This window comes from Dermochelys coriacea, chromosome 6, assembly GCF_009764565.3.
Source record: "Dermochelys coriacea isolate rDerCor1 chromosome 6, rDerCor1.pri.v4, whole genome shotgun sequence".
NCBI classification, from domain to species: Eukaryota; Metazoa; Chordata; order Testudines; family Dermochelyidae; genus Dermochelys; species Dermochelys coriacea.
In genome coordinates this window covers 65,209,605-65,353,783 of record NC_050073.1, presented here as the reverse complement: position 1 = coordinate 65,353,783, position 144,179 = coordinate 65,209,605, and the positions used below count along the sequence as shown (strand labels likewise).

The window sequence follows — 144,179 nt, the reverse complement described above, 5'->3', positions numbered from 1 at the left end:
AAGGGAACATATTGTTAAACTGCAGCAAAGAACAACAACACTAAGCTACAATAAATGATTAAAAACAATCCAATGGAGGGTGTACTGTTGTGCAATACAAACTCATGGTGAAGTTTCAATCAAGGACCCATGTCTAAGATTTGGTCTGTCTGCTCAAGGATGCATGAATTCTGTAGAAGGCATACTGAAGAACTACTAGATTGATCAAAAGTATTGAAAGATTTGAAGTAAGTGGCTAAATTGAAGAGCTTGAATGTATACAAGCTTGAGAAAAAAAGCTATGTAGTGGAGGATCTTCTTAGAGCATTTAAGTACTTAACACATGGACATTCTTGAAAATTATAAATTTCAACCAACTACACTCAGGAAATACGGAACCGGTGAGGCGATGGAGGGAGGCTGTACAACACATCACAGGAAGCTTATATGCTGAGTGCTCAAAGTTAGCAATGAACTGTAAAGGCTTCTGAAAATTCTGCTATAATGTCATTGCTATTCAGACATGAATAAATTAATTTGCTTACTTAGTTACTCAGGAAATTCTCTCTCTTTCACCCAATAGGTTAGTCAATCACTCTTTGAATTGGTCTGTCCCAGAAGGTACTTCCAGAATCCACCTTATTTGGATTCAAGGGGAAAAAGTGCTCAAAGTTACAGTACTTTTGATACTTATAGTATTTTATGCTATAAATGTATTATAAGGTGATTCTCACTCACATACACATAACTAAACAAACTGCCGAGTTTGGAAGGAATTGTTTTATCCCCCACTCCCTGTGCAAAAAGAAAAAGCATATTAAAATTATTGGGGATGGAGAATCACTTTCCTCCGGAGCACTGAGAATAGGGATGTTTGAATCAGTTGTGCGTAGCTCACATGATCAATTTTCTTTGATTGTACAACTGGGAAGGATGGTGAAGTGAAGTGTTGTTGCACTTCTTTCCCTCCCAAATATGTATTTAATACATTAACAATGCTCTAAGGCAGTGCTACTCAAAGTGGTAGTCCGCGGACCCCGCGAGCCAACGGCTGCCAGTCTATGAGCACATTGGAAAAAAAGATTGCCGGTCCCCCACATCAAATAGCTTGAGAAGCACTACTCTAAGAGACCAATCCAGCTTTTGTGAAAGTCAGTGGAAAGACTCCCGTTAACTTCCGTGGAAGCTGGCTTGGCCTGTTAGTGGCCTACCTTCTGAAGATCATGCTACAGTAGGAGTGGAACATTTTTTTCTACATTTGCCAGCTTCCCATTAACAAAGGAAAGAATTCAAAATTCTGCTGAAATAAAAGAAACTAAAAAGAATACTTGGACATAAGGATATCCATATAATTGGTTGTAAACCTTGAGTGTAAATCCCAAGAGAATTTATCAAGCCACCCGAATATGCACACTGAATACACTGGACCCTCGCTAGAACGCGCGTCTATATAGCGCGAATTTGCATATAACGCGGTCGCGGCCATGGAGCCCAAATTTAATTACTTTAATTGCAATTCATTTTAACGCGGTCCCCGTGTTAACATGGTACCGCACCTGGATCCCAAATCCCGCATTCTAGTGAGGGTCCGGTGTATCTTGAAAAGAAGTTTAATACAATACAGCCTTCCCTCATGATTTAAAACAAGGCTTCTGTTTCTGCTAAAACATGTGAATTCCCTTGCTTTCAAGCACCAGAACCAAACAGTGCTATAACTGGAAAAGTTCAGGAATTTACACCAAACAACGTGCAAAGCAGCTAAACAGAAATCTCGAAATTCCCATCCCCAACACAGTGGGGATCCAAATCTTTTTTTAGCTGATGAGTCAGTTGCACATTATTTTATGCACAAAGCAAAAGGAAGCATCTCTTCTGTTTACCACAATGCACAGTTGACAGATTTAAACACTTTTAATATATTGCATATTTTAAAAAATAATCTCTGGTAAAAATTCTTTTCTTTCTGCTCATGTCCTGAACATTCTTACAAAAAGTTCTACCCGCGTCCCCCTTCCTTCACAAGTTGTTATTATTAAAATCAACAGCAATACATGAAGGCAAACTCCTTTGTATTTCTTCCTTTTCTAAAGCTAGGGATGCTGACTTTCACAAAGGCACCTAAAGTATCTTTATTAAATAAATCTATGCCTTCTAGAAACAGGCGAGTTTGAGCTTTAGCGTTTCCCTCCACTTGCTAAGCAGTCTGGGGAGCTTTGTGTTTACTAGGTACTCCTGTTTAGTACATGACTGTAGGTGTGGTCTACCTCTTTTCTGCTTTTTGGTTGTAAATACAGTGAGACATGGACAGGGTGATTCTCAAAGAAAACAAAAGGCACTTGTGATAAACCTGTCTCAGTGAAGGTCAGCCAGAGCTATTACACAAGTGACCTCTGTACTATGCTGCTGGTTCCAGTAACTTGTGTGAAATCTGATATGTGATTTAAAGATTGCCTCTAAACCTAATGTTAAGCCTTGATGGTTCAACTCATCTGTAAAAAGATTCAGAGGGCTTTCAATTCCCTCCATCCCTCACTTAATCTCCTCCCTGTGTTTTTCACTGCAAAGGTTTCCTGTGTGATGGTGGCACCAGGTGAAGTGGTAGGATGCTGGGCAGTTCATACCCATCCAGTTTAATCTTGATAAGATGTTTTGCCAGTGCAAACTCCTCCTCGTCCAACATGCCGTCATTATCACAATCTGCAAGTTTCCAGATTTTCCCCAAAACACTGTTCGGCAGTTTGGAGTTCACCATTTCCTTCTTTGCATTGACCCCAGAGATTTTGCCGTTGATTGGTGACAGAGTGTAGAAGATCTCATCATATACAGGTTTATCTTTGGCAATAACCCATTCCTCCTCATCAGCTCCTTCCCTGGCACCTTCCCCATATCCTTGGTCAAAGGGCCCTGTCATGGTGCCATCAAAGGCTCCACCATGCACCATCTGTGTAGGCATGTTGCTTTCTTCCTGGCTCATCAGGCTCATCAGAGGGGCGATTTTATTGGCCAACATGTTATCCACAGCTTCAATCAGCTTTGGTTTCAGAGAATGAAATTTAGAGAAGTCATAGTTCTCCAGCTGTTCCTGTCAATAACAAAACACACATACCAATGATTAAACAAAACTTTTGCAAAGGTTTCACTGATGGAAACTTTTAGAGCAGATTCTGTTGAAGGAACTCCTTCAAATGAGATGTCTGTCTGCAGAGGTCTCATTTGAAACAGTTCCCACTGCAGAAACTCAAATCTAAACCCACTTGAAAGAGAAATATTTTATATGTATACCCTCATACGCTGATCAGCCTTATATTCAAAAGTCTAAGCATAATTTTCCAGTTTATATCCTTCCCTAATAAAATACATTTACAACATTTTTCTCAAGAAACAGATACTTTACAAAAAATTATCAGTTGATATATATGTTAACTGACAAAGTTTTCCATTTAATAGTATTCCTCATAAGAAAATATTTAGATATGAAAATCAATAAGGAATTACATCACAGGAAGAGAGTGAGGTTCACCAGTAAGGCCCCAACCTTGCAAACACTTACAAATCCTCTGAAAGTTAAAAACATGAGTCAAAATATTTGCAGCATCAGGGCTCAATTTTGTAACAAATCCATTTGTCAGTGGCTAAAGGAATGAAGGGGAAGCATAACTTGGGAGTACAAATTCACTGTGCATAACAAATTTTATTTAGCCCCATGTCTCTTAAGAGTACCTTAAAGATGTTCTGTAGCACTTTTTTCAGTTATAAGCAGAACCTCCCTCTAGCTAGAGTCAATTTTCTCCCCGCCCCAACTTCTACAATTCAAATAACTGATTTCATTTACAATTTCACAATCTTTTTTTTATCAGGCAAGTTAAGGACTAAATGTCATATTTAAGTTCACTGAACTTCCCTGTTTTTTGTCATACCTTTAATGTTAAAACAGGTTTTAGGTAATGTAATAGATACTTATTGGACACTACCATGTACAATAAAAGCAACCTCCTTATTCCCATGCCAGCAATACTAATGTTTTAATACGGTCCTACCTGGGCCTTCCTACTCAGCTATAACTCCCACTGATTTCAGGGGAGTCCTGCCCACGTAAAGTGAGAGAGATCAGGCCCTTGCTGATGTACATTTATGGCGGAGATAAAGCTATTAAAATATTTCAGGCTGCTATGAAATGTTGCTATCTAATTAGCTGTCATTTCAAAAGCTTAGCACAAACACACAAGTGAAAATGAAAATGGCAAAGAGCAAAGATTCCTGCGGGCATCTGGCAGCAAGGCCAATTAGGAACAGCTTGTCCTCACTGATCTAGTGACAAGTATCAAGTCAAAGTCTCAGTTCTCAAAAAGGAATAGCCCATAGGTATTATTGGTAGCAAAAGTGACATCTAGTTTGCCAACCTCTGTTTTTTAGCAGGGTAGGATAGAAAGACCTCAGAGAAATACAAGGAAACATACATCGGCAACTTTTATGACCCCAACTGTCTAACTTGTATACATATTTAGCTCCAGAAATGGTTACATTATGTTTTTATTTATACAGCTATTTCAACCAATAAACTTGATCTTGCTCATCAGAACAGAGAAAGTGGGCAAGATTTTATGTAAGGATAATTGTCGCTAACAGAACATGGCAGTACCATGCACTCATACATTATGTTCTGTCACAACAAACATATCCAACAAGTGATAGCATTTAGGAGCTAAGTTTCTTGCACAGTAAAGCTGAATTTAAAATGTCAGCTTAGTAATCAAATTTTGCTAATAAACGCAATACACGAATAAGAGAAATCCTACATGAAAAGTGTTAGTACTTTGAGTAATGTCAGCATAGATATCCCACACTTGGATGCGCATATGTTCTATGCACTGCAATCAGAACCTTCTAAAAAGCTGTATGTCATGGTACTGAAAGTTCAGATCCAAGGTACTATAACCAACTGTAGCCCTTAATAACTTTATTTCCTTCCAGTTGCTCAAGCAAAGAGGTCAGAAATCTGTGCCTCCTGTTTGTCATGGTATCAGCTGGTGCTATTAATGTAGTTTCTCGTAAATATTCATGTAAATAGTTAGATTTGTTATCTATTTGTTGATTTAAAAATAGTGATTAACAGTTCAGATTTAGGTCCATGTCTTTACAGTCTCTTAGTACCAGAAGTATACCTGTTCTATTGGTACTTGTTTAAACATATCTGGTACCAAAAAGAAGGTTGACCTATTAAAAGAAGAAAAGTTGGATTTTAAAATGGCACCCATCTTGCTGTGGCAAGATCTTGGTAACTGACTTAACATTTGAAGCGTCTTGGGGACACTTGCTGAAGGAGGTACACAATTTGTTCCATGTCATGTGCTTGGGAGGAATAGGGGTGAAATCCTGGTTCCATTCAAAGCAATGGCAAAGCTCCCATTTACTTCAGTAAGGCCAAGATTTCAATCTAGGAGTCGAGATTTCAACCTACGAACAGTAGTTTTCCACTCTAACTTTCCCCTTCCTCTCTCAGCAACCTCAGCCACCTGTTAAACGCTGATAAATTGCTTTGACAAATCATGGCTAACTCATGGCTTCCCTGCTCTACAGAACTCTGGAATCTAGTGGTGCTGACTCACATTTCTTAAAACGTGTGCACACAAAATTAATTATACACTTGCAAGCTGGCAAGACCAAAAGACTATTGGTTTCCTTTAAATCAATCTTTTTGGCTGGAATTCATTCACTATTACCTGCTAAAAAGTCAGTACTGATGAGTTTAGTTTCAGGAAGCAAAGATCAACTCAAGTCTGCTAGCCACACTGTTCTTTCCCTAGCATGAACGTGTGTGTGAGAAATCGCTTGTCACAACTTTGCTGCCATCTGCTGCTGAGACTTAGGAAAATACACCAGTCATTTTTCAAATACTAAGTCCCACTGAAGAGTTTGTTTTAGTAACTAGCCAGTCTCAAGTGTTCTACTTTGTTATTTACCTGTTTCCTAATGCCACAATCAATGATTGCCTAGCAAAAAGGAGACTGTACTCTTCTGCTTTTCTTTATATAAATCCTTCCTTAAAGTCTACCTTTTCAAGCAGTCACCCCTCCCTCCTGATTAATTATTCCTATAGTGTCCAACTTCTGAAATATGTCTTGAGTTTTCCTTGTTTTACTGCTCATACAACTTGCTGGTTTCTAAATTAACTGCAGCCACTCAGGAAAGAAACATGAACATCACTGTGGACCACTCAATAAAAATCTCTGCTCAATACATAGTAGTTGTTTAAAAAAAAAAAAAGCAAACAAAAATGTTAGGGTATATAAAGGATAGGATAGAAAACCATTCTGAAAATATTATGCTGCCATTACATACATCAATGGTTCACCTTCATTTGGAATACCATGCTCGCTTCTGGTCACCCTATCTCAAACACAGATATAGCAGAAACTGAAGAGATCTCAGAGATACATGGTGAAAATGATTAGAGGACATGAAAAGATGTGAGTAGGGACTGAAATGAATGGGACTGCTTATATGAAATAGGAGACAAGGTTGAAATATAAATAGGAGAAGGTTGTTTAATTTGTTTTTTATGCAATGCATAATTAACTTGTAGAACTCATTGCCATAGGAAACCATTGAGACCAACAGCACAGTAGGATTAAAAAAAAAGAAGGATCAGACATGTATATGGATAATGAACATCCACAGTTACATTTAATAGGATTTTTTAAAATAATGGATCTAAACCCTTAATTTCAGGGAACAAACCAACCACTAGTTTATTCCGTAATTGTCTACAGGGACAGATACTGAACTAGATGAAATACTGGTTTGATTTCTGTTTCATGTTATTATGAGTTTAGGATACTTTTTTTCAGAGGAATTAATCCATTGGTTTCATTATTGTGATCCTAACTCATGCTAATCTAGTGAGAGACACAACAGTCAGTTTTCAATCATTATCAATTTCTGACACTTTCTTGTCACTGCTGGCAGAACCCACACTGTTGAGAGTATTATGGGAGACACTGTTGTGTTCCTATATTTGCCAGGCTTGTCAGAAGTCACTGGTTAATAGTCAGAGTACAACTGCACTTTAGTTTGAGTTAATGTACCTGCATTTTCTTGACCTCTGGGAAGTCCCCTGGCGAGATATGGTGCTCTCGTTGCAGTTGGATATAAATTTCAGGTAACCTGCTGATCAGCTCCTTCTTCTTGTTCTCTTTTCCAAATACAGATGGCATTTCCTTCTTTAGATGGCCGATTATGTAAGCATGAACCTAGAAGAAATGGATGAGGGTTGGCATTATTATGAATAGAGTAAAAAATCCATGCTAGTATTCCTCCTTCTGGCTATAAAAGAAAATGCGAAAGATGAGTTGGGTATTAACACATCTTAGGGACAACAGATATCGACTATGGTTTATTGAGAAATATATTAAAATAGACAAACTGCTGAGCTGCAGAGGCTCTTGAGATGTAGGCACATTTCATGTAGCTCCTACTTTGGGTCTGTGGAAATATGAGCTAATCAGCATTTGCTGCCTTCCCCCAAGCCTTTTGATGGGTTTTTGTAAAATAAGCAGGTGTTCTTTAAATTTTCACCAAAAAATGCTTGAAGAGTTGAATGCAGCTATTGAGAAACACAGCATGACATTCTGTCAGTGTCAACAACACAGAGCTATGTGTGGGTGTCACCTGTGCCTACACAGAGCCCCACTTTTAAGTTTAATTGAAACAACTCCATCTGCCTTGCCAAATAAGTTATTTTGGGAAGAGAAAAAAAAAAGAAGGTCCCACAAGCAATCTAAGCAATGTCAAGCGATAGGATGATCTAAGTGGAGTAAGTGAAACAACAGGAATGTGCGTCACAACGGAAGAGTGAGTGCATGGTTTCTATATTTAGACAGCCACAAAAAGATGACAGATCATGCATCATACTGTAAAAACAGTATATCTTGATTGCCTTATGAAGCAATGAGGGGGGAACGCAGAATTATTCCAGCATAAGGGAAGATATTTCTTTAGTATGAATCCTAAAATATGTTGCTGCTTAAATAGCACACTTGGCCTCTGATCCTACATGACCACTGAAGTCAATGAGACCACTCACAGTGTGTAGAGTTAAGCATGTGTCAAAGTCTTTTCAGGATTGACTCCTTACTTTGTAAAAATATTTTTTAAAATATATGCATAGATGCAATACACACACATACAAGCAATTATATGTAGAAAAAATCCAAAATGATTTTTCACCAAAACTTAAATAATTATTTCAAAATAATTCCTAACGTTTTGATAGATTTCAAAAAGTTAGCAACAAGGGAAGTGAGGGGAACAGTGGGAGTGAAAAGCACCAGAGAGCAGCAATGGACAGAACATAGGCATGCAAACACCATGGTGATAAGCACAGTACAAATACCTACATAGATACTACAGAATATGTTTTACAGCATTCTGTACAAAAGTAACTTATGAAGGAAAGAAATATGTTTGTACCCCTTCTTGCTTCTAGAAGAGACCTGCCCCCCCCACCTTTTTTTTCCAAAGAAAACTCTATTCTGCTTGGCTTTTTGTGTTTTGTCTTTTCCCACTGTTTGCTTCAGGGTTCTATTGCCAGCTGAAGACCTAGATATGGTATGACTTCAACTGCCAAGAAACAGAAACCTTGAACAACTGAGTAGGGTTTTTAATCAGACTGTATAAGACACGTGTTAATTAATATCAATTTAATTCAAACTTTGTGTAGACACTTAGGGAAAAGCGCTTTATGCTAAGATTCAAACAGAACTGCCCCTTTGACTGAGAGTTGAGAAAGCTCCCACTCTAATTCTTTGGTCCTTCAACTAAAAACAGAAACAAGACGATTTGATATTGCTGAGTTCTAAGAGTTCTCGGTAGGCCACTTTTGGTATAGCTGCTTTAGTTGGAAGACTTACGTTTGTGTGTGTACTAATGAATTTTTTAAAAAGGTTGATTTTTTGGTCCATATGACAAAGACATTATAGAAATGAACCTAAAAGCAAACTGAAAACCAAACATTCATGCATGGAGCATCCCCTCTTATTTTATAACAAATGTCACCTTGCAATCATCGAGAAAAAAATCACTTCACCCATAGCTCGTAGGATTGCATGGATTCCCTTCACACCAAAACAGATTAGACACAGGTGGCATCATCTGTAGTGGAAAGGGGTATGTATGTATGTTGAGGATGACAAGGTTCAAAAGTGAAGAGCCTAGATGCACTGTAAAGTGTCCAAGAAGATAACCATGTCTCATTTGATTCCAGTGTAAGAATCAAGAGTTCTGAAATGGTTAGTTTTCTTGTAAAAAAAACCCCCAAAACCTTGCAATAGGCAGATCAATTATACACTTGGGATGTAGGCCAAGAACATTCACATTCTAGGGATTCCAAATGAGAATTAGATACCTGACTAAATTAGCAGAAAAAGACTAAACATGACCTTTTAGTTTGAGAAGTTTGACAAACTGAGCATTGTTTATAAAATTCCTGTTATCTTATAAATGTATCATTGCAGAGAACATCATGCTTGTTACATTCTCAGATAGGTCAGACCTATTTCTTATAGCAATGAGGAAGAAAAGAATTAGTGTATGAATGTTCACAATGTGTATATTTCAATGATTTAAACTAGTGTGCCATTATTGAGAAAGACACTCACATGAGGAATACTAATGCTGAAATACAATACATCTCTAAGTATATGATAAATGACAACTGCAAGAATCAGTTACATGATTACCAGGGGAGGGAGAATAAGAATGAAGAATTGGAAGAATGCTGCCGGGGTTGTATTTGAAATATTTTTTCTCCTTTGGCTTCATTTTGGTCATCTTAAATGTGATTATTTCACTATTCCTTCAAGATCTAATGGAAGGATCATTACAGTCGAGGTTTGTGCACAGCTACTGCATTCCTCTAATCATTGACAGACCATATGCAGATCAGTGTTGCTCATACACATAAAAACAATCAAACAAAAAACACTTTGCATTTTTGTTTCCACAAACGTTTGTATTTAAATTTTTGCACAGATGGAGGAATGGAGAAAAAATTAAGACGACAACTTGCTGTATACAAATTCTAGATCTGCAGGAAGGGAGATGTATGGGTAATGCACCCTTCTAACACAATACCAATTTATAACAGCCATTCAGGATTTAATAGATTTATATACGTACAAAGCATCTAGAAAATATATGGAACTGCAAGTTTGAAAGGCACAATTACTTCAATCCTGCACTTTTATTCCAACTGATTACAGGTCCGTAAATATCATGTGTTTTATAATATAAGAATGTTTCCATCTTCAAAATATTTTATAACTAATACCTAACACCCTTGTGGCTTTGAAGTGACACTAGAAAGGAATGATAAGTTCCAGAACTTGACGGTGAGATGGGAATTCACTTGTTTTATTTTTGGATGTGTTATGAGTTTCAGGACAGACAGGAAAGGTGTTGCGGGTATCTGGAGAAATGGACCAAGATAAAATACTTCACAATGATTTTTTTCAAAGAAGAGTGTGCAACTCTGCAGTTTCTGAATGACAGCTATTTGAAGATGAGCTAGGACTGAGACAATATTACACTGCTGTTGCTTGTTCTATGGATAAGCAGCTGACTTCCTTTTCCATGGCTGTCAATTCAGTACACTCAATGAACACTAATTTCACTTTAAAAAAAATTCAATTTCATCCATTTTTATTTTGTATTTAAACAGAATTTCTGTTGATTAAGAGTCATCTGCTCCTGATGCTTCTCAGTCATCACAATCAATTACTTTGGAAGTGTCTACTTTGCAGACAATATCAGTAGTCCTAGTCCCCAATTTTCCACATCACCAACTCATTTCACTAAGGGCTTGCCTACACAGGAAAGTTTTACTGTATAGTCAATTAAACCATACAGTTACATTGGCATAAACCCCCCCCACAGACATTCTTATTCCAGTATAAGAGTGGCTTTTTCTTTGGTTTAGTTTCCCAAGAGACAAACTGATGAAAGGCCCTCAGATACTGTAATAAGAATGTTTATGCAGGATGTTAGACCAGTATAACTATATTACTCGTTCAAAATCACACTTTAGCCTACACAGGTATAATTTACCCATGCAGACAAACCCCAAAATACTATCATATTTCTATATATCATATATATATATCATATCGTATCTTCATAAATGATCTGGAGGATGGTGTGGATTGCACTCTCAGCAAATTTGCGGATGATACCAAACTGGGAGGAGTGGTAGATACGCTGGAGGGGAGGGATAGGATACAGAAGGACCTAGACAAATTGGAGGATTGGGCCAAAAGAAATCTAATGAGGTTCAATAAGGATAAATGCAGGGTCCTGCACTTAGGATGGAAGAATCCAATGCACCGCTACAGACTAGGGACCGAATGGCTCGGCAGCAGTTCTGCGGAAAAGGACCTAGGGGTGACAGTGGACGAGAAGCTGGATATGAGTCAGCAGTGTGCCCTTGTTGCCAAGAAGGCCAATGGCATTTTGGGTTGTATAAGTAGGGGCATAGCGAGCAGATCGAGGGACGTGATCGTTCCCCTCTATTCGACACTGGTGAGGCCTCATCTGGAGTACTGTGTCCAGTTTTGGGCCCCACACTACAGGAAGGATGTGGATAAATTGGAAAGAGTACAACGAAGGGCAACGAAAATGATTAGGGGTCTAGAGCACATGACTTATGAGGAGAGGCTGAGGGAGCTGGGATTGTTTAGTCTGCAGAAGAGAAGAATGAGGGGGATTTGATAGCTGCTTTCAACTACCTGAAAGGGGGTTTCAAAGAGGATGGCTCTAGACTGTTCTCAATGGTAGCAGATGACAGAACGAGGAGTAATGGTCTCAAGTTGCAATGGGGAAGGTTTAGATTGGATATTAGGAAAAACTTTTTCACTAAGAGGGTGGTGAAACACTGGAATGCGTTACCTAGGGAGGTGGTAGAATCTCCTTCCTTAGAGGTTTTTAAGGTCAGGCTTGACAAAGCCCTAGCTGGGATGATTTAACTGGGACTTGGTCCTGCTTTGAGCAGGGGGTTGGACTAGATGACCTTCTGGGGTCCCTTCCAACCCTGATATTCTATGATTCTATGATTCTATGATTCTATGATCATCTGCATTTGTACATCACAGAAATATTTAGTAAGTAGCAAATTTCCTCTGCAATAGCTTCAACGTTATTTGATTTTTCTTCCTTCCCATTTTTCAGCAAAAAACTTTCAAATTATTTGCCTGCTGAAATTTAGAAAAGGAAAGGTGCTGATTAGTCAACATTCCCTAGGACTTTGCAAAATAATAGAATATCAGAGTACTTTTGCTACTATTCTATCTGGAATTTTAATACTATACAATAAAGGAAGTCTACTAAGGAAGAGAAGGAAATATTTAGAGGAAACCATTTAAAACATAGCAATTGAAGTTTATCCAGGTTGGGCCTAGACAGGAAAAGACAGCAGAAGCTATTGTCATTAAGTAGGGACTTTGAAGATTAGCATAAGTAATAATCAGAAAGCTTTAAAATGATAAACAAGCAATCTGGTAACGATTCCAAGAGCTTTGCAAACAAGAGGCTAGTTTGAAGGATAATTAGAGGCTTAACAAAAAATTAAGTACACATTTTCAATAGGCAATCTAAATAAAAATCAAACATTGCCAAGCCTAGATATATGGACACAAATCAAGTAACTACTGCAGGGAGCAGTTACCCAATTAGCACATGCAAATACTATTTTCCATAGTTTAAAACAGAGGATAATGTTGGTAGGGCATTTGCCCTGAAAGGACCTCTTAGAATTCACTTCCTCCCTGGTCTGTCAGAGACTAGGATTTCTTCTGGAAATGAGGCGAAGCTGAGAATGTGGGAAGATGATGGGTTGGGAATACAGAAGGTTTAGCTGAGTATGTGGGAAGATGATGGGTTGGGAATACAGAAGGTTTAATCTGGGGATATTACTTTTATTGTTGAGTTGGCTTACACAACAGTAATATACAGGCACATCTGTTAAGTAAAAGAATGTTTTTAAGTTTCAATATGGCAGTATTACAGTGGAGTCGCATCATACGCGCATTTAACTTAAACGAATTCAACTATACGTGCTTGGAAAAAAAAAAAGACATATAGTGGAAGCGATTATGCCCACCATTCCAGAGTGAGCGTGAGATAGGAGACATGAAGCTGCTGTTCCCTCAGTCGATCTCAGTACCCATGTGCGTCTCATAATATGAGCATCTTGCCATGTTAAGTGTGATTCTAGTGTTTAAAGATACGTATTTTTCGTACAACATGCCCCCTAAACACAAGCCAACTACTTCATCTGGTGCTCAACCGAAGAAACAGTGATCTGTTCCAATGCTGGAGGAAAAACTGGCCGTGTTGGACTTATTGAGAGATGGTATGTCAGTCTCCAATATGGCACATAAATGTGGCCACAAGGAATCTAGCATCCGTGCCATCAAGATTTGAGAGAGAGAGAAATTCGTCAAGCCATGGCATCAAGTGCTCCAATAACTGCTAAGGTGACAAGCCAGGTGCGTGATAAGATTTTAGTGAAGACTGAAAAGGCATTAACTTATGGCTGGAAGACATGAACCATAAACATGTGCCTACTGATGGCAACACGTTGCAAGAAAAGGCTCTTAGCCTCTACGCGCTATTCAAACCTCCTGCTGAACAGGGTAATTTTGACTATAAGCGATTTTTGCCTTACGGGCTGACTTTAGAACCTAACCCCCGAGTAAGATGCGACTCCACTGTACTCCTTTTAATAGATGTGAAGTGCCAAAGTGGGGTGTGTGGTATAAAAAAAAAATCAAAATAAATTTTGATTAAGGAGAAGTTACTTCCCATCGGCAGTTAGTTGGTTGGCCATGATCTAGCACCAATGCTGTGTGCTGCCATGTGCGTGTGTGAGGAAGTAAGTGTCTGGGTCTCAACTGTGATCTGTGGTCCAGGAACCGCAAGTGCTGTGAAGATGGTACCCTGGGCATTTTGGTGAAGGGGGCATCTTGTTTTGCTCAGTCATCAGCTGCTCTGCCTAGCAGCTGTTGATAAGCTCCAGGGAGTACATACGAATGGCCCTATTGGATCAGACCAATGGTCCATCTAGACCAGTATCCTGTCTCTGACAGTGGGCAATGCCAGATGCTTCTCGCCATTGGAAGTTTAGGGACTCCCACAGCACATAGTTGCATCCTCACTATTTTGACTAATAGCCATTGATGGATCTATCCTCCATGAACCTATCTAATTCTTTTTTTAACAGTTATAGTTTTGGCTTTCACAACATCCCATGACAATGAGTTCCACAGGTTGACTGTGCTTTGTGTTTAGAAGTATTTATTTTGTTTGTTTTAAACCTGCTGCCTATTAATTTCATTTGGTGACCCCTAGTTCTTGTGTTATGTGAAGGGTAAATAGCACTTCCTATTCACTTTCTCCACATTATTCACGATTTTTCAGAGCTCTATCATATCCCTCCTTAGTCATGTTAGTAGTATGAAGTTCTCCTTACTAGAAAGAGGAGATATCCTAGAAGATTTCAAGTCTCCTTCAAAAGGCAGAGAGAGTAGCATCCTAAAGGCACTTTTCCTTCTATGGCCTTCCAGAAGGTCCACTGATTGGCTCATCACATTACTGTTCATCTCCAACATATAATTTAACAATAATGTTTCCTTTAACTTTGTTAATTGAATCCATTTTCCAGAAAACACCTTGTTTCTGGTTGGGGAGGGAAAGACATGAGAGGAGAGAGTAAGAATGAACGAAACAAACATAGAAAAGATTGGTCATTGAAAATAAAGTTGACTCTATTCCTATCTTACCTTTGCAAGTCTTGCCCTCTTGATGAGATCATTGAGTTTCCGCACAGCTGCCTTCTGTGGGAGACTCTGAATGTCTCGGAAGAGATCCTGGGCTTCCACCTCAAAGAGCTTGCGGTTCTCTGTGTTTTGAAGAGGCTGGGCCCAAAAAGAACCAATGTAGACTCGCAACACCTCTGGAGTGTTAATCACCTTTCCCAGGGACCACATGAGTGCACCATAGACTCTCATCAACTGCTGGGTGTCCACCTGGTCAGCCTTGTTCAGCACCACTCGAATCTTGTCATCCTGGCCTCGGAATGATTTAATAGCCTCCGAGAACTCATCGGAAATATCCAGCTTATGGGCATCAAAGAGGAGGATGATGCGGTCAACCCGCTCAGCAAACCACTGGAGGACCTGGCAGAAGTCATAGCCTGAAGAGAGAGAATACCATTGGATGTCACTAAATTGATAACTCTTTATTAAGGATTGTTTAAAGGACCGGTTTATAACCCAGCAGTAGCAGTTTAAGCTCAATTCCTAACCCTAGTGTTTCAGTCATTAGATTGGCAGCAGACTGGGTAAACTCTAGAATGAAGGACTGCACTGTAATACTCCACAGCCCATGTCACAAGAATTTTACCGATTCCAATGATAGCTTTAATGACAGGGTGGGTTGCAGTGAAGAAGAATGAGTGGTGATCTTTAAGACTATCTGGGACATAGAACAAAAGGAAGTTTAAAGCAAAAACTATTTTAAAAGTCTGCTTGCACAGTTTACAACTCTTGTTGATGGCCTCGCAACAACCCAACTCACTGTCATATTACAAACAGTACTTCAGGAACTCCTCCAGGAATGACACACACAGTCTACAGAAGGAGTAATCAGTTTGTGAAATGGCACCGAGTCTGGTCTGAGTGACCCATCTTACTTCAATGAGGAACAGGTGAACTGGAAGCCAGTTTTCCATCCCTGTCCATCCTCTAAAATGAAAAATTACTCTGAAAATGCAAGGATAGTGGTGAGGAAACCTGAACAGAATCCAGAATTCAGCACCCAACAGCATATACCTTTAATCATTGGCAATGTAGGAAGCTCACCATTAAACTCTAATTTTACACCTTCAGATATTTCACAGTATTGAATGCTTCTTTTACATTTACTTATGAATAAAGTCATCATCCAAGCATTACGTATCCCTTCTGCATAGATAAGCAAAAGGTCCTTATCTTTTACTCTGTGTTATTGTCCCGTTCTCTATATTACTAATTTCTTATCTCTACGAAGCAAGTAACACAAAGAGAGAAGAGAGTACCCATTCTAAAAGCATTTAATTCTCCCTGAAATAATGCCTGCTTAGTCAAGATAATTCACATCCACATCATAGCTGAAGCTGTTTGCCAGCTGTTAAAAACTTCAATAAAAAAAATCACAAGAAAAATAAGTTTACTGAATCATTAGCAGCTATGCTTCCAAGATGCCTGCTGTGAGCAGTGCCTTCCAACAGGAAATTGGTTAGAGGCAGTGTCTGGGAACTCAAAGATATACATTAAAACATTTCAGTGCCAAATTCTGCCATAAAGCACATAGCAGTTGCACCAGTGGGCAGAAGTGGCCTTAAGTCTTGTATTTAAACCATTAAATCCTTAAATTTTTACAAGTACAGAGTATATGAAACCAAAAACTAGAAGCTCTAAAGTATTTTACTTAAAATCTTCCCAATTTTTGCCCTCAAGTCTAACATCCATTATAAATCCAGCACACTCATGCCAAATAAGATGGCAAGACTATGCTAAGAAATCTTTACTGAGCTCAAAGCAGTTTCATTAAACAGTTAAAAAAAATAAAATAAAAAAGCAAATGCGACATCTCCCATTAAAAGGATTGCTTAGCAAGGAATACAAAATCCAATCGCTTTCCTGGTTATTCGGTCTCTTTTTTCTTACGTTTTTTCTTAAGAGCAGTTAGTTCAGGAGGAGCAGAACAAAAGCCAATGGAAAAAAAGAACATGAACAAGACAAATCCAGAAGATAATTCTTGTTACCTCAAGGTATAACTTTTAATCCAAAAAGATTTGATTACTTATCAGTGTTCGTTATAAAAAATATAGAAATAATAGTCAAAAGTGAGGAAAAAACCAGCAACACACAAACCACTTCAATCTGCAACATGAATTTCCTGTATGAAGGATAAAATTAGGATGGGGGAGGGAGAAACCACTCCTGTGTTAGGCAGAATGCCAAACTACCCAAAATATGAACTATATATCACCTACCCTAATCTGCAACATGTAGCAGCTTGGTTTGGATTTTTATTAGTTTGGAAGAAAAACATTAAGTTATGCATTTCAATCCAAACATGATGCAAACCAGTGAATTTAAAGTAGCCATTTTTAATCAAATTTAAGTTTTGCAAAGTTGACTAAGTGAACCAAGCCCTGTTAAAAGATTGGTTGAAAATTTTCCATCAAAACTGTTTTTCAACAGAAAACTGAGTACTGAACTAAATGAACATTGGTGGAAAGTGTTTTCTTTCCCTAGAAAACTTCAACTTTGAGTTTTTGGTGAAAAAACATTTCACCTTTCAGTTTTTCAATGAAAATAATTTTCATTTTCTGTGGAAAATAAACCCATTTTCTGACCATCTCTAGCAGTTATACAACTTTGGTATAATCATACTAGAAATCTCAGCCACAGTTAAACATTTCAGTCAAATATTTCTAGCACTTTTTTTTTTTATCTTATGTTTCACGGGGAGGCCAAATTAACTATCTTGGTTTATATGAATTATTGTAGTATGGCCACAAACAGCACTTGCTCCAGCCACTGTCACAATGTGCAGGTGCAGCACACATCCCATAATTCAATTACAGTCTGTCTTTAACCAGTTCCTCAGAAACTCCACATCTAATCAAATACTTTTGTGTGACATCCATTGTTTTGGGTCTTATAACCCTTCTCTTACCTTCCATTTCTAAGTTTAACACAGTTTCTTATATATTATTCTGGTCTTCTTTTCACATGCCCAAACCATCTAAGCCTGGATTCCCTCAAATTTTCTATAATTGATACCACTTTCACATTTCCCCTAATTCATATGTTCCAAACATGGTTCAATCTTGTAACTTACAGCATCTATTTTAACATTGTCATTTCCACTGTATTCAAGATCTGCTCCTGTCTCTTCCTCAGTGCCCAGCATTCAGTCAAACAAAAGTGCTGGCCTAATCACCATCTTGTAGATCTTACTTTTTAATGTGAGAGGCATTCTCCTATTGCAGATCACTCCCCTCACCTCTCTCCACTTAGTCCATGCCTTTCCTTTTCCATTTATAAGTTCGTCACTGAGTTCTCCATTATCCTGTATAATCAAACCTAGGTACTCAAACTTCTGTACCTATGGTAATGGCTGCCCTCCTTGACTTACAGTCCCGTTGTCTTCCTACAAGGTATCATCAACTCTACAGACCATATAGTCCGTTTTTCTGCCAATTTTCTTGACATTTCTTTCAAGTATACATCTCCATCTCTCTAAATCTTCTTCCACTTCCTCTTTATTCTCCCGCATGAGCACAACATCGTCTGCAAAAAACATGCGCCATGGTGCCACTCTTTGGATGTTTTCTGTGACTGCATTGAACGCCAATGTAAACACAAAGGGGTTTAGTGCTGAGCCTTGATATACTCTGATTCTTACTAAAGACCTTTCAGTTTCTCCATTTGCCTTTCCAACTGTGATAACTAGGGCCCTACCAAATTTATGGTCCATTTTGGTCAATTTCACGGTCATAGGATTTTTTTAAATCGTAAATTTCATGATTTCAGCTACTTAAATCCAAAATTTAAAGGTGTTGTAATTGTAGGGGTCCTGACCCAAAAAGGAGTTGTGGGGGGTCACAAGGTTATTGTGTTTGGGGGGGGTGATTACACTCCATATCTTGTATGGAAATATGCTTATGAATGTGAATATAATGTAGCTGGAATATGCTTTATAAAAAGGTCTCTCCTAAGGTGGTATTACAAAGCTTATAATCTACTGAGTGTGTTCATCCTATTTGTAGGTATGCATCATTCTGGTATCTAAAGCTAGAAATATAAAGTATAACTCCCTGAGGTACTATTGTAATTATGCAAAGTGTGAGCCATTGATCATGGTTTAGAATCTTAATTGCTCCCATTAACTAGAACAATTGGTTTTAAATAGCTCTGTTTACTTCCAACCCCCCCTGGGAACGGGCCTGCCCTGGAAGAATGAAGAATAAGGTTTCACAGGACATGTGACCATGTCACAGAATACTGGAATCCATCTTAAACCTGGTGCTTGTTCCCACTCAGCCAAGGACATTTATTCCTCAGGTGCTTCAACTGGGTGTCTGGGTGCTGGAGATAGGTAACCTCGTCAGTGGTCTTCAGTTAAAGTCTGCAGCTTTGGTGGCGTGGTTCAGACCTGGGTCTGTGTTGCAGCAGGCTAGCATGTCTGGCTCAACAAGGCAGGGTTCTGGAGTCCCAAGCCACCAGGAAAAATGGGCTCAAAGGTAATTTCAGCACATCAGGTGGAGTCCCAAGGGGGTCTCTATGACTGAACCCGTCACAGCGATACTGCTACCCTTACTTCTGCACTGCTGCTGGCGGCAGTGCTGCCTTCAGAGCTGGGCAGCTAGAGAGTGGCAGCAGCTGGCCGGGAGCCCAACTCTGAAAACAGAGCCCTCGCCAGCAGAAGCACAGAAGAAAAAAAGGCATGGTATGGTTTTGCCACCCTTACTTCTGCACTGCTGCTAGCAGAGCACTGCCTTCAGAGCGGGCACCCATCTAACAGCTGCCGCTCTCTGACTGCCCAGATCTGAAGGCAGCGCAGAAGTGAAGGTGGCAATACCGCAACCCCCATAAAATAACCTTGCAACTCCCTTTTTGGTAAGTTTCAGAGTAGCAGCCGTGTTAGTCTGTATTCGCAAAAAGAAAAGGAGTACTTGTGGCACCTTAGAGACTAAGGTGCCACAAGTACTCCTTTTCTTTTTGGTAAGGACTCCCAATTTAAGAAACGCTGGTCTTCCCCATGAAATCTGTATAGTATAGTGTAAAAGCATACAAAAGGCCAGATTTCACGGTGGCAGACCAGATTCCACAGTCCGTGACGCGTTTTTCATGGCCGTGAATTTGGTAGGGCCCTAGATCTATATTATGGCAACAATGGGGCAATGAGTGTGTCAGGCCTCATGTCAATTACTGTATTGGGGGGGAGAGGGCTCTCTGCTACTTAGGCTTGAAGGGCTTGTGGGTCACAATCACCTTAAAGATATTAAATTTTTTGTGAGCTACCCTTTATAAGACATAGTACTATTTACAATTAAACATTCTCGCAATGACTTTTTTTAAAAACGTGGGCTAGGTTCAGCATTTTTTCCTGTTGCCTTTCCTGTCAATCCTGTTTCTCCTGTTACTTTCAACACTTGTTTGGTAATAACTTTACAATTATGGGTAAAAGCACACAAAAGACCAGATTTCACAGGGGAGAACAAATTTCACGGTCCATGATACGTTTTTCATGACCATGAATTTGGTAGGGCCCCAGTGATTACATCACCCTTGTACATGTCCTGGATGAGTCTGATATAGTCTTCAGGTATCTCATATAGTCTTCAGGTATCTCATATACCACCAGCTGACTTCTCTCGGAAGATTGTCGTAAGTCTTCTCAAGACTGATGAAAACTATATGTAGGGATTTTCTCTTTTCTCTATATTTTTCCACAATCCGTCTTAATGCACTGTTGACTTGTCTGGCGCAAATCCAAACTATCACTGAGTTTTACTTCTCTTCATAGTCTCTTATCAATAACATTCTCCCAGATCTTCATCATGTGGCTCATGCTGTATTATATGCTATAATTCATTGCAATCATTTGCATCTTTTCACTTACTCCAAATCTAATTTTTTTTTTTTTTTTTTTTTTATTAGCAGAACTAGACACGGAAGTTTGGGTATTTTCTAGAGCTGGAATTATCTCAAGGTGCAAAATAGCCAATTTTCTGCCTCCCTCCTCTGCACACAATTTCTAAAACCTTTGGTGCCTTAAGTATCCATCTGAATCCCAGTGAAACTAACATGCAACACTGGAAGTTATTTCCCACCCCACACACACACATTCATATTAATTCTTACAGTTGTTAAACATCAAGGATTGACCTCTGAACACAGCAGCAGCAAAAAAGGCATTGTATTGTCAGAGATTGCTGGAGACATAGGGAAGACACTAATTTTACATGTATCCCATGGTTCAACAGTATCAGGCAGCCAAGATTTTTCTTTTTAAAAAACTATGCCTCCCGCTTCATTTCATGTTAATGTAAGCAGTTAACTGTTGATATAATCCAGGAAGAACTGCTAAATGTGTTTTGTTGTAATGGAAATGGAAGCTTCTCCAGTGCCCCAGCTCCTTCCTTCCCTTCCACTTATTTTCTTTTCAGATCCTGTAGACAACAAACACATGTCTGAAATAGCTAGGCAAACATCACACCTTATGTTACCACAGAACCGTCTCACCTGTGTTAAGGGCCCACAGCATTCATACTTCCGCCCAGCATCACATGGCTATGCATTTACACATACTGCTGGAAATCTCCTACAAGTCTAATGAGAGGCTAGATAGCATAATAAAGTTTATGGAATATCTTGCTTGTTCATAATGGTAGGACAATGGTGTTTTCAAATAAATCCAGCTTTGAAAAGTGCACAGAACCCAACCTTGAAAAGAGAAATGTAAACTTTGAAAAGGGACAAAAGTTATCAGTTGCTCTAGCTTGGGTAACTGGTTGAATTTTCCAAAGCTTTTAATAGAGTATATGGGTAGGTAGTCATGCTGAGGGGCAGGCACCTGGGTGGGTTTATTAATATAGAAGAAAGCTTAACAGTTTCCATTTTAAATTATAGTTTCTACATTGGATTTTAATCAGTCAACAACAGGATTAATTTTATTTTTTCTCAGTAAATTAGTAATACTTGTCATGTCTTTCTTGCAATTATGTTTGCACATGTAAACTGATAGTTAATAGTTAAACCATTCAACAATTTCTTCATAGAAAAAGCATGAAACCTTTCACTCTACACCCTGAAAGCAAAGAATGGATTTCCTTCTCCACCACGCACACACACACAAAATATTACCAGGGAGGCAGATTGCTGCTCACCAAGTTGTCAGCAGGTGACCAAACTTTTCTTTCAGAAATGTCATTGACTCAATCAGGTGACTGCCAATGTGAGTGTCAATAACGATGGTAGTCGTATGATGTGGACAGTGGATAGAGGGCTCAGACTAGCCATCAGATGGTACTAAATTTCACTTAGCAACCTGCACCAGTGCAATACTTTCCATATAATTTATTTAGTACTTATGGGGAAAAAATCCAGCTTTTACAAGAAAAAAAGGTTAAAAAAGGAAAAGTAGAAGGAAACTGAAAGTTAAAAAAGTTATTGAAATACGAAATTTTGAAATAATGAGAAAAGTGACTCTTCCAAAGAATCAGCACTTTGGGCTGGGAGATTTCCTGTCACACAAACAGAATGTGAATTAGTAAATACAAGTAAGTCAGCAATCAGCTCAGAAACAAAAGGAAATGGAAGTTCCTATAGAAGATGAACTGGCATCTAACTTTAGTTCGAAGCAGTTGCTGAGATAAAATATCAGTATTATATTATTTAAGGTTTGGACTGAAATAAGAGAAATAAAACATGGTTAATTGGCTATCAGGGCAGTAATTAATTGGCTATATAAGAAATTGCTTCATTTGGCCTTAGCTAAGGTCCAATAAGTAGGAATGACATCACTTGTTTGTAAGGGGTAAAAAAAAATAAACTCTGAAAGGGTCATTGCTAATACCTGTCTGATCAAGTTGGAGCCAAACCAACGTGGGTCTAAGCATACCTAGGTATCTTGAAATGTTTTGTTACTGTTTGGATATGGTAAATTGCTCATTATTTAGGCTTTTTAGGCCTGTTTAGAACAACTGCATGAATACCATTCAGCCTCTGGATTTAATAGAGGAATTTATGGCTAAATTAGAGTTCATAGAATCATAGAATATCAGGGTTGGAAGGGACCCCAGAAGGTCATCTAGTCCAACCCCCTGCTCAAAGCAGGACCAAGTCCCAGTTAAATCATCCTAGCCAGGGCTTTGTCAAGCCTGACCTTAAAAACCTCTAAGGAAGGAGATTCTACCACCTCCCTAGGTAACGCATTCCAGTGTTTCACCACCCTCTTAGTGAAAAAGTTTTTCCTAATATCCAATCTAAACCTCCCCCATTGCAACTTGAGACCATTACTCCTCGTTCTGTCATCCGCTACCATTGAGAACAGTCTAGAGCCATCCTCTTTGAAACCCCCTTTCAGGTAGTTGAAAGCAGCTATCAAATCCCCCCTCATTCTTCTCTTCTGCAGACTAAACAATCCCAGCTCCCTCAGCCTCTCCTCATAAGTCATGTGCTCTAGACCCCTAATCATTTTTGTTGCCCTTCGCTGTACTCTTTCCAATTTATCCACATCCTTCTTGTAGTGTGGGGCCCAAAACTGGACACAGTACTCCAGATGAGGCCTCACCAGTGTCGAATAGAGGGGAACGATCACGTCCCTCGATCTGCTCGCTATGCCCCTACTTATACATCCCAAAATGCCATTGGCCTTCTTGGCAACAAGGGCACACTGCTGACTCATATCCAGCTTCTCGTCCACTGTCACCCCTAGGTCCTTTTCCGCAGAACTGCTGCCGAGCCATTCGGTCCCTAGTCTGTAGCGGTGCATTGGATTCTTCCATCCTAAGTGCAGGACCCTGCACTTATCCTTATTGAACCTCATTAGATTTCTTTTGGCCCAATCCTCCAATTTGTCTAGGTCCTTCTGTATCCTATCCCTCCCCTCCAGCGTATCTACCACTCCTCCCAGTTTAGTATCATCCGCAAATTTGCTGAGAGTGCAATCCACACCATCCTCCAGATCATTTATGAAGATATTGAACAAAACGGGCCCCAGGACCGACCCCTGGGGCACTCCACTTGACACCGGCTGCCAACTAGACATGGAGCCATTGATCACTACCCGTTGAGCCCGACAATCTAGCCAGCTTTCTACCCACCTTATAGTGCATTCATCCGGCCCATACTTCCTTAACTTGCTGACAAGAATGCTGTGGGAGACCGTGTCAAAAGCTTTGCTAAAGTCAAGAAACAATACATCCACTGCTTTCCCTTCATCCACAGAACCAGTAATCTCATCATAAAAGGCGATTAGATTAGTCAGGCATGACCTTCCCTTGGTGAATCCATGCTGACTGTTCCTGATCACTTTCCTCTCCTCTAAGTGCTTCAGGATTGATTCTTTGAGGACCTGCTCCATGATTTTTCCAGGGACTGAGGTGAGGCTGACCGGCCTGTAGTTCCCAGGATCCTCCTTCTTCCCTTTTTTAAAGATGGGCACTACATTAGCCTTTTTCCAGTCATCCGGGACTTCCCCCGTTCGCCACGAGTTTTCAAAGATAATGGCCAAGGGCTCTGCAATCACAGCCGCCAATTCCTTCAGCACTCTCGGATGCAATTCGTCCGGCCCCATGGACTTGTGCACGTCCAGCTTTTCTAAATAGTCCCTAACCACCTCTATCTCTACAGAGGGCTGGCCATCTCTTCCCCATTTTGTGATGCCCAGCACAGCAGTCTGGGAGCTGACCTTGTTAGTGAAAACAGAGGCAAAAAAAGCATTGAGTACATTAGCTTTTTCCACATCCTCTGTCACTAGCTTGCCTCCCTCATTCAGTAAGGGGCCCACACTTTCCTTGGCTTTCTTCTTGTTGCCAACATACCTGAAGAAACCCTTCTTGTTACTCTTGACATCTCTTGCTAGCTGCAGCTCCAGGTGCGATTTGGCCCTCCTGATATCTTTCCTACATGCCCGAGCAATATTTATATACTCTTCCCTGGTCATATGTCCAACCTTCCACTTCTTGTAAGCTTCTTTTTTATGTTTAAGATCCGCTAGGATTTCACCATTAAGCCAAGCTGGTCGCCTGCCATATTTACTATTCTTTCGACTCATCGGGATGGTTTGTCCCTGTAACCTCAACAGGGATTCCTTGAAATACAGCCAGCTCTCCTGGACTCCCTTCCCTTTCATGTTAGTCCCCCAGGGGATCCTGGCCATCTGTTCCCTGAGGGAGTCAAAGTCTGCTTTCCTGAAGTCCAGGGTCCGTATCCTGCTGCTTACCTTTCTTCCCTGCGTCAGGATCCTGAACTCAACCAACTCATGGTCACTGCCTCCCAGATTCCCATCCACTTTTGCTTCCCCCACTAATTCTACCCGGTTTGTGAGCAGCAGGTCAAGAAAAGCGCTCCCCCTAGTTGGCTCCCCTAGCACTTGCACCAGGAAATTGTCCCCTACGCTTTCCAAAAACTTCCTGGATTGTCTATGCACCGCTGTATTGCTCTCCCAGCAGATATCAGGAAAATTAAAGTCACCCATGAGAATCAGGGCATGCGATCTAGTAGCTTCCGTGAGTTGCCGGAAGAAAGCCTCATCCACCTCATCCCCCTGGTCCGGTGGTCTATAGCAGACTCCCACCATGACATCACTCTTGTTGCACACACTTCTAAACTTAATCCAGAGACACTCAGGTTTTTCCACAGTTTCGTACCGGAGCTCTGAGCAGTCATACTGCTCCCTTACATACAGTGCTACTCCCCCACCTTTTCTGCCCTGCCTGTCCTTCCTGAACAGTTTATAACCATCCATGACTGTACTCCAGTCATGTGAGTTATCCCACCAAGTCTCTGTTATTCCAATCACGTCATAATTCCTTGACGAGTTGTGGTAATACCCTAGATAAATAATAATTTCAACAAGAATGAAGGGGCAAGAACAAACACTCCTAACCCACAAGAATGAATCAAGGTGTTGCAGGAGAGCATGGGACAATTCCCATCTCTGAAGGAGGAGAACGGCAGTTTTACTGCTAATAGAAACCAGCTACTTGTGATGTGATCCTCCTTGTTCCCTTCTCCTATGAGTGTTGCTGCATGCATTGGAGATGGTCTCTTATATATCTATATATCTAGATCTAGATCTACATATCTAGATCTAGATCTCCTACCTGCATGCAATGGAGATGGTCCCTTTTATATTTCCCATTAACCAGAGGGGAAGGGACCACAGGTTCCTGTGTATTTCCTAGCTCCAGGGATGAAGAATCCCCTGCTCCGATAGCACCTCCCCACCCCCAGCCCTACCCAGCCCTCCAGTATGGCCTTCCTCTGCCACTGCTAGTTGATATTCACAGGATGAGGGTGTAGGGTGGATAAGAATATGGATTTCTGTCCTAGTAGCAATTTTCTTCAATCAGTGCTGGTCTTTGGGTATTGGGGATGCACAGTTCTGCCCCTTTCCATCCCTAGATTATCTAAAGGGTCCACTGCTAGTTCTCCTCTGTAGATCTCAGCGGCTTGGCTGCCTCCTGCTGCTACTACGGTAGAAATAAAGGGTATGTCTACAATGCAGCCTAGGCCCAGGGCTCACACTCAAGCTCAAGCCTTACCCCTTTTCTCAGTAGACACAAATCACACTAACCCAGGGCTCAGACCCAGGGTCCCAGAACCCCACAAGGGGCCCTATTGCTTTGCAGTATAGACAGAGACCCACTGGGCTTGTCCTCTGGGAGTCCGACAACACTAAGTATTCCACAGTCCAACTTCCTTTGTCATCTACATAGCCAAATTTGGTGGGCTGTCAAGTTTTCCCACACCACATCATGAACAAAGGGCTAGAGCGGCCACATTTTGGAAGGGTGCTAGGAAGTGGGTGGTTAAACTTGGGCCTGCATAGAATCATGGAAGTGTAGGATTAGAATGGACCTCAGTACATCATCTTAACCAGTCCTCTGGAATCAGGGTAGGACTTAGTTATGAAGTAATAAGAGTACATAGTGCAGTGTAGATGCTGGAGCTCCAGGGTGAGAACCAGGATTCAAGAAGTTCTAACCGGGGATTACAAATGAGTGCAGATGCTCAAGCCCTAGGTTAACAAACCCAGGGTCTGCAAACTCCAATTCTGCTAAGCCTGGGCTTACATTGCAGTGAGTGCTATCTGCGCAGATGCTATCAGCATAGGAAGGGCTTACTTTTGCTAGTGGAGAGGGTAACTCCTAATGGTTTTAAAATACAACTTTTTTACAAAGCCAGGGTCAAGCATAAAGCCACTCTCAGTAGCTTTAACTCTCACACAACTAGTGTACCAAATAAACTTTCACTACCTATCGGAGAGAAAAAAATGTTAGTCATGCCCTGGGAGACTACAACTTAATTCTCATTGCCAGAGGCCAGTCTCCGTTTTCTACAAGGTGTACTCTGTTTGTTAAGACATTTTAGATCCAAGTTCATGAATAATCTGGAATCTTAAATACCAATCACATTAGTACACATCTGATTTAGAAAATCATTTAACAAGTTTATATGGTTTAAAATGTGTTAAATTAACCTTATTGTGAAAATAGTTTATTGTTCATACTTCTCCTTCAAGAAGCAGCTCAGAGAGGCTTTACACTGCACTGAATTACAGGTCTGTTCTCCACAAAACCCATTGTTTACATAAATGTTTGACAATACAATACTCAAAAGTAGACCCAACAGCAGCTGTATTTGCATTGATTGAGCAGTCATTATGTCACACAGTGAGGCATGTATCTGAACATTCAGTACCTCAAATACATGTGGGTAAGCACAGTGTATTTGCACAACCATATGAGCATTGTGACGGGGCAAGGCCAGATGGCTATGGAAGAGTAGTGGGAGATAGATATATTAGCTCCAGGCTAAACAAATCCCTGGTACCAGGATAAGTGAAATGGCAGCTGCTCTAGATCAATTAAGACACCTGGGGCCAATTAAGAACTTTCCAGAAGGCAGGGAGAAGGCTAGGTTGATTGGGACACCTGAAGCCAATCAGGGGCTGGTTGAAACTAGTTAAAAGCCTCCCAGTTAGTCAGGTGGGTGGGCATATCAGGAGCTGTGGGAAGAAGTTGTGCGGTTGGAGAGGTTGAGTAGTACACACCATATCAGGCACAAGGAAGGAGGCCCTGAGGTAAGGGTGAAGTGGAGCTTGAGGAAATGAGGGCTGCTGTGGGGAAGTAGCCCAGGGAATTGTATATGTCATGTTTCTAAAAGGTCAGCTACCATAGCTGATACTATTAGGGTCCCTGGGCTGGAACCCGAGTAGAGGGTGGGCCTGGGCTCTCCCTTCCCCCCCACCTTTGCCCCCTGATAAATCACTGAGACTGGGAGACAACAGAGACTGTGCAAGGAAGGATAACTTCTCCTCACCTCCCTCGCTGGCTCATGATGAAAATGGCTCAGTAGACTGTGACCCTTGTCTCCAGAGAAAGAAGGGTTACGTGGAGGGTCACAGTGAACCTCTGAGGCTAGCGAAATCCGCCAGGAAACATGGGACCCACGGAGGCAAGGACAGAGCTTTGTCACAGCATGTAAAAGGACTGTTTACTCATTTGTACACACCTGAATTTGTTGGAGTGTGTATCTACACCAAAATCCCAATTCTCGATTCCTTGTTCAAAAGTAGAAGATCTGCCAATCTTGGGGTGAATTTACATGGGAGGTTTGCTGTAGAACAAAGCCCTGTTCACACTACAACTAAACTGGCTAAAGCTAACTAGTGTTCAGCAAAACCACATTTTAGCAAGACTGAAAAAATAGCTGACCTATGTAATGACACAAGTTAACATTTTCTGCACCTAGTTATTTAAAATTTAGGAACAGAAATCTATCTTCTCTGTCAGTGCCATGTGCACTAGAAACTATACTTCCATTTCTATGGTTATCAGATATTAGGCTAATAAGAAAGAAATCACAATGTAATTCATATTAAGGAAGAGATAATTATTTTTAAATACACAAAGAGCTTTACACGTCTGAGTTCTTCCTTCTCTATGTTCAATGAACAGCACAAGTACCTTAGAGCTGCCATTTACAACTGGCACTGTAGTCACAATACATACATACATACATACACACAGACACACACTCTCCATCTATGAGAGATCAGGAAGTGAAAATGCAAGATGTTCCAGTGACACTCAGTGTACTGATTTAGCAGATAAGTCAATAAAAGATATTACAATAGTTTTGAGACAATGCGTTACAGAATAGAGTATAAAACTTCTACAAACTTCTTGCTCATTTCCCTCTTTCAGAAACAGCCTTTTTCTACCATATTTAAGAATCATAAACCAGTGACGACATGGATGAAGATATTTACCAAAACAAATCTGACTATTCATTGCCCAGAATGGCGTGTTAAGTCTACATGTTTGGTCTTTGCAGAAGTTTATTCTGTTTAGTTTTTGAGTTTGCTATTCTTATTTCACTTCTACAAAATATATAGCAGTAATATTTGCTAATCCTAGATTTCCAACATTTCAGCATCATTTAGACAGTGGAGTGACACCTTACTTGTAGGAGGGTGGGGTTTTTTTTTGTTTGTTTGTTTGTTATTTAAGTAGTTTTTAAAAAGCAGACAGGTCTCCTACAAGCTGTATTAAAAAGCCATGGTCTAATTTTTTGTACAATTTTAGTTTGCTCCTTTTCAACTACAATGCATATATCATAATAAAATATCTGAAAATAACATTTGGAAGCTTGCAGTACTAGCCAATATGTGCTGATGAACAGACATGGTGGCTTCATAGGAGTCAGAGATACCTCTTGTTAATGTAGACTACATTGTGTCAACATGGCTGAGAATCTCTGTCAGAACAGAGATGACAGGAACTTGGCAGGATGTAATAACAGTCCTCTACCATATTGACTTAGTAGTTCATCTCATAGCTACTATAAGATCTGCTTCCATGAAAAGAGGAACAACAAAGGACAGGTATTCATTCTCCATTTCCACTTTTTTATTACTAATAATAGCAGATTATTTCAAGTGAATTAGCTAGTTGAATCTACTAGTTATACTCTTCTTAGTACAATATAAATGCAAGTATGAAACACAAATAAACTACATTAAAATACCATAAGCTGCAAAGGCAAACACTCAAAACTTAGGAAATGCCTGTGCAACTTTAATTCAGACCCCTTGTGCGTATGCATTATAATGCTGTCTTTAATTACATGAACACATGCTACCTTTTCCACATGGCATTTCTTAACTTGAGTGCTTAACTTTGCAACCTTAATATTCTTTTAATGTAAGTTTTTTTGTATGTCATTTCTGAGGTTTTTAAAAAAGCAAACTGAAAAAATAAATTCCATCATGTGGCGTTATACTGTCACGAACATGGGTCATGAGCAAAGTTGGAACCTTTAGTTTAATTGCGCAGATCTCTGACACTTGAGCTAAAGAAGTAACTGATAACAGTCGTAGATTGTCATCTTCTCTAGACTAGAGGGGGATAAGAAATGTTGCCAGGGGGTTTCATCTGTCCCAATCCTGTCTCTTCCCCACTCCTTGTACAAGTCCAATTCTTCTTGCCTACCCAATCCCAGTCCCCACTGCTCAGGCTTCTCAGCCCAGTCCCAGTCTCCTCACCAGTCCAAGTTCTCCCCCTCCCACGCCAACTCCTTGTCCCTAATCTCCCTACCCAGCCAGTCCCAGTTCCCCACTCCTGACTCCTCATATGATGCGTCTCTCCCCTTCCCACCCACTGGTTTCCACTCCTAGTCTCCCTCCCCACGCTCCTCAACCAATTTCAGTCCCCTCTGCACCCAGCTCCTCACCAACCATATCTTCCCTCCTCTCATGCCTGTTCCACTCCACTTTGGTTCCTAGTCCCAATCTTCTTGTCCACTTGGTCTCAGACTCCTCTCCTTTCCTGTCTCTCAATCCTAGTCTCTTTACCCAACTAGACTTAGCCACTCTACATACTCCAGTATCCCAGCTCCTTGCCATATCTCAGTGTTCCCTGCCTCCAGTCTTCTGACTCCTGGCCCACCCTCCTGTTTACCCTCACCAGCCCCCAATCCTTTCCTGGCTCCCAATACCAGTCTCCTTGCACAACCACTCCTAAACTACCTTTCCCCTCTGCTGCAGTGCACAATCCCTGCCTCTCCTCCCCCTGACTCAGTCTTCTTGCCCAACAAGCCCCAGTTTCCCTACCTCCAGTCCCTGTCTCACCAGACTCCTTTTTGTAATCTACTCCTTTCCATCCCTTCCACATTCTAATCAGATGGCTTCTTCTTCCAAGCTGCCTGAGCACTGACAGGAGCGTCACTGAGACCACAGGGAAGACATATTTTCTGCTGTCAGTTCCAGTGAATTATCTCCCCTCCACCCCACCCAGCCCACAGCAGCCATTACTGGTAAAGTCTGGTTTCACCCCTGGAGCCCTGGACTGGAGGGAATATGCTCAGTCGCTCTAGGGGGATGGTGCAAGCGCAATATAGTCAGTTCTAGGAGCTGTGAGGGGATGAAGCATGCACAATCACTCTGCTGGGATGGTGAATGCTCAGTCTGGTCAGCACTAGGAGATGTAAGAGGTGTGAGAACAAAAATCTTCAGAGATTTTAGTTGCTAAAAATCAATGAAGTCTCTATTGAGCATTTGCAAACTGCAATTTTTCAAAGGCTTATAACTTGGCCAAATTTAGGTGGAATTTTCATAGGGGCAGCAAAAGCCGTTTCACAGAGGCATCCCTGACACAAAAGCCAGCCTCCCTGCCAAATTTGAAGTGCCAGGTCCAAAACGTGGGAGTGATAGAGCATTTCAGAGAAAAGCTCTCAAATTTTTAATATGGGCAAAACAACCTATCTTTTCCTCGCTTTATTCTCTGAAATGGCTAAATCATTTGCCTGAAATTTTCCAAAATAATTCAGTCTGAGGTAGACATCAAGCATGGAAAATTTCAGCCCAAACAGTTAAGGTTTGGCAAAGTGGTAAGCAACTGAAAAATATGGTTACAAGTATCAGGGGAGTTGGGCAACCTTAAAAATAGACGGTGCTATCAGCCTTGCCTATAATTATAATCCACATATTTATAATTTACATTATTCGCACTACTAAATGTAATCAATTTCTGGAACTACAATACTCATTTACTATTCTTCTGAAAATCCACCCAAATTTGGGCAAGTTATAAGCCTTTGAAAAATGTTGTGGTTTGCATGCTCAATAGAGATATCGTCAATTTTAGCAAATATTCAGTGTGATGTTAAACTACTTGAAGTTTCTTGTTGGTTGTTTCTTTAATTTTATATATCTCGAAGGATTGTGTTTGGACTCTGAAAATTAAACAGTATGCTTCTTTTCTTTTTTTTAATTAAAGTGTTTTGGTGTATTTCAGCACAATAACAAAAGCCCCTGCACCACTCAATATGAATAGAACATTGATCCCAACCTCTACAGCTAACCTCAAAACACTGATTGCAAAAGACTTTAATATTCGTTCAGCATAGAGATGCAAAAAAAGAGACAATTTACACACAGGTCTCCCACATCACAGTGGAATTTCACCATTTCCAAGCCACTGGAGCAGGCCCTTAAGAAAGATTAGTGGGACCAATTTCCCAGTACAACAGAACTGGTCGCTAGAGGTGTTTGTTACTTTAACCGCTTCAACTCACCTCTACGGATGCGCTGTTTCTCTCCTGAAAGAATGCCGGGACTATCAATGATGCTGATGCTCTTCAGAACCTCATTAGGTAACTGAGCACACATGAACCTGCAGGGAAGGAGGAAAGAAGTTATTTACAGCACCTCTAGTTCTTGGTTAGATTGCTTGTAGAAATCCCCACTCTTGAGTGCATGCACCCTTAACAAAGGTGGACTTCTTTGTAAAGCAGTGAACACTGGGGTCACTGTATTGCCTACCACAAATGTTCAATCATGAGATTTTAAAAAATAATACTTTTGGTGTTCCTTTAATTTGTCTTTGAGTTTCTGAGCCTCTAAGGTACACTTAATTCCCATTTTAAGGCTTTTTTTTCCTGCAGCAATTAGAGCCAGAAACTTTCATTTAAAAAAAAAAAAAATCAGATGCTCATGTAACCATTTGCCTCCAGGAGTTGAGACTGTACTAAAAATACCAAACATAATGAAACACTTGATAAAATCATTAGGGATGGCAACAATGAGTCACACACTTGCCATGGCAAGAAACCAAATGCAGGGTGCAAAGTTACTGCATATATACAGCTATGGCCTCAGTTCCTTTCCATTTAGTAAAAATCCCAAACACACTCAAAATCTGAGGAAAGCATGTAGAAAGCTATAGACACAGCAGATCTGTAATAAACTGTCAAATCAAGAGAGTAGTCCTGCTTAAACATACACACAGAACTCCAAAGACCAGCCTTACACAACACTGATAGAAAGTGCTCAGGCAGGGTGCTTCTGACCTGGAAAAACATAGTTGAAGGCCTTTAGGTACTATATATCTGCAAGTTCGTAACAGGCTTGTATGTAAAATATGAGCCACTTTGACATTTTCCAAGTGCTGATAAATCTCAAGGAAAAAGCTATCCCTGTATGTCAATAACAGCCTAGGAGATTTGCACAAGACTTGCCTTATCTAGATAGTAGCTCAGGGCCCTATCAACAACTGGAAAGTGAAGCCTATCCTCTTCTGGTAAAATGTGTAATATAGGGGAATAAAATACAGATAGGCTAATTGTTTCAAATGGAGAAAAAAATCACCTTCAGAGCTTTATTTATTTAGGCAGAAATTTAGCAGGTGAGTAGGAATATCTTATCCTTATGGAACACTGTAAGGAGAATCAGCCAATAGGTCTTGGATCTCACTGACTCTCATGGCTGACAATGATAACAGTAATAGGGTCTTCAGAGACAGCACAGTGGCCACTCTCCCAAAATTCAAACGGTAGTGCCCTCAACTTGGCAAGTCCTAAGACAGTGGTGCTTCTGGTAGTAGATGTCTGAAGAAGGAAGATCTTCAAATAGATATAGAAGCGGATATGTTCTGTACTGTACTGTGTAGAATTCATGCCTCCCTAACAAAACATACCGCAATCAAAGTCAAAATATGTTAGTATAGTACGGTCCACGCAGCCAACAGCAGAAATTTCAAGTCCAGATGGAGAATACGCTCCTGCTTCTAGGACAGAAGATCTGGAAGATCCAGGAGAATTGGAGAGACCCAGTTAGAAGCTATCAACAAATCTCAAGCCTTGTCTTATTTTCCAGGTGACCTCTGGAAGTAATGATATTGGAGAGAATGCACAAAGAAACTCCTTGCTTTTATCCATTAAAAGGCATTGCTCAGGAAACCAAATTCTGTTACATCTGTCTGTCATCCCTTCTGATTCAGAAAGACACAACCACCTTGACTTTCCAGTAGCACACGTTAAGTAACAGCATTATCTCAGTATCTCCTATAATTACTATAGAGAATACAAAGGAGTACTAAATATAGAAAATGCTGCAAACATCAAAGTAGCCTTATATATTTAAGTAAAGGTTTTGCAAGTTTATGTGCTGCTTTTGAAAAGTCAGTGAGACACTGCTATTAAAAAAACACTTTGTCCTTCATTTCCAACAGCAGAGATAATAAAGGAAACAATGCACCAAGAAGCACAAAACTGACTGGATTCTGAGGAAGAACACTAAATAGGCATCAATAATCAAGGAAATACAAAAATATAAACGTACATCAGATGCAAGATTTGAACCCTAGAATATAAACTAGATGATCACGAGGACAAAAGGAGAGCAATGGGCAATATATAAAAGGTGAAAACACCTTCTTTTATTAGAAATATTGTAGAGTTTTTTCTTAATCCACGTACTTTCACACTATCTCATCTTTCTGTAGAAAGCCTGGCGGCTGTTTAGTATCAACTAGAAAATTCAGCATACATCTTATGAGAAAGAAGAACCTTTATTTCAGCTGAACAATGCTACAATGTTCAAAGTTGTCCACAAGCCAAATTACATAAAAGCAGTGACAGGTTTTACAGGCAAAACAAGAGCTAGAGTTAGACATGGGGATAGCTCTGCAAATCACACAAGAAGCATTAATAGGGTATAGAAGAGGACAAGTTAGAAAAGGAATGAAAAACAGGAGTACAAATTGAAGTTAGATATGGCTGGCTGCAGTTTCTAGATTAGTCCATGACCTGAAGGCAAAGTGGAGCCAGGTTACAAAAATATTTCAATAAAGGGTAGGTCAGGCTAATATTTCATATAAAAGTTTCAAAACGGTAAATGTAACTATATCAGCATGATCATTTTAAACTGCTTTTTATGACAAGTTTTAAGAAAAAGCTATGCTATGCACCTGAAATGCAATAAATCCTAGTTCTGAGATAAGCACATTTGTCTCACACACCTTGTTTTTGTACTTAACTGTTCAGAAGCAAACAGACATGCACTAAAAAACAGGTTTACAAAGTTGTTGTAAATACAGTGTGCAAGTCCAACAATGAAAGTTTCCTCCTCATTAGCACCCTGCATAGGATTTTCATTCCATATTTTCCACATTTGAATTTAAATATACAAGTATAGAAACATGTACAAGCAGTAATATCAGATAATCACTGCAAGTGTAAAAGTGAGATGTCTTCATCAGAATGGAATCAACAAGAAACCTTGGGTATATTGCAGAAAAAATCTTGTAGATGACTTGTATGTTTCCAGAACACTTGCCAACCCTTTCAAAAGATAATAAATCAAGAAGGAGCAAATAAGTGCCATGCTACAAAGATCAATTTACCAACATATACCATCTTCCATTTCATACCATTCCTGATTTGAATGCATCTCCTTTGCGTACAAGTAGAGCAGTGGCCCTTAGCAAGAACGGACTCGGTGAAAACTGAAGCTGATGCACATTGGTCTGGAAATCAGAAGTGAGCCTAATTTATAATTATTTTGGATTGCAACAATTTTAGAAAGTCTGCCTAAAAAGCAGTTGCAGTATCTGAAACTAAAAACTAAGTGTTACTTTACTGTCAGAAAGCTACATTCAATTTTATTGAATAATCCATATGTAAAACTATGCTGAGAACATCAAGGCTGATTAAAGAAGCAATCAAAGCTTGTTGTTTTTTTTTAAAAAAAAAGTGAATTAAGGTTGCACTTACATCCTTAACTCTACCTTCTGGTGTACACTGTATGCATTACCACATAGCCTTTTGCCTACATAATCGCATGCTATTTCTGAAAGGCATATTAATATCATAAAAAAAATTATTTAACTTGTAGCAATTTGCATTCTTGAGTACTTCATCAGCACCCAAGGGCATGCTAACTAGGGTATTTTACACAACAAAAAAGAGGTAGTGTCGCTGCACCTAAGAACTTATAATTTAGTTTTAGACATGTCAACTACTATCAAGAGCAACAAAAAATAGGGAGGAATAAAAGTATAATAATAATAATAATAATAATAATGTGGCTGGTTAGGTTCACTACGTGCAACTCTTTATGGTACTGCTTCATTATTGTTTGTTTGCTAACTTCTCCATTCTCTCAGTCACTGTTTCCTCTCATGTTACATTTGACTGATGTGAGCTTTGTGGAACACGAGTCTTTAAGAGAGATCTCAATTCTTAAAAAAGGAGGGGTGTGACACTGTATGGAATATGTGGAACACTTTGTGATGTTATTGATACCAATATTATAAAATTGCAATTAATCAGACCAGATACACCATGTAAGATATCTGCAAAAATGTTACAATTTACCAAGTATGATAATCTTGTTTATATGTTTGTATCACCTTTGCATTATCAGTTATAGATATGAAGCATATATCTGTATTTCCAAACTTGTGCTGTGTTTCTGGGCGACACCCCCAGACAGATTGGCATCAGCCTAGCCTGTTCAATGGTCCATCAAGGATGCATCCGACGAAGTGAGCTGTAGCTCACGAAAGCTTATGCTCAAATACATTTGTTAGTCTCTAAGGTGCCACAAGTACTTTTTTTTTTTTTTTTTTTTTTTTTTTTTGCAAATACAGACTAACAGGGCTGCTACTCTGAAACCAATCAGAGGTACAATGAACCCAGGGAAAGGAGCCAGGGGAAACACCTAATGAGTCAGCAAAACATGTAGAAGCATGTCTATGGACAGAGAACTCTAAGGTTTTTCCATGACATGTGCTGTGAAGCTTGTGTTTGGGACAAAGGAAGTACAAGCTACAAGGCAAAAGAATATAAAAGGCTGCATCTTCTCAATTCTCTCTTCATTCCTGCTTCTTACCTCTGGAGTAACTTTTCTACAAACTGAACTTCTGAACAAAGGACTGAATGACCCATCCAAGCTGTGGATGCATTCCAGAGGGACTTTCAAGCCAGTGACTCACCAATACTGCCAACAACCCGATATATGGACTTTGAAGTCTTTGCATGTATGTAAAATAAATGCTTTACCATTTAAGAACTCTTTTTGTTCCTTCTTTTTTCTTTATAATAAACCTTTAGTTTTAGAGAGACTATAGGATTGGCTGGCAGCGCGTTATTTTGGATAACATACAAACTAGTATTGACCTGGCAATGTGGCTGGGCTTTGGGGTCAGAACATTTTGTATAAGTGAGCAGAGTTTTTAAATAACTTCTCACTTTACTGGACCTCTGCACCAATTGGGAGCTAGAGAACTGGAATGCAATAAAGGGGGCTGTGTGATTTCTTTTCTTCTGCTTCTTGATAACCAGTGTGGGGGATCAGGAGTATAGTTTGCGACTTCAGGGTTAACAACCAGTTTTGGGAGAATCTGTTCTTTTTGCAATCTGCCCTGACATTGACATTTTCAGTGAGGACTACCCCAGGCACTCCGGGTCACAAGGGGTCCTGGAGTATTGGGATTGGAAGGCTGTTCCAACCAAAGGGAGCCGCAGAGCAAGGCCCAAAAAGATAGAAATGGAAAAATAATATAATGGGATGCCAAGACTGTCAATAACAGTAATGCAAAGGGGATGAGGGAAGGAAAATAAGTAACAAGATCTGAGATACAGGGAAGGTGGAAGTTACACAAGTCCTTGAATGCAAATTTAAGAAGTTTAAACTTGATAGGATAAGTGGAGGCAGTTGAGGGATTTGAAACGTGGCCAGAACAGGTGAATGGATAATTTTTTGCAGCAATTTTGGACACGCTGACGGGGAGCTTGTACGTATCAGGGAGGCGAAGGTTGCTGGTTTATAATCGCATTTCAGTAGATATCTTGCACCATGACAATCAAAACAGTGCATGTATTTTAATAATTTAGTCAGTAACCATGTCTGATATGTTTTCTTTTCAGCCAGAAATACAGCCTTCCTTTGGGGCAACTCAGGGGCTGAGACAGTTAGCTATGGCATGATTTAGGAAAGAAACTAGGTCGTCCTATTTATGTCACAGGTTTCAGAGTAGCAGCCGTGTTAGTCTGTATTCGCAAAAAGAAAAGGAGTACTTGTGGCACCTTAGAGACTAACAAATTTATTTGAGCATAAGCTTTCGTGAGCTACAGCTCACTTCATCGGATGCATTTGGTGGAAAAAACAGAGGAGAGATTTATATACACACACACACAGAGAACATGAAACAATGGGTTTATCATACACACTGTAAGGAGAGTGATCACTTAAGATAAGCCATCACCAACAGCGGGGGGGGGGGGGGGGGGGGGGGAAGGAGGAAAACCTTTCATGGTGACAAGCAGGTAGGCTAATTCCAGCAGTTAACAAGAATATCAGAGGAACAGTGGGGGGTGGGGTTGGAGGAAGAAATACCATGGGGAAATAGTTTTACTTTGTGTAATGACTCATCCATTCCCAGTCTCTATTCAAGCCTAAGTTAATTGTATCAGTTTGCAAATTAATTCCAATTCAGCAGTCTCTCCTTGGAGTCTGTTTTTGAAGCTTTTTTGTTGAAGTATAGCCACTCTTAGGTCTGTGATCGAGTGACCAGAGAGATTGAAGTGTTCTCCAACTGGTTTTTGAATGTTATAATTCTTGACGTCTGATTTGTGTCCATTCATTCTTTTACGTAGAGACTGTCCAGTTTGGCCAATGTACATGGCAGAGGGGCATTGCTGGCACATGATGGCATATATCACATTGGTAGATGCGCAGGTGAACGAGCCTCTGATAGTGTGGCTGATGTGATTAGGCCCTATGATGGTATCCCCTGAATAGATATGTGGACAGAGTTGGCAACGGGCTTTGTTGCAAGGATAGGTTCCTGGGTTAGTGGTTCTGTTGTGTGGTGTGTGCTTGCTGGTGAGTATTTGCTTCAGATTGGGGGGCTGTCTGTAAGCAAGGACTGGTCTGTCTCCCAAGATCTGAGAGAGCGATGGCTCGTCCTTCAGGATAGGTTGTAGATCCTTGATGATGCGTTGGAGAGGTTTTAGTTGGGGGCTGAAGGTGATGGCTAGTGGCGTTCTGTTGTTTTCTTTGTTGGGCCTGTCCTGTAGTAGGTGACTTCTGGGTACTCTTCTGGCTCTGTCAATCTGTTTCTTCACTTCAGCAGGTGGGTATTGTAGTTGTAGGAATGCATGATAGAGATCTTGTAGGTGTTTGTCTCTGTCTGAGGGGTTGGAGCAAATGCGGTTATATCGTAGCGCTTGGCTGTAGACAATGGATCGAGTGGTATGATCTGGATGAAAGCTAGAGGCATGTAGGTAGGAATAGCGGTCAGTAGGTTTCCGATATAGGGTGGTGTTTATGTGACCATCGCTTATTAGCACCGTAGTGTCCAGGAAGTGGATCTCTTGTGTGGACTGGTCCAGGCTGAGGTTGATGGTGGGATGGAAATTGTTGAAATCATGGTGGAATTCCTCAAGAGCTTCTTTTCCATGGGTCCAGATGATGAAGATGTCATCAATGTAGCGCAAGTAGAGTAGGGGCATTAGGGGACGAGAGCTGAGGAAGCGTTGTTCTAAGTCAGCCATAAAAATGTTGGCATACTGTGGGGCCATGCGGGTACCCATCGCAGTGCCGCTGATTTGAAGGTATACATTGTCACCAAATGTGAAATAGTTATGGGTCAGGACAAAGTCACAAAGTTCTGCCACCAGGTTAGCCGTGACAGTATCGGGGATACTGTTCCTGACGGCTTGTAGTCCATCTTTGTGTGGAATGTTGGTGTAGAGGGCTTCTACATCCATAGTGGCTAGGATGGTGTTTTTAGGAAGATCACCAATGGACTGTAGTTTCCTCAGGAAATCGGTGGTGTCTCGAAGATGACTCATCCATGGGTCATGAGTCATAGACTCCATCTATGGGAGTGCTGGTAACGAAGGGCCTGAGGAGGGAGTCTACATAGCCAGACAATCCTGCTGTCAGGGTGCCAATGCCTGAGATGATGGGGCGTCCAGGATTTCCAGGTTTATGGATCTTGGGTAGCAGATAGAATACCCCACACAAGATGGACTACAAGCCGTCAGGAACAGTATCCCCGATACTGTCACGGCTAACCTGGTGGCAGAACTTTGTGACTTTGTCCTGACCCATAACTATTTCACATTTGGTGACAATGTATACCTTCAAATCAGCGGCACTGCGATGGGTACCCGCATGGCCCCACAGTATGCCAACATTTTTATGGCTGACTTAGAACAACGCTTCCTCAGCTCTCGTCCCCTAATGCCCCTACTCTACTTGCGCTACATTGATGACATCTTCATCATCTGGACCCATGGAAAAGAAGCTCTTGAGGAATTCCACCATGATTTCAACAATTTCCATCCCACCATCAACCTCAGCCTGGACCAGTCCACACAAGAGATCCACTTCCTAGACACTACGGTGCTAATAAGCGATGGTCACATAAACACCACCCTATATCGGAAACCTACTGACCGCTATTCCTACCTACATGCCTCTAGCTTTCATCCAGATCATACCACTCGATCCATTGTCTACAGCCAAGCGCTACGATATAACCGCATTTGCTCCAACCCCTCAGACAGAGACAAACACCTACAAGATCTCTATCATGCATTCCTACAACTACAATACCCACCTGCTGAAGTGAAGAAACAGATTGACAGAGCCAGAAGAGTACCCAGAAGTCACCTACTACAGGACAGGCCCAACAAAGAAAACAACAGAACGCCACTAGCCATCACCTTCAGCCCCCAACTAAAACCTCTCCAACGCATCATCAAGGATCTACAACCTATCCTGAAGGACGAGCCATTGCTCTCTCAGATCTTGGGAGACAGACCAGTCCTTGCTTACAGACAGCCCCCCAATCTGAAGCAAATACTCACCAGCAAGCACACACCACACAACAGAACCACTAACCCAGGAACCTATCCTTGCAACAAAGCCCGTTGCCAACTCTGTCCACATATCTATTCAGGGGATACCATCACAGGGCCTAATCACATCAGCCACACTATCAGAGGCTCGTTCACCTGCACATCTACCAATGTGATATATGCCATCATGTGCCAGCAATGCCCCTCTGCCATGTACATTGGCCAAACTGGACAGTCTCTACGTAAAAGAATGAATGGACACAAATCAGACGTCAAGAATTATAACATTCAAAAACCAGTTGGAGAACACTTCAATCTCTCTGGTCACTCGATCACAGACCTAAGAGTGGCTATACTTCAACAAAAAAGCTTCAAAAACAGATACCAACGAGAGACTGCTGAATTGGAATTAATTTGCAAACTGGATACAATTAATTTAGGCTTGAATAGAGACTGGGAATGGATGAGTCATTACACAAAGTAAAACTATTTCCCCATGGTATTTCTCCCTCCCACCCCACTCCCCACTGTTCCTCTGATATTCTTGTTAACTGCTGGAATTAGCCTACCTGCTTGTCACCATGAAAGGTTTTCCTCCTTCCCCCCCCTGCTGTTGGTGATGGCTTATCTTAAGTGATCACTCTCCTTACAGTGTGTATGATAAACCCATTGTTTCATGTTCTCTGTGTGTGTGTGTATATATAAATCTCTCCTCTGTTTTTTCCACCAAATGCATCCGATGAAGTGAGCTGTAGCTCACGAAAGCTTATGCTCTAATAAATTTGTTAGTCTCTAAGGTGCCACAAGTACTCCTTTTCTTTTTACAAGTACTCCTTTTCTATTTATGTCAGCAAATGTTCACTATTTCTATGTGTCTGTTTAATCAGTAGTGTATTGTATAAGTACTGTTTACTACATACTTCTCATATACATGGCTTTCATGGATTGCTTGGTATACAGAACAGTACTACACTCTCTTGTGGAGAAAGAATAGAGGAATATGCAGTGGAGACCAGAGCTTTGGTCACAATAGCAAGGAGTATTTGCTACAAAAATACATTTAAAAAAAAACTTAACTGCAGCTGCCCAGAGTGCTGCCATAGTTATTTACATAAATTCATTTCTTAGCAAACTGACAGGCTGCCAGGCTTCAAACACACACAGGCTTTCTTCCATGAATAAAAACAGCATGAGAAAATACTGCACTCTAACAGCTCTGCTAAAGCACAAGCTAGAGTTTCTCAGCAGAACAGGAAGCACTCGTGTTAGAAGGGAACCAATTTAACTTAACTTGTCTTGCAGGCCCTGGCTTCCTCTTCAAGCCATCACCAAGTACAGCAGGAAAACAAAAGAAGGCTGGTTCATGAAATGCTTACTCTGTCCACTGAAGTCACTGAGAGTTTTAACTCAGCAGGGGTTGTGGGATTTGACCCAATACATAAATAGAGTCTATCTTACTCCTGAGGGAATTCTGTGCCAAAAAATTTAAAATTCTGCAAAATTCTGCAAATTTTATTTGTCAAATAAATGTGGAGGCTCCTGCATGGCATTGGGGAGCATAGGCCACTACTGGCTGCACAGAGGTGGGAGATCTGTGCCACTTCCCCACCCCCGACACATGGACTCAGCGGTGAAGCTGCACCCAACCCTGACACAGCGCAAGGACTTGGCCTGCCCCAGAAACACCCCAGGGCCCTGCCCCTCTGTGTGGGCAGGCAGGCTCAGCAAAGCAGGATTCAAGTGTGGAGAGGCTTAAAGTGGGAGAGATCCAGGTGTGGGTTGAGAGAATTCTGTGTGGGGCAATCTGGGTGCGGGTGGCTCAGTGGGGGATCGGGATTAACAGGGGCTAGTTGGGGGTTCTGGGTGCAACATTAATGGGACTCTGCAGGAGGGTCCAGGTGAAGGTGGCTGGGATTCAGCGGGGGGGGTGGGTTGTACAGGTGTGGGGGGGATAGAGCATGGCAGGGGAGTCTGGGTGTAGGGGGATCACTGGGGGTCCAGATGCTGGGGGGAGTGGGGCTCAGTGGAGTGGGCATCCAGGTGGCAAACTGTCTGGGGCTCAGTTGGGTGGGGATCCAGGTGGCTCGTTGGGATGGTCCAGATGCAGGGGGAGTGGGGTTTAGCAGGAGGGTCTGGGTATGTGGGGGTCTGGATGCACAGGGGTTGGGCGGATAGGGAAGCAGCTCCATATACAGGGGTCCCTCCCCCTGCAGTTGAGGAAAGATTGGTGCAGGAAGTGTATGTGGCCGGGCCAGGTGGGGGGGGGCGCATATACAGAGCTTCCTGCAGCTGGGGGAGAAATCTGGGGGTGGATCTAACCTGGCCCCGGATGCTGTGCAGGAAAAGAGGAAGTCCCGTCCTCCCCAGGCTAGCTGTGACTAGCAGCTGAGCCCGGTGCAGGGTAGGAGCCACCAGCTGGTTCTTCCCCAGTCCTGTTTCCTGCCCCAAAGAGATTTACCTCTCTGCTGGCTGCCCTGGGCACTCGAAACATACTGCTGGGGAGGGTCGCATGACCACTCTTGTAGATTCCCTTTGCGTCCCCATCAGAAAGTTATTTTTCTGCAGGGAAGCAAAGAAATCTGCAAGGGAAATAAATTCTGCACGTACGCAGTGATGCGGAATTCCCCCAGGAGTACTATGTGCTCGAGGTTGCAAGACTTGCAACCAATTAAAGATCCCACATTTATGCAAAATAAAATGATAATAATACACCACCCAAACCCCAGTACTATGCTGTCTTATCAAAACTCTTGAAGGCTGTCTTCATCTATTCCACTCGTCAAAATTCATCACTTGCAGCTTGGAAGTGCACACAAATCACGTGGAATTTTTCAAATGTTATCCCTGTTAGGAGGTCAATTAAATCTCCAGAAACTACTCCTTTAGAGGGCTGTGCCAGGAACTGTGGTACCCAGAGGGCAGCACAAAAATAATGATGTAAAAGAGCTTAATAATGGATGCAGACCAAACCTACAACCAACCTGTACCTAAAAGAGCATAGCTGGTGTGGACACACAGTACTACTGGTAATTATGTTGATGCTAATCTACAAGTTCCATTCTCTAAGGCAGAGAAGGCCAGGCAGGGTTAAGCCTACACTAGAGTTATGCATTGCTGAAACTCTCACACCGAAGAGACAATTGGCTGAAGAGACCTTTAAGCAGCTTTTTGTGAATTACTTTTCATAATGACAAGTACAGTTCCTGTAACTGAACATATACCATATTTATATTTTTGTGTAGTCTGGACCACCATTAAAATGTTTGTTTACTGCATGTTCTCTCCCTTCACAGTCAACTGTTGTGATTTGACATGTTCAGCTCCACATTAAAAATTCACTATATGGTATTTTAATCTTTAGATATTAATTTGTATAACAATTCCCAATTGCTGGTTGCTGCATTTGAATATGCATGAATTATCTCGTTAAAAAGGAATATAGCAGAAAAGGAGTAGTCTTAGTAAATGTCATGGAGAAGGCGAGACGGATGGAACTTTAAACTTAAAAACAAAAAGCCAGCAACGAGCCTGCCCTTACCTGTTCAGAAAAGCATTTCCAAAGCGGCTGAGTTTACGGAATGGCTTCTTGGGGTCCACAACCAATGCATTTCCAGGAGTACTCCCTTCTGCATCTCCATACATCACAGCAATGAAAGAATCTGTGGTAGGCTCTGGACCGATCCTCATGCCTGGAAAGTCCTGTTCTAATAGGTACCTAGGAACGGGGAATTATAAAAAGGAAAGGAAATATAAGCAAGCACTTCCATAAAAAAAAATACTGCCATTTTCTTTATAATTACAATAAAGAAATAAAATTCAAGAGACATATACCCCCTCAGTCCAACCATCAGGGGCTAACTTTTTATGCATTTCACTATTTTTCTTGGCTAGAAATAGCTGTCAGAGTGTAAAGTTGGAATTCCAAATTTTCACAAAAAGCCGATAAAGTCAGAATAATGAAAGTCAATCCTCCCCTGTAAAACCATAGATAAAAACATGCCCTCAACTATAAGATTCACTTCACCAGTTAGGGCTACAAGTGATTCAAGCATGACTACACAAAGTTGAAGTTAATTCAAGGTATGCTGCTGCACATGACTGCTGCCAGCAAATACAGCAATGCATACATTAGGAAGTCTCATTTAGCACTTGTGTATTTAAGCTTATATGTGTGCTGCTAACAGCAAGGCCTATAGAGAGAGGGGTTTTTAAACTTGTGGGTATGGTCAGAAAAGCGAGCATGTGAAAACGACAGCAACTTCCTGAACAGACCTGACTGCTAGCTGAATTCAGTCACATCTGCTGATTTTAGTAACATACATAAGTAAACTTTTCTTCTGTTAACATCTGTAGAGCCAACACATGGGGGAGCAGGAGATGAACTTGAGTCTGAATTGCATAACAGAATTGTTAACTAAGCTCCAATTGCAGAACTAATTTCTGCCCTCAGGCACATATATGCATTTCAGTTGAAGACAATTTCCTTCCTATTTGCACAATTGCCTAGCTTTCCAGCTCTCGGGCTTACTGCTACCGCCATGATGTTGATGCCCAAGAAGAACCGGACTGCCATCTACGAACTCCTTTTTAAGGAGGGATGATGGTGGCCAAGAAAGATGTTCACATACCTAAACACCCAGAGCTGGAAGACAAGAATGTGCCCAACCTCCATGTCATGAAAGCCATGCAGTCACTGAAATCGTGTGGCTATGTGAAGGAGAAGTTTGATTGGAGGCACTTTTACTGGTATCTGACCAACGAGGGTATCCAGTATTTGCATGATTATCTTCATCTACCCCCCGAGATTGTGCTCGTCACCCTGTGCTATAGCCGCCCTGACAGACCACGGCCCAAAGGTCTGGAAGGTGAACACCCTGCTCGTCTTACTCGGGGAGAGGCTGACAGAGATACCTACAGACGCAGTACCGCTCCACTTGGTGCTGACATAAAGGCTGAGGCTGGTGCTGGAGCAGCTACTTAATTCCAGTTTAGAGGTGGATTCAGTTGTGGATGTGGTCAGCCTCATCAATAGAATTCTCTGGTCATGTTTTTGTGTATAATAAAATAGGTGAAAATCTCAAAAAGTATTATGATGGGTTTTCCATCTCCTGCTGAATCACTAAGGATACGCTACAGACAAAGGCAGGATAGTCTCCTTCATGGATCAGCTTAAGTGCTTATTTTCAATGGAACTTAAGCACATGCTTAAAGGTTGAGGACAGGCTTCCATGCTTTTCTGAATGGGAGGTATTCCTGATTCGAGGCCAATATTAACAGCAAAAGATTCCCTATACCTATTCAGTTTATTAAGTAACATGTGCTTTTGCAGCTTACACTGGCTTACCTGTTTTTCCAGATTCAGAGAAGGAAAGAGCAACTACAATCAGCCCTGCTTAGCTTCAAGAAAATTGTGCTCTAACTCCCTGTTCATAATATAAACAGCAGAAGTACCCTAGAAATACCCTTGAAAAGTTGCACCTAGGAAAACAATTGAGGATTTAGTAGTTCAAGATTCTCTCTCAAATGAAGAGAACCTGATTATTCAAGAATTACTAGGTCCATGGGTTTCCCAAGTATTGGTGTATTTAAAGCCAATCATGGCTAACTACAATTTAGGGCACATTTGCAGATTGCCATAGTCAACACCTTAAAATAATCAAAATTGAACCTATCAAGACAATTCTTCAGGCAATTCTTTAGTGGTAGTACCATTGCTCTGACAGCCAATGGCAGAATACTCTGAGCATTCAATGGGTGGGAGCCTGGACAAGGCTGCTACCGTGGGGTCAATAGCTAGGGATGGTTTGGTAGGTTGTGTGTCATTTTGTAAAACTGCACTAATTTAGCCTTACTTCAAGGCTGCTGTAGCTGCATATATATTCCATGGAGCTTTTCCACTTGTTAAACAATTCCCGTTTCACTTTGCCTTCAGTTCAACAGAACCCAAACAACCAAAGCGTGATAATATTGGTACAAAGAAGTAAAATCAAGGAACTAAGACTATGATAGCTTTGAAATAGAATCTCTTCACCAGCCTTGGTAAACTTGCTCCAAGTAGCACCAAACTATTACTGTACAAGCTACAGGGAACAACTCCATTGTCTTACATGAGGTCTAAAAACTGGAGGAATGGAAGAAGGGAAGAAACTATTATTTTAAGTAAAATTCTAACAACCCTTTGCTCATACAGACCCAAAACATAAAGATGACATGTAAGAGCCTAAAGATTAGGAGAGAGCTTCTCTCCCTGAACCTCCTATTTACTAACATGAGATCAGAACAGACCAAAGTCCATCAAGTACATTGTTCTGCTTCCAGGAGTGACTTATACCAGCTTCTGCTTAATGCACCTGCAGGAGTGTACAACGCCATGACTATGTTATTTATTTGGCAGAAGCGGGGGTGCAGAAAGAGAATAGTATGCATTCTTGAGCTCAGGGGATGTTCATTTTATGCCCAGATATATGAAAATGGATAGCCCTTACACCAGGGGTGGCCAACCTGAGCCTGAAAAGGAGCCAGAATTTACCAATGTACATTGCCAAAGAGCCACCATAATACGTCAGCAGCCCCCCATCAGCTCCCCCTCACCCCTGGCTCCCCGTACCTCCTGCCCACCAGCAGCACTGCCAGATCAGCACCTCCCGCTCCCTCCCCACACCTCCCAATCACCTGTTTCATGGTGTGCAGGAGGCTCTGGGGGTGATGAGGAGGAGTGAGGGCACTGCAGACTCAGGGGAGGGCACGGGAAGGGGTGGAGTGGGGGCAGGGCCTATGGCAGAGCCAAGGGTTGAGCAGTGAGCTCCCCCGGCACATTGGAAAGTTGGCGCCTGTAGCTCCAGCCCTGGAGTCGGTTCCTATACAAGGAGCCGCATATGGCTCCGGAGCCACAAGTTGGCCATCGCTGTCTTACGCTATTATAGCTAAGGTCTAAATCCTGAAAATGGATCTGCACATCCCTACACCCACATGGATCCCCTTGCAGCATCTAGTCCTTAGATAACACTTGTAACTACAGATGCTAGTGTATTAATCTTTTTTAATCTAAAATTATTTGAATCAGTAGCTGCAGCAGTGAGTTCCATAGATCAAGTATACTTTGTTTTCAAATAAGGATTTCCTTTTCACTGGTGTTGGTTGCTCTTCTTCAAAAAGAGCATCTATTTTTGGTTCTAAGTCTCCTATTTTGCTATGAATCAGCATTTCCAGAGACTCCTGCTGATGGAAAATGATTAAGCTTACAAAGTGGCAGCAACAATCTTAATCCCCAGTTCAGAGACAGAGCCATATAGATGAAGCCACAGGTCTCCAAGGAGACCCACTGCACACTAGAAATACTGAAGAAGTGAAGATACATATATAACACCCTGGTAAGACAGAAATTATGAATATCTGAAAACAGGAAAAATGAGGCAAAGAGGTTAAGTGACTGGCTCACAGTCATACAGCAAGTCTGTAGCAGAGTCCAGAACAGAACCAGATCTTGACTACCAGTTGCAGGTAGTGTTAGCATGCTTCCTCTCAATGTAAAAACACCATTTTCACCCAGCCACATGAAAGGAGAGGGCAGTCTCAGTAAGTTGCATCCGATGAAGTGAGCTGTAGCTCATGAAAGCTTATGCTCAAATAAATTTGTTAGTCTCTAAGGTGCCACAAGTACTCCTTTTCTTTTTGCAAATACAGGCTAACATGGCTGCTACTCTGAAACCTGAAAAACTAGTGGTTTTTGTACAATACATTATGTTAACACAGGAAAACACCCAGATTTATAGCACCAGTAACCTCATGGCCTTGTCAGCAAAGATCACTAGAGAAGGAGTCCAAGAGTTTACAGGAAGACTATTTAAAAATAGTATGCGTCTCACAGACAGACTACTGTAGTTCATGCCACACATATCCTGTGGACTGCAAGTTTTGCTTCTACATGAGGTGCAGCCTTCCTGCACTTAAAATGAATTCTGTAAGGTCTTCCCAAGACGTCCTTGCAGAACTTAAAGCCAAACTGTGGGAAACTTCATTTCAAAATTAGATGTGCCACGAATTAGGCAGAGTTCATGACATGGTGATCAACTTTTAAAGTGCATTGCTTCAGTTATGCTGAACTATTGCATTAGCACAAGCTAACTGCTTCTCAGCAACATTAAGCAAGGATGCTCTAGCTAGCAATTGTTAGGACATGTAGAGACACAATGGAAAGCTTCTTTCCTCCCTCAGGGCCACTCCACTCAAAATAGCCAACAGTCACAAAACCTCTCTTTTTGTTTTATGAACTGGGCTCTTTAGTCCAGGCAGAGGATGTTTGTTTAAGTGTGAGAATTCTGCTCTGAATGAAAACTCATGACATTTGATGTCAGTGAAAGACAAATGTAATCTTTACAAATCCACAGAGATTAAAAAGTATCAGAAATCTTATCCGGACCATGACAGACACAGGGCCATTGTCAGTTCTTTCCCACAATCGGGTTAAATATACTCATATACCCTTTGCAAACCCAAGATTTTATATGCTCCCACATTTTGAAAGTGTAACTTTGACAAAAATGTTTAAAATCTTGCCTCAATTCTTGACACTGGCTATGGGAACAAAAAAAATTAAGTACCATTGCACCATTTGCCTAATACTGAATGTATTAACAAAGCTCAACTTGGCAGACTAAGGAGAGAAACAGCTTTAAGGTGCCACAAGTCCTCCTTTTCTTTTAGCTTTAATTCTGAATTTCCTTGCTTTGGATTAGTTTTTTAAAAAAAGTCAGACCCTTCTAGTTTTAAAATGCATCTATTTAGTAGTATAAGAACGCTTAAACCTCACATTGATATCAAAATGAAACTCGATGCAACAAGATTTTAAAGTAGGGTAGAAATTTATTTGATCATTAAATAGGAAAAAAAATAAACACCACAGCTGACTATAAAAGCATAAGGGCTAGTTCCTGTTTGATGTAACAAATTGTCAACTTTCCCCATTTCTCTTCACCTTCAAAAAAAAATTGTTTTGTTTTCGTTTTGCATACTCTTGCGAAAAGGTACTGGATGCACAGTAGTTCCTTCCTTCTTTATAGTAACCATGACAAACTGAGAGAGTAATAGAAGGATTAAGGGTATGCTGTTACACAGTTTAAACCTAAAATAAAGATAGCTTTTCCTAAAAAACAAAACGGGGAAGATGATGAATAGAAATTTTTGCTGGATTTATTATTTGAATTAAAAATACATTTTGTTTGGTTTGTTTTTTAAATTATATACTTCTTTAGACATTCTCTGGCAGTATCAAATGCTCAAACAATCAATACTGTACTACTACACAATAACCAGATAGGATAATAAAACTAAACTGGTCATTTGCACTAAGTGCAAAATGCATCAACAGTATCAAGGGTGCAGCTGAAGTGTTATTAGAAACATGTAGAGATTTGTTCAAATTATTTGAAATCTTGACAGCATTCCTTTATCTACTTTCATTCTGTATAGGCTTGGTGTTGAGGAATTAGTGTTTGGGGAGTTTGTAAGGGGAGGGGGAAAAGTAGCACCTAAAACCATAACTTTACATTTTTGTCTATGTCTAAAGTTAAAAGAGACTATATACTAACTGTAAACAATACAAAAAATTGCATTCAGGTTGACTAAAACCAAAACTTCTCCATATGACACGAATCTAACACTAAGAAACAACAACCAGCACTCATATGATCCTTACCTACTTCCTTCATTCATTCAGCCCCCAATCAGGCAAAACATTTAAGCATGTGCTACTTTAAGCAAGTTACTTCAATGGGACTACTTACATATTTAAAAGTTAAGTGTTTTGCTGACTTAGTAGAAAAGACTGTATTTTTCTGGGGTAAAATGGTTTTCCACCTTTTAAATTTCAATCCTTCTTGAGGAAGCAGAGCATTAAATGCAGAAGCAAGCAGGAACAGTATGGATTTATGACTTCAGGTGTAAATCAAAGTTTACTTGTGAAAAACCTGCTGGAAGAAAAAATTTACCAGCCAATATTTATTTATAATAAAATAATATTTTTCACTTCTCTCTGCCCAATCTCTACACTCACAGCAGTTAACTACATTACTAAACATTGTAGGGAATAGAATTAAGTTAAAAGCAGATTACATACAAGAAGGTGGCACCAAAAATATTTTTTTAAAAAGCCCTGCAAGGAATATTGGAATGTTTGAACTTTATGTTTATTTTCCAAAACTATCCCTTGACTTCAAAACAAAGAGTACAGAAGACCTGAAGATCCATGAAATATTTGCTCTAACTTAAATTTGCCCTTAAGTCAAGTAATACATTGATTTGGAAATATATTATACAGACTCCAAACCCACAAAGCAGATTTTAACTTTAAAAAAAAAAAAAGTTCATGTGAGCACAGAGCAGTGTTTGGACAATAAACTATTTTTCACAAATAGCCTTAAAATACAACTTTTCCACTTCTCTTATCTGCAGCTACCCTTTGGGAGCCCAACGCTGAATTTGGTTTCCTTACCTAATTATGTCCTAATTCTTAATTCTGCAAACACTTATGCATACACTCAATTTACTCAGCTGAGCAAAATTAAGCTGTATATAAGAGTTTGCTAGATGGAAGCAATAATCACTAAAGAAACCAAATTCAGTTTCAAGCTTTCAATGGGTAGCTGTAAATAAGAGAAGAGAAAACTGACTTGCTATTTAAGTATTTGAAGATAGTTGAACTGTTCAGACGAGTAGGGGTAAATATGGGTATAAGTGTCTGTAGAATCTTAGCCTATGTTAAAACAGAAAAAACAGTTTGTTATTGTAGGGTATTGAGAGAATAAGAAAAAAAGTTTTGTAGAATTTAAAGTAGGACTTTCATGAACCTTGCAGATATAAAAAGCAGATTAAAATTTGATCCTCACCTCTACAATGTTCCTTGGACAGTTTTAAGTTACTGGTTTCAGAGTAGCAGCCGTGTTAGTCTGTATTCGCAAAAAGAAAAGGAGTACCCGTGGCACCTTAGAGACTAACAAATTTATTAGAGCATAAGCTTTCGTGAGCTACAGTGAGCTGTAGCTCACGAAAGCTTATGCTCTAATAAATTTGTTAGTCTCTAAGGTGCCACGGGTACTCCTTTTCTTTTAAGTTACTGTACTTGAGAAAAGCAAATTTTCAGTGCAATTTATGAAGAACGCAAAAAACACTAGCAACTTTGTATAATTAACATGTGGGGAAACCCAGACATTTTCATGCTCAGTATATATTTGCAAGGTCATGCCCTGAACATAATTGTAAAGTAATTACCAAACAAGTGTTTGAAGTAACAGGAGAAACAGGAACGACAGGAAAAGCAACAGGAAAAATGCTGAACCTAGCCCACATTTTTTAAAAAAAGTCATTGTGAGAATATTTAATTGTAAATAGTACTATGTCTTATACAGGGCAGCTCACAAAAAGTTTAATATCTTTAAGTGATTGTGCCCACAAGCCCTTCAAGGCCAAGTGGCAGAGAGCCCCCACATACTGTAACTCACATCAGGCCTGACACACTCATTGCCCCAGCACAGTGTTGCCATAATATAGATCTAGAACAGTGGTTCCCAAACTTTAACAACCCGCGAACCCTATCACTAAAATGTCAAGTCTCGTGAACCCCCTCCTAAAAAATGAGTATTTCCAGGGATTTTCTCCCTTACCTCAGCATAAATTATAAAAGCAGTGATCTTAGATATATAAAATTTGTTTTTATGACATGCTTATTACACACTATTTATTAACTTTTATTTATCATTACAGTATTTTTATTACATTATGAAAATGGCAACATTCTTCCAAGATCTCACTTTTGTAGCTTGTATCATTTTTGATTAAGCCTGTTATAAGACAAGGCTCCTATCAGAGGCACCAGTAGAAAAAAGAGGTGCGGGGTCAAAGCCCCCGTGCACCCTGGGGCCGGTGCGGGGACACTGCCGGAAAAAAAGGTGAGGGGATGTGGTGCTGACACGAGAGCCGCACGTGACCCTCATCGCCCCCCCATACTGGCACCTCTGGCTCCTATGTTTCATCAAGAAGTATCAGATGTGAAACAGCATGAAAGTATTTAAGAAACCAACTCAAAGAGTTCCTCCTATACAAGCATTCAGGTCTTGAGCAGTCCAGGCAAACAAACAAAGCTTAAATTTGTTCTTCATAATAATTTAAAAACAGCCTATTGAATTTTAAAAACAGCAAAAAAATATTCACCTCCCTTTCTATTTCATATAAGGAGTCTTGAAGTTTAAATCTCCTCAGTGTGATAGATATGCTTGCTTTGATCTGCTGAGCTCTTGGAGTCCCCAAGGGCCTGCTGGCCCCATACTGCCTGGGGTCCCTATGGACAGCTCAGTCTGCCATTAGGAAATTTTTCCCCAAGAACCCCCTGTGACATTTTGTGAACCCCAGTTCGGGAACCACTGATCTAGAGCCCTACCAAATTCATGGCCATGAAAAACATGTCACAGACCGTGAAATCTGTATAGTATAATATAAAAGCACACAAAAGACCAGATTTCATGGGGGGGACCAGAGTTTCTCAAATTGGGGGTCCTGACCAAAAAGGGAGTTTTGTGGGGGGGTCACAAGGTTATTTTAGGAGGGCCACAGTATTGCCATCCTTACTTCTGCGCTGCCTTCAGAGCTGGGTGTCCGGAGAGTGGCAGCTGGTGGTTGGAGAGTGGAGGCTGTTGGCTGGGCACCCAGTTCTGAAGGCAGCACCCCACCAGCAGCAGCACAAAAGTAAGGGTGGCAATACCATACCATGCCACCCTTACTTCTGTACTGCTGCCTTCAATGCTGGGCAGTTGGAGAGTGGTGGCAGCTGACTGAAGGCCCAGCTCTGCAGGCGGCAATGTAGAAGTAAGGGTGGCAATACCATACCATGCCATCCTTACTTCTGCACTGTTGCTGGCAGGGGTGTTGCCTTCAGAACTGGGCTCCTGGCCAGCAGCTGCCACACTCTAGCTGCCCAGCTCTGAAGGCAGCACCACTGTCAGCAGCAGCAGTGCAGAAGTAAGGGTAGCAGCATCCCCACAATAACCTTTGCGACCCCCCACCACAACTCCTTTTTGGGTCAGGTCCCCTACAATTACAACACCGTGAAATTTCAGATTTAAATAGCTGAAATCATGAAATTTGCAATTTTTAAAATCCTATGACTATGAAATTGACCAAAATGGACCGTGAATTTGGTACGGCCATCTCTCTCTCTCTCTCTCTCTCTCTCTCAAAGGTGCAATGTGTGTACTGGTGACACACAGGTCCTGAAAGCCATTGTGTGATACATGTACGGATCTTATACTCTCTCTATATATATACACATATATATTGCAATATATATAATTATATATGTCTGACCAGCTTGGTTACAGGCAGAGGACAATGGAAGTACATTTACATATAATGTAAACAAAGCCATGAAGCTAAATGAGCAAGGGAGAAGACCACTGAACCATCACAGCATGGGACAGAATCTGCACCCCAGAAAGCCTTCCTGGTTCTTGAGGCAGAGACAATGGACTCTGAGTAATAAAAAGGGAGCAAAAAGATATTTGTTACCCATCAGTTAGGGGGACACAGGGAACAGCACCTTTTGAGCATGTGAAAGTTGCATTCTCTTAACCTGGGGAGATGCTGATAACTTGATGTAAGAAAACTGCTTAGGCAAAGATCACTAAGATTAAGTTTTAGTCACAAGAAAATGTGTTGTTTTATTTGCAACCATATCTATCTCTTTTTCTCTTGTTTATTGTCAATAAAATCTCTCTTCTTTGTTAATAAACTTATTCTTGTTTTATTACAAAACTATCTCAGTACTGTGTATTAAAGTGAAGGGTGAGTTTTCAGCTAACCTACAGTCTGATGTGTGCACTCTCTCTTTGGAGACACCAAACAATTTCTGAGACTGTCCAGTCAGAGGGACTGGACACTGCAGGGAGATGTCTCTGGAGAAGTCAGGAACTGGGCTTCAGTGATTGTTTCCTGAAAGTTTACATTGGTAGAGTCTTGATGAGTTTGTTGGAAAGACAGACAGGCTGGTGTGTCAGGGAACTGACACACAACTTAGCAGTGGCAAAGCTCTCACTCTTGCTAAGGCAGAGGTGTAACACAGTTGCTCACAGTTCTGGGTGTCCTGAGCAAGACATCAGAGTGATCACTGGTATAGAATTGTTGAGTCCCATTTCCTTCAAAGTTGGCTATCTCCACAGAACTATATTTCATAAAACTATCATTTCTAAAAGATCTTACCTCCTACCCAGGTGCAATCTTACTTATACTAAACTCAAGAAAGCGTAGAGTGGTATATACCTATGTACAACTTACTGTGCATGTGCTACCTTTCTGAGGGGTCTGAAATCTATCAGCCACAGAAACAGAAGTACCAGGGTCACTCGCAAATCTGGATCTTGCATGTGAATGCAACACCAAAACTAGCACTATGGGCTGCACAGCTTTTAGGTTTTTTACACTTGATTGCTGATACATACTATATTAACTCTCAGTATCTACCATTCATTGAAACAAACTAGAAAAATATTACAGTAAATGGAAAACACCACATATTCCTTCCTATCAGTACAAAAAACCATGAGACAGCATCCTTAAACAGGAAGGCAAAAACAAAACGACAGAGTGCTGCAAAAATTCAGAAATGTGCATCAAACTTAAATATCATATTTTGCAGACATTTAGAAGAGTTTTACTCTCCAATACAGTGATAACACAACAGAAGGCTTACCAGGGGAGGGCAAACTATAGCCAGGAGGCTGGATCCAGCCAGTCAGGTTTTTCAATCCAGCCCATGGGATTGCCAGCCCCTTGGCACAGCGGGGCTAAGGCAGGCTCCCTGCCTGCCCTGGCTCCACTCCGCTCCCCGAAGCAGCCGGCACCACATCCCTTAGGCCCCGGGGGGGAAGGGGGGAGCAAAGGGCTCCATGCGCTGCCATTGCCTGGAGGCACTGCCCCCGCAGCTCCCATTAACCAGGAATGGGGAACCACGGCCCATGGGAGCTTCAGGGGTGGTACCCACAGGCGAGGGTAGCACGTGGCGGAGCTGCCTGCCCCACTCCACCCTCAGGAGCCATTGCCGGACATGCTGGCCACTTCCGGAAGCAGCGTGGGGCCAAGGCAGGCAGGAAGCCTGTCTTAGCCCTGCTGTGTACCACTGCCACCCTGGAGCCGCTCGAGGTAAGTGGCGCCAGGCTGGAGCCTGCACCCTGAACCCCTCCTGCACCCTAACCCCCTGCCCCAAGCCCCCTCCCGCATTCCGCACCCCCCCTGCACTCCAACCCCCTGCCGCACCCCTGGTTTAGACTGATTAGTTAATTTGCATGTCAACAGACAAAAGGTCCTGACTCGCTCAATACAGCAATGCTACTTGCTTTGTGGCTTTAAGATAGAATAGTTAATACATGTTACGTTTTTATCTCCTTTTAAAGTACTTTCAAATAATGTGTATACGCTTTTTACATACTCCACATTTTTCAGCCCAGCCCCCATCTAAGCAAATTTGTTCCATCTGTCCACCCAGTTGAGATGTTTTCACTTGCCCTTTCATGATAACACAAGCCACATCTTGGAGCTTGTTCTGCATCAGCCATCAAGGTTATTGTCTTCATTGGAGTGACAGGCCTCTCAACTTTCCACCCCGCATTTACTCTAGAGGTGTGTTACTGTTCAAGGATAATAGGTGTGTTACTGTATGGAAATGGTAGGTTTGTTCACCCACATGAAAAATACCACATGAAAGAGTATTTTCTTATCCAAGTGCAGGGGGCAGATGGAGAACTATTTAACAGATAGGCAACAGGGCCAAGGCGGTATTTACCAGGTGAGGGTGGAAATGACAGGGTGAGGGGTATTTATCATATGAAGATGAAGGGGCAGGGAACTAATCATTTAGTGTAGGTGTGAAATAGATACTTACTGTATGAAAGGAAAGTGACACGGGGCATGACCACAGTGCACGCAAGAGTAGGTAGTTGTGGGGTATTTACTATATGAAACTGTGTGCTGGCAGGAGGGCCAAGGAGGTATTTAACCCAGATGCTGAAGTCTTTACAGCATGAAGCTTAGGCAGAGGGGGCAACTATGCTGGTGGTGGGCTATGTGTCTATGTTGTTCCCCTGGGTATGCAGTGGAAGGTATTTACCCCTGTCGGGGGTATTTACCCAAGTGAGGAAGGAAAGGGGACGTTTACTCTCAATGGGGTTATTTATAGATGAAGGGGTGTATCAAGGGACCGCTACTGGACTGAGGCAAGGAATTTTCACTTAGGTGGGCAGTGGCGGGGGCCGGGGGATATTTACCGGATACAGACGGACACTGGAGGGGGGTATTGACCAGATGAAGGCAGGAGAAAGGCAGGCTGGCAATGGGGTGGTATTTACCGGAGAGAGGGAGGAAGGAAGGGCAGTGAGGGGGCGGGGTATTTACCTAGTGAAGGCGGGCAGTGGGGGCGTATTTACTGGATGAAGGCGGGAGGAAGGTACTCAGGCTCACAATAGGACGGTAATACCGGAGAGAGGGAGGAAGAGCGGGGGGGGGGTATTTACCAAGTGAAGGCAGAAGGAAGGCAGGCAGGCAATGGGGCGGTATTTGGTGGAAGGCAGGCAGGCTGGCAAAGAGGGGGTATTTGCAAGGGGGGGGCAGAAGGCAGGCTGGCAATGGGACGGTATTTACTGGAGTGTGGGGAGGCAGGAAGCAGGCAGGCTGACAATGGGGCAATAAAAGAAAAGGAGTACCCGTGGCACCTTAGAGACTAACAAATTTATTAGAGCATAAGCTTTCGTGAGCTACAGCTCACTTCATCGGATGCATTTGGTGGAAAATACAGAGGGGAGATTGCAAAAAAATTTTCCACCAAATGCATCCGATGAAGTGAGCTGTAGCTCACGAAAGCTTATGCTCTAATAAATTTGTTAGTCTCTAAGGTGCCACAAGTACTCCTTTTCTTTTTGCGAATACAGACTAACACGGCTGCTACTCTGAAATGGGGCGATATTTACTGGGGGGACGGAAGGCAGGCAGGCTGGCAATGGGGTGGTATTTACCAGTGGGTGGGGGCCGGAAGGCAGGCAGGCAGGCTGGCAATGGGGCGGTATTTACTGGGGGGGGGCAGGCTGGCAATGGGGCGGTATTTACCAGTGGGTGGGGGGCGGAAGGCGGGCAGGCTGGCAATGGGGCGGTATTTACTGGGGGGGGGGGGGCAGAAGGCAGGCTGGCAATGGGGCGGTATTTACCGGAGGGTGTGGGGGGGGGCAGGAAGCAGGCAGCCTGGCAATGGGGCGGCATTTACCGGAGGGCGTGGGGGGGGGCAGGAAGCAGGCAGGCTGGCAATGGGACGATATATACTGGGGGGGGGCAGAAGGCAGGCTGGCAATGGGGCGGTATTTACCGGAGGGTGGGGGGGGCAGGAAGCAGGCAGGCTGACAATGGGGCGGTATTTACTGGGGGGGTAGGCTGGCAATGGGGCAGCATTTACCAGTGGGTGGGGGGCGGAAGGCAGGCAGGCAGGCTGGCAATGGGGCGGTATTTACTGAGGGGGGGGCAGAAGGCAGGCTGGCAATGGGGCGGCATTTACCGGAGGGTGGGGGGGGCAGGAAGCAGGCAGGCTGACAATGGGGCGGCATTTACTGGGGGGGGCAGGCTGGCAATGGGGCGGTATTTACCGGAGGGTGTGGGGGGGGCAGGAAGCAGGCAGGCTGGCAATGGGGCGGCATTTACCGGGGGGGGGGTAGGCTGGCAATGGGGCGGCATTTACCGGAGGGTGTGGGGGGGCAGGAAGCAGGCAGGCTGGCAATGGGGCGGTATTTACTGGGGGGGGGCAGAAGGCAGGCTGGCAATGGGGCGGTATTTACTGGGGGGGGCAGAAGGCAGGCTGGCAATGGGGCGGTATTTACTGGGGGGGGCAGAAGGCAGGCTGGCAATGGGGCGGTATTTACCGGAGGGTGGGGGGTGCAGGAAGCAGGCAGGCTGGCAATGGGGCGGTATTTACCGGAGGGTGTGGGGGGGGGCAGGAAGCAGGCAGGCTGGCAATGGGGCGGCATTTACCGGAGGGCGTGGGGGGGGGCAGGAAGCAGGCAGGCTGGCAATGGGACGATATATACTGGGGGGGGGGCAGAAGGCAGGCTGGCAATGGGGCGGTATTTACCGGAGGGTGGGGGGGGCAGGAAGCAGGCAGGCTGACAATGGGGCGGTATTTACTGGGGGGGTAGGCTGGCAATGGGGCAGCATTTACCAGTGGGTGGGGGGCGGAAGGCAGGCAGGCAGGCTGGCAATGGGGCGGTATTTACTGAGGGGGGGGCAGAAGGCAGGCTGGCAATGGGGCGGCATTTACCGGAGGGTGGGGGGGGCAGGAAGCAGGCAGGCTGACAATGGGGCGGCATTTACTGGGGGGGGCAGGCTGGCAATGGGGCGGCATTTACCGGAGGGTGTGGGGGGGCAGGAAGCAGGCAGGCTGGCAATGGGGCGGTATTTACTGGGGGGGGGTAGGCTGGCAATGGGGCGGCATTTACCGGAGGGTGTGGGGGGGCAGGAAGCAGGCAGGCTGGCAATGGGGCGGTATTTACTGGGGGGGGGCAGAAGGCAGGCTGGCAATGGGGCGGTATTTACTGGGGGGGGCAGAAGGCAGGCTGGCAATGGGGCGGTATTTACTGGGGGGGGGGCAGAAGGCAGGCTGGCAATGGGGCGGCATTTACCGGAGGGTGGGGGGGGCAGGAAGCAGGCAGGCTGGCAATGGGGCGGTATTTACTGGGGGGGGGGCAGAAGGCAGGCTGGCAATGGGACGGTATTTACTGGGGGGGGCAGAAGGCAGGCTGGCAATGGGACGGTATTTACCGGGGGGGGCAGAAGGCAGGCTGGCAATGGGGCGTTATTTACTGGGGGGGGCAGGAAGCAGGCAGGCTGGCCATGGGGCGGTATTTACTGGGGGGGGCAGGCTGGCCATGGGGCGGTATTTACTGGGGGGGGCAGGCTGGCCATGGGGCGGTATTTACTGGGGGGGCAGGAAGCAGGCAGGCTGGCAATGGGGCGGCATTTACTGGGGGGGGCAGGCTGGCCATGGGGCGGTATTTACTGGGGGGGGCAGGCTGGCCATGGGGCGGTATTTACTGGGGGGGGCAGGAAGCAGGCAGGCTGGCAATGGGGCGGTATTTACTGGGGGGGGCAGGCTGGCCATGGGGCGGTATTTACTGGGGGGGGCAGGAAGCAGGCAGGCTGGCAATGGGGCGGTATTTACTGGGGGGGGGCAGAAGGCAGGCTGGCAATGGGGCGGTATTTACCGGAGGGTGGGGGGGGCAGGAAGCAGGCAGGCTGGCAATGGGGCGTTATTTACTGGGGGGGGCAGGAAGCAGGCAGGCTGGCCATGGGGCGGTATTTACTGGGGGGGGCAGGCTGGCCATGGGGCGGTATTTACTGGGGGGGGCAGGAAGCAGGCAGGCTGGCAATGGGGCGGTATTTACTGGGGGAGGGGCAGGCTGGCCATGGGGCGGTATTTACTGGGGGGGCAGAAGGCAGGCTGGCCATGGGGCGGCATTTACCGGAGGGTGGGGGGGGCAGGAAGCAGGCAGGCTGGCCATGGGGCGGTATTTACTGGGGGGGGCAGGAAGCAGGCAGGCTGGCAATGGGGCGGCATTTACTGGGGGGGGCAGGCTGGCCATGGGGCGGTATTTACTGGGGGGGGCAGGCTGGCCATGGGGCGGTATTTACTGGGGGGGGGCAGGAAGCAGGCAGGCTGGCAATGGGGCGGCATTTACCGGAGGGTGGGGGGGGCAGGAAGCAGGCAGGCTGGCCATGGGGCGGTATTTACTGGGGGGGGCAGGCTGGCCATGGGGCGGTATTTATTGGGGGGGGCAGGCTGGCCATGGGGCGGTATTTACTGGGGGGGGCAGGCTGGCCATGGGGCGGTATTTACTGGGGGGGGCAGGAAGCAGGCAGGCTGGCCATGGGGCGGTATTTATTGGGGGGGGCAGGCTGGCCATGGGGCGGTATTTACTGGGGGGGGCAGGCTGGCCATGGGGCGGTATTTACTGGGGGGGGCAGGAAGCAGGCAGGCTGGCAATGGGGCGGTATTTACTGGGGGGGGCAGGCTGGCCATGGGGCGGTATTTACTGGGGGGGCAGAAGGCAGGCTGGCAATGGGGCGGCATTTACCGGAGGGTGGGGGGGGCAGGAAGCAGGCAGGCTGGCCATGGGGCGGTATTTACTGGGGGGGCAGGCTGGCCATGGGGCGGTATTTACTGGGGGGGGGGGGCAGGCTGGCCATGGGGCGGTATTTACTGGGGGGGCAGAAGGCAGGCTGGCAATGGGGCGGCATTTACCGGAGGGTGGGGGGGGCAGGAAGCAGGCAGGCTGGCCATGGGGCGGTATTTACTGGGGGGGGCAGGCTGGCCATGGGGCGGTATTTACTGGGGGGGGCAGGCTGGCCATGGGGCGGTATTTACTGGGGGGGGCAGGAAGCAGGCAGGCTGGCAATGGGGCGGTATTTACTGGGGGGGGGCAGGCTGGCCATGGGGCGGTATTTACTGGGGGGGGCAGGCTGGCCATGGGGCGGTATTTACTGGGGGGGGCAGGAAGCAGGCAGGCTGGCAATGGGGCGGTATTTACTGGGGGAGGGGCAGGCTGGCCATGGGGCGGTATTTACTGGGGGGGCAGAAGGCAGGCTGGCCATGGGGCGGCATTTACCGGAGGGTGGGGGGGGCAGGAAGCAGGCAGGCTGGCCATGGGGCGGTATTTACTGGGGGGGGCAGGAAGCAGGCAGGCTGGCAATGGGGCGGCATTTACTGGGGGGGGCAGGCTGGCCATGGGGCGGTATTTACTGGGGGGGGCAGGCTGGCCATGGGGCGGTATTTACTGGGGGGGGGCAGGAAGCAGGCAGGCTGGCAATGGGGCGGCATTTACCGGAGGGTGGGGGGGGCAGGAAGCAGGCAGGCTGGCCATGGGGCGGTATTTACTGGGGGGGGCAGGCTGGCCATGGGGCGGTATTTACTGGGGGGGGCAGGCTGGCCATGGGGCGGTATTTACTGGGGGGGGCAGGAAGCAGGCAGGCTGGCAACGGGGCGGCATTTACCGGATGAAGGTGGTCTTGCCCGTGCTGTACTGCCCCACCAGCAGCACCATGGGCTTGTTGTCGAAGTCGGCCTCCTCCAGCGCGGGCGAGTGGAAGTCCTGGAAGCGGTAATAGTCCTCGAGCGGCTGCAGCCGCCGCGCGTACAGCTGCTTCAGCCCCCCGGTCACCGTCTGCACCGGGTCGCCGCCGGCCCGCTCCCCGCCGCCCGCCTGCTTCCCCATCCAGCTGAACATCCCGACCCAGCCGCCCCTTGCTCGCAGCGCCGCCCAGACTGACTGGCGGCCGGCAGCGCCCCGCCGGGCACGGCCCGAGCACCGCCCTCCGGGGCGGGGAGCCAGCCCGGCCGGGCCCAACCCTCTCGCGCCCCGGGCGGGTCTCCGCACCGCTGGGAGAAGCCGGCGTGACCCGCGGCCTGGGGAGTTGAGGGGCCGGGTCCGCAGAGTGTCCCATCAACGCCGATCAAGTGGAGTCGCCGCTGCCCCATCCCCCACGTTCCCAGAGCACGGAGCCCCAGAGCCGGCACCGGCGTCTCCTGGTGCCCGCGGCCTGCTCAATCCCGCCCCTAAGGCCTTCCCCCGTCTATGCTCCGCTCCTGTGCCAAAAAAGATTCGGGCCTGGACCGTCTCCCGGCACGCAGCCACCCCACGCACTGAGATCTGGCACATGAACCCTGCCAGACCCGTCCGATGTCGAGCCTTAGTCCCAAATTCTGTGGCCTGAATGGACAAACCGAGCCGGAAAAAATCCGAGACCCCAGTGCATCCCTGCGGGAGGTCTCCAAAAACCCACAACCAGCACCTGGATCCACATGGATCTCACAAATTGCGGCCCAAGCTCCAAATTATGCAACCTGAATAGAAAACAAACATAGCCTCTCCTGCTTCACTGGAATAATCCGCATTCTGATGCACTTTAGCCCAGTAATGCTATAAAAACGTGTATCTGGTCCCCAAAGCATGATTGATTTTGCCAGTGCTTTATCCTCATTTCCCCCAATTCTACTGTCTGAATAGAGAAAAACTGCACCAGCTTTTAGCTGGACACTGTTGAAAGTGGCAAAGCAACACCACAAAAACATTCAGCACCCTCATCCTAGTTTCTTCATACCAAACTTCTACCAGTTAAATAGAGAAGAAGGGCAGCTGGCTCTACTTGTAAAAATCCAGACCCCTGTGCATCTCTCCTCAATAGCAGGGTAAAGACGCACACACATATCCACCACCTAGAAATTGCTAGCTCCTATCAGTTTTTGATAAACTGTCAGTCCCAAATAAACTATACATGTTGCCACTCCTACTTGACCAGAAAAACTTCAGACTTCAGCACAATCCAGTGCAAAAGCAACACAGATCTGATACCTGGGTCTCACCAGATCCATCAAAGTTTTGGTCACAAACAACGTGTTCCTCCTATTCTCCTATAAAAATCTGGTCCCTGATATCCAGCTATGGACCTGAACCAGCAAAGTTTTGTCCGTTTTTCCTCTTAAATTCCCAAAAGTTTATCTTCTAGCTACAGCAGATATAGCCATCCATTATCATCTGAGAAGTCTGTATCTCATGTAATGTGTTTCATTGAAGCCAGGCTAGCCCAGACTGAGCGTCTTCTTCCTTTCTAGAGACAGCTAAATTTCATACCATATTAACATTGACATTTTTCAGTGGAACTGGTCTAATAGATGTAGGTGATCACATTATATGTGTTGTTTTAAGTGATCATTTCTTATTATATATCCCTTTTACCTGATAACTCTCTGTCCAATGCACTGAGATTTTCAAAGCAGCCTATGTGATTTAGACACATTCCTTTAATTTTAAAATATATTTTAATGGAAGATGTCTGCCTAAATCCCCTAATTGCTTTCAAAAATCTCAGTGCATTGAACAGAGACTTATCAGGTAAAAGTAATAAATAAATAAATAAATAGGCTTGCTGCCTATCTAGAATATAAAACTTTGGAGTGGATCCAGGTGAATGGGCAAGACCTTGCTGAAGCTAGGTCCATATTTGGCTTTAAAGGGTATGTCCTCCATGGTGAAGGCTGATACAAAGTCATTAAACTTCTCTGCAACATCCTTCTCTTCCTTAATTACTGCTTGGTAGTCCAACATAGCTACAAACAAGATTTGGTAGGTATTTACTTTTCAAAATCCCTGTTAGACCTCCTACTTTCCATCTTGCTTATTGAATATCACATTTTATGCACTTATTTTTTGGCTTCAGTAGGATTGGATTCCCTCTCCTCTCCCTTCCCCTCAAAGAATAGCTGTTGGGCTCAAATAACCTCTTGTATTTTAACCATTCTGGTTTTGGTTGCATTTCTGCTTTATGTTTTGTTTAAGGCTATGCAAACCATTTGTAACTCTGTTGTGGTGTATTTAAGAAACCTCCATGCTGAGTCTAAGTATTTTAAAGTGCTTCACTTTTGCTTTAGGGTCTTTTTGACTGGCTTCATTTTTTTGGAAATACCATTTCTTAAGTTTTGTTTCCCATTTCTTAAGTTTGGTTTCATGTTTCTTTTTTCTGATGACTGCTCATCGAAAGTGTTGAACGAGAACATATTGTAGTCACTATTACTTCTTCCAACCAACATCTGTGTATTACTTAAGAACTCACTAGATAGCAGCTATAAAAATAACTTTATGGTGCTTCTAAGTTGCAACAAACCAATAGAAGGCAACCTACTCACATGCACACCACAGGGCCAATTCTCCGATGCATTCAGGCTGCTTTGTGTTGCTCTATCAGTGGACCCAAATATAGGAAGATTCCTTCTGCAGAGGGTGTGCGCCTGCACATAATCCTGGCAAAGTCAGTGATATTACATGTGGGAGAAAGGGTCTGCAGAATCATGCTATATGTTACTGAAGTCCGAGATAGTAACATCTTTTAACCATGCACTGTATCAGCACATTTTTACATAGTTCTGAGTTTTCTTACTCATGTATGATACCTCTGTGTGTAGCCTTCAAGAGGTTCCATTTTTATGTCTATTAAACTTCGTTAACATGCTCCTTAGTTAAGGTTGCAACTGATTTCCAATATAAAGCTTTATTTTGTTACCCCCTCTAAAATTCACAGAGTCCCCGAGAGGGAAACTATTACTTGGTGTCTCATAAAAAAATGTTACTCATGGAGCAGCACAAGATGTGGGAAAGGGGTTTATCACTCCCTGTAAGCCCTTCATGGGGGCTAAAAAGCAGCAGGGAGGTTAGGGAAGTGGTTCTTCTCTTGGTTCTGCTCAACAAGCTTCCTGCCCAGCCACATTTCCCTTCCCCCTTTCCTGCACTCAGTAGAATTCTAGTCCTTCTGGCACTATGAAGCCAAAAGGAAGAGTGACACAGTTATCCCCTCCTTGGATGAGAGCCCTGATTCTGAGGACCAACATAATTTGCAGAAGACAGATTTCCTTTTTGCAAACCATGGGAAGTCTGTAGCATCAGGACTTCCCTTCACAGAATGTTGGGTTAGCACTGGGGTGAGCAAGCAGACCAAGGGACCATTCCCACTTACGACTGAACCTCCTAAAGTCTGCTGTATTGGGCTTCCTCTCTTGTAGGACAGGTAGGTTTTGTAGGAACAGGGAGCCTTTGCAACAGAACTTAGGACTGTTTTAAAAAAAAAATTAAGGATGTTCCCACACTCGAAAAGTTTATTAAATTAAAATCAAATTTGCAGGCACATATCCATGATCTGAATTTCAATAACAGACTTAAAAACTAAACCTCTGCTATGTTTCTACAAAATTAATTTCTCCTTAGGAAATGTGTGTGTGTGTGGGGGGGATTGTCTTACTCGAGATGCGCCTAAACTGGAATCCCAAATTCAAACTGTCTAAAAAACTAGGAAAGTTCACATTCAGTTCCAATGCTGAACTCTGGTGCTTGCATCATCTCTACGCCAGACCCTTTGCTGGTTGTGAATACAGAATCAATCATTTGCATTAATAGTTCTGCTAATAGAAGAGGACGTTGTTTTAAAAAAAATCTCATTATTACCACTTAGAATCCAAAAAAACATTTTATTATGCAAAATTTTACTTCATATTTATATATATTTGTATAGAAATCTTAGTATGTTAATTATTTTATTTAAAAATCGATTCTGTTCTCTTTAAAGGTTCTGGACTGGCAGTCCTGGTCGTGGAAGTTCTCTCTTAATTGACAGAATAGATACAACACAAACAATGTTAATGCAAGCTACTTCACATTTCCTTGCCAATCTGCCTCAACTTTGACTTGGAAAGATCACTTCTAGAAGTGACAGCATAGTTCAGCCTCAACATCAATTCAGTACTTGGCCACTCTGCTGAAAGTGTTAACAAGGGAAACACATAAATAAATTATGGAAGAGCTTTCCACTTTGTTTATTCCCATTTCTGACAGGCAGATACTAGTTTTTCCTATTACAGATTGAATGCTATTTTTAGCATTCTTTAGATTTCAATCACTTTCTGTTTCTGTTCCTTTTTTCTTCAGTAATATCAACAGATGGATATTTTTCATTTAACATAATGCTGGACAATCAGTAGAATGCTGGGATCCTTCCCAATGATAGGAGAGAAAGATATATCATCACAGAGGAGTATGAGGTTTGAGACTATTTCTATGTTGTTTTTTCCGTTCCACAGCTATACGCAAGGCCTGAAGAATCAAGTCTTTATTATTCTGGACGTTGTAGTAACTCAGTTTTGCCAGCTTGTCAAAATCTTCCTCTGAATAGCGCAGATTATTTATATTATATGAACCATTGATATCGGCAACATCAATTTCACCTTCTGCCATCTCTGAGGGACTACGTTTCACACCTAGAGGAAAATAGCAATTAGGTTTATTATTGAGACATGATTATAGTCCTAGGCCTTATCAGCCATGTGCACACAATCAGTCACAGACCAGAGATTTCTCTCCAGTGAGATTTTCTTACTGTGAGGATGTTTTATGAGTATATTTAGCTTACTTCACTATAGTGCTGCCTGGATCACCACTCTCAAGACTGGTGGAAATTAGATGCCTGGTGCATCATTCTCTGAGCACCTCCTACAGGCCAGAACATTAGGAGATATTCATAGTGATCTTAGAAAAAGTTGCACATCCACTACCAAATCAGGAGAGGCGTGCGCCTTGATGGCAGTCAGCATAGAGAAAGAGGAATTGGGGAAAAAGAGGAAGGGTGTGTTAAGAGATGAGCGGCAGAACCACATTTATTACAAAGGAGAAACAGTGATTAGAGATATTAATCATTAGGCCTCATGTACTTTGTGACAAGCTACATCTAAACTCTGTAGCAGGATGTCTGGCTTCTGGGGCATTCTGATGTGACAAACTGGAAATTCCATGTCAGCTTCATTTAAGAAATGGAGGTGATTTTAATTTTTAATATAAAAATGATTCATAAATCATTACAGCAGCCCCCATATTGTTCATTTTGATATTAAATTCAATTTATTTGATGCCCTCAAATTTTCCATTTTCAATGTAGGGTAGATTTTTGTATTGATGACGAATAACTTGTATTGTGGAAGATGTCCTAGGGGAAGCAGGAGGTTTTAGAACTTGAGTAGGGAATAGCTGAGGCTTTTGACAAGGCAGTTTGAGATTGTGAGATAAGCACATTAGGTGGAAATGATCAGCAGTCAAGTAGTTAACAAGGTTGACATTTAAAACAGTCAATTTGAGGTTTCAGAGTCAAGAACCCAGTGAAGTGAACAGAAACTGTTCACACCCCTCAGAACTATTTTCTCAAGCTGTCATCACAGGTCTCAGGCTCTGGGGCTATGAAATTGCAGTGTAGATGCCCTAGCCCAAACATCTATACTGCAATTTTATAGCCTAGCAACCTGAACCTTGCAAGTCCAAGTCAGGTGGCATAGGCCAGCCACAGGTGTTTTATTGCAGTGTAGACATACCTGCTCCTCTATAGTGAGGAGTCTAAAAGCAAAGTCTTTTACAAGCATCCAGCCAATATAGGTTCATTATAATTAAATTAAAAGTGGGAATCCAGAGAATGGATAAGCTCATCATGCTGGCTTTAATAAAGTGATTGGCTGCTGCTAACTTACCAGGTGCTTTGTAGTTTCTAAAGGTGTCATTCACGAGTGGGAAAAGAAGCACTACAGGTGTCTCTGGGCCTTCTTTGTCTCCAACTATGTAGCACTCCTTTGGACTTTTTGCTTCTTCTTCATGTGGCACAATTTTGGGGAAAGGGATTCCCTGCTCTGAGAAGTACTTAGAGGCTTTTATCAAAGGCTGGGTAATCGCAGAAGGGAAAACAAAACATCAGAAATTGATGACAAGACTAAGATTAATTTAAGAGATTGATTTCAGTAAGAGTGGAGTAAGTCTTGTGGAGTAAGTCACTAAGCAACACGAATAAAGGTGGTAGCATCTAGCCCACTGTGATCTATAGTTCCCACATCCCGCTTCCTGCCAGAGCTGTGGCTGCATTTCAGGAGCTGGTGAAGTGATCCCTCTGTATAGTTTGCATATCACTTTGAGTTTGTATACCACACTGGAATCTTTCAGGCTGTGAGGCACCATAGGTTGGTATATTATTATGTGGCTGAGTTAAGATTTTTGTGACAAAAGAACTGCATGTTAAGAACCTAATTGTGCAGGATTTACTCATGTGGGTGGTGCTCACTCACAAGTATACTCCTATTGAAGCTCATCACTATAATGGTTACACAGTCAAGCCCTAAAAAGTCAACCACAGTATGACATTGCATCAAATGTAAGTTATTTTTTAAAGCAAGATTTTGAAAAAATAATGCATTTAAGCACTCCTTCAACCACACCTACAATGTACAATGAATGGGGAGAAATAGGTGCCTGAGAATGATAGCCCCTCAACTAGCTTTTGTGGATATCTAAATAAGCCAATAGCGGATGCTGATGAAAGGTTTTTTTTTCCTGAGCCTTGTCTCTCTGAGGTTTATGCATCTAAGTCCAGGCTGGAGCGAGGAACCTCTCTCTACTTGGGATCCAAAGCTGTGAACCCTCTCCTGGAGTCAGGCGTCTAAGCCAGTCCTTGCCAGAAAGGCAGGAACACATGCTTAACTCCTAGTGAAAATGCTGGGAGGAAGAGAAGCAGCAGCCTCTCTTCTAACTTTTAACCGAATGGTTAGGGCATTCATCCAGGATGTGGGAGACCCCAGTTCAATTCCCCCCTCTGCCTAATGTAGAGAAGGGATTTGAAAATGGGTTTCCTACTGGGCTCAAGGATATAGGGGAGGCTGCCTCCTCCCCATCCCTCCAACCGAAATTAGACATGCTTTGAGAATGCCTATCTGCTGCTCACCTTACCTGATCACTGTCGTTACAGTGCGTATGGTAACACCCATAGTTTCATGTTCTCCGTGTATATAAAAGCTCCCCACTGTATGCATCCGATGAAGTGAGCTGAAGCTCATGAATGCTTATGCTCAAATAAATTTGTTAGTCTCTAAGGTGCCACAAGTCCTCCTTTTCTTATAGCAACCCATAGTTTCTCCTGGTTTGAGGATCCCGTTGAGGCTTGGACATGAGATAGGTGTCCGGCTGTCTAGTTGAGGCAGCAGTGCACATACCCAGTGGCAGAAACTTAGGCTCCTAGGAGACTTTTACAGAAATAATGTAGGTGTTTTAGGTGCCTGCAGGGTTAGGTGGTTTTGAGGCTCTCATTGGTGCCTAAATTTTGGACTTAGGTGTCTAAAGTCAGAGTTAGACACCTAAGTCCTTTTGTGGATGTGGGCCTAGGTAGTGTTTTTTATACAGAGCACACAGTCCAGTGATTCTGAAACAAGGATTCACACCACTGGCAGTACAAGTTTATTCCCGTTAGAAACAACTTTCTCTTTAAGTGTTTGGAAATAGAGAGTTAACAATTCTGGCAGCTGAAAGAGGGGATATTACTGAAGAAAAAGGCAAAAAGTCTGACCGCTATCTGTGATCCTGAACTGTAGTTGAAATGCAGGATGAGGTCCACTTTCCTCTCAGGCCTCATAAGCGGTGGATAACTGGTTTCGAAGGCAAATGCAGTATCTATCAGAGTGAGGTGATCTGTCGCTCCTGTCAGCTGGTTGGGGTGACAGTCAAGCTCACAGTCTACCAGAAAAATATTTCTTGTCAAGAGTGTGCATCACTGCAAGGGTAGGTGTTCTACTACTCTGAGGACAATAAAGAGTTAGAGAGAGGAAAGAGAATTCAACTCCCTTTTTGACCCCAGACACAGTTTTGTATAACAGTCTTTTTGTTCTTCATGTCTGGGTTTCCTCATTCTGCCGTTTGCATTATTGATCTGCAGCAACCACCCTTTTGGGCAGCATAAAGCAATTCTTTCTGTCTGCTTTCTACAGACAAAGGGGCTCTAGGTTGGAACACACAATACCAGAGTTCAATTCCCTGCTCTGCCACAGACTTCCTGTATGACCTTGGCCACGTCTCTTGGTCTCTCTCTGTCTCAGTTCTTCATATGAAAAATTAGGATAATAATACTTTCCTACTTCATGGGGATAAAGACTGGGAGGTGTCTAGATACTATGGTAATGAGGTCATATAAGTATCAAAGATAGATATATATTCATATGTACATTTGGAGCAACTATACAGTTTTCTTTTTCCTTTCACTGGTATATGAAATATTACTGGTTTAAGAAGAATTCTTTATATTTATAACGGGGAATACCGCCAGAGCCAGTAATATCTTACCTACCAGTAAAAAAGGGAAAGAGACAACTTTTTAACTGCAACTACTGCATATACTGTATAATTACCCACACACACACACACCACTTGTGATAAATTTACTCCAGAGGGCATTCTGTGACAAAAAAATTAAAAATACTGCAAGTTTGATTTGTCAATAAATAAATGCAGAGGCTCCAGCATGGCAGTGGGGAGCACAGGCCACTGGCTGCACAAAGGTGGGAGATCACACTTCAGCCCCCCCACCCCGGGACACGGACTCAGTGATGAGGCTGCACCTGACCCTGACACAGCACAAGGCCTGGGCCGGCCCCAGAAACACCCTGGGGCCCTGCCCCTCTGCATCAGGTGCACCATGTGTGGGGCAGGCAGACTCAACCAGGCAGGATCCAAGTGTGAAGGGGCTCAGTGTGGGGGGATCCAGATTTGGGATGAAAGGGTTCTGTGTGGGACAATCTGGTGCAGGCAGTTCAGTGGAGGGTGGGGGTCTAGGTGTTGTGGGATCTGGATGGACAGAGGCTCGTTGAGGGGGTTCCAGGTGCAGGAGCAATGGGATTCTATAGGGGGGTTCTAGATGAAGGTGACTGGGGCTCAGCAGAGGGATCTGGGTGCAGCTAGTTGGGGGTTAGTAGTGTGGGTGTCTGGATGTGGGGGCTCAGGGTGGTGTGGGGAGGTGGGGCTCATCAGGGTGGGGGTTTGAATGCAGGGAGCTCAGTGGGGTGTGGTCTGGGATGCAGTTTGGGTGCAGGGGGGCTCCAGATGCAGGGGTTGAGGGTCGGATATGTAATGTTAGAGGGATTCTGGGTGTATGAGGTGAGGCCTGGCAGGGCGTCTGGGTATGCACGGGGGTTGGGAGGATGGGAGAGCAGCTCCCCATATAGTGGCCCCTCCCCACACAGCTGAGGAGTGATGGGGGCAAGAAGCAGGGGAGGATGCTGAGCTTCCTGCAGCTTGGGGAGGTTTCTGAGGAGGGATCTGACACAGCCCCAGTCACTCCTTGCAGGGGAAGAGGAAGAGGAAGTCCCATCCTCTCCTGCCTCCAGAGACTAGCAGCTGATCCCAGCTCAGGGTAGGAGCCACTGGCTGGGTTGTCCCCAGCTCTGCAGTGATTTACCTCTCTGCCGGCTGCTCTGGGTGCCTGAAATGATGTACCTGCACTGCTAGGGAGTGGTGTGTGACTGTTCTTGCAGCTTCCCTTTGCGTCCCTGTTAGAAAGTTATTTTTCTCCGGGGAAGCAAAGAAATCTGCGGGGGACATGAATTCTGCACATGTAAAGTGGTACAGAATTCCCCCAGAAATATAAATTGAAAAGCCATGTGACAAAGGAATTATTTCGCTACCAGCACTCCCAGCTATCTTCAAGACACCACCGATTTCCTGAGGAAACTACAGTCCATTGGTGATCTTCCTAAAAACACCATCCTAGCCACTATGGATGTAGAAGCCCTCTACACCAACATTCCACACAAAGATGGACTACAAGCCGTCAGGAACAGTATCCCCGATACTGTCACGGCTAACCTGGTGGCAGAACTTTGTGACTTTGTCCTGACCCATAACTATTTCACATTTGGTGACAATGTATACCTTCAAATCAGCGGCACTGCGATGGGTACCTGCATGGCCCCACAGTATGCCAACATTTTTATGGCTGACTTAGAACAACGCTTCCTCAGCTCTCGTCCCCTAATGCCCCTACTCTACTTGCGCTACATTGATGACATCTTCATCATCTGGACCCATGGAAAAGAAGCCCTGGAGGAATTCCACCATGATTTCAACAATTTCCATCCCACCATCAACCTCAGCCTGGACCAGTCCACACAAGAGATCCACTTCCTGGACACTACGGTGCTAATAAGCGATGGTCACATAAACACCACCCTATATCGGAAACCTACTGACCGCTATTCCTACCTACATGCCTCTAGCTTTCATCCAGATCATACCACTCGATCCATTGTCTACAGCCAAGCGCTACGATATAACCGCATTTGCTCCAACCCCTCAGACAGAGACAAACACCTACAAGATCTCTATCATGCATTCCTACAACTACAATACCCACCTGCTGAAGTGAAGAAACAGATTGACAGAGCCAGAAGAGTACCCAGAAGTCACCTACTACAGGACAGGCCCAACAAAGAAAACAACAGAACGCCACTAGCCATCACCTTCAGCCCCCAACTAAAACCTCTCCAACGCATCATCAAGGATCTACAACCTATCCTGAAGGACGAGCCATCGCTCTCTCAGATCTTGGGAGACAGACCAGTCCTTGCTTACAGACAGCCCCCCGATCTGAAGCAAATACTCACCAGCAACCACACACCACACAACAGAACCACTAACCCAGGAACCTATCCTTGCAACAAAGCCCGTTGCCAACTCTGTCCACATATCTATTCAGGGGATACCATCATAGGGCCTAATCACATCAGCCACACTATCAGAGGCTCGTTCACCTGCGCATCTACCAATGTGATATATGCCATCATGTGCCAGCAATGCCCCTCTGCCATGTACATTGGCCAAACTGGACAGTCTCTACGTAAAAGAATGAATGGACACAAATCAGACGTCAAGAATTATAACATTTAAAAACCAGTTGGAGAACACTTCAATCTCTCTGGTCACTCGATCACAGACCTAAGAGTGGCTATACTTCAACAAAAAAGCTTCAAAAACAGACTCCAAGGAGAGACTGCTGAATTGGAATTAATTTGCAAACTGGATACAATTAACTTAGGCTTGAATAGAGACTGGGAATGGATGAGTCATTACACAAAGTAAAACTATTTCCCCATGGTATTTCTCCTTCCCACCCCACCCCCCACTGTTCCTCTGATATTCTTGTTAACTGCTGGAATTAGCCTACCTGCTTGTCACCATGAAAGGTTTTCCTCCTTCCCCCCCCTGCTGTTGGTGATGGCTTATCTTAAGTGATCACTCTCCTTACAGTGTGTATGATAAACCCATTGTTTCATGTTCTCTGTGTGTGTGTATATAAATCTCTCCTCTGTTTTTTCCACCAAATGCATCCGATGAAGTGAGCTGTAGCTCACGAAAGCTTATGCTCTAATAAATTTGTTAGTCTCTAAGGTGCCACAAGTACTCCTTTTCTTTTTGCGAATACAGACTAACACGGCTGCTACTCTGAAACCTATCATGTATCTTTAACTGCCTTGTCTGCCCTCTGGCCACTAATCCATCCCCCTGGGACTTATTGTAACATTCCAAACCCCTGAGAAGCTTAAATCAACCTACAAAATAAATATTTTCTCTTCCTCTAAATGTGGATTTTCCCCAAAAATTATACTTGCCCAAGGCCCCAGGTGGGCAAGATTCAGTCATGCACAAAGAACAGCCTTTCTATATGTAAAACTGTCACAAGCTAAAAACAGGATCTTTATATCATTGGGAAGGGGAGATTCGCAGCAGAAAACTGCATTTGCTTCTAGCCCTGCAGGACTGTGAGCTATCTTACTGAAAGTCATGATATATTTAGGTATAGAAAAGTTTGAATGTCCTTTCTAGAGGCTTTTATGGCTTTCTCCAAGTCCTGCATAGTTAGACTCATGGTAACTAAGATCTCTGACATTTGAAACAGAGGGTGCAAAAAATAATCCAAATGCACTTTTGAAAGCCCTTGAGAACATTCCTAGAGCAAATGTTCTGTGACATACACGTCATAGACAGAATATATGATACTGGGTTGTGGTATAAAGGTTTCCTAGGCATTTGTTTGGGAGGCAGAGACTTCAGCCTCCTCAATGTCTTGACAATCCTTTGCACATTTGGGGCATATCTGGAATATAAACAACAAAATAATAGCCTGCATAACTTACTCACGACTTTGGCACTCATGGGTAATGGGTGTATCCAAACTTATACCCTTAAAGCCTTCATATATCATATCATATCATATAATAACACACCACACCACCATGTATTACTAGCTAGGATTTCTCACAAAGTAACAGAACCATTTGAGTCGCTTCATTCACTTCCACTAAGGACCACAGATATCCACACTAAATTCCAGACCCCAACCCAATCTTTAAAAATGCAGCTTCAAATAGGAAGTTATCACCATACCTTTCCATCTAGAAAACTCATTCTCCAAGTAGTTATTGTGCATCTGGCAACCCTTTAGAAAATTGTGGATTTCTGAAACTGCTGGCCGCAACATAAAAACATCTCGAAAAACAGTTGAAAGGCTATCTGGGGGGGAGACCACCCGAGTATTTAACTCGCTTGGCCTCGTAGGTAGAACAGGTTCTTCATCTGCAGAAAAAATGATAAAAGTTTTGTATATCTGAATTCATTTTGGGGATAGTCATCTATAATAATAAATTATTATAGGATATGTTTGGCTTCATTTCAACTTCCTTCTCTCCTAACATCCAGGCTCTCCACAGAACTAGTTGCTTATCTGTCTAACCTTTCCATAATCTGCCTCCTCTTCTCAGTCAGCACTACAAAAAGCCTTGCCCATGCTATAGTTCTCTCTAACCTGGTATACTATAACTTCCTTCCCTCTGCCCCGACCTTATCCCAGCCAACATTTTGCACCTAAAATAATTTTCGTCTCCTGTATCCTTGCCATGTCCCTCTCTCACACACACATCCCTTTACTAACTTCCTGTCTCTCCAACAAATTCAATCTCTTTATTCTTGTTCTAACACCAGTGCCTTGTATAACGGTACTAAAACCTCCTTATCCCTACTGGAAATGCCTCTCCTGATGCATCCCAAAACCGCATTAGCTTTTTTCACAGCCATATCACATTGGCAGCTCATAGTCATCCTATGATCAACCAATACTCCAAGGTCCTTCTCCTCTTCCGTTACTTCTAATTGATGCGTCCCCAACTTATAACTAAAATTCTTATTATTAATCCCTAAATGCATAACCTTACACTTCTCACTATTAAATTTCATCCTATTACTATTACTCCAGTTTACAAGGTCATCCAGATACTCCTGTATAATATCCCGATCCTTCTCTGAATTGGCAATATCTCCCAGCTTTGTATCATCTGCAAACTTTATTAGCACACTCCCACTTTTTGTGCCAAGGTCAGTAATAAAAAGATTAAATAAAATTGGTCCCAAAACCGATCCCTGAGGAACTCCACTGGTAACCTCCCTCCAACCTGACAGTTCGCCTTTCAGTAGGACCCGTTGCAGTCTCCCCTTTAACCAATTCCTTATCCACCTTTTGATGTTCATATTGATCCCCATCTTCTCCAATTTAACTAATAATTCCCCATGTGGCACGGTATCAAATGCCTTGCTGAAATCTAGGTAAATTAGATCCACTGCATTTCCTTTATCTAAAAAAATCTGTTACTTTTTCAAAAAAGGAGATTAGGTTGGTTTGGCACGATCTACCTTTTGTAAAACCATGTTGTATTTTGTCCCATTTACCATTGACTTCAATGTCATTAACTAATTTCTCCTTCAAAATTTTTTCCAGGACCTTGCATACTACAGATGTCAAACTAACTGGCCTGTAGTTACCCGGATCACTTTTTTTTCCTTTCTTTAAAAATAGGAACTATATTAGCAATTCTCCAATCATTCGGTACTACTCCTGAGTTTACAGATTCATTAAAAATTCTTGCTAATGGGCTTGCAATTTCAGGTGCCAATTCCTTTAATATTCTTGGATGAAGATTATCTGGGCCCCCCGATTTAGTCCCATTAAGCTGTTTCAGTTTTGCTTCTACCTCAGCTATGGTAATATCTACCTCCATATCCTCATTCCCATTTGTCATGCTACCATTATCCCCAAGATCCTCTTTAGCCTTATTAAAGACTGAGGCAAAGTATTTGTTTAGATATGGGGCCATGCCTAGATTATCTTTAACCTCCACTCCATCCTCAGTGTTTAGCGGCCCCACTTCTTCTTTCTTAGTTTTCTTCTTATTTATATGGCTATAGAACCTTTTACTCTTGGTTTCAATTCCCTTTGCAAGGTCCAACTCTACTCAACTTTTAGCCTGTCTCACTTTATCCCTACATGTTCTGACCTCAATTAGGTAGCTTTCCTTGCTGATCCCTCCCATCTTCCACTCCCTGTATGCTTTCTGCTTCTTCTTAATCACCTCTCTAAGATGCTTGCTCATCCAGCTTGGTCTACAACTCCTTCCTATGAATTTTTTCCCCTTTCTTGGGATACAGGCTTCCGATAGCTTCTGCAGCTTTGATTTAAAGTAATCCCAGGCCTCCCCTACTTTTAGATCCATAAGTTCTTCAGTCCAATCCACTTCCCTAACTAATTTCCTTAATTTTTGAAAGTCAGCCCTTTTGAAGTCAAAAACTCTAGTTGCAGATTTATTTTTTGTTAATCCTTCCATTTAGTTTGAACTGAATTAGCTCATGATCACTTGAGCCAATTCATCAATTCCAATTCTCATTTGCATCCTTGGTAGATCTCATCAATTCTGCTTCTCAATCAACCAAAATGATTGCTGCATGGCAACACAAGACATGGCTTTCCACTTCATGCATTAGATAATAAATAAATTAGTAAAGTAATTAAATAAAATAACCCTAAGAAAAAGTAAAGCAAAAATGCAGTGTAAAAATAACTAACCAATGTCAATAACTCTGTCTTGGGTCCATTTGTGCCAGAACTCTTCTGACTCAAAGGAGATATACCAGGCATCCATAAGGTTCAAGGAAAATACACTACTCCAGATCCCTGGGACATGAAAGAAATTTGACAGAGAATAAACTGTGACTTCAAAGCATTTTATTTTAAAATTGCTTTCCATCCTTACCAGTGAACTGTATTCAATTGCTTTCTGTTAGGAGAGTTCCATATAAAAAAAGCAGCATCTCTCTCTCTCTCTCTCTCTCTCTCTCTCTCTGCATGCTCATATGTATAATAAATATAAAGAGCACCATCTACTGGCATAGGCTACATAATGTTTTTCATAAATTTGTAGGTTCACTATATTTGTTGTTGTCACACTGCAAATAGCTTCTTTATTAAAAAGATCATCAGACTTTTGCATTTTCTTTCAAGACTGGTTCTTGCAGACTCAAATACTTGACTCATTTGGATTGCACTTCGGCTGTAGATATGCAATCCAGGTTGGAAGCTTACTTTAAAAAAAAAAACAACAACAACAGTTCAGATTCCCAACTAATCACATACCTCCAGGAACTGGGATTTAAGAAAAATATCAAATATTGTACGACTTGGGTGGGGCTGGGGAAGGGAAATCACATGAATTGGCAACAATGCAAATACTACATTTCCTGAAGATTTGAAATGTTGGCCAGTTTGGGGGATTTGAATGAGGGACAGGAATAGCTGGGTCTGAGCAGTTGGGAGATTACATGTACACCAACCTGTAATTACAAAGAGCACTCCCAAGAGCATTCCAGCCAATCACTGAATGTAGTTAGGGGTCCCATGACCTTTGTTAGTTAGCATCCACTCTTTCCTGAGTGTGGGCAGTGTAAAGGCAGTTTGGTGCTGTCACTGAAATCCTTTGTGAGTTGCTGTTGTGAAAGGTCCATACAGGCAAATAGTCACAACATTGCTAATTTAATAATAGGAACCTGAAACCCCCTTTACATAAATCCTTTTTAGTTACAGCAATCAGGGTGAGAAGCAGAAAGAGTAAGCCAGGGGCTTTCTTTTTCTATAGCTGTGTGCAGTGCTTATGCAAAAGGAAGGGAAGGAAATATTAGATTCTATTTACAATACAGAATTAAAATATTGAGGCATCTGGTTACAACCCAGTTGTGCCCTCATAATATTATAACATAGTTTGATGAAGCTGTACAGACATTACTGTGTTGTAGCCCTATAACGCCCTGAAAAAAACACAGCCCTGAGCTACATAAGTTTCACAGAAGCATCGGTGTGGACAGCGCTATGTCAGTGGCAGAGCATCTCCCACCGACATAGCTACCGCCACTCATTGTGGGTGGTTTAATTATGTTGATGGGAGAGCTCTCTCCTGCTGGCGTAGAGCGGCTACACGGAAAATCTTACAGCATTGGTACAGCTGTGCTGCTGTAAACTCTCTAGTGCAGCCATGGCATGAGTTAGTTTCCCAGATGTGAAGAAGAGCTCTGTGTAAGCTGGAAAGCTTATTTCCTTCACCAAGAGAAGTTGGTCCGATGAAAGATATTACCTCACATACCTTGACTCTGTAATATCCTGGGACTGATACAGCTACAACAACACTACATATACATATGCGGTAGATGTTATTTATTATACATTTTAACTGAAATTCAAGTCTGTCTCAGTGACGGTAATATTGCTAACCAGCCATAAATTGGCAGCCTCTTCCTTCTGCTTCATCCACTCCACATCTCTTTTTAAAACTCATCTGAAAAACTACCTGCTGTTTCATTTCTCTCTCATCTGTTTCTGTTCATTTCTCTGCCCTCTGATATTATTTATTAAATTGTATTCTTTACATTTGTAAAGAGTTTGGGGATACAATATGTACAAAAGACTCTCCTTAGAACAGCTGTACTGCTTCAGAATATTACACATACTGATGATTATTAGGTTATGTTTCAATGTTACATTGCTGAATCAATCAGCACTAAAAGTCAGCAGTAGGACCATTCTATACCAGGGGCTGAATTTCATAGATTTGGGATCCAAAAGAGACTGGTACTTGAGCAAACTGCAACATTTTGAAAATTTCGTTGTTCATATAAAGGTGAAAAAGAATCTTTCAGATGCCTCGTGCATGACAGTATAATGAAATCAGATTAATCTAACTCACTTAATTATACTAGAGAGAGAATTTAAATCTGCAGATCAAGACATGCTATTGGTTCAGATACATCACCTTATACAGTTTCTAGAAGGTGACACTGTACCAATTGCAGCAGCCATAAAACTGTGGCTTGCCAGTGACTGGCTTATGTTACATTACATTTTTCCAGGACAATAAGTCACCTTCCAAGAAGCAGATCCGAGATTCTGGGAGCTTCTTCATCAGCCGACCCATGAAGAACTCACTTCCAAAATTCTCAGCGCGAATGAAGGCCCCATATTTAAGGAGTCCCACCTCATAGGGAGTGAACTCCATCCATTCTAAAGAAAAGAAAAAGTATTACTGCAGTAACCTGACTCCGGGTAAAGAAAAATATTGTTGTTATATGAATAAACTGAGTTATTAATGGAATAAGATTTTAGTTTCAGCTTCTTCATGACAAACTAGTTGCTGAACTAGCAAATTTGCTAACTAGCCACTTTTATTCAATACAGATATAACAGTGATGAGCATGGAGAGTGAATTCTCTTCTCACACCCACGGGTGCCTGGAAAGCTCATGAGATTTCTGGTACTTCCTACTTCTGTGCAGGCCAGATAATCTTGTGATAATAGCCTCTGTCATAATATTCTGCTTCTGATCCCAGGCCAAACCAGAAATACAGAGACAAATTTAATTAATAAGAAATATAAGCCCACTTCTGAGTGAATTGATTTAAGAAGGATTCTTGCATTAAAGTAACCAGTTCTAACCCTAAGATGAACCCTGTTAGATTTAAAGAAAAATAAATTTCTAGAACATAATTACCTCTAAAATCTCGATTGCTAATTTTGTCCTTCACATTGAGAACAAGGTAGATGGGCAGGGGATTCTGACCATTACTGAGTGCTTGTTGCTGATCTGTGAGTTTATGGTGGTCTTCCTGTTCGGAAACAAGATACATAATTGAGGAAAATGTAAATGACATAGGGACCTACCACTTTATTGGGGCTTGGAATATTACAATGAAATGCCTACTCAGTTCCAACCAGGTTTTCCTCTATGGGCTTGATCCTGCAATGTGCTGAGCACTCTGTTCCTGATCCACCAAAGCACATAAGCATGTGCTTAACTTTAAGCATGAGAGTAGTCTCATTCACTTGAATGGTCAAAGTTGTTTAAAAATCAGTTTGTCAAGGTTTTTTGTAGTGGAACATTCAAAGATTTCACTGGTGAAGACTGTCATTTTTTTACCTTTTGCTTATTTAAAAAAAAAAATAGGCCCACCCCCCCAAACTTTTTTAAAAAAATGATCAGTTGAGAACATGCACGAGTCATTTCATCCAGAAGGGGTAAATGTCACAGGAAAGCCACCACTACAGCACCACTGTACAAGAATGAAGAGCTCAGTTACGATATGGTTTAAAACTATAGTGTGGCTAGAACCTGTTTCCATTGCAGAGGACACAGGTGACTTGCACCATGCAGCACCGACCAAAAGAGGGCAATGCTGGCTGGGAACAGTGTTAAGTGCCAGCCTGGCTGCAGAAAGTGCTGATTCAGCACCTTCCTGAAGTGGTTTCATGGGGAGGGTGGCACTGCTCCCCACACCCTGGCCTGGAACCTTGAAGGGGGGCAGCACTGCCAACATTGCCTGCCTTTCTTTGGATTGAATTCAACTTTGGGAGCAGAGGGTTTTGCTAACACAGAGAAATGATACTCGCATCTGACTGCATCAGCGCTCACAAAATTCTCCTATTGTGTTTTAATTGGAGGGAGTTGAAATTTTGAATTTTTTAAAATGCCCTTGTGGTCTAAGTTAATAATAATGAATAATAAAATAGGGGATTGTGTGTGTGTTTTAAATATAGAAAGTTTTGATGTAAATGATTAAATGTGAAAAAGTTCGGTCATTCAGTGAAATTGGTATATATTTTTTTATTATTATTTGTCTGGTTTGGTTCTTCATGTTGCTAATTTTCACTGGTCACTTTAGTGTCACACTGATTGTTTTTCAAAAATGGGGAGGGCAAGAGGGAATCATTTTTAAAAATCAAAATTAATTCATTTAGAAGAGTTACTAATTTGGGGGAACAAAAAAATGGGGATAGAAAAATTCCACTGAAAATTTGGAAAATGAAATATTGAACCATTATGAACAACAAAATGAAAATTCATTCCTCAGTGAGTGTGCTGCCTCCTCCTCCTTCCCTCTCCCAACCTCAGTTCCACGTGCCCATGGAGCCATACATGCTGCTTTTCACCCCAGCGTTACATGCTGTGCCTGTGGCATGCTTGGAGTGGGTCTGTTTCCAGCTCCTTGGACAGAATCAGCCCTACCTACTGCTGCCTGGCAGGCATTCAGTGAGCCTCTCCTGGTAGAGAAGAGATTCATCCTGGCCAGGACACTTGCACTAGTCTCTTTGGTGTCATTTTCAATATGGTAACTACTCCCCTCCCTCACCTATCTCCCAGTCCCCTTTCTCCTGCATACAAGGCTTTATCTCCCGGACACAATACAACCCACTAACCTGGCACAAGGTGGGATGTGGAGAGAAGGGTTGATGGCTTTGAGGAAGCATTTATGGGGTGTGTGTGGGGTGGGGTGAAACTTCCTCGAAATTGCACATGGCTTTGAGAGCACTTCGAAAAGTAAAAGTAGCTCATATGCCAAAGGGTTTGGGCTGCATTTTGGGAACCCCTTGACCAAACAATTCCAAATGTGCATCACATGCTCTATCCCAGCTCCACTTGTAGCATACACATTATCAAGGCAATCTCCCTATGCATAGGGATTAAGGCACTTTCTAGAAAATCCAAAATTCTTTTTTAAGAGCTGATTTTTCAATTTCCATAGGAGGGGGGTTTAATTCCCATTTTTTGAGCAGGTCGAATTTTAACATATACATGATGCAGTCAAGAAATAAAACTTATTTGTGTAACTAACTCTGCAGCCATGCTGAGTGGGCATATCCCATTAGGGTTTACAGTTTATCCTCATTTCTTCTTTCAGAAGATTAGTTACTTAAAGGAAGACTCTGAAAAGAGTAAATGTTCTATAGTACCCCATCATGTAACATGGCTTCAATGATGAGTCCCCACAAATCTGTAAAACATATCTTGTGCCCCTCTTGTTTCCGCTGGTGTAGCTCCTTTACATAGTATTTCAGACGATCAACGGAAAAACAGGCCAAGAACTTGTTTTTGATCACGTGTTTCCGAGCATCACTGACTGATGCCTCCATATCCTTTTGTGACCAGTCAGGATCTTCATACAAATTTGACATTGTCCTGAGAAAAGGAAATATAAGGAAAAGTTGGAGTTCAAAATTAGAGCTCTTTGAAACTCTCAAGTTTTGGCTTAGAGAGCGTTGAGCAACATTTCTTGATTTCAGATTGGGTGAGTTTACACCTTGATGTGCCTTTTGCCTTTGAATGAAACCAAAAATCTCAGTGAAATGTAACTAAATTTAACTGAAACCACCAAGTTTCATGAAATTTCCATTAAAAGGGCCCAGTCTTGCTTGACATCCAGTCCACGTTTGCCAAAAGATTTGTGAATTTCAGCAAACAATTTGGAAGCCTAGCTCAAGTTTTGGATTTGTAATAAACTCCCCAATCCTGATTCTACACTTTTGCTGCAGCAACTACATTGCTTAGGTTCATCAAAAAGTGATATTAGGGTAGTATTAACACCACCAAATTAAAACAAGATTGTTTTAATGTGATGGGTGTGGCTGCTTTATTACAACCACCCATTTTGCCAAAAGTTATATATGATTTATTATTTCCTACTTGTGCTGGTGGTATAGGACTGTACATTTATTAGCATCAGGTCTCCCTTGGTTGCTTGTAACTTCAGATGCTCTAATCTCTCTAATTCACTTTGCTACTTTTCCATTGTTGATATCATTCACATATGATCATGGACGATAGCAAATATTGGTAAACACCTAACAGAGGCCGACATGAAAAAGCCACACTAGATGAATAAAGCTGCTTGTTAATTATAATTCTGTTGGCCAAAAAGGCCTCTGGAAACCATAAACAGTGATGATTTCTTGGTTTGTGTATGCAAATAATAATAATCATTAGACATTGTGGCAGAGCTCCAACCTTGTCCCCGTGGGTTCCACGCTTCTAGGCAGTTTATGCTAGCTTCAGAGGCTCACTGCAACCCTCCACATAGCCCTTCTCTCTCTCTAGGGCCAGGGATACAGTCTACTGAGCCCTTTTCATCATAAACCAGGAATGGAGGTTGGTAAGAGAATTTCCACAGTCTCTGTTGCTCCTACGGCCTTATGCCAAAACAGTTTAGCCTCCTGACCTGACAGAAGCCTGTTTTCCCCTCCCAGGAGGTGTTTCTGTAGTGGTGGGTTGAGGGGAACCCGGGCCCGCCCTTTACTCCAGGTTCTGGCTACCCTAATGGTAGCAGCTGTTGGCAGCCAACCTTTCACTACTAGAGTTGCTACATTTCTCTTGGCCACTTCCCCAGAGTTCTCCTGCTTCTCCCTTTTTCACTCTTACCTCAGGGCTCCCTTACCAGTGGCTTGAGGGTGTCTTCATTAACCAGCCCTTCAACCACACTTCCTCTCCTCTGGCTCCTCTCTACCTGACTGGAGTGAGCCCTTTTATATTATCAGAGGGGCCTTAATTCGAGTCAGGTGGTCACATTAACTTAATGGCCTCACCTGACTCTTTGCAGGTTAATTGGAGTCAGGTGTTCTCATTAGCCTGGAGCAGCCCCTGCTCTGGTCATTCAGGGAACAAAAAACTGTTAATCCAGTGGCCAGTATATCTGCCTTCTGCTACTCTGCTGTACCCAACTGGCCTTGGTCTATCACAATATTTAAACTAGGTTACAATGGGTGTATGCATAACTACTTGGAGACTAATAAATATTTCACCACTCTGGAAATTGCGTGTCCTTAATTAATTTGTTTGTGTCAGAAGCTTGGTCCTCCTTACCATGTTGTGCCAGATAAACCAGTGATGTATGAAATACAGTCCAAAACATTCAGCTTCTGGATACTCAACAGGTGAGCGTACATTGCTGTCAATGCTCTTGTACCACCACCTGTTGTCATGAATGCCACCACTGGTACCTAGTCAATGCAAAAAAGCATAAATTTAATGAAAAATAACTATATAGGTAGGGACAATCAGTGATTAGAATGGAGATAAGTCGAAATTATGTTAACAAGTTCCAGCCCTGATTAAATGGTAAAAAAATTGTATATGATCAGTTTGCAAGCAGAGACATGATCTGAATTAACCATGCTGCATAGAAATAACTGGAATTGCTCTGAGTTTTCTGTAACTTACTGCTCAGCAATTGGAAAGCAAAGGCTGGCATGTCAGGCATGGAATTTTAAACACTGAGCATAATTGGAGACTAACCTCAATACTTTCAATTTTCCTAAAAAATCCTCTAGGAGATCAACATAAAAATAGAGGAACTGTTATCTCCTGATTGTAATAGACTTGTACTAAATGCAATAAACTATCACTGTTGTGACCTTGTCAGTAGGTATTGGTCATCTAGGAATAGGCAAACCTTGTAGAATGTAAGGTTTTGAGAGTTTTGTTTTGTTTATTTTTTTGATCCAAAGATTTGTAAAATGAGTTTACATTTCTGTACCATTTCCCCCAGTGACTTAAACCTATGTCTCATATGAAAGATAAGTTGGCTCAACTAACACAAAAGATGGATACCATGCATTGGGCTAAAGACAGTGCTGGCACAAATGGTAAATTTAGCATAAAGTCTTTAAGGAAGTATTTTTGTGCAGAAGTATGGATGACTTTAAACCTGCCCAGTGAGTACAAAGTAATTGTAAACACAACCAACTCAGAATGGTAGTGTTTTGCACCTACGCAGCACAGGTGCAAATTGAAAGTCAGGTTCAAATCAATTATAAACAGTGAGGCCTGGTCTGCATTACAAAGTTAGGTCAATACAAGGCAGTTTATGTCTACCTAGTTGTGCATGTGTCTACACTTAAATTTGTCTCCCACTAAGGTAAGTGTTCCATTACACCAACTTAGTAACACCACCTCCCCAAGCAATTTAGAACCACAGTCAATGTACATAGGTTGATGCAGTATGAGTGTAGACACTGCATTATTTATCTCGATCCTAACTGTCCTCCAGCATCTGTCCCACAATGCCCCATACTGGCTGCTCTGGTCTCAGTTGTGAACTCCCCAACCTAGGGGTCAAAGAGACCAGAAGACTCCCCACCCCTACTTCATTTAAAGCCCCATGAATTTTTGAAATTCCTTTTTCTTATTTTCTGGCTTGGCAAGCCCCCCTAGCAGCTCTCCATTGTTGAGTACAACTGCCCAGCTGACCATGCCGACTCCATGCTCCAGACGTGCTCCTGCCTGGAAAAAACAGGAGATATTGGACCTCCTGGGCCTGAAGAGGCTATGCAGGCTCAGCTCCAGCACCAGTTATAAAAATGTCAACATCTATGAACAGATTGGTCAGGGGATGCAGGAGAAGGGCTACGACAGGGATCAACAGCAGTACCCAGTGAAAGCCAAGGAGCTGCGGCAGGCATACCAGAAAGCCAGATAGGCCAACACTAGATCTGCTGTGCCACAGACCTGCTGCTTTTACATGCTGTACTTGGCAGAGACCCCACCACCACTCCCCACACCACCATAGACACCTCCGAGGAGACCGAGTCACAGGATGTTCACAGTGAGGTGGAAGAGATGGTGGATGAGGAAGAGAAGGAGGAGTATGGAGGACAGGCGACCTAGGGAATCCAGCTGCACAGCGAGCCGGGACCTGTTTTTGATTCCTCCACAGTCCAACCAGTCAAGCACGGGTGACCCCAATGCAGGGAAGGAACCTTGGATAAGTGTGTAGATAAATTTTCAATTACAGGGGTGGCATCCCCAAAGTAGGAGGACACATCTTGACTTATCATTAATTTAGTTGTGCTAGATAAGGTAGTGGTACAACCAAAAGAGGTGAGTTGCTATCTGTTTTTCATTCCCCTCTAGAATTAGGCAGAGGGGCCATGCAGAACAGTTTGTTTATGTTCTCGGGGATGTCCTTTGAATCTTCCTGAGAGATATTGATGAAACTTTCATGGAGGTGCTCTGCAATCCTCTGCCTAAGATCTCTAGGGAGGATTGCTTTATATCTTTCTTTGTGGTAGGACTCTTTCCTGTGCCACTCAGTGATCAGTTCAGCAGGCACCATTGCAGTACACAGACTAGCAGCATACAGACCCAGGCAGCTTTGGGACACCAGCAGCAGCTGTGCTTTCTCTGCTCTCTGCCTTGTTACCCTCAGGAGTGAGATATCAGCTAAAATCACCACCACCTGTGGAAAATGTCGCCAGTATGCAGCAACAATGCCGTATACTACTAGATTCATGCAACCAAACAATTCCCTCCACATTTCCTCAACCCTCGGCAGGCCATATTCACCATGGCTTGTGCTGTGACTGGCACCATGCACAAGCAATCCCAAGCAGAAGTGAGAACATAGTGCTTAACACTTTAGGGGAGCACGGGGAGTGAGTTCAGCATCTTAAGTTTCACTTTCTGTAATGAATGGACTGACAAGGGTACCTCTGTGTGTTTTATCTGCAGCTGGTGCCATTGCAGCCTTTAGTGTCTCCCTTTCCACACCCATGGAACACCTGAGCCACATAAAGAGGAGAAAGAAGAGGACTTGGGATGACACATTCAGTGAGATCCTGCAAGTCAGTGCTGCTTCAGACCGTGAGCACAGGGCTTGGTGATGAAGATTGCAGAGAGACTGGGAAAGGAATGAGTGGAGAACAGAAAGGCCCAGGAGCCCAGCAGGAAAGGGAGAGGGAGATGCACCAGAACATACTGGGGCTTCTCAGGCAGCAAACACAGATGTTGCAGGCTCTGGTGGACTTGCAAATTCAACAATTCTGGGCTTGCCTCCCTCTGAAGCCCACTGAGAACTCAATATTGGGACCCTCTCAATGTTCCATGCTGCACTACCCCCACCACTCTACCCCTGGAGACATTAAAGACAATCACAGCTTCACATATGCCAACCGTAGCTTTCACAGGTCAGTGTATGTGTAGCTGAAGTGGACATGAATGTTCTTTACCCTTCATATGTTCTGTTCTATTAATTTATTATGATTTATTACATTTTTAATTTATTTGTTTTAAAATTGCACTTTTTTGCACTTATTTTGTTACAGAATAAAATTCTATTATTTGGAACATAATTCATCTTTATTAGTTCACAACATATGCTGCCGAGAGCCGAGCAGTTCTGAAAGCAGCCAATTACCTGTTACTGCACAGTGTCACATAGGATCAGTCACAAACAAAATTAATAAGTGCATTGATAATGTCATATTCCTGTGTGTGCAGCAATCACCATATAGTTCCTACCAGGCCACAAAAGAGCAGGGTCAGGTAGAGCACACTACAACCTAAGTTCCCTCTAAGCTGCGCGGCCGCCTATTAAGCCCTGCGCAGGGGCTCAGGGCTGTAGTGCGGAAGAGATGCCTCATGGGACTTGCCGCAGCCAGGGGAAGGAGCCCCTCCCTTGGCCCAGCCCACTCCTGCCGGAGCGCCTCTCCCCAGGCCCCGAGCTGCTGCGGCAAGAAGGGGATGAGGGGAGTCCTCTCTCCCAACTGTAGAGAGGAAGCCTGCAGCCCCACCCCAGAGCCTGCACCCCAACCCTCTGCCCCAGCCCTGAGCCCCCTCCCACATCCTAAACCCCTCATCCCTGGCCCCACCCTAGAGCCTTCACCCCTAACTGGAACCCTCACCCCCTGCACCCAACCCTCTGCCCCAGCCCTGAGCCCACGCCTGCACCCCAAACCCCTCATCCCCAGCCCCACCCCAGAGCCTGCACCTCCAATCAGAGCCCTCATCCCCCCAAAACCCAACCCTCTGCCCCAGCTCTGAGCCCCCTCCTGTACCCTGAACCCCTCATCCCTGTCCCCACCCCAGAGTCTGCACCCCCAGCCAGAGCTCTCCCCCTTCCCCCTTCCCCCACAGCCCAACCCTCTGCCCCATCCCTGAGCCCCCCCTCCCACACTCCAAACCCCTCAGCCCCACCCCTGCCACATAATTTTGTTATGTGCACCAATATGGAGGTAAAGTATTCCACATCACCTCCATATTGGTGTACATAACAAAATTAATTCCTCACATGGACATACAAAATTAGAGGGAACGCTGACTACAACACACATTTCTCTAGCTTACTGTTAAAGTGGTTTTTCAAAGCCTCCCTGCTCCTATAGCTCCGCATTGAGCTCTTCTAATAGCCTATGTATCTGGCTGTTCAAGTTCTGTAAACAGCCGCTCCACCTTTGCCCCAGTGGAAACATTTCCTCCTTTGCGTCACAGATATGATGTATGACACAGCAAGAAGCTATAACCATTGGGATATTTTTCTCACTGAAGTCCAATCTTGTGAGTGAACAACACCAGCATCGCTTCAAACAACCAAAAGCACACCGAATTGTCATTCTGCACCTGCTAAGCCAGTAGTTGAATCATTCCTTTGTGCTGTTGAGGTGGCTGGTGTACAACTTCATGAGCCAGGGGAGCAAGATGTATGCTGGGTGCTCCAGGATCACTACTGGGCTTTCATCATTGCCAAAGGTAATCATCCAGTTGGGAAAGTCTCTGCTTGCAGCTTTCTGAAATGGCCTGTGTTCTTAAAGATGCAAGCATCATGCACCTTCCCTGACCAGCCCACATTGATGTCGATGAAGCATCCCAGTGATAAGTATAGAAAAGTAGCCCTTTCTTTTGATGTACTCTGTGGCAAGATGATCTGGTGCCAAAATAGGGATATGAGTGCTGTCTCTCTCTCCCGTTCCCCTCTCCACAATTTGGGAACCTCAGTACCACAAATCCATCCATTATGTCCTGAGGCATTGCTGAGTCACAGTCCTGCACCGCATGACAACAGCCCCTACGGTGGATTTCCTGACTCCAAATTGATTCCCAACTGACTGGTAGCAATCCAGAATTGCAAGTTTCCACAATGCAATCGCCACTCACTTCTCCACTGTTAGTGCAGCTCTCTTTCTGGTGTTCCTGCACTGGAGGGCTGGGGCAAGCTCAGCACACAGATCCAGGAATGTGGCCTTGTGCATCTCAAAGTTCTGTAGCCACTGCTTATCATCCCAAACCTGCATTATGATGCAATCACACCAGTCAGTGCTTGTTTCTTGGGCCCAGAAGTGGCACTTCACCATCTGCAGCTGCTCTATGAATGCCAACAACCTTGCATTGGTTCTCACTATGTCCCATGGCAATCTGTTCTCCAAGAAATCATCATGTTTCCTACTCATTCGATTCATCTTGCAGCTCTGCAAATACTGCAGGATCATAGAATCATAGAATCATAGAATATCAGGGTTGGAAGGGACCCCAGAAGGTCATCTAGTCCAACCCCCTGCTCAAAGCAGGACCAAGTCCCAGTTAAATCATCCTAGCCAGGGCTTTGTCAAGCCTGACCTTAAAAACCTCTAAGGAAGGAGATTCTACCACCTCCCTAGGTAACGCATTCCAGTGTTTCACCACCCTCTTAGTGAAAAAGTTTTTCCTAATATCCAATCTAAACCTCCCCCATTGCAACTTGAGACCATTACTCCTCGTTCTGTCATCTGCTACCATTGAGAACAGTCTAGAGCCATCCTCTTTGAAACCCCCTTTCAGGTAGTTGAAAGCAGCTATCAAATCCCCCCTCATTCTTCTCTTCTGCAGACTAAACAATCCCAGCTCCCTCAGCCTCTCCTCGTAAGTCATGTGCTCTAGACCCCTAATCATTTTTGTTGCCCTTCGCTGTACTCTTTCCAATTTATCCACATCCTTCTTGTAGTGTGGGGCCCAAAACTGGACACAGTACTCCAGATGAGGCCTCACCAGTGTCGAATAGAGGGGAACGATCACGTCCCTCGATCTGCTCGCTATGCCCCTACTTATACATCCCAAAATGCCATTGGCCTTCTTGGCAACAAGGGCACACTGCTGACTCATATCCAGCTTCTCGTCCACTGTCACCCCTAGGTCCTTTTCCGCAGAACTGCTGCCGAGCCATTCGGTCCCTAGTCTGTAGCGGTGCATTGGATTCTTCCATCCTAAGTGCAGGACCCTGCACTTATCCTTATTGAACCTCATTAGATTTCTTTTGGCCCAATCTTCCAATTTGTCTAGGTCCTTCTGTATCCTATCCCTCCCCTCCAGCGTATCTACCACTCCTCCCAGTTTAGTATCATCCGCAAATTTGCTGAGAGTGCAATCCACACCATCCTCCAGATCATTTATGAAGATATTGAACAAAACGGGCCCCAGGACCGACCCCTGGGGCACTCCACTTGACACCGGCTGCCAACTAGACATGGAGCCATTGATCACTACCCGTTGAGCCCGACAATCTAGCCAGCTTTCTACCCACCTTATAGTGCATTCATCCAGCCCATATTTCTTAACTTGCTGACAAGAATGCTGTGGGAGACCGTGTCAAAAGCTTTGCTAAAGTCAAGAAACAATACATCCACTGCTTTCCCTTCATCCACAGAACCAGTAATCTCATCATAAAAGGCGATTAGATTAGTCAGGCATGACCTTCCCTTGGTGAATCCATGCTGACTGTTCCTGATCACTTTCCTCTCCTCTAAGTGCTTCAGGATTGATTCTTTGAGGACCTGCTCCATGATTTTTCCAGGGACTGAGGTGAGGCTGACCGGCCTGTAGTTCCCAGGATCCTCCTTCTTCCCTTTTTTAAAGATGGGCACTACATTAGCCTTTTTCCAGTCATCCGGGACTTCCCCCGTTCGCCACGAGTTTTCAAAGATAATGGCCAAGGGCTCTGCAATCACAGCCGCCAATTCCCTCAGCACTCTCGGATGCAATTCGTCTGGCCCCATGGACTTGTGCACGTCCAGCTTTTCTAAATAGTCCCTAACCACCTCTATCTCTACAGAGGGCTGGCCATCTCTTCCCCATTTTGTGATGCCCAGCACAGCAGTCTGGGAGCTGACCTTGTTAGTGAAAACAGAGGCAAAAAAAGCATTGAGTACATTAGCTTTTTCCACATCACTAGCTTGCCTCCCTCATTCAGTAAGGGGCCCACACTTTCCTTGGCTTTCTTCTTGTTGCCAACATACCTGAAGAAACCCTTCTTGTTACTCTTGACATCTCTTGCTAGCTGCAGCTCCAGGTGCGATTTGGCCCTCCTGATATCTTTCCTACATGCCCGAGCAATATTTTTATACTCTTCCCTGGTCATATGTCCAACCTTCCACTTCTTGTAAGCTTCTTTTTTATGTTTAAGATCCGCTAAGATTTCACCATTAAGCCAAGCTGGTCGCCTGCCATATTTACTATTCTTTCGACTCATCGGGATGGTTTGTCCCTGTAACCTCAACAGGGATTCCTTGAAATACAGCCAGCTCTCCTGGACTCCCTTCCCTTTCATGTTAGTCCCCCAGGGGATCCTGGCCATCTGTTCCCTGAGGGAGTCAAAGTCTGCTTTCCTGAAGTCCAGGGTCCGTATCCTGCTGCTTACCTTTCTTCCCTGATCAGGATCATGTGCTTGCAACACTTATGACAAAAAAGCAGAGCTGTGCTGACTCCATGCTTCTGTCTGAGATGGCGGACAGCATGAAGTGTGGTGTGGGTATGTGGGATTTTGAAAAAAAGGCGCAAAAATTATGGGATACAGATAACATTATGGGATTGAGACAGTTGCAAACTGGGAAGTTGACCCCATGCTCCCACTTACCCCTGTGCAACTCGTTTCAGCCCCACCTTGCATTGCTAAAACTTCCCAAAAGATAGTGTGCTGGATGGTGGCGAGTTGCACAGTGAGATACATACTCATGGTGCACCGCACTCTCTGTCAACACAAGCACTCCTAGTGAGTTTGCACACCACAGACACAAGGAGCCAAGTATGTACACACACAAGCATTGTACTAACTGCAGTGGCGGTATGCCACCGTAACTAGAGTCAACATGAGTTTGTAGTGTAGATATGGCCTGAGTGACAGAAGTTCTGAGTCTGTCTGCATGGGCTGGTTGAGAAGATGGTTGGTCCTAAGAAAGCTTTTGCTGTAATTCTGAGAACATGGGCCTAAACCATCATGGTATTTAATATCTATATCTATTAAAGCAACACTCTTTAGGTACTGTACATACAAGTAAAAAGATGTTATTAATGTCATCTGTGACCACTCATTCACTTCCTAAAAAGTAAAATTACCTATTTCTTCAGTGTAAAGCATCCTGACTGTCTGGAGATTGTGAAAATAGAGAACAAGATGCCACATTTTGACGCCCAATTGACTGAGCATGCCTCTGTGACAAGAAGCGGGAAGGATTCTGCCCCACATACCTCATCATCCTGCAGGTCCTCCTCTAGCTGGAGAACCTTTTTCAGAGCAGCAGCAACCACTTTTTTCCTTTTATGCAGGAAATCCTGCTCCTCCACACACAACTCAAACCCCAAGCGCATATCTAGGTCTTCCCGGCTGGAATACAGGAACAAATATATGTGTTATGACTTGTATCTCAAGATGTACTGTACAGTTAAAATAAACTATATACCCTTCATAAACAGACAAGACATTACCACCATTACTACTGATTTACCCCTAAGTGGAGTACAGGATCTGGTCCACAAGGTGAATGTAGCAGAACCGTTTGGTAATAGTGACCAAAACATAATAAAATTTAACAGCCTGGGGGGGTGGGAGGGAGCACCAAAGCAGCCCACTACCATCGCATTTAATTTCAGAAAGGGGAACAACACAAAAACGAGGAAGTTAGTGAAACAGAAATTAAAAGGTAGAGTGCCAAAAGTGAAATCCCTGCAAGCTGCATGAAAACTTTTTAAAGACACCATAATAGAGGCTCAACTTAAATGTATAACCCCAATTAAAAAACATAGTAAGAGGACCAGAAAAGTGCCACAAAGTAAAAGAAGGAGTTAGAGGCAAAAAGGCATCCTTTAAAAACTGGAAGTTAAATCCTAGTAAGGAAAATAGAATGGAGCATAAACTCTGGCAAAATATGGTAAAAATATGATTAGGAAGAAAAAGAAAAAAAATAATTTGAAAAAACAGCTAGCCAAAAAGTAACTGCAATTTTTTTGAAAGTGCATCAGAAGCAGGAAGCCTGCTAAACAACAAGTGGGGCCACTGGAAAAATCAAGATGCTAAAGGAGCACTCAAGGAAGACGAGGCCATTGCAGAGAAACTAAATTAATTCTTTGTATCCAGCTTCACAGCTGAGGATATGAGGGCGAATTCCAAACCTGTGCCATTATTTTTAGTTGACAAATCTGAGGAATTGTTCCAGATTGAGGTCTCAGAGTAGGTTTTGGAACAAATTGATAAATTAAATAGTAATAAGTCACCAGGACCAGATGGTATTCACCCAAGAGTTCTGAAGGAACTCAAGTATTAAATTGCAGAACTACTAACTGTGGTATGTAACCTATCATTTAAATCAGCTTCAGTACCAGATGGAGGATAGCTAATGTGACACCATTTTTTAAAAAAGGGTCCAAAGGCAACCCCAGCAATTGCAGGCTGGTAAGCCTATCTTCAGTACCCGGCAAATTGGTTGAAACTATAGTAAAGAACAGAATGATCAGATACATAGATGAACACAATTTGTGGAAGAGTCAACATGGTTTTGTAAAGGGAAATCATGCCTCACCAATCCACTAGAATTCTTTGAGGGGGTCAACAAGCAAGTGGCCAGTGGATATCCTGTATTTAGGTTTTCAAAAAGCCTTTGACAAGGTCCCTCACCAAAGGGTCTTAAGCAAAATAAGCTGTCATGGGATAAGAGGGAACGTTTTCTCCTGGATAAGAGAAAGACTCCCTGGTAGAGAATATAAAATACAATATTGCTGCAAGGGGACAAAAATCACAGTTGCTGTGAACAACAACATTTGATTTTTTCGTATTTTAAATCTTAGCCATAACTCAGAATTAACATAGTTTTTAGGCATTACATTTCTTTGGTTCAAAAATAGGAAAAGAGGATTATGTTATCTAACATAGTCAAGTACATGTTTGCATTTACTAACTGACTAAACATTTAAATATACATAGGTACATTTATTTCAATTTGTGGGTATCCTAGATGGACCAAATGTCCTGTCTTTGGTCTTGTATTTGTTTTCTTGCTAAGGTAGGAATGCACATGTTGATAACGCTGTCCTACTTTCCCTGCCCTTCAAAGATTAGGCAGAGACTGAAATGTTCAAAGTTTGCTACAGGTTTTGGATACCCATTCCCCATTAATTTTAATGGGGATTAAGAACTGGTTGTTCAAATTGAAAATCTCTGCAATGTATCATAATCCGCTATAAAGGCAGGTGTGTTTCCCATAATAAATATCAGTGGATAGTGGAACAGATGCTGATAAACATTAGGATATTTTTCAATGTACCCCTTTGTTACTGTTTTGTAAGGATATTGACACTGTAAGCACTGTACAGGCCAAAATCTGTGCTGACTACGACAATATGGCTTGACAGTTGGGTTGGTCCTGCTTTGAGAAGGAGGTTGGAGTAGATGACTTCTGGAGGTCTCTTCCAACCCTAATCTTCTATGACACATATATGCTGTATATAACTTTCTGTCATTCAGTTTTGTACGTGATGCAATATATTGTTAATGGAATGTTATTCAGAATAGCTTATATTTTTTCAAGCTTTCTAATAAAATTCATAACTGGACTGAGAAGCAGCAGGAGAAATCCAACACCAAAAGGCAATTTCCAGAGATGTATAAGTCGCTAAAATTAGGATCTTAGAATTAAAGTGTCTTTTCAAGAATAACTATAAAACATTCGTGCCATAACATGCTATAATGTCACCTCCCACTGAGGTGATTTAAATATTGAAGCATATAGGCTAGGTGATATACAAAGGAGAAATGTATGTATGTTCATATCCTGAGACTCTACATTGCTAATAACTGAGCCATGAAGTATTTTTCCAAATGTTGCCTGTCCTGAATTTCTGTATATGACAATACACAGCTGTTGGACCCAGGTGTATAAGCTGGCATCTCTACCCCGTGGTGTACAATTTTAATTGGATTTACATTTTATAAGGCAATTGGCAGGCTTATACGTTCTTTGTCAAGTCTTTTATTAACACACTGCTATCTTATGTCACTGGCTATGTAAGGGATTTTACGGTGTATAATGGCTGGCACAAGAGTGTTCAGTGGACTGCAGTGCTTGGAGGATAACAGATAGGCAGGATAAATGAGATCTCTTTTTCTAAGCCTTGATGCCAAGTAAAAAGTCTGGAGTGACATAAAGAGTCCCTAAGACCTCTCATTTTAGCCGGAGGATACGCCCAGCATTCATAAAGCTTTCTTCCAAGGAACTCCTCACAAGCCCTAGCAGCACAGCACAGAATCTCACCCTGTGCGTACAGATTTCAAAAACTACTATCAGTAACACTTCTTATGCTGGATCAACTAGAAGTCTCAAATGTTGACTGCACTGAGTGTGTTTTATTACATGGTCTCAATTGGAGATCAGTACACAGCAGAAAGTTACGACATAAGCACATCTTTCCCCAGAAACAAAGAGCAGAATTTGGCCACCATCTATCAGCATCCAAGAAGCCAAGAAAGAAACTTACCACTGTTTTGTCTTAAAGTGTAGGTCAAATTTTCTGTGCTGAAAATGAGAAATGTAAATATAATAAATGCTGAGATATTTCTACAGCCTTCCTTCCTCCCGACTTTAATTAGTTTCATCTGCTCCTGGTCACCAGAACATTCACAAAGCCATGAGCTGTAGTAATCAGAGTTTCAGAGTAGCAGCCGTGTTAGTCTGTATTCGCAAATAGAAAAGGAGGACTTGTGGCACCTTAGAGACTAACAAATTTATTTGAGCATAAGCTTTCGTGAGCTAAGTGAGCTGTAGCTCACGAAAGCTTATGCTCAAGTAATCAGAGTGATTTATATGGCCTCAAGAAAATTTGTAGAAAAATCGCTTGCATCTCAATTGTTTCTTGATTTTTCAGGAAGGTGCAGCAATTTACCAGGTTAAGACCTTGTCTGTATTATCTACCTCTGTCTGCCTCATCTCACTATTGCACGGCTGAGCTATGGAGCAGCTCAAGCTCTGTTACAGGTTAGGAAATACACACATGAATGGGAGATGGGCAGCAGTGGAACTTTGGGTCCCAGTGGAAAGGCCATTATTAAGCCTCGGACAGGCTGCCAGGAGTACCAGAAATAAAAGCTTGAAGTACCAGTATTGATGTGTGAGCCTAGCCCAGCTGAGGATTTGGCCTGTAGTGGTAGGGTTTAGGATAGAATAGCCAACATTCTTAGGAGACACTGGGCTTTTTAAGAACCTTGAACTATGCAGCTCTTTTCCTGCTCTAGACATTCTTGCTGGTTGAGTGTGAATGATATCAGACTCTTTTCTCCTCCTTCCCCCCCCCCCCACTAAAGAACTGCTGCATTGTGTTTTCTGGCCCTTCCCCACAGCTTGGCAGACACACTCCCATATCTTTTTTTCTAATCTCCTTAATAGAAAGCGTCCTCTTTGGTTTCTAGGAGGCTGGGTTTGTTTCTCTGGGTGGAACCAGCAAAAACTTAAACAAAAAATTCAGTATTATTATCAAAGGCTGGCAATGCTTACCTTATCTATTACTTCTTGATCAAAGGGAAGTAAATTCAATGGCACAGTCAAAGGGCCAGTTCTACTCCTTCCTGCTCTACATGGCATACAAGCACACTGAAAAGAAACAAGAGTTTTTACTAAAAGGAGAAGTACTTTTTTGCTGCCCCATCCCAAATAAAGGTAGATGTATGTTGTTGTCTATATTACTCCATGCTACTACCATGTTCAATTATAACATACAAAGCTGGGAAGTATCTTCATTTTCGGGACTGTAATATCCAGTTGTGGCTGGCTATGCTTGGCATAGTGAAACAGAATAGGATCTGTAAGATGAAAGCTGGGGTCACAGCACAACGAAAGGCCCTGGGTTTCTTCAAAGGATCCTTTCACTGAAAATGTCAAGTCATGCTCTAACAAAAGGAGACAAAAAAAAAAAAAAGTATAAAACTAAAACCAAACCTTTATCAGCGTCTGTAATAAAACAAAAACAAAAAAGCCAAAAGCCAAAAATACCTAGAGATGAACTGGAACCAAAACCCGTGTTCTGTACGTTCTGGAGGATGGGGAGATTTGAAATCTGGACATGGATTCAAATATTGCCTATGGCCCTATCTTTACAATGGCCAGAACAAAAAACTCAGATCGAAACATCCCTGTGCTTTGGAATGCCATGCATTTACTGGTTTCAGAGTAGCAGCCGTGTTAGTCTGTATTTGCAAAAAAGAAAAGGAGTACTTGTGGCACCTTAGAGACTAACAAATTTATTTGAGCATAAACTTTCGTGAGCTACAGCTCATTTCATCGGATGCTCTGAAACCTGTTATTATGCAAGGCACTGAATTTAGCCATATGGAGTGGAAATCTATCAACTTCATGAAAAAACTCGTACAGATACAGACAGACATCATCTTCCTCTCCAAATGCAAACAGATGGACATCATACCAAAAGGACTGAAGGTAAAAAATCCATTACAATCTACATACCACAGAGACTATGCTGACAGCTTGTGCCACACACTCTCAAAGAAACTGCAAAACCACCTAATCAACATCCTCTACAGCAAACAGGGAAAGATTAAGAATGAGCTCTCAAAACTGGATGCATCCGATGAAGTGAGCTGAAGCTCATGAAAGCTTATGCTCAAATAAATTTGTTAGTCTCTAAGGTGCCACAAGTACTCCTTTTCTTTTTTTCATGTATTTACTGCCACTGTATTCTGACACAGCAAATGTACATGATTGTATTCTATGTTATTATAGGCCTCAAATGATGTGCAGTACAGCTGCCCTGCAGGATTTGACCCTACAATAGCTAATAACCCTGTTTATAAGAATAGACCAGATGAATCTCTTTCTGTCTATTTTAGTCACTTCATAGATAATAGGCCAGATGCTTGCCAATGCTACAACTCCTTTGTGACACTTGATCAGCACAAGCGGGTGTGAAGAAGTGTAACTAGTCCAACTAGTTAGAAATCTCACTGGGAAATTGGAGATTCTCTTTGCATATGTCCCTGGTTTACTGTAGGGAGCATGCCACCAATTCCCAGCCGGTGTATAGGCTCATGAAAGCCATAACTGCTAGTATAAATTAGAGCAGCCCTGAGGCTCATCTAACACTAGGAGTCAAACCAGCTTCTTGAAGCCATGGAAGTTCAAAGACAGCTTAAAGCCACCTTTGCAATCACTATCCCAGCCCTTCACATGCACCAAGCAAAGCACACAGTACCTTTAGACACAGATTTTATTTTGTAATCATTCAAAATAATTAAAAACAAAGGAATTTATATTGGGGGAAGTGATATTATGGCTATGATATTAATCACACAAAATCAGAAAGTTCCCACATGTAAGTTACCATTCCTGCATGCACTACACACACTACAAGAGAGCTTGTCATTACATGTTGATGGTCACATAAAAACGGGCCTGTGACATATTATGTAATTTGCCAAATTGTGTACACACACGCACACATATATATACACACACACATACAAATACAAAATGTGTTCTTTTCCATAACGGCAGATAAACAAATGGAGCATTTATTTCATGTATACTTGTATGACCATGCAGTGAAAACCTTGTTGCAGTGCACATGGGAAAGGGGATAGAGTTAAGGTTATCAGTGGAATCGTAAATCTGAATTCCAAGGACCTGATTCCCCATTGTCCTGCACCTCGTGTAGGTCATTGTAGCAAGGAAATGACTCACTGGCTCAGTGCCTCCTGCTGGTCATCTCGGGAATTAGCTCTCCAGCCTCCAGAGCGCCCTGTGCAGGCTGGTGTCTCACTGCCACTGGCCCCCATGTCCCGCCCAGACCCTGGTGCCCTATGCCCAGGGGTTCTGCCCCCAGCAGTAACCCACAGTCTGGGTCTCCTCACCCAAGGGAACCCCCACCCTCTAAACCCACCTTGCCTCAGTGGCTACTGTCAGTCATCATCCAGCTCCTGCTCACTGGGACAGACTGCAGTGCAGTCTGTAAACCACTCATCACTGGCAAGGGGGGTTTGGACCTGCTACCTCTGCCTAACCCCAGGCTAAACCTTTGCAACCCCAGTACCTGTTCTGGCCTTTGACCAGGCCTGCAGCCTGGGGATTTGCCAGGCTGGAGCTCACCAGCTCCTCCTCCATTTTCCCCACACTGGTCTGTCCCAAGTACCTTTCTGTCCCAGGCAGCCAGGTCCTTCTTCCTGTGGCCTGACTGAGGCATGGCCCCAGCTGTGGCCTTTTTCCCAATCAGTTTAGCTATTGGCTTCCCAGGGCTGTTTTAACCCCTTCAGGGCCAGAGCAGGGTGACCGCCCCAGTACAGTCATATACATCAGTACAAAGTGTGTGCAAAATGCTACCATTCAGATATGGTAGCATTTTATACACATTTTCCACCAGTGTAAATGACTGTACACTGTGCAGGACTAGGAGTAGTACGTCCAAAATCTCAGCCTGAATGTTGCTTTCAGGCAGTGGAATTTTAACAATCAGTTATAGATGCAGTCAGTATAACCTATAATAAGGATTACACATTTTCCAGTTGCTGTTGTAAAGGCTATAACTACTAATAACCAGTTAATGAAGCAATAACCTCACTTGTAGAATGCGTTTTTTCCTTCTTCTTCTTCCACTTCCTCCTATCCACCTGAACTTCCAAGCAGGAAATTTCACGAGACTGTAACACATATGACTAATAAGATGATTACACACAGAAAATATCACAGAGGGAGACTTACCTCTTCAGCCCATTATTTTGCTACAAGGGTGGCAAATATTGGGAGCACTGTGGAGACAGCATGCTTGATCCCTGGTTCTAAGTGCCTTGCATTCTTCTGCAATAATCTCTCTGGTAGACTAAGAAGTAACATTAATGGGCTCTAGAGAGAGTCGTATCTAATCTGCAGGTGAAAGGATGGTAGCTATGATACATACATACCCTAGGTGTCTATGGGGTGTGGTATAAAGCAAGAGAAAATGACAGCATTCTTAAAGGTCCCATAAGGATCCACCAGGACTCCCAAAGAGGAAAAATAAAGCTACAAAGAAAATAGATGTCCTTGATGAGTGATGATTTGCTATGTACTTTTCATTGCATTCATAACTAGTGGCAGCTAGGCTATGGAATGATGCAGGAGTACTGGCTGGAGTAGTAAGATGTCATTCCTGCTGTACTCCAATGGAAGTTTCTTCCAACAGTCACTGCAGGGAATAATGGGAGAGCACCGGCTGTGAGTGCTCATTGTTATGCTTCTCCAGCTGGAGTCAGTTCTATGGTGTGCTGGCTTGAGGGAGCTCACAGATACTCTAGCCTCAGCCACTCCCAACACAGACACTCTAGGGAATGGTGGGGAAATGCAAACTGTTCACAAGCTATCCAAGCTCAGCTTTTGCCTCAGCATGAGGAAGTGTATAGGAGTATCAGCTCTGGGTCATTTTACTGATTCTCTAGTTTCTGCACAGTATTATAAGTATTGCTATGCAGTAGAGGCAAGAGAAAAGAAAACAAAATGTACCACTACTACTCCATTGGTGATGATAGTTTCAGGAAGATGCAGACTAGAAAACAAAATGAAAAGTACACATTTCACAACCAGTATCATCTAAATACTACTTTAAGCATTTCTATCTTGATCATTTTAATTTTTGGTTGTTCATAATAGTGTGCCTCTTTTCACTAGAGGCCACACTGGCTACTCAAAAGCAGAGATGGTTCAACTATAGTCAAACCTCTGGGAGAGGCTTGTGACAGTTTTAATATCATTAATGACTGTGTGGGTCACATTGCCCCCAGTGCCATGAATTGGCCAGGGGTGCCCACACCACTGATATGCATTTCACTGGTCCCAAGAAGCCAGCCTTGGACTCCTATGGGGGACCTAAATAACACATCATCGTTAGGAAAAATTACAGTGACACAAATTATTACTAGAGATATGGATATTTGTTGTGCTCTTTCCCCCACTCTGTCTCTTTTCTTCTCCCTCTTTTATATTTTTTAAAAGATTTGTTTAAGTGTGCTCTGTTTTGGAAAAGGAAGGAATCTGGGGATGGGGTCTGGCTATTGAAGAGACAGCAAGGATATGAAACATTTTCCCTATTGATTGATTACTCTTGGAATTGCTGTGTCCATTAATTTCTGATTTCATAATATTTGAGGTTTACTCACAGGTTCTCCAGTGTGAACTCAGCCTCCAGCTCCTCCCTTCTCTGAAAATTAGAGAGAGAAATGAATGAAGCATGCAAAAACCTTCCCCAATAAGGGCAGCCCCATTGATTGTGTAAACTCTTCCTCCCCATCCTGCCCACCCCTGCCCTGGTATTCAAGGATCTTCTGCAAAGTAGCCTTAAATTTTGTGTTGCAAGTACAGTCAGTTAACTTCACTTTTTGGTCCCTAACAATATTTTGCTTCCCAGTAGCTGTTCCCACCATTAGGGGAGAAAAGGAATACTTGTGGCACCTCAGAGACTAACAAATTTATTTGAGCATAAGCTTTCATGAGCTACAGCTCACTTCATCGGAACATCCGATGAAGTGAGCTGTAGCTCACGAAAGCTTATGCTCAAATAAATTTGTTAGTCTCTGAGGTGCCACAAGTCCTCCTTTTCTTTTTGCAGATACAGACTAACACAGCTGCTACTCTGAAACCTGTCATTAGGGGAGAGAAGCTCATTGCCTTGACCTCTCCGGGATCAGAATGATGTTGATATTACTGAATGAATTGAGGACATTCTCAATTCTCCTTATTAGTTGCTTGGACATAAGATATTAAATAGATCTCTTTCTTTCCTGTCCCTCCACTTCAGGCAGAGGCTAAAAATGTATCGCTTTGAAAAATATTGTGAAGATCTAAATAAGGCTTTGAGCATCCAAATCAAGGATGTTTAAGTGTGTAAAGTTTGCCTATTTGCCAAATATGGGATTTGGTGCCAATATTTAAATATTGAACTCATGCAGCATAATTATCAGATTCTCAGGTTTTTTTACCAGTACAGACCAATACCAGTTTCAAGAGTCAAAATCACTATTGTGCTCAAAAGTTGCTAGGTCAATGGCAACAAGTTATGACACATATTTTACTGCTTGTATAGCTCCTTCCATCAGAAATTCAAAAAGCCCTTGGCACAAATTAATTATTTAATCTTCATAACATGTCTTGCTCCTTTTGGAGAGCCAGGTCCTGATACAAGTTTACATGTGAGGAAACAGATAGAGAGAGATTGATTTGTCCAAGGTCACATGGCCAGACTACAACAGAGCCTGGGGTAGAGCCCAGATCCTCCTCTCTCCCAGTTCTGTGTTTTAAAGACAAGAGAAACTTCCCTTCTTCAGAACTGCTCAGTGATGTAACTGGAGATGTTCATCTCCAGGAGTTCAACATTGGTGATTCAGTCAACAATATCATCAAACCCTTGATAAACTCCTCTGACAAAGTATGGTTGCAGTTCTAGCCAAACTATTCAGTACAATGTCAAAGCAATTTTAGAGAGGCTTTGCTCTTAGATAGGTTGAAAGAAGTAAATATGGCTAGATATATGGATGGATGGAGAGACACTAACAGTCACTAAGGTAAAGAAGAATTATAATACTGTCATAAATATAAAGGGAAGGGTAACCACCTCTCTGTATACAGTGCTATGAAATCCCTCCTGGCCAGAGGCAAAACTCTTTCACCTGTAAAGGGTTAAGAAGCTAAGGTAACCTCACTAGTACCTGACCCAAAATGACCAATGAGAGGACAAGATTCTTTCAAATCTGGAGGAGGGACAAAGGGTCTGTCTGTCTGTGTGATGCTTTTGTCAGGAACAGATCAGGAATGCAGCCTTACAACTCCTGTTAAGTTAGTAAGTAATCTAGCTAGAAATGCGTTAGATATCCTTTTGTTTAATGACTGGTAAAATAAGCTGTGCTGGATGGAATGTATATTCCTGTTTTTGTGGCTTTTGTAACTTAAGGTTTTGCCTAGAGGGATTCTCTATGTTTTGAATCTGATTACTCTGTAAGGTATTTACCATCCTGATTTTACAGAGGTGATTCTTTTACCTTTTCTTTAATTAAAATTCTTCTTTTAATAACTTGATTGATTTTTCATTGTTCTTAAGATCCAAGGGTTTGGGTCTGTGTTCACCTGTACAAATTGGTGAGGATTCTTATCAACCCTTCCCCAGGAAAGGGAGTGTAGGGCTTGGGGGGATATTTTGGGGGAAGACATCTCCAAGTGGGCTCTTTCACTGTTCTTTGTTTAACATGCTTGATGGTGGCAGCATATGGTTCAAGGACAAGGCAAAGTTTGTACGTTGGGGAAGTTTTTAACCTAAGCTGGTAAGAATAAGCTTAGGGGGTCTTTCATGCAGGTCCCCACATCTGTACCACAGAGTTCAGAATGGGGAAGGAACCTTGACATGGTGGCAGAGTGGTGAGATCATTTTGAACCAGAAGCACAGCAGGATTTTAAAAGGTGATTGCAGCTGTAGATTCTGTCTCTCTGCCTGGGGGACAGAGCAGCAGGCATAACAAAAGGATTTTTCTGTAGGCTGAGAACAGCGATCAGAAAAAAAAAGGTATCAGGTTATAGCACAGCAAAATTTTACAAGCCAGTTTTTTGTTTTGTTTTGTTTTCTTTCTAATTCTCGGGTGTAAAGTTAGTTAAAAACAGAGAGGTTAGGATGACAGACTGCACTGTTCAACAGAAGTTGGAATTAGCCAGATTTGAGGTTGGGGAATAACAAAAGGAACATGAAAGAAGGGTAGAACTCAGAAAGATGGAAATGGAGGCAAAAGAAAAAGAAATGGAGGCAAAGGAAAAAGAAAAGGTAAAAGAATCACCTCTGTAAAATCAGGATGGTAAATACCTTTACAGGGTAATCAGATTCAAAACATAGAGAATCCCTCTAGGCTAAACCTTAAGTTACAAAAAGACACAAAAACAGGAATATACATTCCATCCAGCACAATTTATTTTACCAGCCATTAAACAAAAGGAAATCTAATGCATTTCTAGCTAGATTACTTACTAACTTTACAGGAGTTGTAAGGCTACATTCCTGATCTGTTCCTGGCAAAAGCACCACACAGTCAGACAGATCCTTTGTCCCCCCTCCAGATTTGAAAGAATCTTGTCCTCTCATTGGTCATTTTGGGTCAGTGCCAGCTAGATGACCTTAGCTTCTTAACCCTTTACAGGTGAAAGGGTTTTGCCTCTGGCCAGGAGGGATTTTATAGCACTGTATACAGAAAAGTGGTTACCCTTCCCCTTTATATTTATGACAAATACAAACTAACTTTATGAGGAAATTCCAGAGTAATGTATGCTTTCCACCTCACTCTGCTTGTGATATCAGTTCTCACCTGTGGATTCAACTGGAACTTCATAAAAATTGTTTCTCCAAGTGGGATTTTAGCTACATCAAAGAGAACAATGAGGTGGCCATCATCTTGGACAATGTCTTCATCAAAGATTGCCAGTTCCAAGACATTCTGGGAATATAAATTAAGCATATATTCTTTGTTAGATAGCATCTAGGAAACAAGGTTCTCTGTGAATAATCCATATTTAGTGTGTGCATATAGTACAGGAAGATAAAGAATGAAAGAAGTGGGGGAGAGATTAGCACAAAGACTGAAGAAGAGAGAGATGATGAGTAAGTGAATAGTCACTCATCTTTACTGGAAATATATTCGAATCTGATCAATGTAGGTTGTATCAGGAATTCTATTTTGACTCTGTTTCCATTTGCAAATAACTTTCTGAAAAATTCTCCATCTGGATGAACATACAATTTAATTTTAAATGTAGATAATCTTATTTTAAAAACAGCTGTTGTAATTTATCAACTCATGAAAGAATAATTTTTTCCATTCAACAGGGAAGCAGTTATGGCTCCTGGCAATTTTTCCAAGGATTCATTTTTTAAAGTTCTCTTTTGGTTTTACTGATCCATATTCCTTCAAATTCATCACAGAACCAGTTATGTTCAGGGAATGTTTGAGTATAATGTCCTTAGCAAGACCCACCTGAATAAATTGCTTAACACTTTATGTGTCATATTGTGACAGAGCTGCTACTAGAAACAGGAGTTCCTGGGTCTCAGTTCTGTATGCTATTGTTCATTATCTCAAGCTGTAGATAAATCTCTGTATTAAGCATCTTCGCATAACTTTCATATGACTTTATATTATGCCTCTTCATATAACCTTGTATTAGGTCTAGCCACATGTGACCTCTGTTTTCATGAAAACTTTGTATTGAGCCTTGGTATATGGGAACTTTGTATCAAATCCTTATATAAAAATTTTGTATTGAACCTTGGTATAATGTTATAGCCCCTAAGGATAGAATAAGATAGAAGAAAAATGTCTTTTTGCTAAGACTAGAATAAGATCTCCCCCTTTTTAATCAATTGCTCTGTTGAATGAATGAGGTGTGAACGAGCAAGGTGTGGAAGGCAAGCACCTCCAGACAGCTGCAACCATTGGAGAGGGGATGGAAGACAGACTCAAGAACATTAAAACTTGTCAAGTGGGCTCATTAAAGAAGATCAGACATAATGACGGCCTTGGGAGTTAGAAGCGACACCTTCTTTTGAAAAACACTTTGAAAGTAAATGTGGCAGCATTAAGACAACACCCAGAAGGAGGCGCCACAGATGACCAACAGACACAGATTTTGAATCTGGTATAGCCTTGCATGAGAGGGAAGCTGCTATAAATGTGAGGTGTCTTGTAGAGGACCTTGGGTCTCGTCTTGTCAACATCGGAGGATCGATCCAGATCGACAGAAGCCCGGCTCCACCCCTCTCCCATCTAACTCACTTGGCCAGTGAAGTTAAGGGGAGCAACTAGTTGGTAACAACAAGATGGAGTGCGCTTGTGTTTGTGTATGTGAGTGCATGAGTGTAATATATATCATATGCATATGATACAGTGTTGATTGATACATGTGTTATCAATAAATGTGGCACTTTGCCTTATCCCCCCCTGAAAAGATCCTATACAGTACTTTAAGTACAACGAAGCTACTACTCAATGAGAATTTGTTCTGATTGTGTAATGATTCTAATTTATATTTCATTTGTTGTCACTCTGCATTGTATCTCTCCATTGACAGAGCATCTATCAGATGTTGGTGTTATACACATAATAAATAAATATCCTTCAGGGGAATTGGGTGAGTGAAATCCAAACTAAGTCAGAATTTTCTAGCTCTCCAGCTTGTTAGTGTAATTTTCAATAAACTCAGTTGAGTTAGTTCACAACCAGAAAATAAATTATGTTTCTAACTTGCCTCTGGAGTCTTATTCCAAACACTAGACTCAAACTCCAAACATGTGTTACTGGAGTTGCTTACATGATTCAAAGAGGAATTTTAAGGGTACTTTTAGCATCTAGTAATTGAAGGGATATTATATACAGGATGCAGAAAATCTTGTCCTGGCTTTGTCTAGACCAGAAGGATCTGGCTACAGATGAGACACAAGAGAGAGTACTTGGCATTTTTTCTGCACCTTGACCTGACTCTGGATCCTGAAATAGAAGGTTTCATTCCACACTGGATCCCTGCAGTTCTTGATAGTTTTGGTCCGGACTTTTTCAGCTGAAGCGGTTGGCAACCACAGGCTCACGTAACAATCAGACTGGCTTACTATTGGAGAAAAGTACAGAATAATTGGCAATGTAGCAATTTATAACTATATATATGCACACAAACACATACACCCTATATATGTATGTGTGTGTGTATATATATATATATATATTATAACCAATAAGAAAATCCATAGTTACAAGGTTCTCTACATGAGATGGTATATCAGCTTGCATGTCACACATTTCTTAGTGCTTCAGGAGGATCTAGAGAAAAAAACCCTACCCTAAGCTTGTTGATGAAACATAAGAAAAGAAAATCTCTCTTCTTGGAATCTTATTTACATATCTGTAATTTAGAAATAGATATGGGTGAAACCGCAAGATTTAGATAAGCACTCCAATTTTTGACTTGTCACATAGGGAGCGCCATGGTCCTATCCTCCCTTCATGCCAATCAGTGGAACTGATCCTACTTAGGGTGGGAAGGAGTACACACTGAAATTCTTTAAGGGTAGCACAGTGGTTTGTGCTCTCTGTGACTCCTGGAGATAATAGGTAGATTCTCCTCTCACATTCATGTGAGGTTATGTCTATGCTATCACTTATGTTGGCAAAAGTGATGTCGCTTGGGGTGTTAATGTTCCAGTCCCCTGAGCGACATAAGTTACGCTGGCATAAACACCAGTGTGGACAGTGCTATGTTGGCGGGAGAGCTTCTCCTGCTGACATGCTATCACCATTCATTGGGGGTGGTTTAATTATGTCAATGGGAGCACTCTCTCTCATCAGCACAGAACAGCTACATGAAAGATCTTACAGCTGCATCGCTGTAATCTCTCTAGTGTAGACATAGCCACTGCTTCCGGGAGCCGTGTAGAGAAACAGCATGTGCAGAGCAGGACAAACCCCAGACTCCACTCCCTGGCTGGAGTGCCAGTGCAGGGCAAACCTCAGACCCTGCTACCCGGCAGGAGCTCGAGGGCCGGATTAAAAAGTCTGAAGGGCCTGATGTGGCCCCCAAGCCATAGTTTGCCCACCCGTCTTAGAAGAAGAGTGCCTATCCCAGGGAAAGAAGCTGCTATCCTCAGCAAGCAAGGCAACACTTAGCATTGTTCGCAAACTGATTCAATATCATATCTCAGTAGGTCACATAGCTCAACTACAGCTAGGTCACATAGCTCTGCAATCCAGGTAAATTGTTGGAAACATTCACCATCAGTCATGCTAAGTATGTCACTGTAGAATCAGAGGTGATGTGTCATCTCTCTCACTATACTAAGTTCATGAACTATGCCGGGGTGACCAAACGGTGGCTTGTGAGCAACATGCGGCTCTTTTAATAGAATCATAGAATATCAGGGTTGGAAGCGACCTCAGGAGGTCATCTCATCCAACCCCCTGCTCAAAGCAGGACCAATGCCCAACTAAATCATCCCAGCCAGGGCTTTGTCAAGCCTGACCTTAAAAACTTCTAAGGAAGGAGATTCCACCACCTCCCTAGGTAACGCATTCCAGTGTTTCACCACCTTCCTAGTGAAAACGTTTTTCCTAATATCCAACCTAAACCTCCCCCACTGCAACTTGAGACCATTACTCCTCGTTCTGTCATCTGCTACCACTGAGAACAGTCTAGATCCATCCTCTTTGGAACCTCCTTTCAGGTAGTTGAAAGCAGCTATCAAATCCCCCCTCATTCTTCTCTTCTGCAGACTAAACAATCCCAGTTCCCTCTGCCTCTCCTCATAAGTCATGTGTTCCAGTCCCCTAATCATTTTTGTTGACCTCCGCTGGACTCTTTCCAATTTTTCCACATCCTTCTTGTAATGTGGGGCTCAAAACTGGACACAGTACTCCAGATGAGACCTCACCAATGTTGAATAGAGGGGAATGATCATGTCCCTCGATCTGCTGGCAATGCCCCTACTTATACATCCCAAAATGCCATTGGCCTTCTTGGCAACAAGGGCACACTGTTGACTCATATCCAGCTTCTCGTCCACTGTAACCCCTACGTCCTTTTCTGCAGAACTGCTGTCTAGCCATTCAATCCCTAGTCTGTAGCAGTGCATGGGATTCTTCCGTCCTAAGTGCAGGACTCTGCACTTGTCCTTGTTGAACCTCATCAGATTTCTTTTGGCCCAATCCTCTAATTTGTCTAGGGCCTTTGTATCCTATCCCTACGCTCCAGCGTAACTACCTCTCCTCCCAGTTTAGTGTCATCTGCAAACTTGCTGAGGGTGCAAGCCACACCATCCTCCAGATCATTTATGAAGATATTGAACAAAACCGGCCCGAGGACCGATCCTTGGGGCACTCAACTTGATATCGGCTGCCCACTAGACATGGAGCCATTGATCACTACCCGTTGAGCCCGACAATCTAGCCAGCTTTCTATTCATTTTATAGTCCATTCATCCAGCCCATACTTCTTTAACTTGCTGGCAAGAATACTGTGGGAGACCGTGTCAAAAGCTTTGCTAAAGTCAAGGAACAACACGTCCACTGCTTTCCCCTCATCCACAGAGCCAGTTATCTCGTCATAGAAGGCAATTAGATTAGTCAGGCATGACTTGCCCTTGGTGAATCCATGCCGGCTATTCCTGATCACTTTCCTCTCTTCTAAGTGCTTCAGAATTGATTCCTTGAGGACCTGCTCCATGATTTTTCCTGGGACTGAGGGGAGGCTGACTGGCCTGTAGTTCCCAGGATCCTCCTCCTTCCCTTTTTTAAAGATGGGCACTACATTAGCCTTTTTCCAGTCGTCCGGGACTTCCCCTGATTGCCATGAGTTTTCAAAGATAATAGCCAATGGCTCTGCAATCACATCCGCCAACTCCTTTAGCACTCTCGGATGCAGCGCATCCAGCCCCATGGACTTGTGCTTGTCTAGCTTTTCTAAATAGTCCCAAACCACTTCTTTCTCCACAGAGGGCTGGTGCTTGTGGAGCTCCCCAGTCAAATCCCCGCCCCTCCCCCTGTTCTCTGCCAACCAGACTCAGGAATGGCAGGGTGGTGGAGCTGGAGCTACTGCCAGAGACAACTGGTGCTTGCTGGGGGCAGGGGGGGAAGACACAATTTAAAGGTTTGCCCCTCCCAACCAGCTTGAGTCATGCCCTCCCAGGTACACCCCCCTCTTACCCTCAATGGCCTCTCCCTGCAGCTCCCAGGTGTTAGCTCTGCAGGGAGAGGCAGTGGCAAACAACTGGGAGCTGCAGGGAGGAGCCACTGCTTTAGCTCCATGGGGTGAGGCAGCAGCAAAAGTAGTGGCTCTCCCTGCAGCTTGGCTACTGCCTCTCCCCATTGCCGCAGCTCCCAGCTTGCTGGCTCCAGCAGCTGCCATGCAGGGAGTGGGCCCGGCAGCACCATGTGCCTAGCTTGGAGGGAGATCTTGGGGCTTCAGACCCACAGGGCACACCTGCTGGAGCTCAGCGCTTCAGCAGGAGTGGGGCTGAAGCCCTGAGCCCGGGCAGGTGCCTTCCACAGGGCTGAGGTCCCGTGACCCTCCTCCCCGCAGGGCTGAAGCCCTGAGCCCCAGCAGGCGCACCCCGGATCTCAAACTTCTGAAGATTGTTGTATGCGGCTTGCAGGGTGAGTAAGTTTGGCCACCCCTGAGCTATACAATGGATGCCAGCAGCATTCTCCAACTATACAATAACCAATGACAGTCCATCAGTCGGCATCCATGCCAAGCTCTACTCTTTCAGACAGCAGTTTTTTACAAAGCCCACTTTAATTAGATGTTCAAGGTGAAGGTGAAACTTCTTGCAGAGTATAGAAAAGCTTTGCTAATTCATTCTGTGGTAAACCACAAGCCCATACTGAAAGTAGCTTTCCAGTTGTGCTGTTCATGCAGTCAGGTATCAGTGAGGTGTTCTCATGGGGAGGGCCAGTTCTGGTGGCATCATGGTCCCTGCAAGCCAATTGGGGAGCATTACTTCACTCCATGCTTTTACCCCTGGCACTGTCTAAAGACCCAAGACAAGGCTACTTACACTAGTTCTGATATTAAGTTCTTGCTCACTCCCAAATTGTGCAGTTTCTCATGTTTTTTAGACTGTAAACTCTTTGGGGGCAGAGACTGCCCTTTATTAAGTGTTTGTATGGTGCCCAGAACTGGCTGGGATCTTGAAGGGCTGCAACAATATAAATATTACAGAGTAACGATAATGACAATGCAAAGGAAGAGAGACTGCCTGATGAAAGTTAGAATAGCACTGAGCAAAGACCAAATATTTCAATTTATATATGCCACGCATTGGCTGTACAACAGAGGAGAAGGAGGAATTTCAGATAGTGCTGAACCAAGTCATAACTGAAGTACCACAAGCTGAGTTCCTGATCATCAGAGCAGATCTCAATGGCTCTGTGCGAGAACACAGCCAGGGCTATGATGATGGTCACAGAGGACAAGGCATAAATGAAGCTGGTGAGGAGGTCTTAGAGTTAGCCAGAGCTCATGGCCTAACTATTGCTAATACACACTTTGCAAAGAGGGAGGGTCACTTAATTAAGTACAAGAGTGGTGTCAACAGGTCCCAGACTGACTACTTCCTGATTAGAAGGAGAGATTTAAAAACCCTAGGAGATTGTAAAGTGATTCCAGGAGATCAGAATGCAGAGCAACAAATTGCTTTAACAGATTTCTCATGAAAATTCTAGGGGGGAATAAAAGTCAAGTTGTGCAACAAAGGATAAAATGATGGAGGCCCATGTGTAGGCAAGTTAATCAGAGATTTAAGGATGAGATGAAGATTGGACAATGACCGAACAACCATGATGACTCCAATGAGGTTCAGGGGAAAATATCCAAACATACTACAGAAAGTGCACAGCTGTGTGTGTATAAATGACAGGAGATGTAGTGATGTACTGGAGGCCATTCAGAAGGAGGAAAGGTTTAAGTGATGGCAGAAAGTAAGAATGGGGCAAAGTTATGAGGAATACAAGCTGGTAAAAAAAAAAAAAAAAGGTGAAAAGAGCAGTTGCAGAAGCTAAGAGCCAAATACTGAAAGACTTATATGTGGGTCTACTTACGAAGAAAGTGGGAAAAGGAATATACACATTAGCCAGTATCAGGCAAAGCAGCATGGAGGACCTGGGAATTGTAGTGAGCTGTAGCTCACGAAAGCTTATGCTCAAATAAATTTGTTAGTCTCTAAGGTGCCCCAAGTACTCCTTTTCTTAAAGTAAAAATGCTGGCAGATGGCGGAATCATTAGGAGAGGGCAGTTGTTTTATGAGAAACTGCTTACTGAAGAGAATCTGAGGAAATAGTGGGGGAAGTATGAGCAAACAAAAACCTCACAAGACTTATCACCAGGGTGGGGATTCAGATACCGATAAAAAAGATTAAATGTGGGACCAGATGGTGTATTAACCAAGGCATTTAAAGCACTAAGCCATGAGGGAGTGGTGATGATGACAAATGTCTTTAAATTAATCCTCCAAATTGGAAAAATGCCTGACGAATGGAAGAGGATCATATTCATCTCTATCTTCAAGGGTAAAGGAGATGTGAAAGAATGTAGTAATTACCAACTCATCAAGTTACTGAGTCACATGTGAAGTGGCTGGAAAGAACTATTGAGAAAAGACCTCGTGAGGAACTGGAGCATCAAGTATGCGTCAACCAATTTGCGTTTCTGCTGGGAATGTCAACAATGAAACCAGTGAATTGTCTATCCTTCTAAGGTAATGAGGGAATTGTGGGAAGGCATTGGAGGACTGTCAGGACCCAAGTGATTAAGCCTGGTCTCACTGCAAAGGAAGTCGCATAAATGAAAGCCTCACTCAGGCTTTAGTTTACAGCCCCAGACAAGCCCCACTAGCCCTGGTTGAAAGCACCACTGAACTCAGGTGAGAGGGTTTTGTATGTGAATCAGAAGGGAGCTAGGGCAACACCCAGGTAAAAGCCTTGGCTAATTCAGCAGTGAAGACATTCCCAAAAGTCCTAAAGTCCCCTGAATGTGTTGCTTGCTAGGACTCCCACAGCAGCCCCAGTGGAGACAAATAGGAGCAATGAGAATCTGGCCGTGACACCCATGATGACAGCAGCAAGAGCAGGACAATAGGCAGGAACCAGAAGTATCACTGTCAGTGGCCCTATCACAGGGTTTCAGTTAAATGCCAGTGGCAAGACCAGGGACTGATGTAACGCTCCTCTATCAGCCTGCAGAGAATGTCTCTTCACCCTCACTTATGCACTAACAGATGCAATCACTGCCAAGCTGCTGACAGGTGCTCTCTACAGTATTAGATTTCGGCATGAGCATGCACACCTACACACTCTTACAAAACACCCAACTTGAAATTCCCAGAGAGATGTAACCTAAGTAATTAAACATTGTTCGGAGATGACTTCATATTGGATGGGAGCCACATCATGGAGTGGGGCCTGTGACAGTGCTGAGAACCAGCAGCTGAACCAGTACCCTGTAAGCCCAATTCATTTTTCCATAGAAGGGGCTGACTGAGGGAAGCTGGGGCTAATTATTAGATCAGTCTGAGCTGGGAGAGCTAACAAGCTAGTTAACCCATTATCTGAAAAAGCAGAAAGGCACACAGGGAGAAAGTGCAAAGGGGGAACGAATGAAGAGAGGCTAGCAGGACTGGGGTAGAGGGAGATCTCTGCATGGAGAGATGTCTTGACTCTGGCAAAAGGGGATAATGTTTGTTTGTCACTGTAAACAGAGTTGCTGTGGAGGACCGTAAAGAGGTGGTGGGTGAGATAAATTACATATTAGTGTTTACAAACCAGAGGTGATAAGGCTATTTGTGTGAGAAGTCAGAAGTGGAGTGCCATGACCTGTCACAGGGCCAAAATCCCAAGTCAGGATTTTTAGCGATCAGTATGTAGGTCAAGAAAGCGTAAAAGCTCCTGACCAAACCAACAATGGTGATCACACCTGCATGAGCTAATGGAAGTTCATGATAAGAAGAGAAAATTTTGTACAAGTGGAAATGGAGAGAATAGTTAATGGACTGGTAACACTACAAAATTGGCAGTCCAGGAAGGCTGAATATTGATCAAAAAGAAAACAGCAGAAGCAAATACACTTGACTGGGAAGGCGACTAGCTCCTATATTGAACACAAAGCAGATTAAAAATTATAAAAGTTACCCAAAAATTGGCAGTCTTCTATTGGCACTCCAACCTGTAGGCACACTTACATTAGCTGCTAAGGCTCACTATCCAAGGAGAAAGGTAAGTCATAGCACTGAGATATGCTGAAGTAGTGGATGGTGATTAAGGCACTGTAGAATGTATTGTCTATATTAAGTTCTAATTAAAACACAATGGTTATGTACCTACTTTTCCATAGAGGCACATGATATTACACACAAAAAATATGGTAAGGTGTTTTTTTTTGGTTTTTTTTTTTTTTTGCTAAGGTTGAAAAGTCAAGCACTCAAAAATTAGGAACTTCCAGAATTAAGGTTACCTATGCAACCTCTATTTGGCCTCCTTGAACATATGTATTTTGATAGTCTTCAGTCACTTGATCACATACTGTTGTTTCCGTAGGACACCTACCACACTCAGCACAGAGGATGGATTGGGCTCACTGAATAAGCAGCTGTTCAGTTTTTTGTTTTATCCTCAATGCATGGCTCAGTGCTTTATTCAAACCCTGATTGGAATACAGAATGATTAATTTTCTCATGGGCTTTTCTAGAGTGCTCATCATTATCATATCTGAGAGCTTCATGTACATTAACTAATTTAGCTTCACAACTCTTCTGTGAGATGGGGGTGGGGTTCTCATCATTTTACTGGTGGGGAACAGAGGCACAGAAAGATTAAGGTTAAAAGTGTCTACTAATTTGGATACCCAATTTGAGTTGCTTACAGCCTGATTTTTCAGAGAACTCTACTTAGTATTATTGTTATTAATTATTATTATTATAAATCTGCCTCTGACTTCCTTCTCCTTATTCCCATAAGAATCTCTAAGACCATGATTAGAGGATATTTGGGCTAGAGCCATAAAAAGACTTAGGAGCACAAGTCCAATATTTAGGGACAACCAAGATCCTCAAAACCCCACTCAGCGGCTGCCTAACTCTTTAGGCACTGAAATTTCTGCCAGCAGGCATGTGCTCAGTCTAGATACCTGGATGCCTAAGTCCCAAAGGAATCCTCAAATGAGGTGTTCCCCCACCTGCAAAGCCCACACTGATGGCACTCACTAACCACTCCTAAATTCACATGCCGCTGTGACCAGTCCCTTTATAACTTTTTTAGTTAAGTGGCTAGGACACCCACCCAGGATCTGAGAGACCCAAATTCATTCTCACCTCTGCCTGATGAGAAGGAGTTTGAGCTTGGTCTCTCCATCCCTGCACAGTGCTCTACTCACTGGGGTAAGGAGTATTCTGGGCTAGGTTGGTTTCAATCTCTCCTGTTGAAGCTGTTCTACTGTGTATGAATCATTAAATATGTGTTGGGCCAGAAAAAGAGTGAGAATGACTCTATAGCCCACTGGTTAGGCACTGGGATCATATAATCATAGAATATCAGGGTTGGAAGGGACCTCAGGAGGTCATCTAGTCCAACCCCCTGCTCAAAGCAGGACCAATGCCCAACTAAATCATCCCAGCCAGGGCTTTGTCAAGCCTGACCTTAAAAACTTCTAAGGAAGGAGATTCCACCACTTCCCTAGGTAACGCATTCCAGTGTTTCACCACCTTCCTAGTGAAAATGTTTTTCCTAATATCCAACCTAAACCTACACCACTGCAACTTGAGACCATTACTCTTCGTTCTGTCATCTGCTACCACTGAGAACAGTCTAGATCCATCCTCTTTGTAACCCCTTTACAGGTAGTTGAAAGCAGCTATCAAATCCCCCCTCATTCTTCTCTTCTGCAGACTAAACTATCCCAATTCCCTCAGCCTCTCCTCATAAGTCATGTGTTCCAGTCCCCTAATCATTTTTGTTGCCCTTCACTGGACGTTTTCCAATTTTTCCACATCCTTCTTGTATTGTGGACACAATACTGGACACAATACTCCAGATGAGACCTCACCAATATCGAATAGAGGGGAACGATCAAGTCCTTCGATCTGCTGGCAATGCCCGTACTTATACATCCCAAAATGCCATTGGCCTTCTTGGCAACAAGGGCACACTGTTGTCTCACATCTAGCTTCTTATCTACTGTAACCTCTAGGTCTTTTTCTGCAGAACTGCTGTCTAGCCATTCGGTCCCTAGTCTGTAGCAGTGCATGGGATTCTTCCGTCCTAAGTGCAGGACTCTGCACTTGTCCTTGTTGAACCTCATCAGATTTCTTTTGGCCCAATCCTCTAATTTGTCTAGGGCCCTCTGTATCCTATCCCTATCCTCCAGCGTAACTACCTCTCCTCCCAGTTTAGTGTCATCTGCAAACTTGCTGAAGTTGCAATCCACACATCCTCCAGATCATTTATGAAGATATTGAACAAAACCGGCCCGAGGACCGATCCTTGGGGCACTCAACTTGATATCGGCTGCCCACTAGACATGGAGCCATTGATCACTACCCGTTGAGCCCGACAATCTAGCCAGCTTTCTATTCATCCAGCCCATACTTCTTTAACTTGCTGGCAAGAATACTGTGGGAGACCGTGTCAAAAGCTTTGCTAAAGTCAAGGAACAACACGTCCACTGCTTTCCCCTCATCCACAGAGCCAGTTATCTCGTCATAGAAGGCAATTAGATTAGTCAGGCATGACTTGCCCTTGGTGAATCCATGCTGGCTATTCCTGATCACTTTCCTCTCTTCTAAGTGCTTCAGAATTGATTCCTTGAGGACCTGCTCCATGATTTTTCCAGGGACTGAGGGGAGGCTGACTGGCCTGTAGTTCCCAGGATCCTCCTCCTTCCCTTTTTTAAAGATGGGCACTACATTAGCCTTTTTCCAGTCGTCCGGGACTTCCCCCGATCGCCATGAGTTTTCAAAGATAATAGCCAATGGCTCTGCAATCACATCCGCCAACTCCTTTAGCACTCTCGGATGCAGCGCATCCAGTCCCATGGACTTGTGCTTGTCCAGCTTTTCTAAGTAGTCCTGAACCACTTCTTTCTCCACAGAGGGCTGGTCACCTCCTCCCCATGCTGTGCTGCCCAGTGCAGTAGTCTGGGAGCTGACCTTGTTCGTGAAGACAGAGGCAAAAAAGCATTGAGTACATTAGCTTTTTCCACATCCTCTGTCACTAGGTTGCCTCCCTCGTTCAGTAAGGGGCCCATACTTTCCTTGATTTTCTTCTTGTTGCTAACATACCTGAAGAAACCCTTCTTGTTACTCTTAACACCTCTTGCTAGCTGCAACTCCCGGTGTGATTTGGCCTTCCTGATTTCACTCCTGCATGCCCGAGTAATATTTTTATACTCTTCCGTGGTCATTTGTCCAATCTTCCATTTCTTGTAAGCTTCTTTTTTGTGTTTAAGATCAGCAAGGATTTCACTGTTAAGCCAAGTTTCAGAGTAGCAGCCGTGTTAGTCTGTATTCACAAAAAGAAAAGGAGTACTTGTGGCACCTTAGAGACTAACAAATTTATTAGAGCATAAGCTTTCGTGAGCTACAGCTCACTTCATTGGATGAAGTGAGCTGTAGCTCACGAAAGCTTATGCTCTAATAAATTTGTTAGTCTCTAAGGTGCCACAAGTACTCCTTTTCTTTTTACTGTTAAGCCAAGTTGGTCGCCTGCCATATTTACTATTCTTTCTACACATCGGGATGGTTTGTCCCTGTAACCTCAATAAGGATTCTTTAAAATACAGCCAGCTCTCCTGGACTCCTTTCCCCTCATGTTATTCTCCCAGGGGATCCTGCCCATCAGTTCCCTGAGGTTGTCAAAGTCTGCTTTTCTGAAGTCCAGGGTCCGTATTCTGCTGCTCTCCTTTCTTACTTGCGTCAGGACTTGAACTCGACCATCTCATGGTCACTGCCTCCCAGGTTCCCATCCACTTTTGCTTCCCCTACTAATTCTTCACGGTTTGTGAGCAGCAGGTCAAGAAGAGCTCTGCCCTTAGTTGGTTCCTCCAGCACTTGCACCAGGAAATTATTCCCTACACTTTCCAAAAACTTCTTGGATTGTCTGTGCACCGCTGTATTGCTCTCCCAGCAGAAATCAGGGTGATTGAAGTCTCCCATGAGAACCAGGACCTGCAATCTCGTAACTTCCATTAGTTGCTGGAAGAAAGCCTCGTCCACTTCATCCCTCTGGTCCGGTGCTCTATAGCAGACTCCCACCACGACATCACCCTTGTTGCTCACACTATTAAACTTAATCCAGAGACTCTCAGATTTTTCTGCAGTTTCATACCGGAGCTCTGAGCAGTCATACTGCTCTCTTACATACAATGCAACTCCCGCACCTTTTCTGCCCTGCCTGTCGTTCCTAAACAGTTTATATCCATCCATGACAGTATTCCAGTCATGTGAGTTATCCCACCAAGTCTCTGTTATTCAAACAGAGATGTCAGAAACCCAGGTTCCAGTCCTTCCACTCTAGTGCTATGCCTTTCTCTTCGGCCTTGACAAATGCAGTCTTGTCCCACTCATATCCACTCAGAATGCCACTCCAAAGTAATTTTCCTAGCCCGATGCTTTGACCGTGTCTTTCCGCTTTTTGAATCTCTTCACTGGATCCACCTTCTCTGTCGTATCAAAAGTAAAAGTTGCTTTGTCTTCACTTTCAAGGCCCTTCATTGTCAATCCCCACCCTACCTCTCATCTACTCATGTTGTCAATGCTCACCTCCCATCAGCCCATGATGCCAACTTGTGAAATTTTCAAACAAGCACCTTTATGCTTTCTCCCAAGTAGCCCCTAACACTTGGGAGGTGCTCCCTGTAAACATCTTCAAGGCAACCTCATTGTCAACTTTCAAATCACTCCTCAAAACTCTCCTTACATTGATGCCTACAAAAACATAATAATGGTTGGGCAGCTGGTGTGCAAAGACCTCTGTCAATTATGCTGATTAATATTTTCTTATTGCTTTCTTGTGCTTCCCTGGCTGTCTGTATCCATCTGTTGGCTTTTGTCTTATACTTAGATTGTGAGCTCTGTGTTTGTACAGCTCCTCGCACAATGGGATCCTAGGAGCCTTAGTCATGGAACATGGTGTTCCAAATGTCAGTATGGAAACGCAGTAGCATTTGCTGATAATGCCTGTTACTTGTACTTTATCTGCATGTAAAAAACTCTTCTGAAAATAATTAAAATAGTTAACATTTACAGCACACTGAACATATTTCAATCCTTGTACAGCATAAACAAACTAATCCTCAGCATCTCTAACAAGTATGTATTTAAATATTATTCTAATTTTTCAGATAGAATCTGAAACAGAGATAGATGGGTCGCCCTTGGCTACAGAGTGAGGCAGCAGTTAAGCTGGGACTAGACCTTAGACGTGTCCTTGATTACAGTCAATTATTCACACCAAGTCATTCAGCCGCATTTTTAATTCTTGTCTAACTGGTCTCATTAAAAATCCTTTTGAACCAGGTATTACTTGGGCAATCACCAAACTAATCTGTTTGCTGCTGTAGCTTCCTGCTTGTGGACAGCTCAGTCACAAGGGCAAGGTTCTTTTTCAGCACATATTTGTGTCTCTTCCTCTGTCCATATCTTGTGATTATTAGAAGCTGTCTTACAGTAGCATCTAGAGACCCTAATTGATATCAAGGCCCCCCTTAGGCCTGGCACTGTACAAACACATGTAAGAGCTTACATTCTAAATAGACATGACAAAGGAAGTATTATTATTCACAATTTACACAGAGGGAATTGAGGCATCGAGAGATCAGTTGACTTGCTAGGTCTTATATACTTTCCAAGAAACTGGTTTGTATATAAACGCCATATGATCTCAGGAGAATAAGTCCTGTAGTATATAGAACTATCTGGGACAAAAGTTCCAAGAGATCTCTTGATTATTATGAGTGAATGATTGAAGTGGTTTCTGGCTCCTATGCAGTTGATTCCAAGCAATCTTCTCCGAAATCCTTCCTGTCCCACAAGTAAAGGAAGACAGAAGGCAGAAGATTCTGAAAGTGAATTGCTGACTAAGTGATGTAGGGTGGAGAGGTTTGTTTTTGTGAAACATTGGTACACCTTCTATGGGAGGTTGTATAGTTTGGATAGTGTCCACCTTAGCAGAAGGGGAACCTATCTACTCAAGGACAGACTGGCTAGAATATCAGGAGGGCGTTAAACTAATAATAATAATAATAGGGGAGGGTAAAAAAGGGAAGATATGAGCACTGATTTAGCACAGACTAAAGATATTTAGAACAAAATTAATCAAAGAACCAAAGGATATGAAGAGAAGAAATTATTTAATTGCCTAAACAGCAATGTTAGGAGCCTGGCTAACAAACGAGGAATTGTGATATGATTTATGAGCATAAATTCAATCTAGTTGGTATTACTGAAACCTGGTGGGATGAGTCACACTATTGGAATGTTAAAATCAATGGTTATAACCTATTCAGGAAAGATCAAGTGGGCAAAAGGGGAGAGGGAATGCACTCTGTCAAAATGGCATTACCTGTTTCCAAATAACTGATAACTCAGAAAAAAGCATCTTGAGTGTTTATGGATCAATGTTCTAACACATAACAAGCAGAAGATAGAGTATTAGTTGGGGTCTACTACAGACCAACAAATCACACTAGGGAACAGGATGACTGACTACTTATGCATCTATTTATAATGTGTAGGGAAAAAAGCTGCTTGATCATGACTTCAATCTGAGAGACACATGCTGGAGATCTCTCATGCTGCCAGTACTAAAACATCCTAGGAATTTCTAAATATTATATAGATGACATTTTCCTAACTTAAAAAGTGTTGCATCTAAGACAGGGGAATTTTATATTAAACCTCATCTTCACAGATAAATAGGAACTGATCACAGAAATAAAAGTTAATGGAAGCTTAGGTACAAGTGATCATTACTTGATCACATTTATAATGTGGAAAAGGAATAAAGTCCAGACCAATTATATATATACTTGGGGTTTTCAAAGGGCCAATTTCCACAAATCTGAGAACAATTATGAGCCAGATCAGCTGTGAGGAGGAAGTTAATGAGGAAAATATGAATGATAATTGGGAATTGTTTAAGAACACTTTACTAGAAGCCCAAAAAGCCACAGTCCCACAGTCATAGCACAATGGGGTCCTGGCTCCATGACAGGTGCTACTACAATATAAATAAATAAATAATAATTTGATTGTCTGATTATAGTTTGGCAATATTCTGAACACGTATGATAGCCCAGACACTCTTCACTACTCCAAATATTTGTGATAAACTGCACTTCTACTGTATTTGGGTAACAATACAGTTATTTGTCCTCATGGAACTGGACCGTAGATAATATTCTCGGGAAATAATTTGGGTGCATGGGTCCATTTCACAACACACACATGGCCAAATTCATTGCTGCTTTAGTCATTCTGCTGATTTAACTGACGTCAGATTCATCCTTGGAATTAAGTTACCTCACAAATGAATCACCCTTGTTGCTCATCTGTATTCCCAGTAATTCTAGAACTATGAGGAGCCCCAAAGGAACAGTAAAGGTACTCACAAAAGTCTCCCTGAGGAAGATTTCTCATTCGTATGATTCTTACGGTGAGCAAGTAGCAAAGCGATGCTTCCTTAGTAGAAAAATGACACATAAAATACATGTGTGAACATTATCATATGGAATGTTTTTATTTATTGTAATTTATAACAACGCATTAAAAGGAGCCCGACTGCTACTCATGGAGCCTATTTAAAATAACAAATTGGTCAAAAATAAGACCCACCAAAAAAAAAAAAAAAATCCCAGAAAACTCCACCCTTAACATAACTCAGTAAAAGATGGAACTTTCCCTACTGAAACTCCATCCCTCATTTTACAAAAATCACTCCTATTGGACCCCAAACTCTTCAGCTGCCCAGGCAAGATGTAGAGCAGAGAAGAAAGGCATAGGAAAGAAATAACCAACAGATGAGGAACCTTAATTAGCCAACAATACAATTTTCATATATTAATCATCTAAGACAGTTTCTGGATTGAAATTGTCTCTCGTACCTAAAACATCCCAGCATGACATTGAGATTAAACAAAGTCAGGAATATTCTCTTTGGTTTTGTGTGATGGTTTAAAAAATCCTGTGGTGTTTTAGAATCAAATTCAAGGCCCATTTAGAGACTTCTACTTTTTATGCAGTTTTTTGATGAAAGGAGAAAAAATTAGAAAAACTTTGGTTTGTTTATTTCAAAAGGTAGAATTTTAATTTTGTAAGAACTAGTGGCCACCAATACAGACCACATGGTTAGTTTCTCTCCTGTATTAGGTGAGTGGCAACTAATCATAGCAAATCTCTTTGTAGTGTAGGCCTGCCACTTAGGCCTCCTTTACTCTCAGCATGGTAAGGAATTCTTCATCCTAGCATTTGTGGAAGTCCTAGTGTAGATTGGATGATGGTGCTTTTCCCTCTGTGTGGTCTGGGCTTTCTCTATGACTGTGTGGGGCCTTGAGTAAGTCTGAAAAATGTCATTCTAAAAAGTCTTCCTGGCTTGTGTTTCCACAGCACCCAGATTCAGTCTGGAACCTCAACCTCTCTTGCTTTCTGCCAATAAACCATCAGAAAGGGAAACTCTCAAAGCCAAAGTCTTGCAGGGTACGTCTACACAGCCCACAGCAGCGAGTCTCAGAGCCAAGGTCAACAGATACAGGCTCATGGACTTGCTCTACGGCACTAAAAACACCTGTGTAGATGTTGCAGCTCAGTCGGAGCTCAGGCTCTGAAGCTCATCCCTCTCCCTAGGCTTCAGAGCCTGAGCTCCAGCCGGAGCCTGAATGTCTACATAGCTGTTTTTAGCACTGTAGCATGAGCCCAAGTCTGTCAACCTGGGCTCTGAACTCACTGCTGCTCGCTATGTAGACATACCCTCCAAGGCAAAAGCAGCTCCAAGAAGTCTTTCCATCTCCCTCCTTGTACTTCTTCAAAGGAGGGAGAGATATGCAGTAATCTTCCCTATTCATCCTACTCCGAGATATTGGAATCACTTTGAAGTGGTAGTCACTGGTAGTCCTTTAACAAGCCAGTCTCCAAGACAAGAGAAAATGAGATTTACTCTTTATAGGGGAGGGCAATTCAGAGAGATCTTGCTCTTTCATTCCAAAATGCTGCATATGGTCCAGTCCTACCAGCAAAATGGCAGACATTAAAGTTACCCTAGCAAAGGCCATGAACAAAATAGCATCTCCTGAAACCAGGAACCCTAGCCATTTGCACTATTAAATAGCAGTTCCTTCATGCTCCTAGGACTTTTACCCCACTGGAGGTTAATATTCCCTTTAAATAAAGCCTTAAACAAACAAATACCCCCACCCCCAAAAAAACCCACTAAACTGCACCCCCCAAATGGAAGGAGCCCTTTGTAATAATTATGAGCTGGCCTCAGCTTAGATAGAAGCAACCCTTTTCAACTCCTTCAGTGTGTTTCCTAGTGTTAGTGGCAAACATACAAGAAGGCAAAAATAGCTACTCAAGAGCGCTAAAGGAAGATAAAGAGGATCTCAGTTAATGCCAATTTCACATTCCTAATGGGATTTCAAATGACACAATAAAACTTTCTGGTAATGAATTAGACAGAAAAGACAAGTGGGATTTCTTCTGTAAATGGTCACACTTCTTATATAGCCAATGCCACAGACCTGGACATGCTTTCCTAAAATGAATACAATCACTATCGTGCTACAACAGGCAGTGATTGACCACCTCCACCATACCCAGGAATCAGGCAAACATTTGTGCATAAAGATGAGCCTTTCATTGTATTATGCTCTGCAGTTAGATGGTTACTTGGTTTATGCCTTGGGCTAAATGTTATTAACACAGGAAGCTTCCCTATACCTCTGTCAGGTAAGCATTTTCATCATATTACAGATGGGCTGAGTCACACAGACATAAAATGACTTGCCCAAGGTCACACAGGAAGTCTGAGGCAGAGACAGGGAATAGAATCCAGATCTCCCATCTCACAAGCCTGTGCCTTAACCAACTGTCCTTCATAGTTTACTATGGAAAAGTGAACATGTTTGACCTTGTTTTATACCAGTGTTAACACTGGGACTTCAGAATTTCAATTCAAGAATTCAGTGCTGCCAACTCCTGCAATTTTACCTCAAGCCTCACCATATTTGGTGTTTATCCTAAAGCCTCAGCTTCTGGAGTTATGTGACTATATAAGACTCTCTGCTTTCATTAAAAAAAAAGTTTCTAGCTCTTATGGTGGCAGAAAAAAACTTGAAAATGTGAATTCAAACAGTTCAAAAGCTAGAGGCAAATACCCCCTCCCCCCATGTATTACTTTTTAAAAAAAAATCTCATGATTGCTAAATGCTTGGGGGTGGCAATTCTGAGCATTACTAAAGTTGCTACATTTAGATGAGGCTGTGAGAAGAGGAGCAGAGAGTTGAAGTGATGGGGAGGAGCTTTGTACTGAATACACACAGTTTTCCTACTGGTTTAACTGTTTCTGTTCAGAAGCTTAAGCTATACAGTTCTAAGCATCTTTGTATCCCAGAATCCGCATCCACACAAGGGCGTTGTACCACTTTAATTGTGTCTGTTGCAAAACAAAAGGATATTTCAAAACAGATACAGTTAAAGCAGTACAAAAACTGTTGTAAGACCAGGTTTTACATTCCTTGTTAGTTGCTCTTCCAGCTATATTACATCCCCTTTTTAAGAGCCAGCATGCAAGATATACACCCCCTGAATGCCAAATCAGTGCAAATTATACTATGTTCCCACTTACATCAACTTGCAGACCTAACAGGTAACTTGTCACTATTTGTCTGCTCTCAGTTAGACTTTTAAAATGAGAAGACCCCTCCATTGAAGTTGCCAGAGTACCTCTACTGATAGTGATTTACATATTTTTGGACAATTTATGAAATTATATGAACAAATATTTTATACCCTATGGATTTCTGTGGAATTTAAACTTTTCGTGTACAGAAAAGAGGCCAATTTCCCCACGTTTCCCATGAGTCGTATTCCTGAGTCACATTTTATTATAGACACCATTAGTGAACTTGAGATAGCTTTTCATTTAAATCCACCCAGTTTTGCTTTGAGACAACAGATGTATATAATGTATAGCCAGCAGTAAGCAATCCAGCAATGGACAGAAATATTTGCATTGATATTTCTAATGTGTAATAAACACAAATGTAAATCTGTAACTGATTCCCAAACAATCCTGCAGGCATCACCGCTTTCTTCCCTCAGAAGCCTTTTATTGTGATGACTTTCCTTCCAGCAGAGCTTGAAGGAACATTTGTTTTGGAAGTTGGGGTTTATCATTAAAAAAACAAAGGACTTTAAACAATCTTGTTAGGAATGTGAGACACTGGGCCACAATCTCCTTTCACTTTGGTATAAATGAGGAGTAACTCGATTAAAGTTAGTGCAGATATGCTGGTGTAAAAATGATATAAGTGAACCAAGAATCAGGCCCACTGTCTATGATAGTTACTCCTGGGGGAATTCTGTGCCACTGCACATGTGCAGAATTCATGTCCCCTGCAGGTTTCTTTGCTTCACCACAGAAAAATGGCTTTCTGACAAGGAAGCAAAGGGAAGCCACAAGAGTGGTCAGACGACCCTCCCCAGCAGTATGTTTTCCCTGCCTAGGGAAGCTGGCAGAGAGGTAAATCACTTTGGGACTGGGGAAGACCTAGCTGGTGGCTCCTACCCTGCGCCGGGCTCATCTGCTAGTTCCGGCTGGCTGGGAAAGACAGGACTTCTTCTTCCCCTTCACGGCATCCAGAGCCGGGTCAGACTCATCCCCACATTTCTCCCCAGGCTGCAGGAAGTTGTACTAACTACCCCCTCCCGCACTTCCTGCACCCATCACTCCTCAACTGCACGGAGAGCTGCTCGCCATCTGATTAATCCCTGTGCATCCAGACCCCTTCAAAACCAGATCCTCCCACCGAGCCTCACTCCCCATACTCAGAACTCCCCCTGCACCTGAACCACCCTGATGAGCCACCCACATCCAGATCTCCACTCCATTGAGCTCCACCCCACACTCTTCCAGCATCTGGACCCCTCCACTGAACCCCCCATACCCAGACTCCCCTGCTGAGCTCTATTCCCCCCTCACCCAGACCCTTCCACTGCTGAGCCCCAATTACTTTCACCTGGATCCCCCCTGCAGAGTCCCTTTATCATTGCACCCAGAACCCCCCAACAAGACCCTCTGCATCCAGATCTCCCCCACCACATGGATCCCCCTCTGAGCCACCAACACCCAGGTTGTGCCACACAGAACCCTCTCAACCCATATCAGGATCCCCCCACACTAAGCCCTTCCACACTTGGATCTTGCCGGGTTGAGCCTGCCTGCCCACACCTGGTGCACCTGACATGGAGGGGCAGGGCCCTGGGGTGTTTCTGGGGCAGGCCCAGTCCTTGCACTGTTGCAAAGAGTCGGGTGCAATCTCACCACTGAGTCCATGTCCCAGTGGGGAGCAGCAGAGTGATCTCCCACCTCTGCGCAGCCAGTGGCCTGTGCTCTCCAATGCAATGTTGGAGCCTCCACATTTATTTGACAAATAAAATTTACAGAATTTTGCAGAATTTTAAATATTTTGGTGCAGAATTTTAAATTTTGTTGCAGAATGCCCTCAGGCGTAATGATAGTAAATAATATACAATGGTGAGTCCACCTAAATGAATCCCTTTTAAAGGAATGAAGCTATGAAATTAATATATGTTGCCTGTTACAAACCAAACAGAGAGAAATATAGCACAAAAGAATGATTGGATTCAGATAGTGCTTAATTTATAATGAAAGAGATGCTGGAGCTCAAGCAATTAGGTGCCAGGGCTCAAGCAATTTTTTTACATTCATAACTGGTGCAGCAAGTTGAACTGCCAAGACTAGAGGTGTCAGGACTCAGCCCTGGCAAGCCCTGGCACAAATTAAGCTCTGGATTCAGATGATAAACATAAGGAAATTTCAACCTGGAACCTAATATCACTAAATATTCAAACACTTTGATAATCAGTAAATTCATCCCAAAACTCCTTCCCCCACTCGCCCTCAAAAAGATCCATAAACTTATTTATTCTCTCCAAAATGTTGTCTATTTTATGGTACCTTATAGTTAGCATCCCACTGTACTGCTTGCTGCTTCGTCCATTTAGTTCCTACATTTCCCAATGGGTCTGTTTTGCTGTTTAAGTCCTGAGAGGGGGAAAAGAAGCAAGAATGGGAAAGTGGTAATATTTGAAAATATTTTTCCAATTTCATATTATAAATTCATAATTGCAGCACCATATTTTGACTTCAAAGTGTGGAGCTGCTGCTTATTCACTCCCAGTATGGCACAGGTCAGTCTGTACTTCCTTTTTGTTTTTATTGACAAGGCTGCGAGTAAAAGTGGGAAAAAAAGTGGAAAAAAAGATGGAAGTGTCAACCATTTCTATAAAATATGGTAAGGGTGCTAACTCCTCACAACTGTAGATGTCAGGGGAACAGCAACCCTGCCTGATAAGGCAGGACTGAAACTCCATGCACTCAGTTGTGCAGTTCTGGATCAGGATCTCAACAAATCTTATTTGGTTTTCTTTATTTTTTCTTACCTCATGGAAGCCAGCAGGTGATTCCATTGTGGTCTCTGCTACATTCAAGTCAGGCACTATCAATGGTACTTAAGTACTAGGTTCCACAGCTCGCAGTGATTCCTGAAACATATGTACAGACTTGAAAACAGCTGGAGTTGCTGAGTAGGTGCTGTATACATGTTGACACAGAGCCCTACCCATCTGTGATTCTCTTAACAGAAAGAATCCCCGCCCACTTTCCTCACAATAAGCAAGTCTGTTGCAAGAGCGGGATATTCTTTTGCAGCTGAAGTGATGGAGGAACAGGATATGCAGAGGCCAAAGGGGCACATACTTTGTGTTTTTAGGCACTGCCATTACAGGGAGCAGTGGGAAGCAGTGTTGCACTCCTTTGAGGTTCAAATCCCACCGCTCTCCTGTTGCAATGAGGACAGAGAGTGGGAGCAAGTTGCTACAGCCATTAAGAGAAGGCCTGATACTTGTGCCCTGCCCAATGTCCAGCCAGCTTGGTTCCACTCCCTCCCAGATCACCTGCTGGGGGTCAAGGAGCACAGTGGAATAACTGTCACCAAAGCTGAGGGGGACACAGACCTCCTTCATAGTACCACAAACATCCCCTTGCCTCCTACCATTATAATTTACCTCCTACACTTCCACCACCAATAAGCCTGAATACATTTCTCTCTCCTCAAACATCCCCCCTCCCTCACACCTTCCAAATTTCCCGTTTCTCTTCCCTCTCCCTCCAAAAATACCTTCATCTCTCCAAGGCTCCTTCCAACCCTATGTCCCCCTGAATTTCCCTCTCCAAGTCTCCCTTTAGGGCCCTTCTCTGAGTTTGTGTCCTCTCCAAGACCCTCCCTATGAATATGTCTCCTCTGACGCTGTTTCATTACAAGGTCCCTCCTTAGCTGTGGCTGTCCACAAGATCCCCTATGAGTCTGGATTCCACTCCTGCTTCAATCCTCAAGGTCACCCCACAGCCCAAGTCCTTCCCTAGTTTCCCTATCTTCAATTCCTGAATTTCTTTAATAGTGAGGGAAGGAAGAGCTGCTGCTGGGCAGGGGTTGGTGCAGCATTAGGAATATGCCACACAGGTGTCCTTCTAGGGCACCAAATTTTATGGGCACCTGTAATTGTGACTTAGTCACACAACCCCTCACCAGCTGTGAGCTGCAGCCTGTGGTTTTCAGGGGCACAGAGTTCTGTGTCTTTAAGGGCACCCTATGCACTCACACATTTGCATACACCAATAACCAAAAGCTCCAGTACAGCTCCTGCATGGCTGGCCACTATAGAGCCTCAGGTTTCAACCTTTAAAGGGCAGTTTCCTTGTATCGGCTTCACTACAAACACTACTCTGGCTGGGTACTCCCCTGAACAACTTTTGGAGGTGGCAAAATACAGTGCCAGCCCTGGTCCAATGGAATTCAGGTGTCCATGCTGTGAGGCCCAGGACTATATATATATATTTCTGCACTCAGTGTAACATGACACACTAGCTACTCCTGGGGGAATTCTGCACCACTGCACACGTGCAGAATTAATGTCCCCACAAATTTATTTGCTTTCCCACAGAAAAATGACTTTCTGATAGGGAAGCTGCAAGAGCAGTCACACACCACTCCTTAGCTGCACAGGTACAACATTTCAGGCACTTGGAGCAGCCAGCAGAGAGGTAAATCACCAGGAGGGCTGGGGACACCCCAGTCAGTGGCTCCTACCCTGAGCTGAGATCAGCTGCTAGTCCCAGCTGGGCTGGAGGCAGGAGAGGAGGAGCATCAGGGAGTGGCTGGGGCTGTGTCAAACCCAGCTCCAGAAACCTCTCCCAGCTGCAGGAAGCTCGGCATCCTCCCCCGCTTCCTGCTCCCATCGCTCCTTAGCTCCCAGGGAGAGGTCACTGTATGGGGAGCTGCTCCCCCATCTGCCCAACCCCCATGCATCCGTACCTCCCATACCCAGACATCCCTTCCAAGCCTCATCCTGTACACCCAGAACCCCCATAGCCCTCCATACCCAAACCCCACCCCACTGAACTTCAACCCCTGCATCCAGACCAACCCCCACTGAGCTCTGTGCACTCAAACCCTCACCCTGAGGAGCCCCACCCCCTGCACCACATTGAGCCCCCACATCCAGACTCCCATGCCACTGACCCCCAACCAGCTGCACCCAGACCTCCACCCCACCAAGTCCCACTCCCCCAGCACCCAGACCCCCCTGCTGAGGCCCCCACACCCAGACCCCTCAGCTGAGCCCCAACCACCTTCACCTGGAAGCCCCTGCAGAGTCCCATTGCCCCTGCACCTGGAACCCACCTCAACAAGCCTCTGTGCAGCCATATGTCACAACACCTAGACCTCCTCACTGAGCTTCCTGTACCCAGATTGTCCCACACAGAATCCTCTCACCCCACATCTGGATCTCCCCACAAGCAGCCCCTCCACACTTGGATTCTGCCTGGTTGAGCCTGCCTGCCCTACACCTGGTGTGCCTGCTGCAGAGGGGCAGGGCCCCTGGGTGTTTCTGGGGCAGGCCCAGGCCTTGTGCTGTGTCAGGGTTGGGTGCAGCCTCACCGGTGAGTCCATGTCCTGGGGGTGATGGAGGGGCGGGGTGCTGTGGGCTGTGTGGTGATCTCCCACCTTTATGCAGCCAGTCGTCTGTGCTCCTCACTGCCATGCTGGAGCCTCTGCATTTATTTATTGACAAATAAAACTTGCAGAATTTTAAAATATTGTGCATGGTATTTTTAAATTTTTGGCACAGAATGCCCTCAGGAGTAACCAGCCTGACATATACTCCAGACATCTGATGGCTTTGCAGGTAGATACCAACACACATACCAAGTGGTGCCTCCAGGTAGAAGTCTACAAAAGCACTCAACTCTAGACTTGGTTGAGATTTTTCCAGTGGAACATTTTTCCTTTGGAAAATGCCATTTTTTTCACAGTCAAAGTCCTTTATGGAAATGTGTTGATTTTGACAAAATTCATTAAGAAAAAAAATCGGAAAAGCATTTTGGTCAGCATTCCATTTTAAAGTTTTGACTTTACATATTGAAATGACTTTCTGTTTCAATTTTTAAAATATTATATAATAAAATATTTTTTAAACATTCTAAAGTAGAACAAACTATTTCTAGTTTGTCAAAACAAAACATTATGTTCAACCTGAAATTAATTTTTTCTTTAGAATTTTATTTTGTGGGAAATTTCTAAATTTTTATTTTTGTTCTGAATTAGAACAAAAACAAATTTTGAAATGTCGGCATTTCACCTGGAACAGAGATTCCAAGTTTTGCCCAGCTCTACTCAAGTAACATGGTAATATGGCATTACTGTTAAGACCAGTAGAATTTACTGGGCTGGGGCTGGTAAATTGGAAGGATCTCTCAGCACCTCAAAGGAGTGGGCTGAATGATTATATGTTCTGATCACTAATGTAAGTGTCATTAAACACATATCTAATACATCTATGTAGAAAGTCCTCCCAAATCATGAATCATAGAGAATTATAGAATATCAGGGTTGGAAGGGACCTCAGGAGATCATCTAGTCCAACCCCCTGCTCAAAGCAGGGCCAATCCCCAATTTTTGCCCAGATCCCTAAATGGCCCTCTTGAGGATTGAATTTACAACCCTGGGTTTAAACTGTAGCACTTACTTGAAAGGAATTAAGACTTGTGTGATGATGAAACTTGACACTTACTATTCAAAATTTGTATGTTTATGAAATCATAGCCACTCAGATATTATGGTGATGGGTGTGGTATAAGAACTACACTGATAGATATCAAGTTTGGTTGATAAAGATAATTGTGTTGATCTAATATACTTAGACTTCTGCAAGGCATTCAACTTGGTATTGCACACCATTTTGATTAAAAAACTGGACTGATATAAAATTAATATGTCACACATTAATTAAAAACTAGCTAAACAATAGGTCTCAAATGTAATTGTAAATAAGGAATCACCATCAACTAGGTGGGGTCCTGCAGGGATTGGTTCTTGGCCCTGAGCTATTTAACATTTTTATCAATGACCTGGAAGAAAACATAAAATCATCACTGATAAAGTTTGCAGATGAAACAATAATTGGAAGAGCGGTAAATAATGAAGAGGATAGGTTACTTATATAGTATTATCTGGATTACTTGGTAAACTGAGTGCATGCAAACAATATGTTCAAATAGTGCTAAATGTAAATGCATTCAATGGCAAAAAACTATGTTAATCCAGAGCTAAAGTTGCTTGGTGGTATGTCATTCCCTTGCAGAACACTGAACTGAGCAAAATATGCCCATTAACACATATACCTTTATTCTGCCAACTGCACAGTTGCTGAAATGTGCAAACTCTTCACCAGCTTTCATAACCGATTCACCCTCACCCACAGGATTCCATCTAGCACTTTTACAGAACAAAAAAGGGAGAAAAAAATGGAAGGAAAAGGTTCCCCATGCCACCTTCCCTCTGCACTCTTTGAACAATGCCTCTGCATGCACATAGTCACACTGGCCCTTGGCACTATAAGATTCAGGAAGTTCCAGATCCTTAGCCAGCTCCTGAGAAAGAATACTACACATTTACAGTTTAAGAACCACTTCACAGCCTTTTACTGCTCCCTTACACTTACAGGATACCATCTCATCTACACTTTCACTTAACCATCTGTCAGGGTTCCTTCCCCACTCTGAACTCTAGAGTACAGATGTGGGGACCCGCATGAAAGACCCCCTAAGCTTATTCTTACCAGCTTAGGTTAAAAACTTCCCCAAGGTACAAACTTTGCCTTGTCCTTGAACTGTATGCTGCCACCATCAAGCATGTTAAACAAAGAACAGGGAAAGAGCCCACTTGGAGACATCTTCCCCCAAAATATCCCCCCAAGCCCTACACACTCCCTTTCCTGGGGTGGCTTGAGAATAATATCCTAACCAATTTGTTACAAAACCATCAAAGACCCAAACCCCTGGATCTTGGAACAATGGAAAAATCAGTCAGGTTCTTAAAAGAAGGATTTTATTTTAAAAAAAGAAAGGTAAAAATCACCTCTGTAAAATCAGGATGCAAAATACTTTACAGGGTATTCAGATTCAAAACACAGAGGATCCCCCTCTGGGCAAAACCTTAAAGTTACAGAAAAGAGGAATAAACCTCCCTCTTAACATGGAAAATTCACATAAAACAAAAGATAAACTAATCTGCCTTGCCTGGCTTACCTATACTGGTTGCAATATTGGAGACTTGGATTAGGATGGGTTGGAGAAGATGGATTTCTGTCTGGCCTCTCTCAGTCCCAAGAGAGAACAACCAAGTAAACAAAGAGCACAAACAAAAGCCTTCCCCACCCAAGATTTGAAAGTATCTTGTCCCCTTCTTGGTCCTTTGGGTCAGGTGCCAGCCAGGTTAGCTGAGCTTCTTAACCCTTTACAGGTAACAGGATGTTGCCTCTGGCCAGGAGGGATTTTATAGCACTGTATACAGAAAGGTGGTTACCCTTCCCTTTATGTTTATGACACCATCATTAAAGCATTAGAATCCTCTTGTATTCCACCTTTCTGCTGACAATAGTCTTTGTCGTAAAAGTCCTATGTCCTGCTACTGACGTAATCTATACACTTCTGCATAGAAATGATGCATATTGCCATGGGTGGCGTGTGAACCACCCATTTGGAGAGGCTAGACCCCAGCCCCACTTCTCCCCCGCCAGAATCCTGATCCCCCTACTGCATCCGCTGGCCACACCCCCTCAGCTGCCTGAGTGCCCCCAGTCCCGGAGCACCAGGGAGGCACCCCCAGCCTCAGAGCCCCCATTCCCCAGAGTACCGGGCAGCGCAGCCCCAGCACCCCAGCCTGAAGCACCGGGCAGGCAGCCCAGGCTGGCCACCCTAACCCCAGCCCCAGCCTGGGCCCCGGGAGAAGAGCAGGATGCAGGAAGGGCCCTTGGGGGAGAGCGTGGGCGGGGCCACACCTGGCTGTTTGAGGAGGCTCAACCTCCCCTGGCCAACAATACCTGCCACCCATGCATACTGCATCCTGAAGGTATACATGCACCTCTTCGTTTTCCTCACACACATTGGAGGGTGCAAAACAGATTTCCTCATCTCATAATCACAGCTCTGTCACACACCTCAAACTAAGCCACCTGTGGCCTTACATCCCAATACGCCCTTCTTCCACCATTTAGTGAAGGCACAACTAACACACTGACTGCACCTGGAGAGTATGCAAATAATTCCCTTTGGCTACTGCTAGTTTGAGGGGAACAGAGGGAAGGTGCCAGGGCAACATTTTAAAAAAACTTTTTGTCCTTTAATAGTGTTACATGGAATCCTGTGGGTGGGTGAGTGAATGAGTAGTAAAAGAAGGGGAAGAGTTTGTATATTTCAGCAACTGTGGGGTTAGTAGAGTAAAGGGATGTGTGTTAATGGGCCTATCGTGGCACTGCTGAAGAGGCAGAGTTAAGGTTGCATGGACAATCTTAATTCAGCATTTCCTAGTTTTCTAAAATTTGAGCTCTGCTCAACTCAACATTCTGCAAAGGGTCAACATACCGCCTACCAACCTTAACTCTGTACTAATGTCAGTTTTGCCACTGAATTACCTAGTCCTTTTAACAGGAAAAGATACATTATTGGCAGGAGTTAGTAGTCATTTAGTTGGTTGTACACATCATATTTCACAATTTGCACACAGAGGCAAATCAACCTGCAGAGCAATCTCTATGTCATGCTCTCCCACTTTGCTGTCCCACAAACTTCTGCAACCTTGTGATCCAGGAATTAGCCAGAGTCCACACACTAGCCATCCTGGGAGTGCACATATTTCTTTTCCCTCAGTGATCAAGGAACCTGCACAGTCAGTTCCACACTTCTGTACTGGTCTTTGGAAACACCATATTAATCTGTCCCAAGATTTTCTCAAACAAACAATCCAAGGCTTTCCTAACTCCCATCCCCATTGCCTAACTCCTCTGAAGCTGCAACCCCTCTCCCAGTCTCTCCATCACATGCACACAAAGACTTCTAGTTTTGGCTCTTCCCCCAATACAACAAACATTTTGGTTAGACCATCTGCTGATTATTCTTCTGAGTTCACAGTAAACCTCCCCATAAAATAAAAGCACATTTTATTAAAACAGAGACAACTTGTAGCGAGCTACATGAGTTATTAAACCTTTATTGCAGATGTGTACTAAGATTTGGACTAGAAAACAAAGTGGTGGGGTGTTCAAAGGGGCAACTGTGTTGACACATTCCCTCAAAATACCCGGATGCTTAACTTTACTACCATGAGTAATCCCATTGATTTCAAGGAGACTACTCATAGTAGTAAAATTAAGTATATGTGTAACTGTTTAGCAGGATGTTGACCCTAAGGCCATGTCTACATTACCCGCCGGATTGGCAGGTAGTGAAACATTTGAAATACAGGTACATAGTTAATATTTATAACTTCTGATACAGAAATGATGCATGCGTACAAATAGCATAATCAAACTCAGCAAATCATAACTTCTCCATAGACATCTTACATGACAGACTTTGTACATGATCTGTTCCAATTATATAACAGTGGTAGCAACAATTATCTACATGATCATATTTTAAACATATAACATCACGCCCACCCCAAACTAGTGGTTATTCTTCCATAAGATATACCAAGCCAGTAACAAAAGTAAACTTCTGTCTCACCAAATTGATTAACAAGAAGTTCAAACTTCAGTCTCCTTAGGCATCCCAGCCCTAGTTTCACCACCTAGACACTAGACTTTATGACGAGTGATTATTTAAAACCAATTTAATCAAACAAAGTGTTCTTCTAATCCAGAAAGATCAGCCACATAGCCAGGTCAATATATAATACCAGATCTTACCCAATAATCACACTGTTGCCAATCCTTTAGGATCTAATATCTAAAGGTTTGTTTATAAGGGAAAAGAAAGAGGGGAGAGTTATAATGGTCAAGGAAAACAAATACATACACTCATGACCAAGTTCTTATATCAGGTTTGAAGTGCTGGAATAAGCTACTGGCTTGTAAAGTCTTTGGTAACTTCCAAAAGATTGGAAGGTCCTCAGTCTATTGGTTGGAATGCTCCTTTCAGTGTAAGTTCATAGTCCAGAGATCAGAGTAGGAAAGAGGCAAAATGGAGATGCTTCTAGGTTTTTTTCATACTTTATCCCATGTGGAGGGACTGCTCTCTGCCTTAGTTTGTGGAAAATGACAGACACAAGATGAAGTCCGGGGTCACATCAGCAAGTCACATGCCCTTGCATGCTTTGATGAGTCATAGGAGCAGCCATTACCCATATTCTGGTTAAAATGTCCACAGAAAGGCCCATTGAGCAGGGACAGGCTTCTTCCATCCTCTATTGTGTGAGCTAAGTGTCCTTTAATGGGCCATCAACTTGAATAGTCCATTCACAATGTGCTGGATGTAAATTACCATGTAGGTGTTAACCCAGGAGCAAACACATTTGAAATATTGGTACATAATCAATATTCATAACTTCAGATGAAAAATGATACATGCATCTAAACAGGATAATCATGTTTAGCAAATCATAACTTTTCCATTGACACATGGCATACTTTGTATAAGGTTTGTAACAGTGGCAATATTAATGATATAAATGGTCATGTTTTAATCATACAGTGTCATAGGGTGCAGAAAAATTTTTTCCCCTTCTCTAGTGGTGCAGCAGCTAGAACCATCCAGCTGCTGCACCCCGTGTATTTAGAGTTTGTTATTATGTAATATTAACAAACACCAAATACATGGTTTCCATCAGCAGTAGCCCCACTATAACAATTGTTCCAGCACCCCTTCTCTTCTCCCTTCACTGGGAAAAAGGGGCTCCTATGAGGAGGGGCTGAGAACTAAGTGTAGGAAGGATAGTTTAGTGGATCAAGCACTAGACTGGGTTTCAAGAGACCTAGATTCAGTTCCTGGCTTAGTCACAGACTTCCTGTGTAACCTTTGATAAGTTATGAGGATAATATCTATTAATCCTCAAATACTACAGTGATGAGGTGTAAATAGTCTTTTCTACCTCGGTACATTTATAAGATATACTGTAAGAAACATAACTTTGCCCTCTAGTATGCATGCAGGTTTGGATCAACATATATTTATGAACATCTATGTGTCATTTTTCATTATGAATTTTGTTAAAAACAAACATTGTTCCAGTGTCCCCAATTCTCACTTCAGTGACTTATTTCAGTGTCAACAAAGCTGAACTCAAGTACTGATGACATGATAGACAAAAAGGACATTCAGAAACCCCCAGTAGGCTGCTGTCATGACACCCAAATAATGGTCAGTTTTATTCTATGTTAAGAACATAAGAATGGCCATACTGGGTCAGACCAAAGGTCCATCTAGCCCAGTATCCTGTCTTACAACAGTTGGCAATGCCAGGTGCCCCAGAGGGAATGAACAGAGCATATAATCATTGAGCGATCCATCCCCTGTTGCCCATTCCTACTTCTGGCAAACAGAAGTTAGGGACACCATCCCTGCCCATCCTGGCTAATAGCCACTGATGGTCCTATCTTCCATGAATGTATCTAGTTCTTTTTTGAACCCTATTATAGTCTTGGCCTTCACAAAACATCCCCTGGCAAATAGTTCTACAGGTTGACTGCGTGTTGTGTGAAGAAATACTTCCTTTTGTTTGGTTTAAAACTGATGCCTTTTCATTTTATTTGGTGACCCCTAGTTCTTGTGTTATGTGCAGGAGTAAACAACACTTCCTTATTTACTTTCTCCAAACCAGTCATGAATTTATAGACCTCTATCATATCCCACCTTAGTCATCTCTTTTCCAAGATGAAAAGTCCCAATCTTATTAATCTCTCCACATACGGAAGCTGTTCCATACCCTTCATCATTTTTATTGCCCTTTTCCAATGCCGATATATCTTTTTTGAGATGGGGCGACCACATCTGCACACAGTATTCAAGATGTGGACCTACCATGGATTTAGATAGAGGCAATATGATACTTTCTATCTTATTATCTATCCCTTTCTTAATGATTTCCAGTGTTCTGTTAGATTTTTTGACTGCCATTGCACATTGAGTGGATATTTTCAGAGAAGTATCTACAGTGACTCCAAGATCTCTTTACTGAGTGATAACAGCTAATTTAAACCCCAGATTTTTATATGTATAGTTGGGATTATGTTTTCCAATGTGCATTACTTTGCATTTATCAACATTGAATTTCATCCACTATTTTGTTGCCCAGTCACCCAATTTTGTGAGATCCCTTTGTAGCCCTTCGCAGTCTGCTTTAGACTTAACTATCTTGAAGAGTTTTGTATCATTTGCAAATTTTGCCACCTCACTGTTTACCCCTTTTTCCAGATCATTTATGAATGTGTTGACTAGTACTGATACCAGTACAGACTCCTGGGGGACACACCACTATTTACCTCTCTTCATTCTGGAAACTGACCATTTATAGACATTTACCAATACTACAGTCCTTCCAAGCCTAGATATAGATGACTTCACTATTTTTGATCCTGTCTGGCCTTAAGTATATGAGAACATTTCCCAGTGAGGGCAAACAATCTCCAGGAATCGTAGTAAATGACATAGAAGGGTTTAGACACTTAGGCTCTGATCCTGCAAACACTTATGCACATGCTTAACTTTACTACCATGAGTAATCCCATTGATTTCAAGGAGACTACTCATAGTAGTAAAATTAAGTACATGTGTAACTGTTTAGCAGGATGTTGACCCTAAGGCCATGTCTACATTACCCGCCGGATTGGCAGGTAGTGATCGATCTATCAGGGATCGATTTATCATGTTTAGTGTAGATGCGCTAAATCGATCCCTGATCTCTCTGCCGTCGACTCCGAAACTCCATCTCAGTGAGAGACGGAAGCGGAGTCGACGGGGGGACGAGGATGCAAAGTAAGTGATTCTAAGTCGATCTAAGATACGTCGACTTCAGCTACACTATTCTCGTAGCTGAAGTTGCGTATCTTAGATCAATTCCCCACCCCAGTGTAGACCAGGCTTTAGATTGGGTGTTTCAAAATAAAGATGGTTAAAAGGATTAAGGTCCTGAGTCTGCAAAGCATTTAAGCTTTTGCTTAACTTTAAGTGTGTAAGTTGTCCCATTGAACTTCAAAGTAATTATTTGTGTGCTTAAAAGGGTCATATGTTTAAATGCTTTGCTGGACAGGGATGGGATTAGTCATGTGTTTACAATTAATCACATATTTAAGAACTTTGCTGAACGAGGGCCTAAAACAGTTACAATTTTGTAAATCATAAAGATACAAAAAGATGAAGATGGCAGAATGTTGTGAGAAACCATCAAAGTGATTGTAAGAGGAGAATGCATAAATGTTACTGTTAATAAAACAGAAGATATACAAATTGGCAATGTGCTCTTTCTCAGGTGTTGCAATTTAGACCTAAGGTGAGGATATGAAAGATAATGAAGTCATTTAGAGGAATCTTGCCTTTTACGCCCATTGATGATTATCTTTGGCTAAGGTGAATTGTAAACAGAAGCTTATTAGAGTCCTGCATAATAATAATAATAATATATTCACAGCTGTTTATTAGTAAGGCGTTCAGATCTTTACAGAATTACTTCCCTCCCCATTTTTTCCTACATTTTGCAACTGGAAAAAGTGGGGAACATAGGGGACAAAAGAAGAGAAAGGAAGGGAAAAAATCAAAAACCTGAAAAATGTTTGGTTTTTCGTCAAAAATCCAATTTTTGGTTTAATTTTCAGAAAAAACAAATTGGGATTTCTCAACCATACCTTGTTATATTCCTGACTCTGCCTGACCTTGTCTGACCTTGGAGAAATCATTTAACCTCTCTCTGCCTCAGTTTCTTCATATGAAAAATAGGGATAAAATACTTATCTACCTCACCACAGTATAGTAGGAGATTAAAATAATTAATGGAATTGTATTAAACGTGTTTCACACAGGAGTGGTGGGAAGAATGTGTTTCAGTTCCTGGTTTCAGTCACCTGACCCCTCAGGCAGAGTTGCTAACTTTCATGATTTTATCACATCTTGTGACATTTGGCATGGTTTTTGTTTTTGGTCTTTCTTTTCTTTTGTTTGTTCATTTAAGATTTTTATGAGCTCTTGATTTCTGGAATGAAACTTGTGAATGTTTGCTTTTATTCAAAATGGCCACCATATACTATTACTTTTAATATGAATGAAACGGCTTGTTTTCCTGCTTGTTTTCCACTAGTTTCTTGCTTCCTTTTCAGGTCAAAGAGTGACTGGTCCTAGTAAACATGGCCGGCATCTCCCAATGTTTCCAATAAGACTGAAGCCAAGCTGCTGTCACGCAAGATGGCTGCTCCCTTTCTTCTGAGGTTAGGAGAGTGCTCAGAAACGATGAGAGGACAAGGATATGTGCTAGAGGAGGAGGGAGGCTATGGAGTTTGTCATAGAATATGGGGTGCAGGATAAGACTAAAGGTGGAGGTAAAGAAATGTGGGGTACAGGAGGGAGCTGAGAGAGTACAGTGGAATGTGGAGCTCAGGAGGAGATTGAGGGGAATGCATGCGAATTGTGAAGGGAAAGGAAGGCAATTGAAGGTAGTTGCAGGGGAGTATGGTGCAGAGAAAAGCATGTAACCTGGCATTGATCTTTCACTTATCCTTAGCTGTCACTGCTACAAACCTAGACATGACCAACTCTCTCATCTAGTCACAGATATTTTAGATTATAACATCAAAATTAATTTAGTTCACTCATTGGCTGTAGCCTTGGAGAGAGAGAGAGAAAACAGGCTTGTAGAAAAAGGATAATAATAGGCTTCCCTCCAATCTCAACAAAATGTCTTGGCCCCAGACTTTCCCAGGTTCCATCTGGAAGGGAGGATAGCTTTGGGAATTCTGAGAGACTTGATAGAAAATTAACATTGCCTGCAATGGCTGTTAGGTAAGCATTTAACTCACTTAGACAGCCAGAACCATTCCAAGTTTGGGGAACTTCATAAGCAGAAGCATCAGGTCCATGAAAGAGTGCACAAGAGATGGCACTTTATTTAGAAACCATGCATAACTGTAATAGCACACAGTGCCTTGGAGTGAGATTAAGGTACAGGAAAGCAAAATAAGGAAGTAAATAGATTAGCTTTATTACCAGAGGCTGTCATGCTCCTTACTTTTGCCGCAGCACCTGTAGGGTCAGGCTCAGATCCCCAGGAGGAGTGAGAGAAAAATAAGCATCTTTACACCCCAGCAATGCCTAGCTACCAGAATGATCCTAAGGGTCCAGTGACAGCCACTGCAAACTGGAGCAACCTTAAGGCTGCTCTATCTTATGCCAGGGAGTGAAAAGCTGCCCCCAAGATGGCATTGGAGTAGAGGCATAAAAGTGGCTCAACACTATTTTTCTCCTCCACCTTCCTCCCCTTAACGTCATAAAGCACATCACCAGGCCCTTAGACTGACTGAAAAGGAAATTTGACAGTTTAATTTCTACCTTATATATACAACAAGGAGACCTGTGAAACCTTAAAGACTAATAGATTTATTTGAGCATAAGCTTTCATGGGTAAAAAACCCACTTCTTCAGATGCATGGAGTGAAAATTGTTGTATTTTTGGATACAGGCTAACAAGGCTACTCCTCTGATACTTGATACCTTATATATATTTCCAAAGTCACTGTTCTGAACAAAGTTGATGTATTGACACTTACAATATTAAATTTTATATCCTCTACTAACCTTTACAGCAAAAACTGTGCTATTCATTACCCAAATGCATGATCAATATAAGCTTTTCATTTGCATATTAATCGAACTCTGCCTATGGAGTTTTGACACAGTTCTTGCAATACAAAACAACCACCGGTTAACCAAATGCCCAAGTTCCTGATTATTCTGTGTTTTCAGTATTGGTGAAACTTTGGAAACAAATAATTGAAGAAGATACATTTTAAAAATTACTCAATGTATATGTTGTAACAGGAAAAAGACAATTGTAATTTTTGTGTAACTGCGAATGGGAACACGCTTTGCAAAGAAAAGCTAATATTGAACTTTATTCAATATTGAGCTGCCTAGTAGCCTCTTGTTCATACTCCGACCTATTCATGATGAATGAATGTTTTCCTATATCGGAAACCTACTGACGCTATTCCTACCTACATGCCTCTAGCTTTCATCCAGCTTTCATCCAGCTTTCATCTAGCTTTCACGATCCATTGTCTACAGCCAAGCTCTACGATATAACCACATTTGCTCCAACCCCTCAGACAAAGACAAACACCTACAAGATCTCTATCATGCATTCCTACAACTACAATACCCACCTGCTGAAGTGAAGAAACAGATTGACAGAGCCAGAAGAGTACCCAGAAGTCACCTACTACAGGAAAGGCCCAACAAAGAAAATAACAGAACGCCACTAGCCATCACCTTCAGCCCCCAACTAAAACCTCTCCAACGCATCATCAAGGATCTACAACCTATCCTGAAGGATGACCCATCACTCTCACAGATCTTGGGAGATAGGCCAGTCCTTGCTTACAGACAGCCCCCCAATCTGAAGCAAGTACTCACCAGCAACCACACACCACACAACAGAACCACTAACCCAGGAACCTATCCTTGCAACAAAGCCCGTTGCCAACTCTGTCCACATATCTATTCAGGGGACACCATCATAGGGCCTAATCACATCAGTCACACTATCAGAGGCTCGTTCACCTGCGCATCTACCAATGTGATATATGCCATCATGTGCCAGCAATGCCCCTCTGCCATGTACATTGGTCAAACTGGACAGTCTCTACGTAAAAGAATGAATGGACACAAATCAGACGTCAAGAATTATAACATTCAAAAACCAGTTGGAGAACACTTCAATCTCTCTGGTCACTCGATTGCAGATTTAAGAGTGGCTATCCTTCAACAAAAAAGCTTCAAAAACAGACTCCAACGAGAGACTGCTGAATTGGAATTAATTTGCAAACTGGATACAATTAACTTAGGCTTGAATAGAGACTGGGAATGGATGAGTCATTACACAAAGTAAAACTATTTCCCCATGTTATTTCTCCCCCCACCCCACCCCGCACTGTTCCTCAGATATTCTTGTTAACTGCTGGAATTAGCCTACCTTGCTTGTCACCATGAAAGGTTTTCCTCCTTTTCCCCCCCCTGCTGCTGGTGATGACTTATCTTAAGTGATCACTCTCCTTACAGTGTGTATGATAAACCCATTGTTTCATGTTCTCTGTGTGTGTATATCAATCTCCCCTCTGTTTTTTCCACCAAATGCATCCGATGAAGTGAGCTGTAGCTCACGAAAGCTTATGCTCTAATAAATTTGTTAGTCTCTAAGGTGCCACAAGTACTCCTTTTCTTTTTGCGAATACAGACTAACACGGCTGCTACTCTGAAACCTGCATGCACAGTGTAATCCTTCTGGAGTGCACATCTATGAAAGCGAAGAAGTGAACATGTTCTTAAATATAGGGTGACCAGACAGTATGTCCCTTTTTGGCTGGGACAGTCCCTTTTTTAAGCCTTGTCCTGGTCATCCTGACTTTTTTGGAAAAAGTGGGCATTTGTCCCATTTGCTTTTCCCAACTGATGGAGCACAAAGGAACGTTCGAGGAGCCGAGCAGTGGTGCCAGCCCTGTCAGTGTAGGGTGGGAACAGGGCTCCAGTGAGTAGTGACGAGAGCCTCACAGTGAGGAGGTAGGGTTCAGGTGAACAGCAACAGCTGTGAGGGGGGCAGACAGGGTTCCGACAAACAGCAACAGCCAGCCATGCAGGGGCGGAGGGGAAGAAAGTGGGGCAAGCAGGGCTCACGGTCACCCTATTTAAATACTGCTCACGGTTTGGGTTCCCCAAAGACTTAGTGGGCGCCATGTAGCATCTTGGGTAAAAATTGACTGATTGAGACCATTTTGACCTGCATCACATCAACAGCTTGATCTCTAGCTTTGCACAAAACAAACAAAAAAACCTAACACCTAGAAACTGATGGGAAAACAGCTATTTTTAAAGGACTTATATGTCTTGGCTGTAGACAATGGATCGTGAAAGCTAGATGAAAGCTGGATGAAAGCTGGATGAAAGCTAGAGGCATGTAGGTAGGAATAGCGTCAGTAGGTTTCCGATATAGGGTGGTGGTTATGTGACCATCACTTATTAGCACCACAGTGTCCAGGAAGTGGATCTCTTGTGTGGACTGGTCCAGGCTGAGGTTGATGGTGGGATGGAAATTGTTGAAATCATGGTGGAATTCCTCAAGGGCTTCTTTTCCATGGAAAGGAGGTGGTGTCATCATCATGAATAGGTCGGAGTATGA

At 42.9% G+C, this 144,179-nt stretch overlaps 3 protein-coding genes across 5 annotated transcripts in view; 1 reads left to right on the top strand and 2 right to left on the bottom strand.

Moving 5' to 3' along the window:
* Positions 1-62,328, bottom strand: part of EHD4 (EH domain containing 4) — a 65,297-nt gene extending 2,969 nt beyond the window's left edge. Inside the window, exons 1-6 of the mRNA XM_038405592.2 lie at positions 62,034-62,328; positions 44,509-44,685; positions 32,394-32,491; positions 14,811-15,223; positions 7,065-7,229; positions 1-3,061 (exon numbers count right to left, since the gene is read on the bottom strand). The exon at positions 1-3,061 is cut by the window's left edge and continues 2,969 nt beyond it. Coding sequence (XP_038261520.1) covers positions 2,534-3,061; positions 7,065-7,229; positions 14,811-15,223; positions 32,394-32,491; positions 44,509-44,685; positions 62,034-62,266 — 1,614 coding nt within the window. The 5' untranslated portion in view covers positions 62,267-62,328 and the 3' untranslated portion in view covers positions 1-2,533. The remainder of the gene's footprint in view (positions 3,062-7,064; positions 7,230-14,810; positions 15,224-32,393; positions 32,492-44,508; positions 44,686-62,033) is intronic.
* Positions 45,493-46,054, top strand: LOC119857128 (40S ribosomal protein S10-like). Its single transcript, XM_038405593.2, has one exon. It carries the CDS (start codon positions 45,568-45,570, stop codon positions 45,949-45,951), a length of 384 nt encoding a protein of 127 aa, XP_038261521.1. The 5' UTR covers positions 45,493-45,567; the 3' UTR covers positions 45,952-46,054.
* Positions 62,329-66,035: 3,707 nt separating the features above from the next.
* Positions 66,036-128,017, bottom strand: LOC119858047 (cytosolic phospholipase A2 epsilon-like). Of its 3 annotated transcripts, XM_038407884.2 has the most exons (21): positions 127,849-128,017; positions 127,364-127,450; positions 121,779-121,848; positions 107,107-107,243; positions 104,951-105,079; positions 101,771-101,811; positions 101,118-101,160; positions 100,201-100,279; positions 97,350-97,519; positions 97,128-97,223; positions 96,115-96,152; positions 92,836-92,971; positions 84,430-84,566; positions 82,527-82,752; positions 80,290-80,404; positions 79,665-79,802; positions 77,322-77,429; positions 74,816-75,004; positions 69,951-70,117; positions 68,095-68,281; positions 66,036-66,840 (listed from the first exon to the last, which is right to left on the bottom strand). In XM_038407884.2, exons 1-21 carry the CDS (start codon positions 127,873-127,875, stop codon positions 66,608-66,610), a joined length of 2,553 nt encoding a protein of 850 aa, XP_038263812.1. In that variant the 5' UTR covers positions 127,876-128,017; the 3' UTR covers positions 66,036-66,607. The 3 variants fall into 3 exon arrangements, with proteins under 3 accessions (XP_038263812.1, XP_038263814.1, XP_038263815.1); XM_038407887.2 differs by lacking the exon at positions 68,095-68,281 and having other exon boundaries at positions 66,706-66,840; positions 127,849-127,968; XM_038407886.2 differs by lacking the exons at positions 68,095-68,281; positions 69,951-70,117 and having other exon boundaries at positions 127,849-127,968.
* Positions 128,018-144,179: the final 16,162 nt, after the last annotated feature.

Bases quoted from the DNA above. Each gene is read 5' to 3' on its own strand.
- LOC119857128 (XM_038405593.2), top strand. From the start codon at position 45,568: ATGATGGTGGCCAAGAAAGATGTTCACATACCTAAACACCCAGAGCTG.
- LOC119858047 (XM_038407884.2), bottom strand. From the start codon at position 127,875: ATGGAATCACCTGCTGGCTTCCATGAG. The intron at 101,812-104,950 runs GTGAGAACTGAT...TCTAATTTTCAG, and splicing joins AGTTCCAGTTGAATCCACAG to AGAAGGGAGGAGCTGGAGGC. The intron at 97,224-97,349 runs GTATGTTATAAT...GTTTCTTTTCAG, and splicing joins TGAAGATACTTCCCAGCTTT to TGTGCTTGTATGCCATGTAG.